Source organism: Argentina silus (assembly GCF_951799395.1).
Source record: "Argentina silus genome assembly, chromosome: 6".
NCBI classification, from domain to species: Eukaryota; Metazoa; Chordata; class Actinopteri; order Argentiniformes; family Argentinidae; genus Argentina; species Argentina silus.
The window spans coordinates 22,021,357-22,163,461 of record NC_139660.1 but is presented as its reverse complement, the minus strand read 5'-3'; the positions used below and the strand labels follow the sequence as shown (position 1 = coordinate 22,163,461).

The window sequence follows — 142,105 nt, the reverse complement described above, 5'->3', positions numbered from 1 at the left end:
TCTACCGGTTCAGTGTTTGTTCATATTGTTTGTATTCTATTTAGTATCTAGTAGTATCTAGTCCAGTTTATAACTCATTATAGGCAGACTGCTCATAACAAGACTAATAATGCATTATGAGCGCATTATAACGGTACACGAAGGAAAGTGTTACCGATAACCGATTACCTATTAATTCCTTGTCATTCTCTCCATCAGGCACAGAGGAGGAACGCATCGCTGTGGAAACGGCCTGCAGCTATGGCTCCAAGCCAGAGGCTTATTCCTCTCCTGTAGCGGAGGACGTCTCCATCGAGGTGACGCTGGATGGGGAAGGGCCACGCATGGGGAGTGACGCGGAGCTCACCTTAATCTTGCGCAACACCAGCTCTCAGCCACGTACTACCACTATCCACAGCCAGGTGGCAGTCATGTACTACACCGGCGTGCTCAAGGCCACCGTCAAGAACGACAGGACTCTGGTGGAGCTATTGCCCAATGAGGGTAAGGCAAAACAGCGAGGGCTACTTTGTATTACGTCTTAGTGACGTCAAGTCAGGTCGTTTTCTTTTATTGCATGCACACGTCTCCCTCCCCTCTCATCTCCTCCCCTCCTCTCTTCTCCTCTCAGTGAAGACCCTGGACTGGGTTCTTGAGTACCAACACTACCAGGACAAGCTGGTGGACCAGGCTGCTCTGATGCTGACTCTGTCTGGCCGGGTCTCTGAGACCCAGCAGGTTCTGGCCACTCAGTTCAGCTTCCGACTCAGGACCCCTGACCTCATCATAAAGGTGAGCCACAACCAATCAGGAAGGAAGAATGAACTAATGTGTTTATCTATCCGCACATCCGTCAGATCTGTTAGATCTGTTACTGTCTACTGATGTAGTACTGTAAATGTTGTGTTTTAATGTTTATTTTTTTTTGTCATCTTCTCCTGCAGCCTGTTGGGGAGGCTGTGGTGGGGAAAAAGATGGCAGCTGAGATTTCCTTCACCAATCCACTCCCACGCACGCTGAAGGGGGTGGTGTTCCACGTGGAGGGGTTGGGCCTGCAGAGCGGTCGACAGATCGCTGTGGGGTGAGAAATAAATATGATAGCTATTTATTTTTCCCACATCCACTACCATCTGTCACACTGACAATGGTTTTGTTTTAAGCCCATAGAAACACTGCGTCAGTCTCGATGACACTAAATGTCATCCTATAATGGGTGATGTTATTCGTATTTTGTCTTCATTATTTGATGTCATTATACTTCTTTCATGTTATGAATATATAGAGTTATACTGAGTCTCTCTCTCTCCTCTCCTCTCCTCTCCTCTCCTCTCCTCTCCTCTCCTCTCCCTCAGTGATGTTGGCAGTCGCTCCTCCGTGACTCTGACAGAGTACTTTGTCCCGGTCCTGCCCGGCCCCAGGAAACTTCTGGCTTCACTGGACTGCCGGCAGCTCACACAAGTCCATGGTGTGGCTAGCATCAATGTGCGGGAACAATGAGCCTGCCTCACACCCCATAGGCCCAGTCGGTACGAAGCACTATTGATGTTGAATGGCGTCTCGTGCTCTCTCTTTGCCTCTCTACCATAACACTGATATTGACTTGGTATTCTACCACCACTTCTAATGTTGTTTTGGTCAAGAGTCCAGACTTGAGACCACAGGAAACTCTTCATGTTAAACTTTAGAGCATTTAGCTAAGCTGGACTGAATGTACAGTCTTTTTATGTATCCTTAATGTTGACATATGTCCATCGTCCCTATTTTACATCATACTCTCATTTCATAAATGACAGATGTTATGACTGGATCACCACATCAGAAGTGCCTACAATATCAAATTCTTTATATATCTTTATATGAGTAGCATTTTAGCACTTGTTCCACTGCGTGTCATTTCAAAATCAGTTTAACTGTTGCACAGAGCATCAACTGTATGACACATGGGAACAATAATATCACGTTACCATGTATGTCCTCCAGAGTTGATTGTTTGTTACTGTATACTGTATGTTTTACTGTAAATCTATCTCAAATATTGGTGGGGGTTTTTGATAAGCTGAAAAAACTGAAACTGATGATATGTTTGTCCATATGCAGTGTGTGCATGTGAAAGAATATTTCATGTGAATAAGTCAGTATTATGAAGTCAAGCTTGGGGAAACTCTGCTCCAATGCTTTCAGAATCTACGTTTTTTTAGCACTATTATATGTGCTGTTAATGTGCACTACTCATTCCACAATCAGCTCAGAATTATGAAGAAAGAACCCAAAGTTGCAGAGTTTAACAGATTTATAATCTGTGGCAGCTACAATACATGTTGTTGAACAGAAGGCTTCTTTGACTGCTTTGATATCAAATTGTTTAATAATTGTAAAAAGGAAACATTGTATGTATCACTATTTACGTTTTTTATATGATGCTATATATGTCAATAGGGTGAATTAAATTAAAATCTGTTAGTGTTATTTATTTCCTCAACTTCTTATGACTGACTGTATGTACTTTAACTTGTTTATTGTTTGTATGGATTTGTGTGAGGAAGGCTGACGGCAACGGGTCATTCAGCACGCAGGCGCACACGCACACACACACACACACACACACACACACACACACACACACACACACGGTCAGTCCAAAAATAAATTGCATGTTTGAAATCAACAGACAAAAAGACAGGCAATCTGACAATAAAGTTTACTAAATGATGCTTGTCAAGGCAAAATCTTGATTCATTTCCAAACAAATTTTATCTTACTTTTGCTGTCTTGCATCGCTGTGAACGGAGTAGATCAGCGCACGTAACAGTATGTAACGTAACATTAATGCAACAATTTAAAGACCCCCTCCAGTCAAAACCTAACATTGTGTGCAAGTAGAATCCGAGGGTCACGATAACACTCAGGGACTGTTGCGGATGGGCACATGGACATTATGTAACATTGACTCATTTATAATACATATAGAATTATTTAAATGTTATGAAAGTAATGTGACAACGGGACCGTATTGTCACGATGGTTTGTGCTAAATGGAACAATAAAAGTGGAAACAAAGTGTTGCAGAGAGGAATATTATTGTTGTTACACCACTGGAAACAGACGTCATTTTTATGCGGCTTTTGACAGAAGCAGACAAACCCGCTCAGAAATCGTTGATTTCACTTCGTAACACACAACAGAAACATGTCCAATTCAGTCATTTCCGTGATAGGTCGCTTCATAGAGGAATACACGACCAGAACACCGACTAAGTTGAAAGTGGTGGATGCATACCTTTTTTACATCCTGTTGACCGGTGTACTGCAGTTTCTATACTGCCTCCTGGTTGGCACTTTCCCATTCAACAGCTTTTTGTCCGGCTTTATATCTTGTGTTGGAGCGTTCATCCTGGGAGGTAAAGTATTTACAGTAAAGTGTTCAGTGTTAACACCTTTTTGAAATAATCAGTAAGTCTCCACTATATACGTATATATGTAGAGGAGACCTAACCCTAAATGCATAGCCTATATCCACATTCACTTGACGACAGCTCAGTGTAATCATCCTTAAAGGGATGTTCCACCTAATTAATTTCATTTTCCTGGTTTGGCCCTGAGTTGATTATTAGCCCTGCCCCAGACAGTTTTTTAGCTGCATCAAAAAAGAGTAAATGGGTTTAGTTTTCATCCTCTTTGGCTACATATTTTTTGCTTCCTTACATACAGAGTAGCCATATTTTGGGCCCCAACTTACGAGAAATGTTTCTTATGTAACAGACCATTGGTAATTCACTGGAAAGTTACCGATAACATTAGAAGAAGTAATCGTAGCCCTCTTTCCCCCCCCCATCTGTACAGTGTGCCTGCGTATCCAGGTCAATCCAGAAAACAAAGGAGAGTTCCTGTCCATATCTCCAGAGAGGGCCTTTGCAGACTTCTTATTGGCGCACACTGTCCTGCACCTAGTGGTCATTAATTTCATTGGTTGAGAAAATGTAATGATTTGGATCCCTATATCAGGTGAGAACGGTACACTGCACACCACCAAGAAAGCTGCATCCTAATTTAGATGATGTTAATTGCAGAACTTTTGCATTTGATCATGCATTTTATATCAATGGGAGAATGTGTGGAAATGTTTTGTCTTGTTTGTTTTGTTCTTCTTTTGGGTCACTTAATGCAAGGGGTAAAATCACTCTAATTGTCATGTAACATTTGTCTAAACATTACTGACATTGTCCTTATTTATCTTATTTCACAGCAAGAGATGTGACCAAAATCCCAGATGCATCTGTCACCTCAAGACAACGTTCATACAGTAAAGATTGTGCCACTCTTATTGGGCCTGGCTGACAACAGAGGGGCAACTCCATAATGTGTCTACATGACAGACAGACAGACATAGCTTAATCCTGTTTGTCAAATTATGTCATTTGTTACTGAAAAGACTTTGTACTGTTTGTATGATTGTTGTGTTTGAATTGAGATTATTGAAATAAAATAAATAATAAAATGACTTGTTGAGGCCACGGGGCTTAACTAACACTAATTAACAATTCATTAATTAATTGATCAATTAATTAATGAACACTAGAATTCAGGCAAGAACAGGAGGCAGTATATCTGAGGCAGTATATCTGTGCAGCCTCAAGTTGGACAATGAAGTACAATTCTGACTTCACGGCTTGAAAACATGGCGGTGACAACACGACTATGAAATCCTCAATAAAACGTCCTATGAATTACCTTTGAATAATCACCACATAACAACGATCAACTGAACATACACTGCTCAAAAAAATTAAGGGAACACTTAAGGGACACATCAGATCTTGATGAACGAATTATTCAAGTTGAAAATCTTTACTGATGTACATGGTATAATTTGTTGAGAACAAAATGACGTAACAACGGTCAATGGAAACCAAAATCATGAACCCATTGAGGGCTGGATTCAAAATCACACCGAAAATCAAAGTAAAAAATTCAAATCACAGGCTGATCCAACTTGTGTGAATTTTATCACGGCAACTCATGATGTGATTCAATTGTGTGTATGGCCCCCGCGTGCCTGTACGCACTCCCGACAACGTCTGGGCATGCTCCTGATGAGTCGGCGGATGGTGTCCTGGGGGATCTCCTCCCAGACCTGGATCAGGGCATCACTGAGCTCCTGGACAGTCTGTGGTGGTACTTGGTGGTGTCGGATGCACCGATACATAACATCCCATAGGTGCTCAATTGGATTTAGGTCAGGGGAAGGAGAGGGCCATTCAATGGTGTCAATGCCTTCTTCATCCAGGAACTGCTTACACACTCTGGCCACATGAGGCCGTGCATTGTCCTGCACTCGGAGGAACCCAGGGCCCACTGCACCAGCGTAAGATCTGACAATGGGTCTGAGGATCTCATCCCGGTACCTAACAGCAGTCAGGGTACCGTTGGCTATGACATGGAGGTCTGTGCGACCCTCCAAGGATATACCTCCCCAGACCATCACTGACCCACCGCCAAACCTGTCATGCTGGATGATGTAACAGGCAGCATTACGTTCACCACGGCGTCTCCAGTCTCTTTCACGCCTGTCACATGTGCTCAGTGTGAACCTGCTCTCACCTGTGAAGAGAACAGGACGCCAATGGCGGACCTGCCAATTCTGGTGTTCTCTCGCGAATGCCAATCGAGCTGCACAGTGCTGGGCAGTGAGCACAGGTCCCACTAGAGGACGTCGGGCCCTCATGGAGTCTGTTTCTGACAGTTTGGTCAGACACATGCACACCAGTAGCTTGCTGGAGGTCATTTTGTAGGGCTCTGGCAGTGCTCCTCCCGTTCCTTCTCGCACAAAGGAGCAGATACCGGTCCTGCTGTTGTGTTGATGCCCTTCTACGACCCTGTCCAGCTCTCCTCGTGTAACGGCCGGTCTCCTGGTATCTCCTCCATGCTCTTGAGACTGTGCTGGGAGACACAGCAAACCTTCTTGCGACCGTGCGTATGGATGTGCCGTCCTGGAGGAGCTGGACTACCTGTGCAACCTGAGTGGGCTGCAGGTACCGCCTCATGCTACCAGTAGTGACAAGGACACTAGCAGAACACAAAACTAGAGAAGAATCATTCAGGAAGGATAAGGAGAGGGCAATTGTCTGTGGCCACCACATGCAAAACCATTACTTTTTTGGGGGTTGTCTTGCTTTTGCCTCTCCAGTGCACCTGTAATCACTTGTGCTTCCTAAATGGGCAGATTGATATCCCTGAAGTTTAACTGACTTGGTGTTACACTGTGACAATTAAGTGTTCCCTTAATTTTTTTGAGCAGTGTATATATATGAAATCATTAGTCTCGACAGATTTCAAATCTGTCTGACTTGCTGAACATTTTCGGCTGCTTGAGAAAGAGTCGCAACATCGAGGCTCACAGTTTTTAGAGCGAGGTGCTGGTCGGCACTTGCTAAACATTGATCCTTTGAAACGGGGTCACAGACTTCTGGATGAGGCTGATCGGTTAATCCTCTAAAACAACGAGGAGAATATTAGTGGCGAAAAAGGAAGGATCGGAATCCAAAACGATCACGGCGCTGGAAGGGGAAATAGATACGTCCCCATGGCGTGACGTTTTACTGGGGTACGGAAGTGCGGTGGTTTCCCATGCGTTTTCCAATCGTCTTTTAAATCTGATGCAAGGTGATAGATGGTGATAACTGCTAACTATTTTGATCATGACACCCACAACTCATGAAAAGGTTTATTGAAACATAACAATAACAACAACAGCGAATGTCGTAGTAGTAGTAATGTTATAGTGAGGGTGAATGGGGACCTATTTGTTAGTAGCTTCAGATTTCCGGGATTTTAACGCTTCCGGCATCAATCCCCCGGGCAGCATCTGATGTCTAGCACGTCTTGGTGAAGTGAGATGATAATTTAGTTTGTATGTCTACATTGGTAACCCTCTTGTTTTCTATGCTAAATCTAGAAAAATAGAGAATTAACATCTTTAAATATTAATCTCAAAATCTATTTGGATTTCAATGCAATATCCTTAGAAAATCTCTTTGATGACGTAAACTAACGGGATTATCCAACATAACGGCACTTGCTACGGAGTTGGACGGCCTTCTCGACTCACCCATCACAATTTAACTTTGATCATGATACGTAAATAAATCCCAATATTTATGTTTCCAGTTTACACTAACCATGTATGGCGTTGATCGTTTGAGAACAAACATTTTTGCAACGTTTTCCAGCAGTACAGAGTAACGCTGCACAAACTAATCGAGGTGAGGAAACACCTGCGCTGATTGTGTTTACCTTGATGAGTGTGCCCTTCTTTACTCCGACCTGCTGGGGGCAGTCCAGCCTCCTCCCCTCCCCTCCCCTCACAACATTTCAGGCAGCACCCCCTCGCGAAATATACTTTCTACGTCCCTGATGTGGAGGAAAACCTGATCAGAATTCAACGGTGGTGGGTGAGTCGAAAAGGACGTCCAACTCCGTGGCAAATGCCATGATGTTGGATAATCCCACTAGTTTACGTCATCAAAGAGATTTTCTAGCAAAGGACATTGCATTGTAGAAACGTTGATGTAATCAAACAATTAAGGAAAATATATGATAGATATGGAAAACCCATATTGGCTTCACTTTCAGGTTATTAATATTAATTGTGATGTATCAGAGCTACCATAATATGCAACAACAATAATTTTTCCCAACACATCTCTTGACCTTAGTTGAATTGGCTTTTCTGAAAGTATTCATTAGGCAAGTACAGGAACTCTAAATAGACTATATATTACATGCAAATACTTGTTTGTAATGTGTATTCATACAGGTGATGAAGTTGAGTTCTTATCATTTGCAAGTTGGGTACTATCTTGAATACAAGCCAGTTATTATTGGAATCCCTTTGATGTACAAGTAGGTAGCTAGCTATAGCTTAGCCGCTAGACCCTCTTTGCTGCTTTCCTCTGAGGAGGGACTACTATACCATAGCTGTTGATAGTTATCTGAGGTTAACAGTTGGTAGTTATCTGAGGTTAAATGTATGCCTGTTATATTTTTGACAGGTCATGTGTTTCCGACGTCCCATCATCAGATGGATAATGTTGGGTGGTGTGAAGGCAGTGGTCGCTCAGCAGACATTTTGCAGGTAATTCTCCTTTATTCTAGCTATTGATATGTCAGTGGTAAATCTGGATGCTGCAAAGATGGTAATAAAGATCACTTTGTATTAATCTTCTATACCATCAGCTAATATGTTAGCCGTTAGTGAGCGGCGTGATAATGCTTCCACAAATCCTGGTCTGTTCTAGGATCAATCATTACCCCGGAGAAAGCCTGTCAAGCAGGAGGCTGAAGAGTTTCAGATTCAGCAAAGTCCGGGATGGGCTGTTGGAGTGGAAGTATTCCAGGTTAAAAAAGAAGAACCTGATGAAAAAGATTCCCTCTTTGATTCCGTGTCACTCTCGGACCGCCATGGAGTCACTGAGCAGGTAGGTTGACCTGGGTACAGGGCATGTCTCAGTCTGTTGACCTGGGTACAGGGTCTCAGTCTGTTGGGGACATTAAGGTTTTAACACAGCAACGGGTCATTCAGCACACAGGCGATTAACACTTTACCAGACCAGTTACTATACTGATCTTCATTAAAGGTGGTTATGGTAGTGTTTTATTTGATAGCAATAATACAAGCAGTAATAGAACTAATATGATTACTGCATGTAATAACAATTGGCACTTCCTCAGTAATTACTTGAAATAATTGATTTCAAATGAAGTGACACATAATTATTTGGTAATGATTATGTTATTATACTGTTGACCATACTGTGTCAACATGCTTTTAGTCTAGATTTGCCTTAATCTGTACCCCATCATTTTATAAAGTTCCACTTTGTCAACTTTTCACGATGTTAGGTGTTACCCTCTCCAGGCCAGATGAAAGACAGGTTTGAGGAACAAGACGAAGAATCGGATGGCTCCTCTGGAGTGAATGAGGGAGCCAAAGATCATTGCTTGGAGAACAAAGATGTGGAAATCACGGAAGTGCTTTGGGGGCCAGTGGAAGCGTCATCATCCTCAGAAACAGAAGACAGTGACAGTGGGACGGAACATGAGAATTCGCAGGTGAGTTTCAAATGTCTAATAAAGGCCTGTGTTTGTCAGGCTAGATAGTTTTTCATCAAAATAAACTCTTTAGTTGAGCCTATTTCATGGTAGATTTGATGGTTGCAGAGGGAAATGTTGTTTTTCTTTCCTATCAGCACCCATCAGGATGCCTCAGTGTGCTTGAAAGGGGCTATCAGTGACTTTCGCAGCCTTATCTCCATGGTAACTGACTTTTGAACCGAATTGACTTTCCCCTCCATCTCTCTGTAGGCCTGTAGAAACCATGGCGTCTCTGGATGTGACTCTGAAGACTGCAGCACGCTGTTGAGCTCAGATGCTGTTCATTTCGGTGTGTACTAGTGGTGGGGTGGGAACTCTTTTGTTGCCTAGAGCATAATGTGTTATACTGTACGACAGACATGTAGAATGTGTGGTTATTTACTCAACTATGCCTGTAATCATACATTGCCTTTCCAAATTTCAATATTCGCCCACCTGAACAATTTTCATATTTTGTTGCCTCAGGGCCTGAAAATCAATACATTAAATGTGGATTCCTTATAATGATACCAAGGTGTGTAAGCAGTTACTGTACATTTTTTTGTCTGTGACGCAGAAGTATATTCCTGTTTGTTTTTCTCTCTCTGCTAGGTGGTTTTGCAGGGGTTTCCTCATCAGTCTTCCCATGTACCCAGTGTAAGCTCTCCTACACCATAAAGCACTTCTTACATAGACACATGAAGAGGTCTCACCCCGAAGAGTACATCGCCCTGCAGCACTCAGGAACAATCATAGCAGAGTGTTCCCAAACGACCAAAACAAAAGCACAGTTGCACAAGTCTACAGAAACAACACATTCAACGCCTACTTCTCCTAAGTCTCCAGCAGCGTCCGCCGCAACAACGTCAGCTCTGCCTCGAAAATGCCACTCCACCCGTCACGCATGCCCGCAGTGCGGCAAGACCTTCAGCAGAAAATTTGATGTGAAGGTACATCAGAGGAGTCACACAGGGGAAAAACCGTATCAGTGCACAGATTGTGAGAAGAGCTTCGTCAACTCTGATGGACTGAAAAAACACATGCGAACTCACACCGGAGAGAGACCATATACATGTTCCGATTGCGGGAAAGGATTTCGGGCAGCGCACCATCTGACTAGACATAAAATGACACACACTGGAGAGAAGCCCTATGATTGCAATGTATGCAAGAAGTCCTTCGTTACAGCTGTTGATCTTAGAAATCACCAACACCCTGACTTATCCAGAAGGTTCCGGTGTGAGCAGTGTGAAAAGAGTTTCAGCCACAGAGAAAGTCTTAAAGCACACAGGAAAACCCACACAGAAGAAAAGCCTTTTCCATGCTCTGAATGTGACAAATGTTTTAGGTTTTCTCAAGACCTCAAGAAGCATCAAGTTACACATTCAGGAGAAAAGCTGTACAAGTGCCCCCAATGTGAAAAAAGTTTCAGTCGAAAATGGTGTTTGACTTTGCACCAGCGTACACACAGTGGAGAGAGACCTTATCACTGCTCAGAGTGTGGTCAGAGCTTCAGCCTGATTGGGCATTACAAACGCCACCAGCAGACCCACACTGGGAAGAGGACATTTCACTGCACGCAGTGTGGCAAGAGTTTCTTCAGAGCCGAACACCTGAAGTACCATCTTCGCATACACAGTGAGACCAAAATGTATACCTGTTCAAATTGTGGCAAAGGTTTCAATCAGGATTCAAACTTAAAACGGCACCAACGGAGCTGTGTAAAACCACCCAAGCAAAGTCATAATGTATCATAATCACAGGCATGATTGATGATATTGAACATGGATATAAAGAGCGATGTAAACATGGGTGGGGATTATTATGTATGCTGAACAACATAGAAGGAAAAAAAAATTTTGGTCATATTTGGATGCCCCCCATAGCTGTATAATAACTGTTATTACAATAGTCAAAACATTCTGTTAACATGCTAATTATTGATTTATTTTACCTTTGTAAGAGATACCTTTTACACAGTACATCAGTGTTTGCATAGTCCTGGAGTTGAGATGTTTGTGTTACAAGTCAAAGTCATCCTATGAACAGGATGTAAATTGTACAATAAAATGCTTCCAAGCATCCTCTCAACAGTGCACATATCAGAACATAACAATAAAAATACAATAATAACACAGTAGTCAATAAGTGTAATAGGCATAAGTGTAAATAAGGCAATACGTTTGTGGGTGAGCAGCAAGTAGTGCAGGTAGGCAGTGAGGGTTAGCTATTCAAAACTCTTATGGCCTGAAAGTGGAAACTGTAGAAACTGTCTTGTTACTGGTCTGATTTAAGTGGAATAAGGTCTGTTCTCCCCTGTTTTATGGGCTGAAGGTAGAAACTGTCTTGGTATCTGTCTGATTTAAGTGGAATAAGGATTGTTCTCTGTCAGATAACAGACATGTGAATAGAGAAATGAGCTTTGTATTTGTATTCTTCAGCCAGAGTTAAGTTTCTACTCTGTTATGATGACAATGATTCAATAAACATCATCAAAACACTGGCCCACAGTATTGGTACCTTGGTAACAGCTTTCATGTTATTTCGTTGATAGGATATTAAGTAGAACATGGGGAAATGATAGAGATTCATTCTTGTTTGCTGTCACTGGCCTCTCTGTGGTTGACATGCAGTGTGTGTCTGCTAAAGGGATCCCTCCTCTTCATTACTGTGAGAAAGGACTTCTAGAGTCATTCCATAACCACACAAATCTCACCTGTGGCCATTTCCAATGGATACCTCTGTTTTGGCTACCACAAATACTTTGGCCTCACACAATATTTGTGAAAGTTTACTTTAATATATCAGCCAAAGTAAGTAATTTACAGTATTTAAATGGTTTAAGAAAGTTTACAAATCAATACTGAATTACAAATACAGGACAATGTCATGTGACCGTATAGTATACATACTGTATAGTAGATGCATTCATCTTAAGATAAGGATGGTGCCATTAGGACAGAGCTGATGTGGACTGAGATTATTTTGATCCATGTGATCCGTCTCATGGCAGTCAATGCACCCTTATGTGTGAGAGAGAAGGAATCAGAAGGAAACAGTTTAGTTTTTCATTGATTTGGACATATACAATGTAAAACAAATAACGTCAGATATACCAGGCCATAAGCAACTTTTCGGCAGATTTCTCGTGGAATTAGGGGCAGATCCAGTTTTTTTTAAAAGTTTTTTAAAAGAGGTGGTGGGGGGGGGTGTCCATAATGACATACCAGTACACTCTGAATCTCGTTTTCAGCCAATTATTTTTGTTATCGTAGAACACACAAAAATGATCAAAGCAAAGGCGATGTGAAATATTATCTTTAATGTTCTCTGAATAACAAGTTGCATGGTGCAATATGTATTGAACAAAATCATGCCAGTATTTCCAAATTATGTATTGCTTGTACAATATGTGGATGGAGAACCTATACAGATATATTCCACAAGTAGTTTAACTGTGGTATTCTATCTAATTTATAACAATGCAGAAACATAAGCAAAAAGGTCGCCACTGACATAGGCTACATGTAGTTTTAATGTTACGACCACGCTTAAAACAAGTGTAACACTGCTGTTACTGGCAAGTGTGCTCCATTTACTTATGAAAAAGAGATTGGATTAATCTACTGGTACAGTAAGCCACTGTTAAACATTTTATGTTTGTTCCTTTCTATAAACATGAACAACTGTTTCAACATCTATTTCCATGCTGTGATGCATGTTCATCAGGGTCCTGAAAGCCGACCTTCTCCCATTCTATTGCGCAGGTAGTTTTTGACTCGTCGTTGGCAAGAAAATGAGCGTTCTGCCTCACAGCTTCCGACTGGAAGAGTACAGCCAATCCTCAACAGAGTGCAGATATATGGAAAGATGTCTTTGTCAGCATGCTTGAGGCATTCCGTCATGTTTAGTGAAGACAAGGACTTTTCTGGCTCTCTGGACCTCCAGTTGTCCTGCCACTCTTTTACCTCAGCTCACAGTGAAATGATGCATCAGATACTTGGCCTTTTCACCTTCACTGAGATCTTCCCAGAGCACAGTACCCTGTAGAATGTCACCTACATCATAGTGAGTAATTGGGACTGCAGACTCAGTTATGTCTGGAGTCTGGACGGTGGCCATGGTATGACCATGAGACTGGACTCGGGCCTTTGCGATATCTGGACTTGACACATTGTGGCACTTTGTGACATCTGGACTTGACACAGTGTGCTTTGTGCTGACTGAAGGATCAGTGATATCAGAAGGTGTGTGTTTTGTGATGGCTGAGAGATCAGAAGGCTGGGCTGGGGAGGCATCAACTTCTGGAGCCTGGACTGTAGTACTTGTGGTGGCCGCAGCCTGGACTTATGACCGGTGGTTGACTTCTGGAGCCATGAATGATGGGGGATCAGTAACCACTGCAGAGCCTGGGTTGGAGCTGAGAAAAATTATTAATAATAATAATAATAATAATAATAATAATAATAATTAATTAATCCATTAGGAATGTGTACCATAACCCTGCAGTTTCATCAGGTAAACTGTATTGATGTATTGGCAGGAAAGACAACATCAAATAAATATTGTCAAGACTTATGTAATGCTCCTCTCCAACATGTCCAGGAAAAAGATGAGTAGCTGAGTTACAACTGGATGGAAGGTTGCTGGCAGGGACTTTGTTGATCAGATAGCCTAGTTTTGTGCAGCATTCTGACCATTCCATGCACAGCAACCGCATCAGCCCAAGTGCCTCACCGACTCAGTGCTGCCAGGTATTCCGGTGTGGCAAACTCATCAGCATCCTAAAAGTACGTAATAGAAAAACTGTGCACGCTATGGAAATGTATTTAGGGTTATGGTTAGATCTAGCCAAACATTGTGCGGTCGCTACGTTTTCTTACTTTTCTTCCTATTGTATAATGTATCTTAAAACGTCAGTAAACATCAACCACTACTTTAGCCTAGGCTAGGTGCCCCCCCTCATGAAAAAAAAAAAAAAAAAAAGAAGAAAACTATACGGAAATATTATGAGTGCCAGGAATGGAATTTTTACGTTACCCTATTATGTTAGTGCGTAAGAGAAACTTAGATCTAGATCTATTTCACCGTTTTTTTTCCGCCAAAAAAGGGGGGGTCTGGACCCCTCCTATAGATCCGCCACTGGGATTTGTGTGTTACTGTTGGTATGCTACAATGTATAGCAATGAAAAACGTGTTTCACGCCTACCTTGGATCATATGTTCCTCTCAGTCAAGACCAAAGGGAACGGAAACAGATTTGTAGTTGGTGCAGGTATTGCTGTGTAAGGATAAGAACAAGTTTAATAGTTTATATTAGTTGCGTATAGCGAGCGCCACATGCAGATCTCTGATGGTGGGTTAATTTAAAGTTGATCTCATAACATTCACTGGGAATAACCGCCCCAACTGACACAATTCCTCAGCAATTCACCCACAGAGGGCGTTAAAGCCCACTGTATATGTTTCCAGCCTTTGGAAGAAAGTGAATCTGTGAATCTCTATCAACTGGCAAGCGTTCGAAGGAAGGACTGTGATGAAAACTGGGATCTTCTGTTCTTCTGCTGTGAACCAGTACCAGTCTGTGTCGTTAATCTCCAGATGTGTCATTGACACAGTGAAAATGCGATCCTGTCTGTTGACGAGCAGATCGACGGTCCTGAGATGTCCCCCCTGCAGACAGACAGGAGTTCCCACTCCTTAACCACATCTTCTCACTGTCACTGAAGGAGCACTGGACCCGGACATCGCCCTCCTCCTTAACAAACACCACGTTATCCCTCATCCACAGATATGGAAAGCCTGAAATATGGAATAAAACAAAAATAGACTATACAATACAAGTCTTAAAGGTGAAGTATGTATAAAAAAAATAAAAATAAAAAAAAGGCCAGTGCTCAACCTTGACACTATAGTTTAAAAAGCTCTTTGTTTGGACCAAAACAGCGCTATTCAATGAACATTCTTTATAATGTGATCCAAGTTCTTGGTCGTTAGCAATTTATCATGGCCATTACATTTAAAACTTAAATTTACATACTGGACCATTTACAACTTAGCTCCTATTATGCACAATGTTCAAGAGGCTCTCCGAAATGAAAGCATGATCCAGACTAACTCTCACCTGCAGTGATAGTCAGAGAAAAACATGCCATGACAGTAGTGTTCCTCCAATATCCACAGAGCACACACACACCCCCGTATCCCAAGTCTGTAGGTTCTGCATGGCCACAATGAAGACATGCTGGCTGGGGTCATCTGTGTCATTGTCACCCCTCCGTGCCACAGAGCAGAGTCATTGCACACGATGATGTCTAACTTGCCTATAATCCTGCACCAATATTTCATATTCTACTCTCGTCTTTATCATAGGAACACAGAACCGAGAGAGACTGGCCCCTGTGGAGAGTGACCTGGCTGTCTATTGTGCTGTTCTTGGGTCCTGTTGGGGGGCAAAAACCACATATATTGACAGAGATGAATCACTCAGAACAAGCAAGATAACTGGTTTCAAATCAAACCTGGTATTACACTACATTGTATGGGAAATAAGGCATTCAGATGAGTGGAGTGAGACAGACATGCAGTTTTTCAGCATGCAGGGCTGAGCAGGTTACCTCATGGTAGCACATGGATGACCTGGTGCCCGTGGTCTTCTGCTGAGTTATAGATCTCCTGGCCGATGCTCTCAGAGACCCACTGCATGTCAGAGAAGTTCTGGACCAAGAACACACTGAGCGGCCAGTGATCTTGTTCAGGCCTATCTCTAAAGCACTGGTGCCTCCGATGGCATACAGAGAGGCACCACGTTTACATGTAAATACACCAATGTACAGTGTCTGTGTAAGTAATGGGACAGTAAACCATGTTTTTTTTCTTTTGGCTCGATACTCCAACAGTTTGGACTTTAAATCAAACAATTACTATGAAGTAAAAGTATTCTCAGCTTTTATTTGAAGGTATTTGTGTACATACTGGTTTCACCACCAACAGTTTTTATACATAGTCCCTCTATTTCAGTGCACCAAAAGTAATGGGACAGATTCATATAATGTCCAAATTAAGGACTCATGTTTAGTATTTGGTCTACAATCATGCATGCAATAACTGCATTGACTCTTATACTCTTATGCCTGCACAAACGATATGACGGAACACATCTGACTTAACAGATACACCTGTTAAGCCAATTGTCCCATTACTGTTGGTGCCCTTAATTAGGGGGACTCTATATAAACACTTTTGTAATTTCTAAATGGTGAAACCAATATGTACACAAATGCCCTAAGATAAAAGCTGAGATCTCTACTTTAACGTCATAGTAATTGTTTGATTTCAAATCCAAGCTCTTGGAGTGTAAAGCCGAAAGAAGACAAAATGATTCACTATCCCATTATACATGCTGGACACTTATCTAAATCATCATCAGAATCTTGAAGTAAAAAGAAACTGGAGAAAATAGAGATATTATAATCTTTCTCCTCAACCAAGAAAATGACAAAACATTTAGTATGTGGCTTGAAAAGACCTAAATGATTTGGGGTTTTTTTGTACTAAAGTTGGAACTGACATTATGGGAAAGAAACATTACAAGCTTAGTTTACCACTTTTTGGCTTTTACTGTGTTGAATGAAATCCTATTCTCTCTGCACCCGGCTGCCGTGTGTACCTGCCAAGTTTTTGGACATAACCTCCTAATAGAGCACATCATTCATAGTGGCTGAGATCAGGTTTAGCTTTTCCTATGAAGCTCCCTTGCCAGTACCGATGGTTCTAAGAGAAATGGGGTGCATTCTTAGAAGCTCTACTGGTTCCATCAAGTCATCCAGGGACATTCCATCTGTGAGGACAATCACAATCTGGGGCACACCGTCATTTGCCCGGCTGCTGTCAGCCCTCCGAAACATACCCATCATGGACCTCAAGGTCCAGTCATGCTGACACCGCCCCTTTGTTTAATATAGTGAATGGACCTCAGGAATCCAGATTGAGTCAATTGGTGATTGCCGAACCTGAGCAATAGTCTTGGAGCAAAACTAAAACTCATCAGGCCGATTCTTATATGGGGACTCACAAATAAATCTTGTATCAGGATTATGAAGCTCAGTTGGTTAATTTGCGTTTTGTGCCTTCAGTGTCGAGGTTACGAGTTCTCTTTGGGCCACATGGCACTTCAATATCTTTTTTTCAATATTATTATTGATCTTATTGCAATACTACAGCATTATTGAGAGTTGTCCTAATCTCCTGTTCAGTCACTCTCTACATTAAGTTGCCCCTATGCCTGTGTAGTAACACTACAATTACACTATTAACCCAATTGTATCAACATAGCATGATGTTAAACAGTACGTTCATAATTGTTATATTGTTTAATGGAGTTGAGGAGGTTTGTGTTATTACATAGGTAGAACAAGGACTGTTCCTTATCGCACTTGTGTAATAACATAAACTGCTCAACCCCATACACCATGTAGTTACCTAATTATTGTGTAACAACATATTAATAAAATTTTTTATATTATTTACTGTATTACTACACAGGTATTTGCCTGTCATGACAACAACAGCAATATATGTTGGCTAATAGAGCAAACAGTCTGGGGCGACCAGGTGAATACATGTGTAGTATCACTGTAATTACTATAGTAGCAACATTGTATTAACACACAAATACACAGATACATAGTCTGGTGGTATAGGGGTAAAGTGTTACCCACTGTTCTTTACCCGTTGTCCTTATAATGACATACTTACTGTAGATAGAAATTCATATATAGTCTGATATTGATTAAGGGTGCCCAAATGATGCTTACCTGAGTCATCATGGAAAACTAAACTAAAAGACAGTTCTTGACCGTCTGTAGTCGTTAATCTGATTTAACAAAGTTATCTTCTATCTTTAGCCAGAGCATATTGTCTGTAAAATGTCCATGGAAATTGCGATGGTATCACAGCGCAAAACACACATAGCCTAGGCCTACAGTGCATAAACACACGTGCACAGATGAAAATGCACACGCAGTGTGTGGCCTCACACGTCACAATTATCATCATCATCATCATCATCACTTACTGGATGAACATTTCCTCTGATATTCTTAAAAAACGGATGATCATATTTTGAATCTCAACAACAACAGGCCTCCAATCATAAGTATTTGTTAGAGTACAAATGTACAAATGTACAGTACTATGCATTTGCTTAGATAAGCCAACATTTACAGAAGACACTTTTTTGGGGGGCTTTTACACACTAAAGGCTTGACCTGATTCATACTGTGCTGGCTCAGATGTTTTTCTTGCACATTTTGTTTCAGCAACTATTGTGTATGCATAACCAGGCGAGCACGGTACAGCTCAGCTCGGTTTGGCTCTGTAGTGTACAGCAAATGAGTGTGTAGAGGGTCTTGGCACATGCTTAATGAGTACCACCCTATGACGTCCTTTAATCTGATCCCTATCCCCTGCTACTATTGATCCAATGCCTGTGCTAAGATGTTCCTTCTATCTCCAAGTAATGTATATCCTCTGTGTTTACAATTATAATGTCTCCTGCTTAAATAGGGTCTCTTTAATTCAATAACCCTGAATGATGCCATCAAGTTGCCATTGACCCGCTATATTTGTTTGAAGTAAGTTGGTTTTAAAAAGGGTCTTTTGAGAGAGTCTGGACATTATGGATTTCCAGGTCGCCAACTGTGCACAGAAACGAAATGTCAATGATGCCACTGTGTAATTTGTTTTTCCATTTTCAAGTTCACCTGTGTCCTTGTCCAGTTCACTAAAAGCCCTATTTGTTAACCTTAAAAAAAAATAAAAAAAAGCCCTCCAAAAATCGGATTATTGACTTTGTCATCCCCTCTGAAAACCAATTATTGTACACCATCACACAAGGATTATTTCCAATTTTACAGAATATGTTTTGACAGGTTGTTTATATTTAGGGAAAGCTGCTTGTTTTTTGTATTCATATTTTCATAGATAAATAGTCATACCCACGTTCCCTATCAACTGTCTTTGTGTATCCACACCTGGCCACCAATATTGGACCTGACGAAAGCCAACTACTTAGGAAACAAAGCTTACTGGTAGGTCAACTGTATACTGTTGTTAAAATAGAGCCAGTGCCTTTAATACATCACAGCCTCTTTCCTGGAAGATTCATATTAAAGCAATAATTTCAAGAGATGATAGATGATCCCACTTATTGTGATGGAGGGCTTGTCAAATCATATGTGTCAAACTCTATCATGTCAGAATTCTTATGTTGTTGTTTTTTTCCTGGCTTGTGGTTTCGTTAGTGTACATATTTGTGTTCATAGTTTTATAGGTTGCTCCAAGGATATTGGTTTAAAAATTCCAAGAAATGTTTACTGCCATTTCCCGGATTCCTTTAATCCCATGCGCTGTTAGACAGACATTTTAATGTCATCGAGGTCGAGCCACTTGAGAACAAGCCGCTCTTTCAGAATGTGTCTCTGAGTAAACTATAGCATGCCTTGTTCTTGTCTCTTGAACATAACATCTTTTATGATCTCAGCTCTTTGGGACAATACATCAATTATCTATCATCATTTATTTCAACAAATATAGCAACACTCTTTAAACTGTCTGTTTCAACACATTTATTTTAAACTGTCATGTTGACTGTGGTCACAGTTTGCTGGATGGTTAGTAAAAGGGTCAGTAAAAACCTTTTCATAGATTACTTTAAGTGTCCTATAATCATAATAAGAAATCTACCAACTCGGTGATGCACAGCACCACGGCATTGGCTAGAGCTATCCAAACCAGTAACATGATTGTACAGTATAGGCTGATAGCCACCCTCTGATTCTATCTGTGAAGCCTACTAGGGTCACATAGAGTACAGTACAGTAAACTGTCACATTCACACTCACGGTCTGGAAACATCCAGAAAAGTGGTCCCGTAGTTATTTGGGTCGTATAAACAAATGAAGATAATACTAAGGAATCCTTGATTTTGACCATGTTGGCTTTTGAACCAGTAATTTGTGCAAAACATCCAGTACTTCTCATTAAAAACACCCCCTGGCCACACTCACACACAAACACGCACAAACACACACTTTTCACTGAATATGAAACAAATGTTTTTCTACATTGTATATTTACATACGGTAAGGAAGCCACCCAAATCTAGCAAGGAAGTACTGATACAATTTCTCCCAGAAACATTTGCACCTCTGCTGTGCATCCAAAAACGTCCCTCTGGGTAACAACATCACAAAAATACATCTAAATTAGGTAGAAATATCTTTTCCAATACATGGTACACTAGGCCTATATTTAGAAACATATATTCACTTGCAATAAACAAAAAAACTTGTCCTTATGCTCAATAAGTGCAGTTTCCAATTTGGCACGAAGATACAACAATTTGATATGTTCACACAACTAAACATATGCATAATCCCAGTTTTCGAATAAATGAAAAACAAACACCAAAGAAAGTATAGAAAAAAGGTGTTTCTCATACTCAGTAGTCAGAAAGCAAAGCCAGCAACCAAAGTACTATGGTGGGTTTATTCCCATATTTCTTAGCTGAGCTTTTCTGTGCACAACATTCCTAAGCCTCTGAGAAACATCCACATCCATTCGTAGCTGTCCTCTCACTCGAGTGTGATTCCATCCAGTGAAACTCAGGCTGGAATTCAATCTAATTGCCAGATGTTTATTTAACATCTTTGTTTACAATCGACTGCCTGCGCACACACAACTTATTCTGAAGGCTTCCACCTCTGTGCGGAGTCTATACGGTAGATGTTGGATTTTTTGAAACCATTTTATGACATGAACATGATTGGTGTGAATGATTTGACCATGGGAAAAGAACGCTACTGCCTTCGGTACATACTGTAATGCGGGTCAATTGAATTGAGTGCCACTAACAGGACTGGTTCTCAGTGTGTGGTTGGACAGACTGCCGCTTGGGGCACAGTATCTTAGCAAAAGCCCTTCGGAAGCTACTGTGACAGAGAGGGTACAGGAAAGGGTTGATACCAGAGTTTAGCCACAGGAGCCAGAAGGTAATCTCGTACCAGTGGCGCTCCACACACTGACCGCTACAGGCCGCTCGGATAATCATCAGCAGGGTGTAGGGAGCCCAGCAGATCCCAAAAATGCACACGATGATGGCCAGGGACTTGGCAATCTTTTTGTCACGGGACAGGCGCGATCCCGGTTTGCTCCTACAGGGTGTGCCGGAGGGGGCCTGGTTTTGGAGAAGAAGGCTGGAGATCTTCCTGCACGGCGGGGGCTTCATCCTCTGCATGAAGTAGTGGTTGCTGCTGGGCTCCCCGCTGGAGGAGGGCGACAGCTCCACGTCCTCCTCTATCACCGCAGAGACGGAGGCGGGCTCGCTTGACGACACCTTGCGAGTCTTGACGAAGAACACTGACAGAGCCGCCCCGTCCCTGGGGGTAGCTCTCCCCCTCCGTGATGCACTGGCATCCTCCTTGCGGATGGCCCTGATCTTCGTCCTGCGGTGGATGTTCAGGTAGATGCTCAGGTTGAAGAAGGCCACAGAAAGGAAGGGGGAGAAGAACTCAAAGGTGGAAGCACTCAGCAGGAAGTACCAGGTGCAGTAGAACTCCGCGAAACACTCGTCGGCGGGGACGATACTTTTCCCGACCATCAGCTCCCAGAAGATGATGGCAGGGCCGTAGAGGAGGAAGGCCAACACCCAAACAGCCACCATCTTGCCAACAGCCCGATGGGTCATGCTTTGCTGTGCTCTGTACTTCACCTGTGACATGAAAATCATACACTGTGTGTCATAATACAATTATACTGTAGTGTAATATTACATCAAATGTGATAATTAGAATGTAAATCATGTGGTCAAATTCAAAAGAATATGGTTCTTTGTGCACTTTTTGATTGAAAGCCATTTGTATCCATGTGTTGATCTGGTACTGTATTGTATTTTGGAGCTACAGTATATGGGGTATGTTTTTTTGCTATCAGTGATGGATAGAGCCCATGTGTGATCCGGTAAATAAATGCAATTCCATTGAGTCAGAAAGCCAGAGGAGAACGAGAGTGATTCTCGACCCTACTACAGAAGAGTGTTAAAGGAGGCACATCTGTCTTCTCCCTCAAATAGAGCCTCTCTCTCTCTCTCTCTCTCCTTCCTTCTCATCACTATTCTCTTTATCCAGGATTCCCCTTTTTGTTTCTCTCTCCACTTCCATTTCACTTTCTCTCCCTCAGCTTTCTATTTATCTTTGCCTCATTCTGTCCATTCTGTCCCCTATCCCCTATATTCAAATTTCTTGCAATTGCTCTTTTTCTCGACGTCTTTTGCTATACTGCACTGTGTTGCCATAGCTGTGTCTAGGTTGACTGACATTGTGCCTTATAAACAACTTCAAACAAGTGTGCTTTGTTGTCAATCATGGAGATTAGCTCTCACAAGATCAGACAGCAGCTGTTCAGACTACAGAGGCATGTCATTTCACATGAACGCCACTGATTGCATCATACTACAAACAGTATGGACGAAATGCTTAATGTGTCTATAATACTTAGTTATTGGCAGAGAGGAGATTTGTTCATTGTACATAGGAACATCAGGAGACTAGCAAGGAGCAAAATTCCTTTTCACCTTTGCAGAATGCTCTAATGTAAAAAACTAAATTAGCGTACATAATGACATGCCCCCTGCAGCTCCACCTAATTGAACGCTGCAAACATCATCAACCTGCACAAAAAAGGTCTCCCTGATAGCTTTTAAGCACTGAGATGTGCTGTGTCTCTCATACGCATAGACGTGAATACACATTATCCTACACAACAATATTGCGTAACCAGACCTTTTAGGCTATCTGCATTTCATCCCTTGCTCAGGATGTCACTGCACAGACACAGGGCCAATGATAAATAGGTAAATGGATAGAGTCACATTTCAACCATGTTTGATAACCCTAACCCTAACCCTTGACAGTATATTTTTGCATTACCCACTGAAACCAAACCAAGTCTGAATGAAGTTCAGAATAAAGTTGAAATAAATCCACAATGTGCTTTGTTTGACTTTCCAAAGAACACAGTAGGAATTCTATATTCGGACATAATTGGTTGCTTTGCCTCCTTGAGCACGCTTTATAAACACTCCCGTCGGAACATGGCAGAAAACATGTTTCTACTCCGACTGCGTTAAATGTCCTGCTAACTGTCGCTAATGGCCTCCTGTTGAATGAACCACGGAGTCATCATCCATCATGATGTTGCTTTGGTAGATGACTACTGAAGTGATCATAATTCATATTCAATTCCACCAGGAAATGAATCACAGCAGCTTCAAAGTGCTAAAACCCCGTTTAGAACACAGCATTTTGTTGTTGCATTGTCTGTCCAAGATTTTATCTTTTCATGATTCTTGCTGTTCCTGGGGTAAGGAAAATCAATATTTGTGTTCTATAACTCAGTCATGAACAAAATGAATATGCCAAAACTAACAGTTGAGACCAATGACTGTGAAAGAGTGTGTTGTTCTGTTATTGGTCTGCTTAAGCAGCATAGCTGTAGGACAATTCTAGAACAACTGTTTCCTCAACCACAATTTCTTCACCCAGAATCCTACTCTTGTCTGTCATATTGTAGTCTAATGGTATGAAACCAGGGACCAGGGGAGCATGCTGGACCGTCCCACATAGTGTGGACCTCCAACAGAGCTCATTCAGTCACTGCCTGTGACTTAACCACGTTTTTTTACCAACAATTTAGAGCCATAGTGACTCACTCATTATTGACCTTTTGAGCTAAGGGATGGAACATTGTTGTTTGTGTGTGTGTGTTTGTGTGTGTGTGTGTGTGTGTGTGTGTGTGGTCGTGTGTGTGGTCATGTGTGTGTGGGTGGGAGGAAGTGTGTGTGTGTGTGTGTGTGTGTGTGTGTGTGTGTGTGTGTGTGTGGTCATGTGTGTGTGGGTGGGTGGGTGGGAGGAAGTGTGTGTGTGTGGTGTGTGTGTGTGTGTGTGTGTGTGTGTGTGTGGTCATGTGTGTGTGTGTGTGTGTGTGTGTGTGTGTGTGTGGTCATGTGTGTGTGTGTGTGTGTGTGTGTGTGTGTGTGTGTGTGTGCATGTCACACAGTTACTCCACTATACTCACTGCTCTAGTGACTGACAGGAAGCGGTCATAACTGATGAGGACGATGTTGAAAACTGAGGCAGTGCAGAGCAAGTAGTCCATGACAAGCCAGAGCTTACACAGGCCCCTGCCCAGCATCCAGCGCCCTGTCAGGTTGTAGGGGATGTACAGAGGGATGCAGAAGGCGCCTGCGAAACACACATTGTATAAAGGGACTGTACACCCAACACATTGTATAAAGGGACTGTACACCCAAACAATGCTTTCATAAACTCATTTTCAGTCAATGAGCCTCTCTGTAACAGTAACAATGTATCTATTAAAGAATTATGAGTGATGTGTTATTTTTTGATCAATTTGTATTCATTTAACATCATTATCCTGTATACATGTGTTAATTTGTTTTCATATATGCCCTAATGGAAAACTTTCATAAACAATGAGAAAACATTAATTTTTGCTATGATGAGGAACTTCTAAGTGCTAAAAAGACTGTTTACATAAAACATGCTCAAGTCCCCACATTTTCCATTATGACACTTAATCCCTGTATAACCTGAGGTGAATGAACACACCCAACTGAAACCTTATAATGGTTGGTTTCACAGTGGTAAAATAGGCAAGGTATGTATAATAAATGTTAATGTTTAAACAAGTAGCCAACGGATTACAACTATAGCCTAGGCAATGTAGGCTATAGGGACCAGCAACTGAAAAACATAAGCTATTTAAAAAACAGTTTATATATAGATAGATAGATAGATAGATAGATAGATAGATAGATAGATAGAGTAGGGACAGATAGATAGATAGATAGATAGATAGATAGATAGATAGATAGATAGATAGATAGATAGATAGATAGATAGATAGATAGATAGATAGATAGATAGATAGAGTAGGGACAGATAGATAGATAGATAGATAGATAGATAGATAGATAGATAGATAGATAGATAGATAGATAGATAGAGTAGGGACAGATAGATAGATAGATAGATAGATAGATAGATAGATAGATAGATAGATAGATAGATAGATAGATAGATAGATAGATAGATACTCACCAACAAGAAAATCTGATATAGCAAGGTTTAGAAAGAAATAGTTGCTTTGATTCCTCAGACTCTTGTCCACAATGAAAGCCAGGATAACAAGCGCGTTACCAGCCACAACCACGACCACCAGAGTAACCATCAGAACAGCCAGAATCACCATCACGTACCCCGGGAGAGCAGCTCCGGCTTCGTGGACGGATGCAGAGTCCATGGTAGTGAAGTTGGAGCTCGTATTGGATTGCGGGATATTCGCTCCCATGATTAATCTAAAGACAAAACCATCACAGCTGACTCTTGAGTTGTTGAAATAAGAGTGGAGCTAAACAAAACGATGTCTTTCCATATACCCCCCATCCTTAAAATGTGTCAGTCGAGGTATTGCAATTAGACTACAAGTATGAAAAACGAACGCTTCTCTTTGAGCGTTTGAGGCACGTTCACTGGCTGTATACTTAAATTGTCCATGCCTTCTGTCCTGTAAAAGCAAGGAGCACCGATGGATTGTCGGGAGGAGGTGGCGGTCTGCTCAAGGAGTGAACTATTAGGCTATTTTGGGAAAATATCCACCAGTTCAGCGTCTAAGGTATTTTCTTCTGTTTCTGAGCGCTATGGGAGCAAATGTAACGCTTCTGAGAGCTGCCAAGTCAGTCGAGACTATCAGCGCAAATTGCCGTAGAAAGCTGTCCATTTTAAGCTATTGACTGAAAGTGACAACTTTTATGATAAAAAAAAAATGATTTTGTGAAATAGGTCTACAGCATAGTGTAATTAATACCTATCATACATATTACATAGGTATGTATGACATAAAACCCATATTTATAGTGGACAACCCCCCCCACCTCTCTCTCTCTCTCTCACCCACGTAATTGCCCAGTTGGTGGCAGGCAGAGTTTTCAGTGAGTCCCTACACCAGATAGGCTCAAAATCATGACCTTTGTAATTGACGGCAAACATCAAAGCATAATTGTGCAAGAGGGGATATGTATTTTAAACCACACTGCACTGTGTATGAGACTCATGTGTCAAATAAAATACACTATGTCCTTGGGGCTGAAAGCTGCTAAGCTTCTGAAGTATCTTCAAAGAATAAGATAGACAGTTTCATGCATTGTTTTTTTTTTGTGTTTTATTATTAGATTTTTAAAGACAAAAAATGGTGCTTAGTAAATCTGGCCCCACGTGTAGAAGCTCTGCCTGCCCTTGAATCAACCTCACTGTTTAATGTTTCATTGTCCCCTTATAATAATACATTTCATCCATGGTAGACTCCTTCTCAAAGACACTGCCACCCCCCTTGACGTTTGATCCTCCAGAAATGAGAGGACTGAACCCTCAATTCTGTGAACAACACATCGGCCCACTTCACGGAGAAGAAAAATAACTGATGTATTATTAACATCCCATTATTCTTTTCTTTTTACTCAAGGTCTCTTCAGGACAAAATAATATAGGCCTACTGATGTGATTGTCCCCCAATAGATTCATTCATCATTACGTGTATCAATCAACATACGAAAGGCCAGTGTTCGTTACATGAAATTCAAATGAAGCATTTTCATGCAAAGTGAATTCCACCCTGTTGATTTAAATATATGCAATATATGTCAGTGCCAAGAGAAACATTTTCTTTTAAAAATGGGGGAATTTTACGCCAACCTCCTATGTGTTAGTTCAGTAATTGTCTGTCTGTGGGTGCTTGTAAAGTTCAGCCCATTGAAGATGTCCACTGAGGATAATCATTTTCTCTCTTTACTAAAAGCAATGGGCATTGGCTTCCCACAGATAAACACCATTACCAGTAGAAAAACATTCAAGTCCATAGAGTCACTTCAATCAAATATTAAATAAAATGTAAACAATTTATTGACACATACACAATCAAAAGACGGGAGAACTGGGTTCTGAAAGTGTCAATTTAAAAATAAATTATGTTATTCAGTGTGAAGTGTTCATTTAGCTGTGTGAATCTGCCAAAAGATATTTGTAGATATCTGATTGAAGTGTTGTGGTAATTCAGTGTAATGACAGCTCTTCAGTGACAAAGCACACAGCGACATGGAATAAACATGCCATTAAGGTACAATTACCTACTGTAGATGAGCAGGCAGGGGGGTCATGGATGCTGACATTACTGCACTGTTCTGTCATTTTCCTTTTCAGAACATTGTACACCGCATGAAATGAAATTCATTACATGTACTTAAACTTGAACACATCTGAGCCTCAAGCCTACTCGTCAAGTGTATAGAGGTGACAGGTATCACAGGGAGTATTTTTAGGCAGTACTCCTTGGCAGTCTAGCATGTCAGTGTGTTTAATATGCAGACTGCACAGTGCCCTTCAGTGATGGAGCTTGAGTGACACAAAAATTCAGAGGCAAGGCCAACCCCCAGAGGAGAGATAAAAAAAGTAAATCTTCAAACAATAGAAGCAGTGAAAAGATGAATTAATATTTAACACGAGTGAGGTGGACATCAAAAAGCAGCGGATGAGGGGGGCAGGCGTGTGTGTGTGTGTGTGTGTGTTTGTGTCTGTGACAGTTTAGACCAATCTATATTCAAAAAGCTTTTTTGGCAAATAAAAAAACAATTGGTCACAGCCACTTCATCACACCTTGATAGAGCAACATTGCATGAATTGCTTGTATAATCTGAAAGCAAATGACGCCTAAGTGGAGGTGTGGAATTACGACGTACATTTCAGAGCCATGTATTGGTAAAAATACACTCCATGGGAAAAGGGACTGTTGGCAACCCAGATAGCCACCTGAGGATGTTGTGAAACGTAATCTCAATACCACCTGTGGATGTTGTGAAATGTAAGGTTGACGTTGGTGTTAATTGCTATTACGGCCAGAGCTCTCTAGGATACATCATTAATGAGACATATTTCAAAACATATTTGAAATGTTTCTCTTCCTGTTGGCCCCAAACTGCCTCCAGTTTCAAGGTTTCATAATACTAGACTAATTGTTGAGGAAATCTGTACATCAAGGTGTGCAACCTAATTACCCCCAGGTGGACCCTGTGGCCTGTTAAATTGCAGCTCGCGGTCTGTGTGTAAAAAAATCTCTACAGATGTCAAACTCTGACCCGGTATTCTCTTCAAGGTTATTATATCAGCAAGATCAAAAGATGGAAAACAATATTATAATTTGCATGATAATAACCTTCGGTTTTGTCAGTGCCTTACTTCAATAAATACCTTCATTTTAAACACAAGGACGCTCTTCGGTTTATTGTGTTTTCATCACAATAACAACATCATCACGGCTAGTCAAGCAGCCATCCCTGTCTCAGGGTCACATCATTCAAATGAGTAAAAAAACACAGTTCTACTCTTAAGTTTAAGGCACAAATGAAGCTTACGTTAGTTCAGGCGGGACACTTTACATGATTCACACGTATGCAAACATCATCATATGTTCAGGGACAAGGCTTAAAAGCAGCCATTACGTACACTCCACTACGGTAAACAGTGTAACGCCACTGGCCATGAGAGTTATACTTGTTGGTTGTTCCACCCACCGCCCCAGCTCTGTCGCTCTGTATTTAACCTACCTACAGGGGGGGGGGGGTGGGGGGGTTTGATAAGTCATCGGCTCCCTGCCTTCTGTTATTTTGTATTTTATGTTGTTAAACTTCAGGCAGGGAGCTATACAGGGCGGAGCCATCCAATTACGCCAAACTTAAATGTATTATCATTTTTTCATGTGAGTGTCCTAACTGAACCGTACAAATTTAATTTGAATACTGGTAGTTTTGGTCCTGCGAGACGGTCATAATGTATTTCCCTCTCTGTAAACCTTGTAACCATTGTGACCACACACCATTGACTAGCATTCGGTTATTTTTCGGATTAATTTCATGTTTACTTTGTCTTCTTGCTTCTTGCCTTTTTGTTCTTCCCCCCTGCTTTGGAAGCCTCATCCTATGAAACAATAACAACAAATAGAAGAGAAGAACATCAAATCAATTATTATGGTGTGCCACTGCGGTCGACAGCTGGGGAAAAATATTCTTCAGTATCCTATTTCAGTGACTCATTTATTTTGAATTGTATTTGTGTATGCATGTGTGTCCTTTTGCATGTCAAAGGCTTGTTTGAAGTGTTGAAAAGCAAAAGCAAACCCAGGTTCCAAACTACTCAAGTATTTCCCAATATATAATAATACAATTGCACTATTGATTGGATTTATTACACATTGCCATAATAATTCAGTAAACAGAAGCACCACATTTTATCAGTTCCTTCATACTCAGCACTGAACATTTTATTGGTACATCCTTATATCCTGATACACCTTACTCATGTTGTTGACAAATGTTTCATACCCGGTTCCCTGCTGAGCTCACTCTGTACTGCTAAACTGTTAATCAGCCATCTGTTGTAGTCTGCCAAAATATATACAGCTACATAAAAACCCGAAAATTGCAATATGCTGTACTGTAATCCTACATTTATATTTGTCCTAGAGATTTTGGAAATATCCCCACTTAGTTCTGCATGAGAGAGAGCATCAGCCTAGTCGTCTTTGCATATCATCTTTGCAAAATGTCTGATAATGAGTCTTGTATGACGAGCAGAGTTCAAACCCAGGTCTCCCACATGGAAGACCCAAGCGTCTACCATTAGGCCTAGAAGACATCCTCAGGGTCCCAGGGCAACACTTGAGTTTACATGTGTCAGGCAGGGCTACCTCATCACAAGACCGTGATTCCAAATCACCTCCACTACACTTGCATTCCAGAGCTCTCCACTGAAACATGTATAGATTGTATTATGTATGTATTAACTGTATATGAAGCCGTTTTGCCTGGACACTAAAATGCCCTAATACACGAGATGGTGGTCGTGTAAGGAAATAGGAGTCCTCTTCACACGTTTATCTCCAGGCAGGATGTTCTTTTCAGGGAACACATTGTTTCTAGACCTGACTAGAGGTGTGAAACGGTAATCCTGAAGATTTCAGTGGGCTCTGTCAGCAGGAGCTTGAAACCTCTTTGATACCTCCTGCTGCCACTGCATCTCAATGGGAGCTGTTGACAAGTACACATCTCTGGTGAAGATCGTATGCCGTTTCATGTCAGCATTGTTTGGGGAAGGGATTTGGGCGTATGGTTCTATGAATGACAAATGAAGAGGGACACAGACAGATGAAAGGCTGCTCCCACTCCTCTGCTCATGCTTACTATTATAAATGATGCTTCTTATAATTATAATTTAAAATTATTCTAATTACAATTTGAAAGAAAAACATGATTTTGATTGGACTGCACCTTTGAATATTCCCTGGCAGTCTGCCACAACTGTAGTGCATGACCTCTCTTGTTTACAACGGAATGGTTCCCATCATCATGCAACACTCTTAACCATTAAGAGAGGAGGGACCAGTCCAGGGGAGGCTGGTGGAGGTAGAACGTGTGTTTGATACCATTCCTCATTCCCTTCCATGCGTTCCAATGAGTCTATGCTTCGCTATCTACCTCCACCAGCCTCGACTGGACCAGTCATACTGTATGTAGTAACTGATCTCCAAGATCTGAAGGATCGTCATGCATCATTTCAGACATTTTTCCAATACTCAAACGCCCTGGTCGTCATGGCTGAAGGTGTTTCATATTACCAGTAATCGTGACAAACGGTAATTATCAAATAGCCATTTGATAAAAAGGTATTGGCTAATGAAATATACTTTGTATAAATGTGTTATGCCCCAAGATTGGTACAGCAAACAATGTATACTTTGAATGTTTGCTGAATGCTATGAAACATGTTTGTACAGTATAACCTGTTTCTGTTGGCACGGTTTTTTTTCTCATTAGGGCTAATATAATTATAATGTAATGTAATATGTCCTAAGCCCATAGGACATAGAACCCTATTGTTATTGTTAGGGTTTGTATTATTTTGTATTAGTTTGTAATTAATTAGTTTGTATTAGTATAATGTTGAGATGTCGTGGCTCAATTTCCAGTGAGAAACTTAAAACTTGGCAGTATGTCCCCCGCTGGGACCATAGATACTGAAAAATGTATGCACTCACTGCAATGTAAGTCGCTTTGGATAAAAGCGTCAGCTAAATGGCACATATTATTATTATATATTATATTATATTGATAGGAAGTGGTGACCACTTCCCCAAATGTAATATTACCCCCATTGGACTAACAGGGGAGCTATAACAACTGTTTGAAATTGCCAAACTTGAAAGGCCATATCTCCCACATCCTATTAAATAATCATTTGAATATTGTAAAAACAACACCTAAAACACTAAGGCTTTTACAATTATTTGCCTATCTGCATCAATGGACTGAGGATCAATTTTGTTTACCATTTGAACAAGCAACATGGCCGCTATTAACCAATTAATTGTTCAGGGGGCCTGGCCTCTCACATACTGTATGGTTATAAGCAAAAGACAATGAATCCTATCATGATGCATCTTGTTACACAGATCCATTAGAACTCTCAGGGTAATATCCCTAAACCCATATGAAAATCAACCAAAAGGGGGCGCCATAAATGCCATATTTCATATATGATATCTCTTGATGTGGTTCACCAAATGACATGACATTTGATACACATGCCCTGGGATAGAGTCTTAGCCAGTATCTTAAACATGGTCATGATTGGCCATACTGTTGGGCTTGTGGGCGTGGTCTATCATATTACATGCCTACAAATCAAAGATTTTGGCACTATCATTATGAAAGTTGTAACACTAGTTAGTTTTTTTTATTAGAAACAACTTTCAGAATATTAGACAATGATTTCATCATCAAGGTCACATCTCCAAGGCTTTTGCCGCTTAATCCCATGATCTTGCCATGAGCCTTAGACCCTGTTAATTGCTGCTAGCAGCTTTAATCTTATCATTGGTATTGTTTTATGCAAATACAAAAAGTATATTTGTGGCTCAGTTGGTAGAGTGTGGCGCTAACAACGCTTAGGTTGTGGGTTTGATTCCTGCTGGGACCATACATACTGAAATGTATGCACTCACTGCAATGTAAGTCGCTTTGGATAAAAGCGTCAGCTAAATGGCATATATAAATTTTTATTTTTTATTTTTTTTATGTCTTTATTGAGGATATAAACACTTAACCACCCAATATGAGCATATGGAGCTCCTTCTGGTATGCCTTTGAGGTAGGGCAACAAAGGTACAACATACCAGAACCAGTGCATGCGTAACCATGACAATCCTGACACCTGTTTCCAAGTCCTCATTTGCACAGAAATGAGGGAGGAAACTGCACAACAAACAATCTGAAACCAGAGTAGAAGTCCAATACACTCTGACCTTCTCATTCCAATTCCCCATAAATAATGTCTTTGTCACAGATAAGGAGAAGAGAAAGTTTTCATTTGAATTACAGACTGGGGTCTAAAAGCATCTCTGAAAGCCTTTTTTTTTCTTCAAAAGCCGTGCACAATGAGGAGCAGAGAACAATTCCAATTCCCCATTGTGCTTGTTATCACAAACAAGTGTGAGTGTTTTCTGAACCAATGGAAGAAGTTTCCAACAATATCACATGCAACACTAACCCACTTAAATCAAATCAAAGTACATTTATCAGGATGAACAAAAACATAAGCAGCTTAGTGTTGCATGTGATTTTGTTATTAAACTATTAATATATATATATATATATATATATATATATATATATATATCTTGCATTGGTTCAGATACTGTAAGACTCAAGTGTTTGTTCCACTCTTGTTTGTGTTAGTTAAACAGTAAAGGTTTTAGTATTGTTAAAAAAGGGTGCATATAGTTGTTTTTGTAGCCATGATTGCATGGCCATGGATGCATTCAAATATTGGTGTCGTCTAAATATTTTGTTATTGTTTCTCGCCTTTTATTGTAGAGAAACCTATGCAAAGTGAAATGGTTACATAAACAGTATTTTTCAATAGGAGGCAGAGGAGGGTGCAAAATCCTGTTCAGTTGAATGTGATACTACAGTTTGATATAAATTATACTGTCACAAATGGGTCCACTCATTAAAGTGGGTCTCCTACATACAGACAATTTCGCCTTTAATCTGACCTGGGCAGTAATGCAATGAAGTATAAGAACACTTATAAGAACATTACCTATTCTGAATGAGAGCTCTTGTCTGACTGAGGGAAATGTCTAGGTAATCATTTGCAATCCATAGATGAATGTCCTCTGTGGCTCAGTTGGTAGAGCATGGTGTTAACAGTGCTAAGGTTGTGGGTTTGATTCCCGCTGGGACCATATATACTGAAAAATGTATGCACTCACTGCAATGTAAGTCGCTTTGGATAAAAGTGTCAGCTAAAAGGCATATATTATTAGATTATGAATGTTAATATGGACATTAACAATAATGGGTGAATGAGTGGGTGGGAATGTATGCTGTATGCTACTTTGCCATGTCATTAATTTTAGGATGTGTGAATTTAAGCCAAATGTAGCCAAATACTGTGTTTGATCACTGTAATTCATTTCATTTTGTAAGATGTGTATGTTCATAATCAACATTGATGTGTTTTTAATCATTGTATGATGAGGTGAGGTCAGAGATCACTGTGATTCATTTCTTTTTGTAAGATGTGTATGTTCATAATCAACGTTGATGTGTTTTTAACCATTGTATGATGAGGTGAGGTCAGAGATCATTTTCCAGCTTCGGTTGAACAATAATGTCTATTCTATTCTAAATCTATTCTATTTTATTCAGCATGCATGGGTAGAGAGAGAAGGGTCTCACCGAGGAGGAAGTATAGCCCTCCTGGACCAGGATGTTTCTGGCACAGTTGTTGATGTGTTTGAAGCGGTCTGGACCCAGCAGAATCCCCCCGTACCAGCGACTCACAACCACCAGCACGTTCCGGACATCAAGAATCTGAGGGGGGGGAGCAGAACTGATGTGGGTCCAATGGGACACGGTGGCACCAGGCGTGTTTGTGTGTGGGGCGTAACAGATTATTTCAGTAAACTAAACCAAACAGTCAACAGTCAGTTGGAACAGTAAACTAAAGTACGGTGTGCCAAGGATTTTGACCAGTTTTGCAGGTCACCACCGGTCCATTTCCCCAAATATCTCTCCTAGAGATGTTTTGTGAGATGATTGATAAGATTGATGTGGCAGGTAATGACTCAGGAATCCTTGCTTGGCAGCCATGTTTCAACAGCGCAACAGTAGTTCACACAAGCAGGATGCGTGAGAGAGAATGAGTCGTTATCAGGGAGTGATCTGCCCCTGCCCATTAGCTGTCAATCAAGAACCTCAACACATCTCAGCAGGGGAGAATTGTGGCTCTGCTAGACACACAAAAGTCCAATCTGCTGGGAAGGGGGGGGGGGCCTCCATGCCATCTGGCTGTTTACTCTGTTAATAAGAGCCTTCTTCTATATTCATCGCCTCTCACTTCACATTCAATCCCTCCGAAATGAATAAAGCTCCATTCTAAATTAGGAAACGAGAAGAAGGAGGCTGAGAGGAAAATGATTAGAGGCGAACAGATAAAGCCGAGCCCCCTCCATGTAAATTGCCTGTCAGTCGAGGGAGGCACAAGTAGAGATTTAATCACAATGCCGCTCGAAGGGCTCTGGGCGGTGAGCGGAAGAAGCATACGAGATAAAGCACTGACTCGACTAGTTAGGTCTGACTCAGTGTGAGTGGAGGGATGGCAAATGGTCAGACCTGGGTTCAAATAGTATACCTATTTGAATATAATCATTTGTGCCTGTGCTTGATTGTGTTTGACTTGTGCAATAAAACCAATGGAATAGTCGCAAAAGTGCTAACCCCACCGGCACTGCAGGCAGGCTCAGGCAAACGGATTTCAAATACTATTTGACCCAGGTTGGTCGTTGGTAGAAATCATATCATTAGTCAATGTAGGATTTGGCTAATTTTGCACACTGTATTTCCTTAGCAACACACCTTGCCCTGCCAGCCTCCTTTGTACTGGCTCAATGCAATGCATACAATCCCAAATCAGTTTGGCAAAAGCATAGCTCTGCAAATCCTGTTATTCTTGATACACTCCTCGCCTGCTGCAGGAATCCAAGGAACCATTTCACAGCCCAGCATCCCTCTGTAACAGTCTGACGCTTGGCATTCATGTCAACGTTGTGTGTGAATAAGAATAATATGGGAGACAGGGTATGAAAATAAGGTTTGGAAATGGTTGGATAGTCAGAGCCTCAGCACCCACTGGCATTGAGTAGGGCAAGATTGGTTGGCATGCAAAATGTAATTTTGATTACAATGTGTTTTATGAACCCTGGACAAATCAGCACAGTGCAGCCTTCAGACAATGCCAGGGGAAATATTTTCTGTGAACATGTGTGCGTCTTGATGCCACCTCGCAAACCACTGAAGGTAGCACTTCAGTGTGAGGTGAAAAAAACAGAAGCGACTTGAACACCATTAAGAATGATAGGGGTGAGTCCATTTCATGGCACAATATTCCTCCTCAGCAGAGGGGAGGGAGGGAGAGGAGAGAGGGAGATAATATGAAAGTCCGCCTTCATCCTTCACTGGTTCACTAAGGTGACAATGACAGATCCAGTCGATAATAACCATTAACTCCTGGGATAAAACCTTTAAAGTGGATAAAAACTTCTTCAGTCTTCAGGCTAGTCTTCTCTCTCGTACCCGAAGACCAATGTGCTTAAGGTGCGTTTATGTGCGTTGGACCAGTCAGACAGGGCCAGGTTTTTCAGCCTCCTGAGGTTTAACGGGTCATAGTTTGTAAAGAAAACGCTAGCCGAAGTGATTTTGAATCACGCTCTCGTGACGAGTAGCCCTGCCTGAAACTTGTAAGGCCAGGTGTAGCCCTCATAGGCTTAGGAACCAGCAGGACCCCTCGACCGTCCTCTCTTCTGTACCCACCACAGTTTAAAAGGCACATCAGGTGTCTGTGAATTATGCAGAGCCAGGGATTGGGTGTTGTGGGACACAACAAACACAAATTAAGGATGCACAGGTGCAGTACTCAAGTGAAAAACAGGTACTGTATAACCATGGTATTGGGAAATTCACATTCACATCAACATAACTCAATTATATGAACATAACTCAATCAGCTCAATTCAGCTGAAACAAAGTAAGATTTTTTTTAGAGACTGTAGGGGGAACTTTATCTTTGAATTGAAAAGAAAAGAAAGAAAAGAAATTAAAGAAAGAAAAAAATGATTCACTGTCCCATTACTTGCACAGGGCACTGTAAATGTACAGTACAGCTCTATTCACTATCTGTACTTTTCTCTTCAATACTATACAGGCAACACACTTCATAAGCAAATTAAAATGTTTCTCAATTTAGAGTACAGCCATGGCAATAAAACCTGCAACGTGCTCACTTGAAAAACACCTGTGTGATGCGTAAAGATGACAATAATCATCTTCAAAACAATGCCGATTTAATTACACTTCAAACTGATGCCATATCCAGCAGAAAGACAGGGAGGTTTATATAAAACCACTGACAGGTGTGGTTGACTCATACTCATGACAATATGTTAGATCACTTCATTGCGAATGTTTATTTTATCCATGTTTGGTAAATACTTGTGAAATGTTTCTATTATTATGATAATTGATATTATCATAATAATATCAATCTTGGTACTGACTGACATCATCATCTATTGAGACAACATGTAAACATGGACTTATGGTAGATTCTGTGTGGAAAAAAGATCTATTGATCTATAGATAATGTTTTCCATAATGTTTTTTTTTTTTTTTTTTTAAAGACTATAGGGGGAACTTTATCTTTGAACTGATAGGAGTGCTGGAAAACTACTGGAACTGACTAGAAGCACTGTACACAATATACAATAGAAATGGTTTATTACCAAAACCTATTTAACCTATTTATTTGTGATTACTCTTGAAACTAGGCCTGGCACGGTAATGGTATATAACCGTCGGTTACACGGTTATGGACAACGACCATCATTTTTGTTTTAATAAACAACCGTCATGACCGTTTTATGAGAAGGTTTTCAACTTCATTTTCATGTAGATACAGTATACTTTACCCATTACCAGTAGTGTAACAATTGTTTCGCTACCTAAGGGGCCATATCCACAGCTTTGGTGCCTGAAAACAGTACCTGTAGTAAGTGAAGCAGTCGTCCTCCTGCTGCTGTCTCTCCATCATCCTCGCAGTCCTGAAGGAAGCTCTGCTTGTCCTCACAGTATATCCTACAACAGAGAGAGAGAGAGAGAGAGAAAGAGAGAGAAAGAGAGAGAGACAGAGGTTGTTGAGTGAATGAGAATGATGTCAGTGAACTCAATTGGCCTCCTCAGAGTAAACTTTTTCAATGCTTCTAAATGTCAGCATCTACTTCTTCCAGTTAATGGCCACCCATTTTTTTCTGAAACAGTTGTTTTCTCCCCTGCCTTACGTGACCTCTGAGAGCGGTAAAGCGGACTGTTGATAGAAATTACAGTCCTCTGTTCCGTCAGTAAGCATTATTCTTCTCTCAACACTGTAATTAGAGGCAGTTTACAGCAACTATAAATATTACAACAGGCTCTGTGTTTAAAATAGGATATCCCACCTGTATGCATAGATATTGTGAGTGGCACTTGCAATCTTCTTGTTTTCATACAGCTTGTCCAGAACCATTTTAACCTGAAACATAAAAACCAAGATACCAAGAAAAAATCTCAAATACAGCATACAACTATACAACTACGGAGCCACCGCATCTGTTCATACCTGCCTTCCACCACCAGGCCTCAGTCCATGACTAAAGCTGGAGACGGAGACAGGAGACATGCAGTCCAGTTTGAGCTGGTTTAGTGCTTGTGTGTAACTGAACATTTAACCACTATTTTACATGTGTGAATGGTCATAAATGCCCCCCTTTCACAGCCCGGGGCACTTAATTACAATGGAGTGGGCACGTTCCGTGGATCTCCCGCCTCATCTGTTGATAACCCTTGTTATAAATTGTACAGTTCACCAAAAGGTTTCTCCCATTTAATATGGTGTTTAATGGATATTGCTTGCCGGGAATAGTTATATATAAGGAGGGAACAGAAACGTAACACATTTCCTGCCCCACGTGAGGGGACAACACACGACACCATCTTTACTCCACTTTCAAAGATGGCTACAAATCCCTCCGACTGGATTGAAATCAATCGCCCTATTTCAGAGCACCAAAAGTAATGGGACAATTGGCTTGACAGGTGTTTCTGGTAAGTCAGGTGTGTTAGGTCACATTTGTGCAGGCATAAGAGAACTGTCAATGTCTAGTTTTGATTCTAGACTTTGTTTGCCTTTGGAGTTTGCGATTGGTGTCTTTCAACATGAGGACCAAAGAGGTGTCAAGGAAGCCATTATTAGACTAAAAAATCAGAAACATAGCCAAAACTGTAGGCTTTCCAAAATCAACAGTTTGGAACATCATTAAAAAGCAGTGGTGAGCTCAGTAATTGCAAACGGGCTGGTAGGCCAAGGAAGACTTCTACAGTGGATGACCGAAGAATGCTCACCATAATTAAGAAAAAAAACCAAAACAACTGTCCCACAGATCAGGAACACTCTCCAGGAGTTAGGAGTGAATGTGTCAGAGACGACCATCCACAGAATATGTCACCAGCCAAAACTACAGAGGCAAAAAACAAAAAGTTCTTGACTTGCCAAGTCAATCTTCAAATTTAAGTCCAGTTGAACCTTAATTTCTTGATGATAAGCTTAAAATACCAAAATGATAAGCAAAAATACCTAAAAACAAACAACTGAAGATGGCTGCAGTAGAGGCCTGGCAGAGCATTACCAGAGAAGACACCCAGCGTCTGATGGGGTCAATGGGTCGCAGACTTCAGGTAGTTATTGCATGCAAAGGATTATCGACCAAATACTAAACATGTGCTTAATTTGGACATTATATGAATCTGTCCCATTACTTTTGGTGCCCTGAAATGTTCACATTTACTCAGATCATGTAGTGACTATAATTACCTTCGACCAAATTGCAAAATCACGGCAGGCGGTGGGAGATCTTAATGTTTTACAGAGTGAAAGGTAACACCTGGAATCCAGCCAGAGAATTTAGTTTTCCATGTAGGAGGGCAAATTAGCATAGGCAATCAGCACTCTGAAAGGTAGTTTTCTCCCCACTCAGGATAGTATTGTCGTTGTTGCCTAAGATATAAATTTATACACAGAACTCACATCACTGAATAATACTAGACTATTTTCAGAGCCAGCTTTAACTATCATGTTAATACCCCAACTTGCGACTCATTACTATTTTGGCTATTTAGTTTGATTAATTCAAGATGATGTAATATACTATAGAAATAGATGGTAAATACAGTTTATTCAGAAAGAGAAGCCAGGTGTGTCCAGCACAGTGAGAGGGATACTGTACCTGCCGAGGTGTGACCACTGGGGCCAAGTGTGGTTGGAAGGTGCTGCGTCTGTCTGTGATGGTCTCGCCATGTTTCACAGGAGGGACCTCCTCGTCTACAGGGATACATACACGCATGGACATATTAAAGCAGTTTTCAATGTGAAATATATTCCTTGATTGTGATTAATATAACTCCTAAATACCTTTATGAGAGTAGAACACATGTTGTATCTCATCATAACCAAAGCAGTAAGGACTTATTACTGTATTGCTTATGTGTTGTTGACATCACTCATAGCTGCTTTAACTGATTAACATTGAGTGAATATGTTTATCCACTGAATTTATATTGTGAGTTCACTTCAGATATGATTCAGCTAGTTAATGTATTGATGTGCAAGCACTGCCTCTGTCTAAGCCTTTAATACAAAGGACCTGCCAAGCGAGAGCTGAGAGTCTTCAATAAGTACTTATAGTCTTATTCCATTAAATATCTTTTTCTCTTCTACTCCAAGACCTGCGCCTTGCAGTTAGAATCTTACCGCTTGGGTGATCCATGAAGAGATGTGCATTCTCTGTGTTCAGTTTCAGAGCCCTAAAATCTGGGAGGTCTTCATCCTCCACCTCCTCTTCCTCAGTCATCATATTTCTCATCTCTGGTCTTTCCACTGCGAGTAGAAACATACAGACAGTATGAATGAGTTCAATACAAAATATGTATTAGTGCTTGTGAGGCTTTGAGAAACCAGCTTTGTACACTGGTTTTAAAAGAAAAAAAGAGTTCACTTTATTACAGACATTATTATTGTCTGTAATAAAATAACACATTTTTGGGAGCAGCAACCAGTGTGCGGATCTCTCACATTTCGTAACTCCCTTCGGTCCAACACCTGAGCAAAGTATTTTTGGATGTGCGCATACCATCTTTTTAAACATGTTTGTGAGCCTTTGCCAGCCAGCATTGTGTGTTTAGATAGATAGATAGATAGATAGATAGATAGATAGGTACTTTATTGATCCCTGAGGGGAAATTAAGGCGTTACAGCAGCTAACATCACAAACTACAACAACAAAATAGGCAGGAGAAAATATCTCTTATAGTGCTCCTTAGTGCAACGTGGTTGTAATAATCTGTTGCTAAAGGAGCTTCTCTGCTCTACCACGGTGTCTTGTAGGGGATGGGAGGGATTGTCCATGATGGCCAGGAGTTTGGTCCTCATCCTCCTATTGGCCAGAGTCCTGCACATGCCAAAGGACCTGAGCCTCCTCAGGAAATAAAGCAGACTCTGGCCTCTCTTGTACAGGACATCTGTGTTACCAGTCCAGTCCAGTTTATTGTCCAGGTGCACCCCCAGGTACCCCCAGAATCAGAATCAGAATTATTTTTATTTGGCCAAGTATATTTTCACATACAGGAAATTGACTTGGTGTGGTTGGTGCATAGGACATAAAAAACAATTCTGTGAGTAAGCCCCAACTTAGTAAGCCCCAATTACCTCTTTGAACCTTGATTTGAACATACACCATGCATTATCAACAACATGCTTATTAACAACCCTCGAAAGTGCTTTCTAAAATAGAGTGTCCTACCCGATACTTGGTTTGTATACACTCACAGAACACTTTGGTGTAATGGTGTGGGGAATGTTTTCTTGGCACCCTTTGGGCCTGTTAATACCAATCAATCATCGCTTGAATGCCACAGCCTATTTGAGTATTGTTCCTGACCGTGTGCATCCCTTCATGGCCACAATTTACCCATCTTCTAATGCAGACCTGGGCAAACTACGGCCCGCGGGCCACATCTGGCCCTTTGTACGTCCCTGTCCGGCCCGCGTGAGGCCAATCATAAATTATAGGGATGCACCGAAAATTTGGCCACCGAAAATGGCCCAAAAGAGCATTTTCGGTTTTCGGCCGAAATACCTAAATCACCGAAACAACACGGCCGAAACACAATTGTAATGACGCAATTAAAAAGCGCAGCCAGCACACGGTTATCTGGATAAGAGCCAACATGTCTGCGGTGTGGACTTATTTCAATATCTCGGAGAAAGACCCACGGATAGCGATTTGCAAAACATGCAATGCTGAAATTTCAAGAGGGGGTGTATCTGCAAAGAGTTTCTCCACGTCGGGTTTAATTTATCACCTGAAATCCAAACATCCCGATTGCCATTCTAAATATGAGAAGAATGCGGCGCAGAAAAGAAAAGTCAATCCGAGCACGCCCACTCCGTCTGTAGCGGACGTTTTTGAAAAGGCAAGAAAGTTTTCCAGTGATGGTGCCAAGGCAAAAGGCATAACACAAAAAATTATGGAATTCATTGCCTTAGATCAGTGGTCGCCAACCCGTCGATCGCGATCGACGGGTTGATCTTTGAAACATTCCCTGTAGATCCCGAAAATAATAATAATTATAATATAATATTATTTATTACACGGCTCTTCTTAATGCTGTAGATTAGAACGTTCCATTCACTTGAATGGGCCTTCCAAACGTTCGGCGGTCAATTATTTTCGTATAACAGACCGTTGCTAATAATAATTGACCGCTGTCTGTCTGTCAATACTATGAATGGTAACAAATAAATAATAATAATTTAAAAAACTTTTGTAATTGATTTATTCTTTGAATTGCAATGCATTGATTTTAGTGAGGTTAGTACACAGTCATAGCCATAAATGCAATGGTTCTAATAATTGACATAATCTTAGCTAACGCTAAGAAAAGAAAAGTTGATAACGAATGCCGTGTTTTCAACAAGACATGGACTGCCAAGTATTTCTTTACAGAAATTAAAGGTAAAGCCGTGTGCTTAATCTGTGGTACACAGGTCGCTGTGTTAAAGGATTATAATTTGAATCGCCACTACACGACCAAGCATGAGGATAAATACAGAAATCTGTCTGATGAAGAGCGTGCGCGGGAGTCTGATGCGTTGCTAGCAAAACTGCAAACCCAACAAGGACTTTTTACGAAACTTCACACCCCCAGAGATGCAGCCGTCAGGACAAGTTATGTCATTTCTCACAAAATCGCCAGAAAAAGTAAGGCGTTTTCTGACGGAGAGTTTATTAAGGAGTGCTTATTGGACTCTGTTGCGCTGATGTGCCCGGAGAAAAAGGGCGCATTTGAGAACGTGTCACTCTCCCGACGCACTGTAACGAGGCGGGTTGAGGACATCGCTGGAAACTTGGAGCTTCAGCTGAAGAACAGAGCGGCCGACTTTGACTGTTTTTCTCTGGCTTTGGATGAGAGCTGCGATGTACGTGACACCGCCCAGCTACTCATCTTCTTACGTGGGATAACTGCAGACTTTCAAATCACGGAGGAGTTGGCAGCCATGCAGTCAATGAAAGGGACAACCACTGGTAATGACTTGTTCACAGAGGTAAATGCATGTTTGGACATGTAACTTAGGACTGAATGGGACAAGCTGGCAGGTGTGACAACAGACGGTTGTCCAAATCTGACGGGGAAAAATGTTGGACTTTTAAAGAGAATGCAGGATAAAGTGACAGAAATGAACCCTGTGCAGAAATTGACATTTTTGCATTGTATTATACATCAGGAAGTGTTATGTAAGACAGTGTTAAAAATGAACCATGTTGTTGATGCTGTAACTAAAACAGTTAACTACATCCGAGCGAGAGCATTAAATCACAGACAATTTGTTTCATTTTTGGAGGAAAATGAGATTGAACATGGTGACATAAGCTATCACTGCACTGTCAGGTGGCTCAGCCTTGGCAAAGTACTGAAAAGTGTCTGGGACCTGAGAGACCAGATTCAGGATTTCTGTGTTAAGAAAGGACATGACATCCCAGAGCTTTCAGATAAAGACTGGGTGGCAGACCTCGGATTCGCTGTGGATGTGACTGCACTAATGAACGAACTAAATGTCAAACTGCAGTGCAAGGGCCTTTTTGTGCATGAGATGTACAGTGCAGTGAAGGCTTTCATGAGAAAGTTGCAGCTTATCTCAAGCCAAGTGAAGGACAACATTCTGACCCACTTGCCAACACTAAAGGAAGCCAAAAGATCAGCCGATCACCTCCACAAGTAGTCAACCATGTTAGAAGCACTGCATGCAGAGTTTTCGAGGCGATTTCAAGATTTCAAAACTCTTGAGAGTGAAATGCACATGGTTTCTTCTCCCTTCAACTGCAGTGTGGATAATGCACCAAGTGATGTTCAGATGGAACTCATTGACCTGCAGTCTGACACACTTCTGGCAGAGCACTTCAGGTCAGTCTCACTGCTGGACTTTTACTCCTCCCTCAAAGAGGAGAACTTTCCACACCTGAGGAGGCATGCTCAGAGGATTCTAGTCCTCTTTGGATCTACCTATGTATGTGAACAGACATTCTCAGTGATGAAGTTCAACAAATCCAAACACAGATCCTCTATCACTGATGACCACCTCTCAGCTGTCCTTCGCATAGCCACCTCAGACATTCAGCCAGATTTCAATGCCCTTGTTCAAGCCCAGAACAGACTGGATTATTCTCACTGAAGAGGTAAAATGAGGTGGAAAACATTACAAGTTATTGTTTGTTGTATTGCTGTATTTCTATAAACTTGTTAAGTTGTTTGTTGTTTTTCATTGTTTGTGGAGATTAACAAGTTAAAAATAAATTGCACTGATTCAATAATTGTTTTTGTTTTCTTATTTGACCTATACACCACAATTTCACATTGCCTAATATAAATATTTACAGAATAGTTTTATTCTTCCGATTATCAGTACCAGCTATTCAAAATATATAATTTAGTGCATTTTACAATGGAAGAAAGTTGAGCAGAATTAAGTTCAAGTTATCGTTGGTGTGGCCCTCTGACACAATTCAGGTTTCTCATGTGGCCCCTTGTAAAAATTAATTGCCCACCCCTGTTCTAATGGCTACTTCCAGCATGATAATGCACCATGTCACAAAGCAAAAGTCGTCTCAAACTGGTTTCATGAACATTAGATTAGATTAGATTAGATTCAACTTTATTGTCATTGTGCAGAGTACAAGTACAGAGACAACGAAATGCAGTTAGCGTCTAACCAGAAGTGCAAAATAGCAGAAAGTGCAATGAACAGTATTTACAGGTAGTGCAATATATGATCAGTAGTAGTGCAGTGTAATATAGAATAATATAAGCAGTATAATATAGCAGTGCAGTATAGCAGTATGTGAGTAACAGTAGCATTATAGCAGAATAAATAGTTACAGTATGAGCAGTGTAGCAGCATATGAGCTGTATGGGTAATGCAGTCTAGCAGTATATATGTATTAACAGTAACATGAGGTAAATGCCGAATAAATATAAATATGGAATGCCGTATAAACAGTATAAACAAGTATGTACAGTATGTGCAGTAGTATTAAAGAAAATATAGGATATGTGCATTATGAACAGTATGAACAGGTATGTACAGAAGAGCAGTGGTATTGAGTAAGAGAAGGGGAGGGGAGTATAGTGCAATAGTGCAATTGTCCGGGTGGGGGGGGGGGGGGGGGGTGGGGGTTGCGGGGGTAGTAGGTTGTCAGGTAGGTGTAGTGTTCGAGTTCAGCAGGGTGACAGCCGCAGGGAAGAAGCTGCCTCTGAACCTACTGGTTCGGGTGCGGAGAGACCTGTAGCGCCTCCCGGAGGGGAGTGGGGTGAAAAGTCTATGGTTGGGGTGAGAGATGTCCTTGACGATGCTGCGTGCCTTACGCAGGCATCGTTTGCCCTGGACAGCCTCGATGGAGGGGAGTGAGGAACCGGTGATGCGTTGGGCAGTTTTCACCACCCTCTGCAGTGCCTTCCGGTCCGATGCCGAGCAGTTGCCATACCATACTGTGACACAGTAGGTAAGGATACTCTCGATGGTGCAGCGGTAGAAGTTCACCAGGATCTGAGGAGGTAGATGGACCTTCTTTAGTCTCCTCAGGAAGAAGAGACGCTGGTGAGCCTTCTTTATCAGGGTGGAGGTGTTGAGGGTCCAGGAGAGGTCCTCAGAGATGTGGACACCCAGAAACTTGAAGCTGGTGACTCGCTCCACCTCAGTCCCGTTGATGAGGATGGGGGTGTGTGCGCCAGCTTTAGACTTCCTGAAGTCCACAATGAGTTCTTTGGTCTTCTTGGTGTTGAGAGCCAGGTTATTGTCGTTGCACCACACTGTTAGGTGCTGGACCTCCTCCCTGTAGGCTGACTCATCGTTGTTGCTGATGAGACCGATCACCGTTGTGTCGTCTGCAAACTTAACAATGGTGTTTGAGCCATGTACAGGTGTGCAGTCGTAGGTGAAGAGGGAGTAAAGGAGGGGGCTCAGCACACAGCCTTGTGGAACGCCGGTGTTCAGGGTGAGGGTTGAGGAGGTGTGGTTGTGAAGCCTAACAGACTGCGGCCTGTTGGTCAAGAAGTCTAGAATCCAGTTGCAGAGGGAGGGGTTGATGCCCAGTTGCCTGAGTTTGGAGATCAGTTTGGAGGGGATGATGGTGTTGAATGCTGAGCTGAAGTCAATAAACAGCATTCTCACATAAGAGTTAGTCTTGTCGAGGTGGGACAGGGCGGAGTGAAGTGCCGTTGAAATGGCATCCTCTGTACTCCTGTTCTGCCGGTAGGCGAATTGAAAGGGGTCCAGTGTGGGTGGTAGGCAGGTCTTGAGTTGAGCTAAGACCAGCCTCTCGAAGCACTTCATGATGATGGGCGTGAGTGCCACTGGTCGGAAGTCATTTAGGCTCGTTGCAGTGGAGTGTTTTGGCACCGGCACGATGGAGGTGGTTTTGAAGCACGCGGGGACAGCTGCTTGGGCTAGGGACAGGTTGAATATGTCAGTCCAAACCTTAGTCAGCTGCACAGCGCAGGCCCTGAGGACGCGTCCGGGGATCCCATCAGGACCAGCAGCCTTGCGTGCGTTAGTCCTGCTCAGTGCCGCACACACGTCGGTGGGGGATAGAGTGAGGGGCTGGTGATCCGCAGGGAGCACAGCCTTGGTGGCCACCTCCTTGTTGTCCCTGTCAAAGCGGCCGTAGAAGTGGTTCAACTCGTCAGGGAGGGAGGCGTCAACGGAGAGGGGTGAGGTGTTAGATGGTTTGTAGTCAGTGATGGCCTGGATGCCCTGCCACATGCGTCGGGGGTCAGAGTTGTTTCTGAAGTGATCCTCTATCCTCAGCTTGTGGTTGTGCTTGGCCTTTTTGATGCCCCTCTGCAGATTAGCCCTGGATGAGCTGTAGGCCCGAGCATCCCCTGATCTGAAGGCAATGTCGCGTGCCTTCAGCAGGAGTCGGACCTCACTGTTCATCCATGGCTTCTGATTAGGGAAAGTGGTGATCCGCTTGAGTGTGGTGACACTGCTGATGTTGGAATTGATGTAGTCCAAAACAGATGAGGCATATGAATTAATGTCCGTGTGGGAGTCATGGGTGGCCTGAGTGGCAAACACACCCCAGTCAGTGTTTCCAAAACGCTGCTGGAGCGCTGAGTCAGCTCCCTCTGGCCAGACCTTGACTGTCCTCACTGTAGGTTTCACTCGTTTGATGAGTGCTGAGTACTTGGGCAGTAGGAACAATGAGAGGTGGTCTGATTGACCTAGGTGGGGGAGGGGAACGGCTTTGTACGCATCAGCCATGCTGGTGTATACTTGGTCCAATGTCCTGTCTCCTCTGGTGGGGCAAGAGACATTTCGGTGGAATTTGGGCAGTACAGTCTTTAAGTTGGAGTGATTGAAGTCACCCGCGACAATGAAGGCTGCCTCGGGATGCAGAGTCTGTTGTTTGCTAATGGCAGCATACAGTTCTTTGAGTACAGTTCTTTGAGTTCATGACAATGAGTTCAGTGTTCTTCTGTGTCCTTCCCAGTCAACTGGGAACACACTGAATCCAATGGAACACCTTTGGGATGTGGTAGAATGGGAGATTCACAGCTTGAAAGTGCACCTGAAAAATCAGCAGGAATTGCATGATGCAATCATGTCATCATGGACCAGAATCTCAAAGGAATGTTTCCAACATCTTGTGGAATCAATGCCACGAAGAATTGAGGCTGTTTTGAGAGCGGGGAGGCCCTACCCAGTATTAATATAGTGTTCCTAATAAAGTGTTCAGTGAGTGTGGAAACATGTTGTTACTGGCCAGGGGTGTTCTAGGGAGTGGACTCATCGATTTTCACCTTTCTGTCTCTGGTGGCTGCCTCTTCTAATCATACATGCATGCAGAAACACAACAGCTAATTTCAACACTGCAAGTCCATTTCGGGGGTTTATATTATTTTTAGGGAAGATGGTGTTGTTTGGAACTTTTGGAATTTCTGTGTCTTCTACCACCCAGACTAGGTCTAATTTAAATGGATACCTATCTCACAGGTCTCATGAGAAAATTACCATTGCCTGACCTTAAGATTACCATCATTAATATGGTTTAAAAATCACCCCCACGCCCAAAGAAAAAGAACACAGAGACAGACCATTAATATTCAGCTACAACGGCATTTAAGGGGGCATTAATATAACAAGGGTCTGAATGTTAAAATGTTTTCGCAAAGTTATTGATCAATAATTCAGGAAAGGAAATCTACAAAGTCGAAAGTTTCTGGACAGTAAAGGCTAACTTTATCGTTGGGCTCTTTTTTGTAACTACAGTAGTTTGAGATTAAGTGATTCCACAATGTCACCTTTCCACATTTCAAGTTCCACATGTTAGTTACATTTTTTTTTTTTAAATGAAGGCACTGTCAGTAATTTTTTGAGTAATTTCAAATAATGAAATACACCTTGATTATATGATTCCTCACTATTAAAATGTTGTACCCCATCATAACCAAAGCAATCAGGACCCATTTCTCCATTGTTTATGTTTTTGTTGTCAAAGGAGACTTCGTAAACAAATTACATGTGGCTTCAAATCATGATAAAAAAATAAATAATAATAATAATTCTACAATCATGGAATGTCATTCTTTGAGCACAATGTCAGAGAAATCAAGTGCTATTTGCATGTTAAAATGCATACTCCATTGTTTCCGTTTTGTTCAAGGCCTGCCTAAATCATTGACAGTGCCTTTAATGTATGCTCGACTGAATTTTAATGAGTAGATTGATTGACATGACATTTAAAACTTTCCATTTTTTTCCCTGATGAACCCCTGAGTTGAACTTGCTGTGTGTAATGGGCCACCCATTGAGTCTGGGAACATGCGTAAGGCCACCAAATACTTCTGAAGACTATAAATATATGTGTTGTTTATGTGCGTAATGTAGACTGCTTTTTCTTTTGTATACAGCATTACAAAGTGTCTGAGACTATTTTCCTCTCAAGGACATTCAAGTTTATCCTATCCTAAATTGATTCTGCGTCTAACATTTTTAATGACGAGCGGATTAGTTAAGCCTTACAACATAAGAGCAACTTAAATAAAAGTGTCATTGTGAAACATATAGAAACATGTAGAGTAGATTGTGTAGATTAGTTAAAGTCTTAAATGTGTCAAAATGACAGGCTCTACGACAACACAATGTGAAATACATTTACAAAGGAACTTTTTTCAAGGCACTGCATATACAGTAGCCCTCTTAATCATCCAGATTACTTCCCATAATTTAGATAATGATCCCCAGAGCTAACATGATTAGTACATTTCATTCGTTTAAATATACCTCTTGAGAATAGTATGAGTTCATTGTCATTTCCACTAGCCAGAAATGTAAAATGATCTTAGTGAGCTGTAATTTCCACAAATCGTTGCCCATAATAGTTATGCAATTTAGAAACCTTTCCATTTTCTACGACTTTACGCCTTTTTGAAATGAATGCGAGTTTGTTCCAAATGTTCTCCTCTAAAGCTTCTCTAAAGCTCCAGCTGGTAACCATCCCACTGCCTTTCCCCCATTCCAATTGTCCATAAAAGGGTTTCCATTACAGAGAAAAAGAATCTCAATGCTAATGTCTTTCACCCCCCCCCTCCCCCCCGTCTCTGTCTCTCTCTCTCTGTCTCTCTCTCATAAATGTGTCACATATTTATCAGTACCACCGGGCCCGTATGTATAAATGCATAATGCATTACTACTTCTCTCTATATTATACTCTTTTATTTAATTTTCCTCTACATTCTCCCATCCACTCAGTTATTTTCTTATTAATATAAGTCCTCTTGTGCCTCTTTAATCCCTTGTGTCCTATTTACTGTTTACCTATTTTTATTTTCATTTCCTCACTCTTTCTATAACTTGCATCTTTTGGATTGATTATCATTTCCTCTCCCTCTACTCTGTACTTAACTGCAGGAGCCTTAGACCTCCATGTTAAAGCACTGTGGCCCATCATAGTAATTACAGGCTTAATCAACTTTTAATTAACAAATTTAGCAGCAATGATGAATAGGAGTTTGATTAATTTCACGCTTCTTATTCTCGGTGCTCAAAAGAGGCGGCGCATGTCATTCTTAGATAACCTAGAAAACCCCTTACCTCGAAGTGGAAGTAATACAATATTCAATTCTTCCCTCATACTGTCTTTATGCTGTGTGACAAAGGTTTGGTCACTGCATTAAAAGTCATTACTCAGATACTGATCTTCATTCATTCAGTCCAGGCAGTCAGGCTGTTAAGTGACAGATAGCTTTTTATACCTTTGGCCTCAGCTTTTCACGCTGATGCTTGGGACTATATCAAAATGTATAAAAAAAAAAAATGAATTAAATGACTGTCATCCTCATGAAAGGAAATAGGTGGCCTTGCCTGTTTTTCTCCAGACCTAATGGATATGAATGGATTCTATCTGGTTTAAGGTCTGTCTCTTTGAGAGGTCGGGGTGGGGGGGGGGGGGGGGGGGAATCCAAGCATAATTCGAGAGTTTTAGATTACGATGTATCTACTGACAAATACTGCCACCTGGTGTGCAGTGGAGGATCATATCAGTAAGGAGCATCTTGCAAATCATTTGAAATGACTCAGGATTAAATGCATAATTATGAAAGGAGATGTTACTAAAATACTGAAGATCATTTATGCAAATCTAACAACTTTGACCGAATACACCATCCATCCATATTGAGATCAAAACCATGAGATATTTCTCATCTCACCTGTGTCTGTGGTTTGGGATTTCTCAGAGAGGAACTCCCTGATTTTCTCGACCCAGAGGTAGAGGATGCTCTCCCCAGTGTTCTCCCTGTTAGAACATCACATTGTTTATTTTAGTGGTTTAATTCAACTTCATTTCCAGGGGACATTGTTCAAGCCCACCACTAGCCCACCTGACACACTAAAGCCTCCTTCACACTGACAGTTGGAAGTGACTATTTTTTCCCTCCCTGTCCGATTCAAAACTGATTTTTTTTTTCCTGCAGTCTGAACAGGCAAAAACTTGGAATGGAATCAGATATTTCAAACCACACTCATAGGTGGTTTGAAATCAGATACACATCTGATTCCTGGCCATGCGACTTGTGTCTGAGCAGTCAAATCAGATTTATTTGCCCTGAAGTGATTTTTTCATCACTCTCTATGCGACACACTGTTGTCTGACATCATCACTTTGCAACACAAACAACAAACAAGCATGGAGGACAACAATTTGTGGAGTACTGAAGAGGTGTGTTGCTTTCTGTCGCTAGCCATGATTCTCATAAAGAGAAACAGAGCAAGCAGCTGGAAAACTTCCCTGAAGTGATTTTTTCGTCTATGCGACACACTGTTGTGTGGAAACATACTGTCCAATGTTTGAGACATGACCGTTATAATGGAGCGTATAGAGAGAACAGTGACTATTCCTCATCCGTATTACCAGCATCCCCTGCATTGTTAGGATTGACACATCTGTGTGTCTGTACTGCACGTAGCCAGTGATATTGAAGCACACTTACACATACAGGTCCTCAAGACTGTTGGACAGCGTTGTCCTTTCAGGACCTCGCAACCATGCAGCACTACAGGAGGAGAGACAACTGAATATTAATGAATATTCAATATTCAATATTAAAAAAAAAAAATACATAAACAAATGACATAAAACCTTGAAATGTAAATACACTTACTTTATCTGGTAGATGGGTGGTGCTGCACTCGGGTAATTATGTGGGAGAATTATCTGATGAAGGAAATAGACACAGTATGTTTGAGCTGGTGAAATAGCTTATGATGTACGTAAACATACTAAGAGTTTTCCTTTTACCTGCAAACATGCTGTCAGTTTGGGGCGGTCCATATCATCTGATATTTTGATGCAAAATATTCTTGATGCTTCATCAATGACACACCATTCATCACCATAGATGGAGGAAAGAGCCTCGACCTCTTCAACCTGATGAGAGATGAGTGTAATATTAATAATAATAATAATAATAATAATAATAACAACAGGCACTACACATTAAGGCATACATTATATAGGGTTTGTAAAGCATTTGAAATTAATTGAGAGAAACTTAATTGCTTTGGAATCAGTTACACTCAATTGTGTGATGAGGGCACCAAAAAGACAGTAGCGTGGATTAGAGCAAGACTCTTACTGGTATCCCTGCCACCAAAATGATAATCAAAATGATAATTCATAACACAGAGTTATACGTATGTTTAATAACACACTCAAAAGCAATATAAAGACTTTTAGTTAACTGTCTGTAAACCGATCATATGATATACAGTACCAGTCAAAAGTCTGGACACACCTTGCCAAGAGTGTGCAAAGCTGTCATCAAAGCAAAAGGTGGCTACTTTGAAGAATCTAAAATATAAAACATATTCTGGTTTGTTTAACACTTTTTTGTTTACTACATAATTCCATAAGTGTTCCTTCATAGTTTTGATGTCTTCAATATTAATCTACAATGTAGAAAAAAATAAAGAAAAATAAAGAAAAACCATTGAATGAGAAGGTGTGTCCAAACTTTTGGATGGTACTGTAGTTATTATTATTTCATAACCAATACATTTTTGTATCATACAGCACAGTTTATGCCATTATTATCTGTCTCCATGAGTCCAGCCTCATCAGTGACTAGTATTAAACACAACATCTAAATGAAAATACAGAAATAAGTCAGATGGGGCTATGGTAGCCATGAGCCATGAGTCATGACTAGGGTTATAACAAAGTTAACACCAAGCTGACTCACACAGGTTGCATTCTAATCTGTGTGAACTTCAGACATCCTCAGTCCAACTCAAAGCTACTGTAAACCTACAGAACTTACTTGAGATGGAAGATCTCCTGCATTCTCGAAAGCTGTGTCAGCCATTCATTCATTGAAAAAAAGACAACCAGACGTAAATTGTCATACAGGCAGCCGTATTTTGTTTCTGGTCTTAAGTTTGACAGATCACCAACTCAGCTTCTCATGCTGACTTGTTCTCAGCTGGAAGCCTGCGCATGAACTATAACCTTTACGTTTTACTTCCGGAGCAAATCCTAGAGCAAAGTAAACATATTTAATAATGATTAATTCAACAGTCAGTCAGTGGACTCAGATGAGACGTGTAGGTCACTTGATTTAAAAACACAAAGCACAATCACTTCCTAATCTGACGTCATTCACTTTGATACACGACTCGCACCCGCGACCAGTGCGCGTGCACGAGGACTGGAGCGATCCTTCGACCGTGACATCAGCTGATCGTCGTGTGTACAGAACACATATTGACATCGCTGGCCCTGAGGAGTGTGTGTTTTTTTAATAAAAGGTTCGCAGTTTTTGCCTGAGAAGTACGTCTCCTGACTTCTGAAGTAGGCGAGTTGTGCAATGTGCAAGGCTTTGGATTAATGTGCAAAACTTTGCACTAGCACATAAACAGGAAGAGTTCTTGAAGCCTTATCTAGGCTTAGAAAATCACATGCCGACCTCTTGAAGAAGTTCAGCAGAGGACCATGCGAAAGCAATTTCCCGACTGGTACGGCTGACGGGTTCGGACGGGTCTGCTTTACGATTGTAATATTTATCTGTAAGTACGATATCAGTCACTTTACATATAGGCTTTGATGTTTAATATCCGACTTGATATTAGTCCGCTATGCTGGACAGCGCAGGTCTGCATGTTTTGATCAGTCTCGACAGTATGTCCCGACATTTCTTGCCTTGGCTTTTTCATCATATTCCGAGTGGTATCTGTATGCAAAATAGATGCATCTCACAATTCAGCAACAAGCCTGCCAGGCTAGTGAATGAGAATGTAAAACTGATGGCAAACTGCGCATGTACAGTATTTATGTTATGAAAAAATGTGTTATATGTGGTGTTATGGTGTGATGGTATATTACTATAGTGATAGTAAATATCCGTCTTTACTGCATGCCTAGAAGCTGACTTCAATGACTCTGCTACAAGTGTGTGGTGCCTATCACAGTCCTATGATAATTTCAGGTTACACAATTTTGTCACAAGGATGTTGTTGTTTCTATTTGCTCACGGAATCTTAGAACTTTGCTATCAGTATGGCAAGGAAGTCACAAGACAGAGCAATCTTTTCATCTTATGCATAGTTATTGCAGAAGAGCGGATGACAAACGCTCGGTGCATCTTGTCGGAAATGATTAGGCCTACTATATTAGGCCGCTTTTTACACATTTGTTTTTGTATATGCCCAGAGATATACCTCTACAGGTAGAACATTGCTTTCATGTTTTTGGTGCTCTTTCCCAACCGTTGGGAGAATTAGAGAGGGAGCTAGCGATAGATCTATAGAAGTGTAATGAGAGAAGAGATGGAAAGATGACAGTATGTTCCTAATCTTATGAGGATGCTGATTTGAATGACATTCAGATGTTTAGTTGTCATTAGAGTTCCCTCTGTCCTAACAGTATGTCATATTGCAACTTTCTTGTTCCATGGGGTAAATAGGGAAACAGATGACTCTCATTCTCATCAACATGGCTCATTGTCCCTTCATATTTTCCTTGCGACTTTCCAGCATTCAGCATTCCAGTGTATGAAGCAAGCTTATTATAGCCTGGTCATCTCTGTATCAAAACACAACAAAGAAGTCATGTGGGTTTGTGCGGTGTAGGTCCCTTGAGGAACAAGAATGTCCTTATGATTTCTCCTGCCAGGCTGATCTGGTGACGGACACCTTTTCTATGTTCATTATTTTCTTCTCCTCTTTCAATTATTACAACTAAAACGTCAACTCTATCAGCCAGTTACTTCAAAGGTTCCAAAAGGGTCCTTTAATTCCTACATTGTTTTATTGAGGGGAATATCCATACTCATGTGTTCCATAACGGTGTTGAGAATCCGGTTGATCCAGTTACTCCTCTTCTTAAATTCCCATGCTTCGGAATCAAGTCCTCTGTTATTCCACCATCGTCTTCTTGAAATGTCCTCACTGAGTGGCTCACGATTCATAAGGAAATAAAGGACAGTAACAACTTTTGTGTTTAAGGAATATTTTACTTCTGTATCAGGCAGCAGAGCAAGTCCATCCTCTGGGTCCAGCTGTGTGGTCTGACTTTTCCATCAGTTCCTGTAGTGTGTTACCCTCTGATCTATCACACAGTCTGAAGCAATAACATCTTTGTTTCATACCAACCTTTATGTTCATTGGTTTGATAGTTATTGTCACACTTCACTTCATCACTTACCATCACTGGGTGTGGTGAAAACCAGTTCCAAGTGGTTGGACTAATTAGCCTCTTTCCCAACAGTCTAAATCTTACATTTGCCTATATTTGCATTGGAAATATTAATCTTGAAACATTTTTAACATCAGACTACTGTAGGTAGACCTACGCTTGATACTGTATAACCTTTCTAAGCTGTCCACATGCTATAGTTGATCATTAGATAGGATAGCGTCCAACCCCCTCAACCCCTGTAATGAATTCAATTCAATGGATTATGTAGGCTATTAATACTACTGAGTATACTACGTTTTGGAGCAGAAAAACATTATTGAATTATTGGTCAAATCTATTATCTGGAAGAGCCTACTCCACACGCCTTGCCTTGTGATCCTCATTTCAACCACCACCCGAAAGGCAGTAGACTTATTGACTTTTCTAATAACACAAGAAAACAGGACATTTGGAAGGGAATGAGGTTTTTCATGTGAGCATATTTAGAAGCAAGAGGATTATTTTCTCTTTTAATAACCCACAGGACTGTGCCCAGGGAAAGGTGTCTAGCCTGGACTGTAGGTTTAGGTGTTAGCACAGAGTACGTCCTAGATACTAGGTCACAGTAAGGTCGGCCCTAGTCAGTGTGTTGGTAAGACTGTGCCCATGGAGCAAGGGGCGTGCCTTCACGGACATGGATGGAAGCCAGCTGCTGTAAGCTCCTGTAAGCTACTGTATGCTTAATTAGTTCTCACTCTTTAGATAGCTTAAGTTCTGATGTATCTGCTCCTCACTCGCTTTCTGAAGATGTGTTTAAGTCTCTTCCATTTCAGACATTTAGGTTCAAAACCAAACGATCCTGATAGCTCACTCCCCTTCGGCCAGTTTTAAGTTCTTGTTTTACCAGACACAGAAATAGGAAATTTGTCACACTTCAAAATCATTTGATTTACTCTCTCAATCGGTCCTTTATTAGATCACAATCTCTTTTCTAGAAGGCAATCAAGGCCAGTGCTGTGATCTTCTATCTATTGTGTACAGAGATCTATGGAGGAGGTGGACCCAGAGGAACAGTTCCTGCGCCGGGCCAGGAATGGGGACCTCCTGGGAATCCAGAAGCTTCTTATGTCCAAGATCAAAGAAGAAGCCCAGATTAACATCAACTGCAAAGGTCAGATTAGGTGGTTACTAGGCAGTTATTAGAAGGATATTAGTTTACTTAAGGTAGTATACTATTGATGTTTTGAGTTGGGAAACTGAGTGTGTGTATGTGTGTGTGTATGTATGTATGTGTGTGTATGTATGTGTGTGTGTGTGTGTGTGTGACTTGTCCTCAGGTAAAAGCAAGTCTAATTTGGGATGGACACCTCTTCACCTGGCCTGTTACTTTGGACACAGAGATGTGGTGGAGGAATTACTAAAGGTACGTAAGTCATTTGTAGATGACAGTTGGATGGGGATTGATTTCACCTTCTCAAGAAGTAATGTGTGTGTGTGTGTGTGTGTGTGTGTGTGTGTGTGTGTGTGTTGAAATTCCTTTGCAGGCAGGAGCAGAGGTCAATCTACCTAATAATGTGGGTGACACACCACTGCACAAAGCTGCGTTCACTGGCAGAAAGGTATCTAACCACACATGCAATTTCATGTGCCTTGATTTCTGTTCGTCAACCTTGTTGATGACACATTTAGCGCATGTATATGTTACATTTTTCTTGAATTGATTTTGTGCGCGTATTCATTCATACGCTCATTCAACCAATCACATGATCATGTGTCGATGTCAGGAGGTTGTCATGTTGCTGCTACGCTATGATGCATGCGCCACTGTCATCAACGGGACGGCGCAGATCCCTAAAGATATCACCCAGAATGGGGAGATCAAAAGCATGTTGGAAGGTCAGTGAAATGAGCAGATTTTAACGGCAACGTTTACATTAGTCATTTTCTGCAGTTTCCATCGTTGACCCACCTTTAACACTACGTCCCTGTCCATAACATATCGATAACAGTTCAACAACACCTCCGCTTTCATATACGATTTCATACACCTTCTTCTTCTTCTTCTTCTTCTTCTTCTTATAATAATAATAATAATAATAATAATAATAATAATAATAATAATAATAATAATTATTAGTAGTAGTAGTAGTATTCATCTCAATGGAATATGTGTAGTAGCGTTCCTTCTTTTCTCCCTGCATCTCAGCGGCTGAGAGGACAGAGGAGAGGAAACTGGAGGAACAGCTTCTGGATGCAGCGAGAGAAGGAGACCTGTCTACCATGACGCAGCTGGTGAGCTCTCTCTAGACTTAGGCTATGGTTCAAATAGCCATTAGCCGCACTAACATACCACATAGAACAGTCTAAGCGACGTGATGTGCTAGTGTGAAGATTGGAACAGAGCTTCAGGTTATCTTCTTGGTTGGAGTTTTGTTTTATGGTGGTTGGTTCAGGTTTGGACCGGTTCAGACTTTTTATATATTACTCGCCTCACTTTTCTCTCTCAGCATTGGGTTCATCGTCATTTTACAATGTTATAAATATTTATCCTTCAGGGTTTTCCCGTGTTTTGTCTTTTTTACTCAACAGGCGATTTGTGTCACTCTCATTTTTAGCTCAACAGGAAAAAGCCTCCTGACATGAACTGCATCGACCTCCTGGGGAACACCCCACTACACTGCGCTGCCTACCGCGGACAGAAGCAATGTGCCCTGAAGCTGCTGAAGAGTGGTGCCAGACACAACGTCAAGAACAACAACGGTAAACAAAGGCCCCAGGGGTCTCGGGTCACTAGACCCACATTCACACGACACAGCCCAACTGAGCTGAGCTTAGCTGAGCTGAGCTATACTGGGTTGCCCTGGGTATGCGTCCACCATAGTTGCTGAAACAGTGCTTCAAAGGGCAATATGAAAGGAACATATCTGAGTATACGGTACGCCAAGATGAGGGTCACTACTTATTATCTACAGTAGACTGGTGTAAGACATTTAGCTCATTGTTTGGGTCAAGCTTGCGTTATGTTTTATGCTTGTTTATTTGTTTGTTTCTTTGTCTATTGAGTTTAGTTACAGTGAATGATTGACTCCTGACTGTTTTTGTTTTTGTCTGATTTTGCACAGATCAGACTGTGTTTGACCTGGCCAATGACACAGTGATGAAGCAGGTCCTGGAGAGCCATGTTCATAAAGTACGTGTTTAACTGCTTACATTTCTCCTTGTGTACAGTATACGTGGTCCTCTGTGGCTCAGTTGGTTGAGCATGGCGTTAACAACGCTAAGGTTGTGGGTTTGATTCCCGCTGGGACCATATATACTGAAAAATGTATGCACTCTCTGCAATGTAAGTCGCTTAGGATAACAGCGTCAGCTAAATGGCATATATTATACGTTTAATGTAAGATGTACTGTACAGAATGGTTTGAAGTATTGCACTATGTCTCACTGTGTCTTGGAGCGTTATATGGTTTGAAAATACTTCTGTAACGGTTCCTCATCTGTGTCTCTCACAGGGTATGACCCGCCATGTTCAGCTGTTTGAAGGACCCCTCTGGAAGGTACACTCAGACAGACCATTACACTGTATTACCATATGGTCAGGAGCATGATAACAACCATTTTCAGGATTACTGTTCATTGGTCATGACTGCTGACTCAAGAAACACAAACTCCTTTCCTGACCCTTCCTTCAGAGCTCGCGGTTTTTCGGATGGCGTTCCTACTGGGTGGTTCTCCAGGACGGCTCTCTCTCCTGGTACTCTAAACAGTAGGTTCTGCTTTCTCCAGCTCTCTTTGCCACATTAGCGTCATCCTGCGTTCTACTTTTTCCACAGTTGTTGTCTTTTTGTTTAAAGTGGAACGATTTCTCTGGAAATCCGTCCAACTCACCCAATGTTTTACTCCCTCTCTCCCTCTTCAGGGCGGACGCAGCCGCCAACGTCCGAAGGCAAGGCTGTAAGCCCCTGACCCAGGCCAACTGTCTGGTATGTCAACAGATCGGTTGAGTTAAAAACTAGCATACTAATAGGCTTAGTTCCAAATCCATACAGCATACCACAGTTCAAAGGACGGAATGTATCGTCCAAGCATTCTTAGTGGCACATTGACTGGTATGCTAGTGTGGACATTGGAGAACAGCTACTGTCAGTGTGATAAGCGGTGTAGGTTCAGTCCTGTGTCATTAGTCAGTCATTAGCCTGCTATCAGATCTTTGCCTTGTAGAACTTCAAACAGAGCCAGGCGTTTGCTGGAAAATTTCGTTTTGTTTTTCAGATCAAAGCCAAAGACAACTGCTTTTTCACCCTCAAGTGCTTTGATGACAGTATGCATCATTTCAAAGTCTCCCCTAATGGTGACCCTGAAGTGACAAGAAAAGTAAGATGTGTTTAGTTTTTTCTTCAGTAGTTACCTCACATGGCTTGCTTTTGTAGGTTCTGTGCAGCAATGCAAATCATTAGCCTTATGAGACTTTAAATATGAAACATAGTTTGTAGCCCACAAGCAGCACTGTATATATCAATGTGCTCTATCTTTTGCAACAGTTTGTTTATCAGTTAGAAGTGCTGGACGCGTTTAACTCAACGCAAATGGTGCTGTTTTTGACGACCTGTTGAGGAACGTTGGTAACAATGTGAGCTGACCGGTCATGTGCTGAACCATGTCACAGGCAGGCGTGACTCAACACTCAAACACACCTGGAAAAGCGTGTTGAAGAACGTTGCAGAATGTTCAGTGTGTGCTGTTGCGAATCGCTGCGAAACTGAACCTATGCCCGTGTGTTTTGTTTTCCGTACTACAGAGGTGGGTGGATGCCATGGAGGAACATTCTGCCTACAGCACACACTACTGTACCCAGGAACAGGGCAGTGAGGAGGAGGAGGAGGAAGAGGATGTGATGACGCTGGCAGAGCTGACCGACTCACTGCAGGTAAAAAGATAGCTATTTACAGTGTCAACAGTCACCTCATTCCCCTCGTCACCCCTTCATGGCTAAAACAACACTCATCGTTGTGTCACATTTTTTACAACATGAATCTCCTTCTAATTCTTTCATCCGCTATCCTTATTCCTGTCATTCACCCGGTATCCCTCCCTCTCTCTCTCTCTCTCTCCCTCTCTCTCTCCCTCCCTCCCTCCCTCCCTCTGTGGCAGTCAGCTGAGGCCTGTCATCAAAAGCTGGAGACGGAGGTAGCGGCGTTCCTCTCCATGGTCAAAGAAGACGGACTCGTACAGAGTAAAAGCCTTTTCTTTCTTTGCAAATTAATTGTCACAGTCAGTCATAGTGGACTACTGTCATTCATAGCTTTCTTGCTTTAACGTAACATTCTAGATGTGAGTTGGTTAAATTATCAATCTTTCTCAGCCTCTTGGATTTAGTCACAGTCATTACTAAAAGCTCAGGCCTGTACCTTTACAACTATATATAGTAGTAAATACTACTACTACTAATAATAATAAATATCTAAGACTAGCACGGTCCTCAATGCTTTAGTGGTACATTACATACAGTAGGACTGTTCCCTATCAGAGCAATGATGTGACCACCAGTCTCAACACGTCCCACCGCCTTGTTTGTCCACTCAGAGCTTCCGTCGGTGATGCTTCAGAAGATGAGGGAGGTGTGTGAGCTGTCCAGCGAGACCTGCTCTACTCTGGACCACTGCCTTGGCTACTTTTCCAAACAGGATGGGGTGCGTACGTCACTTGTTGCCGGTAGCGAGCGAGCGCTTCTGTGACCATGATCCAATCCTCCCTAACCCTTACCCTAACCCTAAAAAAAACATGTGAACACATTCAAAGATGTGTCTAGCTAGGTGAAATGACCATTGGCTGTATTTGGAAATGAGTGACCTGGCAGATGGAATGGAATGTCTGCTATGACAGATTAAATGGATTATTCATCTAGATTATCACCCCATATAGTACTGGATGATACAGATCAGAGTAGCCTTGCCTTAGATTATTTCAGTGTGGACTTGATGTCCATTTTGGATGCTTAGTCCAGAAGCACGTGTTTTCTTCTGGGTAGGTGGTTTTGGTGGGTTACATGTTGATGCGTAGAGACTAAATGTTTGACCTTGGGCTCAAACATGTTAGCCCCCAACAAAGGGCTATTTAAAGGGATAGTTCACCAAATGAACACAATAATGAGATATTTAACAGATTAACAGAGATGTCTTGGAGGACTTGTTGAAATACTGTAGCATTGGTTAGCAATGGGGTAGACGCTTCATCACACAGCAGTGGCTGCTTCCTGTAGATGGGCTCCTCAGCCTAGTGATGCGTCCCTCCTGGGTGTCACACATTGTAGTAGTGAGGAGGAGTGCTGGAAAGATGTTTTGACCTTCATAGGTATTGCACTCACACACCACACCACACCACACCACACCACACACACAGTGATTTCTGGATACTGTATAATCAGAGGGGATGATTACTGTTTACCTTCTTGATTACTGCTTACTGCTTACTGCTTACTGCTTACTGATTGCCTTCATAGGTGTCTGATGTCATGACTTGGGCTGAAACTGTTTGTGCATGCCAGAGGTGGACATGCCTACATGCGTGTGTTTTATATGTGCGTGTTAATCCAGAGATGTGGAGATTAGAGAGGTATGGAGTGAGAGTGTGAGGGTGGAGCGCGAAGGGTCGTGTCACTCATTCGGGCATGCAGAAGAGTGAAAGCGGAGATAGAGAGAGCGTGTCTGTGGTTTATGACTCGTGGTGCTGTGTGGAGAACTGAGGAACTCACCCTGAGGAACAGCGGCTGTCTTGAGTGAAACTTTCCTCCAGCTAGAACTGCTGACACTGCAACCCTTACAACCGGTTCCGTGACTCATATATTCTGCTGATGCTAATACTGTTTTTCCTGAGCGGTGATATTCTGGCTCCTCCACAGCGTGTGGTTCTGTGACCACACACACAGACAGACGAAGGCCAGAGTGCCACTGTACTGGCCGATGTCCCATGGGAGACGTTTCTTTCCTCAGCATCACCACCAAAACAAAATGGAGGCTACTGTATGGTTATCGTGAGTGTCCAGCTGTGTTGTTGTTGTTGTTGTTGTGTCCATAGTCGTATGTTAGGCAACTTGTTGGTTCCTGTTTCCGAATGGGACTCTTGTGACCATTGTTGTCACATGCAACTGCATGTCACAGCTGTTGACTGTTTAGTAATAGTTTCAGGGTGAGATTACATTTAGTTTCAGTGTCATTTTCAAGGTATGTATACAGAAATGACTTTGATGAGCTCCATATTCATGAATATAAACAGTAGTAAAATGGGCTGTTGGGATGAGGCCAGGGCATAATCTGTCTTTATACTGGAGCTATTCTTTTGATGGCACTCGAAGCTGTTGAGCACGGCTGTAGAGAGAGAGCAGTGTAGTGGCTGTATCGTTACTGTTGTTAAATCCATTGATTCTGACTGATACAATGGCTTATCATTAAGTATTCAGACCCCTTCACTTTTTCCCACATTTTAATAAAATAACAATAACAAAAAAATATTTTTGCCATCAATCCACACACCATACTCCATAATGAGAAAGTGAAGTCACGTCAAGTCATGTTTTTTGAAATGTCTGCAAATGCACTGTACTGTACATCTGACTGATATATAAATGATTTACATTAATATTACATTATATAAAAGTATTTACAGAAAATACTGTAGGAACGTCAATCCAACGGGTGCGTCAGCTGAGGTCTAGACATCCAGGCTTGTTTTTCATGAACCCCTCAGAGGCACCTTGTTGATATTCTATACAGTATATACTGTACTGTTCTTCACCTGTAAGTGTGGAGGCCCAATCAGAATCCAGGTCTGCTTCCTCCCCCGCCTCCCTCCCCATCCTCCACCCTCCACCCCCTGTTCCCCACCTTGGTTACAGAGGTGAGCTGTTGTTCATTGTGGCGTGTAACCTCCTTGTCTCATTAGATTTGAGCTCCCCTCACTACCGTCGCCCAAGTGATTGCACTTTTTTGGGTTGAATATTTCGGCCTTTTTGCTGGCTTTACGGTACGACAGTGTGTCATGAATCCAGGAACAGTAACATCTGGGAAAGGAGAAGGTTTGTTGTTTTTTAGTTTTTTTCTGTACTTTTTCCTGGTTTTAGTGGAAGTTTGTTGCTTTAAGGTATCTTGTTTTAGATTCCGCAGCAGATCGAGTGGCTAATTGGAAGGTAGGGCTAATTGTCTATTTCCTCGTCCATTGGCTTTGTGGTCATTTGATCTCCTCGATGTTATGCCATGAGGGATCGTTTTCTCTCGAAGGCCATTGGAGACTCCGCTACACCCAGACACGCCACGCTCCTCTCAGTGCTGTCGGAGTCTGTTGGCCCCCCTGCGGTCTCAGAGCTGATCTGAGTACAGTAGCCAGAAGAGATGAGTTGTTATGCTGGCATAGTCCAGAGAGACCCACTGTACAGTCCAGAGGTCTTCCCAGTCACACTGTCCTTTAGAAGGAGAGGAGGTTTCTGCTAAGATCGAGACTGTGTACACTGCCACTCAAACTGTTTTATGCGGGTGTTGGTAATTGCCATATCCTCTCAAACTATTGGTCATCTAACTTGTAAGATATTCTGATTAATGATTGAAGTGTGTGTGTGTGTGTGTGTGTGTGTGTGTGTGTGTGTGTGTGTGCGTGCGTGCGTGTGTGTACCTGCTTGTCACCCTGTGGGGCTCAGGTGCGCAGTTTGAAATTGGAGCAGGAGGTGGAGAAGAATAAGATCCTGTCTGAAGCGCTGCAGACCCTAGCTACAGAGCACCACGAACTTGAGCAATCCGTCGTCAAGGGATCCTCTCCAAGGAGCGCGCTCAGTGAGGATGAGTTCTACGACGCTGTGTCTGGTGAGTGGGACTGTTGATATCGAAAAAAAGATTGGTTTGGTGGGGGATTCAAGCGAGAGAGCTTGAGAAAGGCCCCATGTTGCTTTGTCATTCACCCGAGGGGCACTATATTTGCTGTTTCATTGTTTTGGTGTGCTTCATGCATTTCGAGCCAAGGTGTTTGCTTGTTGTGTTGACATGACATGACATGACATGCTTGTTTGATGGTTTATGTGTCTGTGTCTGTGTCTGTGTCTGTGTCTGTGTCTGTGTCTGTGTCTGTGTCTGTGTCTGTGTGTCTGTGTACTTTAGTTGACCAAGATGGGAAACTGTACTGTATACAATTACAGAGAACAAAACCATCATGGAGGTTATCAATGATGTAAAGTGCAAAGTTTACATGTGCAAATTAAGCAAGTTTATTGCACGGGAATTAAAGAGTTTTATTGCTCCTATTAGAGTGAGTGTGTTTGTGTGCGTGTCTGTGTGTGTGCATGTGTGTGTGTGTGGGCACCAATTGGGTGGTAAATAAGCAATAAATATCCTAAACTTTGAAAATGCTTCTATATATACAACAATATTTTGACATACTATGGATGTCTTTTTTTGGTTCATGATCGTGACATTGATAATAAGGATGTTACTAACAGTGTGATGATTAGGATGTTACTAACAGTATGATGACAATGACGATGACGATGACGACGACAATAACCATAAGCCCTAAGCTTCTCCAAAAGTCAATTTAAATACATTTACTGTACCAAAATTATTATAACTACTCCTGTGATTACAATCAACGTGAGTAATTAATCTCACTAAGCAGAGGCAGGTAATCTTGCAGCAATTGCATTCGTCTCCTTTACCAACGAAATTGCAAGAGTAGGCTACAGAACCGATAGATTTTCTGAAACTCTGTGCTCACCAAACTCCATGCAGTTAGGATGACTGGTAACTGGCCGATTAGTTTAACCACAAGACCAACACTGATGGAACCAATTCGTCATGGAGTAAATTGTTTTAATTTCTCCTCCTCTTTTAAATAGTCACAGCTGGTGAACTCCGCAAGATGTGGTTTACTGCTGTGTCGAGTGCATGCAACTGCAATTTGGCTGCCTGCCATTTCTAAATGAAGATTACGTTATTATGTATTTGCAGAGGGGAGCGAGAGAATTTGAACCTTTCTGTTTTTCAGGGGGTTGGTCTTTGAGCCATGGTGCAATACCCAAATGACACACCTATCCTATCTCAGCCAGGCGGCTGCACTTTCGTTTCGGTCCATATTAATTCTTAGAAATTTGAGCAAGACCCAACCCCTGGAGTCCCGTCGGGTTGGAGCTGAATCAAAACTGTACAGCAGGAGCCCAGCCTCCCTCCCTCCACACATGGCAAATAACAAATCCCAGGCCAAAAAATGCACACGGAACAAATACGAATGTAAAAAGTTTTGTATAAAAATGTATTTATAATAGATTAAATTTGTCCTGTTTTATATCATGGATTATAATTCTAAACAGGCCTTGCATGTATTGTTGACGTCATAGAATTGCAGGAAATGCATTTAGATCGATTTTTTTTTCTGGGGAGAGGACCCCCCAAACCCCCCATACAAACATAGCTTCCCCAAACTTGAAACTCACACTACACCGATGATGATGAGGAGGAGGAGGAGGAGGATGATGATGATGATGTTGTTGTTTACTGTAATGATCAATGGACTAATGCCTTCATCTTACCTAACGGCAACGAGTGAAGCTGGTGTTGGGGTGCTTTAAATGCAACCCTATCCACACATATCAGGTTTCTCCTGTCAGGGCTTTGGGTAGCCTCGGGGAAGGTGTCAGTTGCTGACAGGGTGATAGTGTCAGTGATGACCCTGACACTATCATTCATGGACTCATTCACTCCCCCCCTCTAGTCCACAAAAAAAGAAAAAAGAAAGAAAAGAAGAACAAAAAAACATGTCTCCTTCTTCCGCCCCTTTCTCTCAGAATCAGATTCAGAGCACTCTCTGAGCGGCTTTGAGACGGTGGCCAGCCACTCCTTTGAGGAAGACGAGGAGGAGGAAGGCTCTGTCCTGTTCAGCAGCGACCGCAGCAGTCTCGCCAACATGTCGCAAGAGGATCACCTTGGCAATGAGGAGGAGTCCCTGCCCAATGGAGTCGTGAGGCATAGGTGAGCTTGACCCAGGTGCCCCCCTCCACCCCCCCCCACCCCCCCCCCCCCCCTTCTGACCTACCCTCCCATCCACCCACCTACCCTCCCATCCACCCACCCACCCACCCACCCACTCTCCCATCCACCCACCCACCTACCCTCCCATCCACCAACCCACCTACCCTCCCATCCACCCACCCACCCACTCTCCCATCCACCCACCCACCTACCCTCCCATCCACCCCCCTCCCTCCCATCCATCCACCCACCTACCCTCCCACCCTACATGAACAAATCCAAAGAGTGGATTGAACTTGAATTAGACTGCTGACAAGGTAAAGAAACAAATATGTGACTGTCATTTGAGTGAACTATCCCTTTAAGTCTCTTTGTCTTGTTATGGTATCGCCACCTGTTTTCATTTTGTAGTTTGCAGAATAGTCTCATCATCTTCGGTGTGTTTTTAATGTGTTTTCACTGGTCCTGCCAAATCAGGGTGTGAATAATTTAGCGAGAGGGCCGCAGCCTAGTTCAGATAGGAGAAAGGCTCTGGTGGAGAGGGCCTCAGATCTGTGGAGGACCGGTTAAACATTGATGAGTTCACAGTGTAATGCAATAAACGGAACTCAGTAGGGTCCTATGGTGACTGATCCCTTGTGTCTGTGGCGGAGAGATGAGAGCTTAGGAATGGAGAGGAGAGGAGAGGAGAGAAGAGTGGAAAATGCATTAAAATTGATGGCCGTCTGATCAGCCTGGCCTCCATGTTCTTATCTGTCTTTGTTGTTGTTCAGTGTTAAACTTTGGCCTTGGTAAAGAACGATACACATTCCAGATACGGAAACATTCAGTGGCCCAAAAAACCACCCTTAGTCGGCTGACGGTGAAGAATGAAACTGTAATAACCACCATCATTGCTAAATGGGATGTGTGACTTGATCATACAGGTTAGAAGGGAAAATTATTGACTGCCTTTTCTGTGTGTGTACGTGTGTGTGTGTGTGTACGTGTGTGTACGTGTGTGTGTGTGTACGTGCGTGTGTGTATGTGCGTGTGTGCACGTGTGTATGTACGTGCGCATGCGGGTGTGTGGCGGGGGTGATTTCGAATCATGCTCTCATGATGAGGTCGTGTAGCCCTGCTGGTGACTTCTAAGCCCAGACACAGCCTGAGGATGTCCTCTTGGTATAACGGTTTACGTCTGTGGCATCCAAGTGAGAGGTCCCCGGTTCAAACCCCGCTAGATACAGTACTTGTATATACATATCGAACATTTGTTCATTTCAATGAAGTCAAAGGTAAGAGGAGCAAATATGACCTCAGCTACTAGAAACCTCCTATATTGGTGTTGATTGTTGTGGATCTGGCCTCTCTCCAATATGCCGTTCCTACACGTGCCTGGAACTAAACAAGAGGGCTTTTGTTGCAGACTGCAGACTGTATTCGCCTGAATAAGAGATGACTCTTGCATTAGATATAGTGCATCCATTACATGTCTGGCATGTGGAGTCTAATTGAATACCAGTTAATATGGTAACCGCTACAGGCAATGTCAACAGGACACACAGTAATTCATAGTAATACCATAGTAATACTTGTCTCATTGGCTTGTTGCATGTACTTGTGTATCCCTCCCTCCAGAACAAGTCTACCGGCACCCATGTTCTCAAGGAACGACTTCAGCATCTGGAGTATCCTAAGGAAATGCATTGGAATGGTGAGCTAAATGTTTAATTTTGTATTTTGTATTATTATTATTTTTTTAAATGTATTCCTCCTCAGTCCCCGTCAATACCTTTTGATATGACATATTATTGATATAGCATATTATTGATAGAGCATATTATTGATAGGACATATTATTGACATAAACCTCTGCTTAAAGCCTGACATAAGTAACACCTGACTTACCTGACACTTGATTACATTATGTTGTCTTTACATATCAGCCCTATACTGATGTATCAGTACAGTAACATACGTGTTATACTGTATACATATGACACATCACATACATGTTGTACTGTACATATGTCACATCACATCTGTGTAGCATGAGGAGGTAGTTCACCTCCGGCTTTTTAAAAATGTTATATTTGTATTAATCAAAGACAATGTACAATACAATAACATGACAATACAGGACATAAGCTTACAAGAAAGTTCGGAAATACAATACATACTGGAAAAGGTGCTACAAATATTTTAATTGCTTTAAAATTTCATTTCATATATACATGGATGTCTCTGCTGGGAACATTTGCTGGTGTGAATAAAAAAATTGGCATGTAATAAAAATAAATTAATTACGAACATTTCACTGAGGTCAGATACATCATTGTCATACTGAACAAAACTTTTCTTTTAAAACATCTAAAGCTAAGGAAGCATATATCACTGTGGATAGGCTAAATAGGATACTTTGGCTAAAAGAGATCTTCCTGTAATCGATCTTCCTGTAGTCCTGTAATAGATCTTCCTGTAGTCTCTTTGGATCAAAGGTCAAATCTTCATTGCATTGAAGTAATGAGAGGACTGAAGTTCTCTGTTGATCTCGATATGACACCAAGGTATTTAACCTGATACACCGTGGTATTTAAGCTGATCTTTAACTGGAATGCCTGCAATTTCATTCTCCAAACAGTTCTTTCCTGGAAGGAGTTCACATTTTGTGATATTCAAACAAAGACCAGAAGCATCAGAGAAATAATAATTAATAATTCAGTCTGTGATTTGTCCTTTAGAAATAGTGTAGTGCTGTCTGCGAGTTTTACCAGCTACACTACAAACAGCCCATTGATTCTACGAGTTTTTATCTGAACAGAAAGAATCTGCATGGCCAGAAGAAACAAATAGGCTGAGATCGGGCAACTTTGGCGAATTCACCTCCGGCTTAGAGCATGTATGTAACGTTGAAACGTGATAATCCTGATGTGGAATGCAGGTCAGGGCGGGGTATACAGTATGTTATACAACGGGTTGATGAAAACAAGCCTTGTAATTGCCAGAAAGGCATTCAAAGCTGTGATTTACTAACAATAATGTCACAATTAAATCACTTGCTTTGATATTGCTTTGTGTATCAAGTTCCCTTGACAATGTTTGTAGTTTTGGGAACTGTATTTCTCAAGGCAAGGCAGAAACCACCACAATCTATCATGAAATAAATACTTAAAGCATTGTTTTATTGTCACAAATTTCTGATTTGTTGTGAAGGCCGTGATTTACCATCAATATTGTTACTTGGTAGGGGTTTGCCAGCATTCCACTGCATGCTGTGCCTAACAACTCCCCCTACCCGTGACAATATTGATCATATTCACACACACACTCTACCGTACATTCACCATAGCATTCTTCCAACTCTTAGCTGCTGTGTACACTTGTATGCTATTTCATAGTGGTATGAGCCTTTGGGATGTTTGAGTCACAGAATGTCACATTTCCATGACATTTCTGGTCAATTCTAAAACCAAGGGACTTGATGACGTTGTGGTTGAACCAGTAGAACAATGGGAATCACATTGTGCTGTACAACCACTCACTTTCACTCTCACTCTCTCTCTCTCTCTCTCTCTCTCTCTCTCTCTCTCTCTCTCTCTCTCTCTTTCTTTCTTCCTTTCTCTCTCTCTCTCTCTACTCTCTTCTCTCTTTCAGGAGCTCTCTAAGATCACAATGCCAGTGATTTTTAATGAGCCCCTGAGCTTCTTGCAGCGTCTGACAGAGTACATGGAGCACACCTACCTCATCCACCAGGCCATCGCCTCCTCCGACTCCACAGAGAGGATGAAGGTACACCACACATGGATGGAAATCATCTGGAAAATTGGCTTTACAAATATAGGAATGCATTATACATAATACATAAACATACAGAGACATAAAAAAAAAAGAGCAAATCAATCTCCAGGGTCGATCTACGATGATCTGATCATGGGTTGGATGTGTTGGTTTTGCATGGCCAGTGTGTTGCTGCGTTTGCCGTGTCTGCAGTGGCGTCCCAGTGGGAGAGAACTGGGAAACCCTTCAACCCTCTACTGGGAGAGACCTATGAACTGGTCAGGTAAGAGAGAGACAAGTGTATCTCTGCCACGGGTTATTTATTGTGATAGGAAACAGAACGAACAAATACACATTCACAAAGCATACGTTTTTAAAGTGGTTTATACCGAATCCACTTTTTCGATTATCTGAAATTGGATTAGCCTTTTGGATATGACCTGGTAAGATGAGAGAGTATGTCTCTGTGTCGCTGTTTATTTGTAATGATAGCAAGCAAATAAAGAAGCAATTTACAAAGCATACAATTTAAGTGGTTTAAAACCAAATCCGCTTTTTCCGTGATCTAAACAGCCTTTTTGATATGTCCTTGCACCTCAGGCGGAAAAAAGAATGTGAGAGAGCCAATTACGTTTTAGTACACTTAACCCATTCCTCCCTCTGTATGTCTCTCTCTCTCTCTCTCTCTCTCTCTCTGTTTCTCTCTCTCTCTGTGTCTCTCTGTCTCTCTCTCTCTCTCTCTCTCTGTCTCTCTCTCTCTCTGTCTCTCTCTCTCTCTCTCTGTCATTCTCTCAGAGAGGACCTGGGGTTCAGATTGATCTCGGAGCAGGTGAGTCACCACCCGCCCGTCAGTGCCTTCCATGCCGAGGGCCTGAAGAAAGACTTTGTGTTCCACGGCTCCATCTACCCCAAACTCAAGTTCTGGGGCAAGAGTGTGGAGGCCGAACCCAAGGGCATCATCACACTGGAACTGCCCAAGTAAGTAAGACCACTCACTAACTCATGGAAAACGTTCACTAAACCTCCAACAGTTGTGTGATGAATTCACTCAGGGAACCATGGTGGGTCCAGGGGCAAAATAAATGTTGACATTGAAGTGTCTTAACACCAACAACAACTTAATTCACCCCTGGGGTTCACCCCTGCCTGCCATTTCCGCCACTGCTTACTACTGGTCCTTTGTAGACATGCAGCACGTGTTGTGTGAAACCACAATACAGTATTATGATTCCATTTCACTTCCAGGCACAACGAGGCCTACACATGGACGAACCCTACCTGTTGCGTCCACAACATAATCGTGGGGCAACTGTGGATCGAGCAGTATGGTAACATGGAGGTGATCAACCACAAGTATGAACAACCTCTTCCCACACGCTCTGCTACTTCTTTGACTGCCTAAAGGGGCATTTCACTCAAAATCTTTTTCGAGTACATTTCTTATCAGGCCACCATTCATGTGGTCACAAAGTATCAATACTTTGCACATACAGTATACGCCTCATGGAAACCCCAATATCAAGGTTAGATTTAATTAAGATTAAGGTCACTTTATTGTCCATTAATGTTACTTAACGGAAATGTTAGATGCACACACATACTTTCTACATACACATTAGGAGAGGCTGGTGGGGTTAGAAATCGACGAGCTCATTGTCATGCTGGAATGGAATGCACCCCTGGAATTCCTCATGACTTCCTGGAATTGTCTCATGACATTGTGTTCAAAACACATTCTCATCATGAGATGATTCCAGGAAGTGAAAACATATGTCGGGAATGTAGAAAGTACTTTCTGAGTAAGAAGAAAGCAGTGTGTGAATAAGGAAGTATGACGGAAAAGAAATGAAAAGGAAAATGTTGAGCTGGTCATGTATTTCTGCTTTTTCCTAGAACTGGAGAAAGGTGCTGCCTGAATTTCAAACCCTGTGGCCTGTTTGGCAAAGAGCTGCACAAAGTTGAAGGCTATATTCTAGACAAAAGGTAGGATTTTGAGTGTTGTGGTAAATTTGACTATTTGAATTTCGAAAGCTCTAGTCGTATAACCTTAGATGCAAAGCCCATTGAAATGTAATATACTGTATATTGTATACTACACTGTACCTCAATGCTTTTGTTGGTGCACATACAGTGCCCTGTGTAAGTAATGGGACACTTATTTTTCTCTATACTCCAAAAGTTTGGATTTGAAATCTAACATTACTATGAGGTAGAGACTCTACTTTTATTTGAATGAAAGTCAGAAAAGCCATTATGAGGTTGAAATATCAGAAGAAGTCAATCAGAAACATAGCCAAAACCTTAAACCTACCATAATTTGGTACATCAAGGAAGAAAAAAAAGCACTGGTGAGCTCAGCAATCGCAAACATGCTGGTAGGCCCAGGAAGACTTCTGCAGTGGATGACCCAAGAATGCTCACCATGATTAAGAAAACCCCCAAAACAACTGTCCCACAGATCAGGAACACTCTACAGGAGGTAGGCATGAATGTGTCAGAGACTACCATCCGCAGAAGACTTCACCAGCAGAACTACAGAGGCTACACTGCCAGGTGCAAACCACTAGTTGATCGCAAAAACAGGATAGCCAAGTTATGGTTTGTCAAAAAGTAACTAAAAGAACATGCATAGTTCTGTAAAAAGGTATTGTGGACAGATGAGACGGATAAGATTAACATGTACCAGAGTGATGGCAAGAGTAAAGTGTGGCAAAAAAGGAAATGCTGAATATCCAAATCATACCACCTCACCTGTGAAATATGGTGGAGGGGGTGTTATGGCTTGGGCATACATTGATGATGTAACTGCAGATGGCATCAGCAGGACGAATGCTGAACTGTACAGAAACAACTTGTCAGCCCAAATACACACACATTTCCAAACACATTGAACTGTGCTTCATCATACAGCAGGACAAAACATACTGCCATAGCAACTAGGGAGTTTTTCAGGGCCAAAAAGGAAAGTTGTTAACTGGCCAAATCAGTCTCCAGATTTAAATACTATTGAACACGCTGAAGAGGAGACTTCAGGCAAAAAGTCCTCTAAACAAACAACTGAAGATGGCTGCAGTACAGGCCTGGCAGAGAATCACCAGAGAAGATACCCAGCATCTGGTGGTGTCAATGGGTCGCAGACTTCAGGCAAATACTAAACATGAGTGTTTAACTTGGACATTTGATAAATCGGTCCCATCACTTTTGGTAGGTCTAAAATAGGGAAACTGTCTAAAAAGTGATGTAATTTCTGAATAGTGAAACCAATATGTACGCAAATACAATCTATACGTTAACCACGTATTAAATGTTTGATTGAAAATCCAAACTTTTGGAGTGTAGAGCCAAAAGAAGAAAAAAATGCCTCACTGTTACCATTACTTACGCAGGGCACTGTACATTTCTCAAGCACGTTGCCACATTGACCGTGTTGACTCCGGTGTTTTGACCGCCATCGTTTGTGTTCTTTGGCACAGCAAAAAGAAGCTCTGCGCTCTCTATGGAAAGTGGACAGAGTGCATGTACATAGTGGACCCTGCCGCCTTTGAAGCACACAAGAGAAGTGACAAGAAAGGGCCAGAGGACAAGAAAGGCAAACCGGTATGTACCCCCTGGCGCTCACCTAGTTCATGGCACGGCCCCGACATTGTGCTACGTTGTCTATTTATGTTAAATGTTTGCTTACAGTTGTGCCCTCATTGTCCTACTTTTTACTACTTTTATGCTGTGGTTCAGAGAAGTGTTACGCAACAAGCGGTTTGACACTAATGTAGCGTCACTTCTGTAGTGAGAAGTGCAGAGAGTGAGTGCTCTACTCTGTTGTTGTTGTTATTGTTGTTGTTGTTGTCGTCGTCCAGGGCTCTGGTGAGGAGCAGGAGGAGATCCCCCAATCAGACAGTGACACTGTGGAGGTGATCCCAGGCAGCCAGCTCCTGTGGAGGATAGCACCCAGACCAGCCAACTCTGCAGAGGTTAGTCACATGCTACAACACCCCTATTTAGGCCGTGTTCAGACAGGATTTTCTTGTCTGCCCAAAATGTATTAAGCACATTGTTTTCCTACGGGGCTCACGCATTGACTGAAGACGGACGACCATCCGTGCTTTGTCCCTCCCTTTTTATGTGTGTCAATAGTAGAAATGACTTGAACTTTAGATGGGTACATTTATGCGTAACCTGTTTTTCGTGAATGGTTCCCATCTGTCTGAACAGGCCCTTAGATAGAAACCAAGACGAAGTAAAAGACAACTTGTACAGACCTTGAAGACCTTGATAATAACTTGTGAAGATTGCATTTTTGTAGATTTATGTGAAAATGTTAATAAACATGAACAACTTCTCAAGTTAAATTAAGAACAACTTCTTCAGTCCCAGAAGAAATGTTCTCAAGTGTGACTTTTTTTTGTTGTTGCTGATTTGTAGATGTACAGTTTTACGTCCTTCGCCATGCAACTGAATGAGGTGGACCAGGACATGGAAGGAGTCATTCCCAAGACCGACTGTAGGCTGAGGCCTGATATACGAGCCATGGAGAACGGCGATATTGGTAACGGTCATGACTCCCCTGAAAACCCTGAAGTCTATTCCATGAATTCCTCTTATCCTAGACAACTAGCTGGTACAGTAAAACCTTTGGTGTTTTCTCTCTTGTTCTAGACTTTGCAAGTGAGGAGAAGAAGAGGCTGGAAGAGAAACAGAGAGCTGCACGCAAAAACCGCTCTAAATCTGACGAGGAGTGGAAAACGAAGTGAGACGACAATGTTTTTACATTTGACAATTTGGCAAAGTTTGACAATTTGACAGGACTGTATATTATTACACTGACTCTATATGTGTTAGGCATTTGTTCAGTATTCAACTTAGCCTTTTCAATTTACCTATTTATTTTTTGCCATAAAAGCAACTGCATCCTTGGACATTTTCTTGAGGGTATCTTTCCATCTTAGTCACTTCTCTATTGTTTTCTCAATGTACTGCTTTGTAACGTATGTGCTAATGTCAATTCCCACTGTTTTCTTCCATTGTCTTGTTCGTTGTGTTGCGCCTTTGCTTTGGTGTGAAGAAACCCTGCCCTCGGCCCCAGGTTTGAGCTGCTTGCTGTTTTATAATGTGTCTTTTAGCTTATAGACGATATGCTCTCAGTAATGCTATCTCATTTCAGTTTCTCAATTGTAATCTTTCACATTGATCGTGTAATTGCTTTTCTGCCAAGTCACACTTCAGCTATCTATTGATGGTGTAGTGTTTGGGATAAATAAACTTTGAGATAGCATTCACTGGGAGTGACAACGTCCACCTTGCATGTGGTGTTCAATGTATCACATCGTTGTGTGGTAGCGCCACCTACTGGTGTGACTACACTGTATGTCTTGGTTCTGATTTCTGAGATTCAGGAAGCCTAAATTCAGTATAGCCTGGCATCTATGCTATGCAGCTCAACAACTGTTTAAGCTTTTCAAAGATATATTTATTTTAGTATGTGTGTACATGTATTACACATACTTATACAGTATGTAGCATGTGATTGATAACATTCCTCATTCCGTTCCATGTCTTACAATGAGCCCGTCCTCCGATTTCTACCTCCACCAGCCTCCCCTGATGTCTAACCACTCCCCCACACCCACCCTTCCTCCCCCCCCCCCACCCCCACCCCTCTCTCATCTGTCTGTTTTTTTGCTGACTGAGTGAGCCTTGACTCCATTGCCCTGTGATGACCTTCTCCCCTCCTGTCCTCCCAGGTGGTTCCATCAGGGTCAGAACCCCCACAATGGCTCCCAGGACTGGCTGTTCTCCACTGGGTACTGGGACCGCAACTACCCCCTGCTACCTGATATTTACTAATGGACATTCCTTGAAAACCGGGATCAATATTTTAGTCTTAACTATGTCCACTTCACTTCTCGAAATTGCATTCCACAAGTTAGTTTTTAACAGGGCCAGCTACTTACATAATTGCAGTAAGCAAATGGGAGACTAGAACAGCGTGGCCTTAATTTATTACGATGAATACACTTTGTACAAATGGCAATAATTCATATACTTATAATACACATTGTTAAGCAGTTAGACATGCTTTCAAATGTAGCATTTATATTTACACTAGATCATATATTTTCCCATGCAGCCATCATTTTTGAGGGAAGTACTTTTAGCTTAATGTATTTATGAACTCCATTGTAGCTTTGGCTGATACAAATTGGATCATGGTTTGAGTCGCTGTTTTGTTGTAATTTCTTCATGATGCAGTGTTTTGATTGGATGTGAGCTGTCATATACTGTATGTTATTTGCACAAACTTACATCCTTCCTACATCAGTGTGTCCCACACTGTAGACTTTTCTCAACTGTTAGGAACACGACTGCTCGCGTCCTCTCCCCCGTCCTTCACTCGATTCGTCCTCAAAAAGGGGTGCAGGAAAATATGTAAGAGGAGGAGTCTAGATCTTCTCCTGTAATGCGTGTTCAAGAGGACATGGGAGGAGGACGGAGGAGAGGACTTGATGAGTCGCGTTCCTAACAATTGAGAAAAAGGCTTTTGTGATCAATGCTCCTCATGTCATGTACAGATGTTTTGTGTTCACTACTTCACTTCACATTCTCTGTTACACAAGTACAGTGCACACATATATGTACATATCGAATGTGGTTGGGATTATTGTTATTTTTTTTGAGTCATTCAAAACACTGGAGTCAATGGTATTGTTATCCAAACTCCCAAAGTTCTCCACACATCCACACTTTGTTCAAAGTGATGGACAGCGATGCTGAGAACCCACTGCTCTTTGTTGTTTGTGTTTTGGCACACAATCTCACTGGTTTGTGTTGCTTGTCACAGCTTACATTTATTTTCTTCATGATTCTGTGCTTTATGTATGGTTATTGTTATATGAACAGTAAGATTTATTGTTCCATCAATTGTAGGGAAAGAAAAAAAAAAAAAAGTCTTCTCTGAATTATTTTAGCAATATCTACAGGCCATTATTGACATGTGACTGTGTGTCTGTAACCTTCTTATGAATCAGAGGTATAATTCAAAACCGCTTACATTTTGTTGACTCTGCCCAGCGGCTGCTTATGACAATCAGCCATGAAATCAAGGACAATAATGAATCTTATGTTTCTCCTGTCATCAAAACACTTTGAGTACATGGAGAAAACAAGCTCGAGGTCAAACCTCTCTCGTGCTTATGATAAAGTTAAAAGTATGATGTGTTGAACTGTCGTGTAGCTTTCATTCGTTTTTATCCACAGCTATGTGAGAAACTAATCGTGGTGTTCATTTTTGGAAAATGTATTGTAGTCGTATGTGTAGCGACTGTGTTTTTCTGTTCTTACTTCTGCCCACCATGTGTGCTCAAAAGCACACACAATAGATGATGTCAAAAACGCAATCTCGGATTCAAACAACAACAAAGTGTTCACACTGCCACTTTTTTGGTAAACAGCTGAGGGATGGGGCGAATGAGATCAAAATGATAGGTTCAATCCATGTTTTTAAGCTATTATTGTTTACACAAGATGGAGTAAAAAAAAGTATATGGTGGGGTCTGATGGAGAAGGACAGTTGAACTAAGGTCATGAGACAATTATAAGTTATATTCTTTAATAATCAATGGCTATATATAATTGATTATAAAGTAAGTCCAAAAATGGACGTACCAAAATCCTAGATTGCCCCTTTAAATACATTTTGCATTCTGCAGCAAATGATGCTCTCAGCTATGCAACCTCTGAAGGGACACTGTGTGGATATGTAAACAGTAGTTGAACCATAAATGTCCTTGTGACATAGCTCTCTCCTATTCCTGTTAACTGTGAAGACATTCTGTAGACCTATACCAAGTTATCAAAGGGCCTTTGATATGTTATTTTTTTATGAGGGTAAAATGGGTATTAGATACCTCGTATCATGGTTACAGAAAAAAAAAAACAGTAACAGGTTAGGCTACTTTGTGGTCGAAATGTAAGTGTCTTAATACTGTATCTAGAATCCCAGAAAATGTGTGGATGTAAGAGAATGGGGCTACAGACTGTTTAATCATTTGGTCCTTTAATATTTTATATAATGAGTAGCCTATCATGAAATATACTCTGTAAATCTCTGTAACTTCTAAATAAAATTGTCTACAACTTTGGTAATTTGGATGATTGTATTTGTTTCAAGTTACTTTTAGGTGATTGTGGCATGCAAAGGGGATATTTAATAATGACACCTGGTAAATGGAAGGCGATGATCATGGACCTTGATTATGCAGTATTTCATATTGCAACACTTTATTACACCCTAATGCTCTTTGAGAATCTCTGGCTCTAATCAAAGCAAATAATACTTAGGTAATTCTTTAAGATTTTCTCTTGTTGCTCAAATTTTATTGATGATCAAAATGAATGTAGTCATCCCAATCTTCTGATCTTTTTTCATGAATATCCTGTGGATGATTGAAGAGAATGTTAGAGAGCAAATTATGTAAAAAAATAAATAAAAAAAAAGTGCTTCTCAGATTAGGCCTACTGTCCTGGAAAGTATTAAATGGATTGGTATAGTAACCTACACTGTATAGATGGTTTGTATAGTAGCCTACACTGTTTAGATAGAAACATATTTCACCATACCTGATCCAGGCAGGTGCGAGCCTCCACCACAAGGTTTTCTAATAGCAGTCCTGTTGTGGGGAGCACTACAGGGACGCTTGTGCGTGATCCTTTCCTCTTCAGCATCCATTACGCAGCCCAAGGGCACGTATGCGGCGGATTGGACAGGCCTCATGGCGCGCGGCAGGGAGTGGTCATCCATTGGCGTGTAGACAGGGACGTATCTTATCGCGGAACTCTGAAAAGGCAGGCCATCTGTATCTGTCCTGGGTGAGATATAGTTGTTTGTCATGATGGTTGAGGGACCGCGTCGTCGGTTAGTTAGGACCACGTGGTTATTACACATATTTGCTGAGGCGGTGCTGCAAGACTTTTGCGTCTGCGATTTTAAGCGCCCAGTGGTGCGGGGTCTTGCCATGACACATGGTGGCACGGCGCAGTGGCACGAGGTCACATGCGGTTGACAAACAAAACATCCGTACTGTTGGTATTGTAGGCCTGGACGGTGGGTCGGTGTCATTTGAATTACAGGATGGAAGCTACAATCTTGTGACACAGAGTAATGATGGCAGGCGCAATCTGGTTGTGCGCGACAGCAGTGACCTCTCCAAGACGCGTCGTGGTTGCAGTCATTGATGGTTTCTATTGACGCTTCAAAAACTTCTCTCTGGCTCTCATCATCAAGACAACCTTTCCAATGAGCAGACGTTGCAGCGTAGAGGGAGCTCCTCTTTTCTTTGTGCGCAGAACGTATCATGGCTGTGCTCATAAGGGATGATTCTTCTGTCACTTGTGTCCAAGCATCAATCCTAACTCTTCGTGGTTTCGCTGTCGGAGGGTCCTGTGTTTTGACGCTATGACTTATCTTCTCAGTTCCCGTAGCTGTTACCGCAGCTCTCAACCTAACAGAAGACCGTGGACTTGAATTTATGAAGGACACTCCTTTTGGAGGTCGGGGTCCCTCATTCACTGTTGTTCTACGTCGTTCTGCTGGGATGGACTCTTTCGTTTCTTTGGTAGATTTGGATGAGGGAGCGGTAGTCATTTTGTTAGCTGGCGTGTTTGGACTTGGTTTGTTGTCGGTACGTGGAATAACGGCCACGTGTGCAGGTGAGTCTCCGACCGTCAAGTTGTCTGACGGCACACTTGTTTGAGTATCAATGGTGAACTTTTTTGCGGCTCCAACTTGCTTTATTTCTACTCCTTTCCTTTGCGCGCTCGGACATGTGGAGTGCTGTTTTGAACTGTTTGATCTTTTGGGTCTTTGCTCAAATGGGTGCCTTACGAAAATGCCAAGGGGGGTTCGAGGTGTGTCACTGTCTTGGCGAACAATGGCCTGCGCACCGCTCTCCGTTACATGCGTGGAGAGCACTGTGTCCCCCTGATTGGCTGTGGATAGTTTGTCTGAGGTCAATTCATCGAGTGTACCTGAAATTAACTGCGATGGTAATGCCGGTTTCTCTTTGGGCACAGTGCGCAGTCTCGAGAGGCCTAAGGCAATAACGTCAAAACCAGCTCTCCTCGATTCGTCCCAGTCAAAACCACCTGCGGGTAAACTCTCGGCTGAAAAAAAGCACCCTAATGTTAGGCAGAAGCGCTTCTGGTCTACTGATTCGGTTTATCTTGGAAAAGTATGATTAATGTATACATTAAAGGTTACGGTTCAATGCCTTACCCTTTGTTTTGTGGAACTCAATCACAAGCTTCTTCAACTCAAAGGACGGGTTCTCTAAATGAAAAACGATGAGATGAGAAATGCATTTCTCATCAACGCAAATTCTATGCAATGTTCATAATGCACCGGACAGATCTAGGAGTAAACACACAGGTACGCGCACACACAGATCGGCTTCTACAACTGTTTCCTACCATCTTTGAATTTCCTCAACTCAGTCAGATAGTAAAGGCAGAATAGATTGACGTTGTCCGGTTTCTTTTTGAGTACAGCACGGGACAAACCCTCCAGCATGGTCGTCAGTCCATCAGGAATGATCATATCAAATTCCTTTGTCATGCTTATGGTTCATAAAAGCTTCAAAGATTCGGAAAAAAATATTGTTAGGTGGCTACTGACACTCACTTGGACGTACTTGTCATGATTGTGGTGTTGTATAAATCTATCACGATAGTAGGCTATATTTTACATATATATATTACAATGTAACTCACCTAGGCCTATTATCCTATTCTGAACTAGTCCTGGCCTAGATTTGTCTGCGAAAACCAGGGGGGTGACGCACTTAACATTTCTTAACATTAACTTAACGTTCTAATGTTGACATCAAACACAAGTATTTTTTGTTTGAGGAATATGGTTAAATACATTGGCAGACCGCGACAAGTATCGGCCTGCAGTTAGGCTGATGTCACAATCACAGGCCTATTGCGCATATCGGTAACATGTGGAGACGCGTCATAATTTAATGTAATCAATGCAACCCCACAAATAACAACAAAAACTTTGTAGACCAAATGGCATAACTCATTTGAAATCAACTATGGTTTTCACCTGATACAAGTGCTAATAAAACGGACACAAATAGGCTATTTCACTTTTCAGCAACATAGAAGGCGCGCAGACAATAGTCTCTGCGTTCTCAACAGAAAACATATCTTCCTGCAGTGAGCCAAGTTGCACAGCCTTACACATGTGAGCGCTTGGAATAGAACAAGTTTGCATTTAAATATCACCCATTGTATACAGCACAAATGACAAATGAATTTAGGACGAAATCTTGTTTCGCTTGTATGCTCACTCAAATCGCACAAACGGATTATTCCTTTGCAAAGTAAGTGTTTATTGACTTCTACTGTAGAGGAAGGAGTATTGGGGAAGTGCAGGCTAAATAACGCATTCTCTCTTCACCAGATGGGCAGGCCTGTATTGGAAAATAAAATTAATAAATACATTTAAAAAAAAAAAATAGCTTACTGTATAACAGCTTTTCTTACTTACTTTTTTTTTTGATTATCATAATTCCATTGGTGGGGAGGTCACACCACATTTGAACAATAGGTCAAGTAAAAACAACAATTAATTTAATGTGAGTGCTTCTCAGTTTAAGCTGGTAGTTCTGCCTGTGTATGTTCAACATAGAGAATCAAATTTCAAAAGGCTATAGCCAATTTCTCCATAGTTTCAATTGTGTACATTTCCCAAGGACTGATTTGAAATGAATCTTACCTGGACTGAGATACATGCCCGTGTTTGGGTAACCTGCCCTATGCAGGTCCATAGCCTGGCCTGGTGACATCATCGCCTGTGAGGACATGGCATGGGGGTACAACATGGCTCTCTGCTCTGAGACATCAGGGGTAATATTCTGCCCTGTGGCCACATCTGGAGCCAGCAGATGGGGGTGCACCATCTGTGGAGCTGGGCTTTGGATGGTGTGCTGTGGCTGGTATAGCATCGCCGGGCCTGGGTATGTGGTCTGGGGCCTGGAGAATCTAGCGTGACTTTGAGGCTGATGCATCTGTGAAGTGTTGTTGAGCACCATGTCCTGGTAGGGTGGGTACTTCTGTGTGTTCATGAAGGAAGGAGGGTGTGGGTCAGCTGGATTGTAACCTCTCCACAGGCCAGAGGGGCTTTGACCATGCAGGGGTGGACCAACAAAGGGCTTCTGGTCAGTTGGAGTGCCTGAGAGAACCGTATCTGTATAGTATGTGACTGCAGCAACAAAGGAACAAAGAAAAAACATTGTTTCATTTGTAATATGCTCTGTAAGCCATGCATGTTATAGCATTATAGAGTCTAATTTGAACATTCTAGGCGATGTCATGGATAATATACATGATCGACTATTAGGCTACTGTAGAAGAAAGCATACCATGATGTTGAGCAATGCTGCGAACATATTTCGATTCAATAACGTGAGCCATGGCATCTCTGGACGTTTTGAACAGCAACACATCGTATATGAATCGATCTTAGCTTAAATGGCATACATACAATGCATGAGTGTGAATCTTACCTGTTTTAGGTTTTACTGACCCCATTTCACCATGCTGGATGCTGGTTGCCATGACTTCCGATACCAGGGAGGTGTTTGAGGGGACCCTCTGCGTCAACGCACCCACCTTCTGAAGGACCACTAACCCATTGCCCGGCTGGTTCAACCTCACCTGGATGGTGCATCGGCTGGGGATTTTCACTGGGTTCAGCTGAAGCTTGGAAGTGATTGTGACTGGAGGCGGACTGGCTGATTGGGCTGCAGAGTGAGCTGCTGCAACTTTAATCGGAGCCGGTAGAGGCGTTTGCGTTCCAGGCACGGGAAGTTTGCGTACCGGCACTGAAGACGGGATGACACCCGGTTGAAGCTGACCAGCGAGTCGTTTAATTATGCTATCCATGTTAATAGGGAGTTGTGCCGACTCTTGATTCTCTGCAGGGTTGCATTTCAAAAGCAATTTGGCTTTTTCAATGCCTTTGCAAACAAGTTTACTCCCTGTCTTTTTCTCATTCCTTTGCTTGTCCGTTTCAGATTTGGCTCCAGTTGAGATGGCATTTTTACCCTCAGACAGATTAGTCTTTGCAGATTCCTTTGGTGTATCTTTCTGTGTAGCGATTGGTTGTGTGGCTTTGCTTTTACCAACTTTCTTATTTGACACAGATGTCAATGAACTGAGTTGATGAAAGACAGGGGGTAGGCCTGGCTGATAATTAGATGACTTCACTGCCCCGTCATTGGATTGGTCCACATCTTTGAAAAAGCAATCAAACTATGAACAAACGGCCTGCCTACTGACTTAGCAAATACGAATAGGGCCCTACAAAAGGTCTTACAGTTGGTTTCTTTTCCTCACGTCGAATGACAATTCTATAGTTAGTTGTTTGTTGGCAACCTGACGAGTCACGTTAGCTAGGCCTACTGTAGGCTACTGTATGTAGGCATACGAGGGAAGTCAGCTAATGTATTCAGCACCATGGACAGCGCAACCCTCGCTCTCATGTTCTGTTGTTTGTTTAAAGTTCAGCACCAAGCCGCTTCAAACAGCAGGACGTAAGATGTGGCGTTGCGCTATCCGGGGTGCTGAACAACCAGTAGGGTAAGGCGCCTTTTGGCATAACATAGCGAGCAAACTAACGATGTAACCAGGCCCTAACATTAGCTGTAGCCTATAGCTTCTAAATGAATGTATCTAGTTATGTTATTCTCACCCCACGCTGCGTACCAGCAGTCCTTCATCTTGGGATTCAGCTGCAAGGTTTAAACACCCCATGCTGCGTCACCGGAATGGTTCATTTTGGGATTCAGCTGTAAGTGAAAACACCTGATCCAATCCAACCGTAACTCAAATTTTCCGCGGGGGAAATTTCACCCTGTGAAATGTTATTTGCCTTACCTTACTGTTTGTATCTCATCGTTGATTTTGTTCAATGAGTTATAGGCTTGATTAGATTAGCATTGTTTTTATCTTGGGGTTACCAAGGAAATAATTTCAGATGGCTACAAAGCATTGTTACGGTAATCATGAAGTTAAAATTCTAAGGCGGCAATCCTGGTCGTTTCAAAAAGCAATAGGCTACTCAATATGTTTGCTTACGGTTTTCTCGATTACTTGATCACATTTCTTGAAACAGTATTTAACTTTTCAAAACAATTAACACGTTCCCCTATGCAGTTATGTATAACACATTTGCCAAAACACCGCCTGTAGTACAGTGCCTAATGTGATGACTTACTATAGGCCTAAATAGAAATAAAAAGAAAGACTGTAATTTAGCCTAGTTTTGAACCCTTTCATCAAACTGTTTGATTGATTCGATGACATCAAAACCAACACATGCAAAATATTTATTGCTGAAAGTTGACAGTGTTCAGAATGCCAATTTTATTGAGGAACAAATGAAGAGGTCTTCATTCCTTTAGGCCGGTATGATGACATTATCCTGGAATTTAAAATTCAATAGTAAAGCTTAAGTTGAATAAGTCAGAGAAACTGACAAGCTGAACAAAATGTAAGACATAGCACAACCCATTGTAGAGAAATAACACATTCACAGGCCTTACCATAGAAAGGCTGCTCATTAGGATTGTCTGTAGTGTTGCGCTGCCCCCTGCTGGAAGCCTGCATGGTCTCTGACATGGTGGCAGGTGGAGGACACAGAATGTCCTGTTCCACTATGGGAAGTACACATGTGGACAGGAGCACATCCACAGCCCTGGGGGTGCACTGGTGATGGAGCAGGGCAGGAGAAAGAGGCAGCACCCTGCCTCTCATGATAGTCACCGTTCTGGATCCGCACATAGTGAGGTGGGATCACCTTAGGGGCGTGGCAGCAACAGTGATGGTCTGAGGGTGTGGCAGGTATGTAGGCAGCGCCACTCAAGGGGCAGAGGATTTGGAATGAGCCATCGGCGCCACCCAGAGGCAGGTAGTGGGAACTGTACATGGGTGTGTTGGCCTGCTCAGGGTTGCAGACATGCCCTGCCCCACAGCAGAGCTCAGTCCTGGACCCTCCTTGGCAAGCCACAGCTGTTGGCATCCGAGCCATGGACTCAGGGCGTGCCAGGTGGCATTGTCTCCAGCTGCTACCACACACTGCTGGCCTGACAGTCTGGCATTCTGGCATGGCAACAGTGGGCGCTGCATCACATGGCCTTTGTGAAACTGCAGGAGGAGAGATAATATCACACAAGACAGTGTCAATAGATACTAACAATGAATTTAAAAAGAGAAGAAAAAGACAATACAAAAGAGGAGGGACAAAGAAATGCACACTGAAGAGGGTGAGGGACTGCTTAAGAGAAATCAAATGGATTCATTTGGGAAGAGGAGCATACATTTCTGCTCTTTTACAAGCATTGTATTGATCAACTTACTTGCTTCCGTGGAGCAGCTGTGAATGAACTGGGGGTGCTGTGGTCTGACGTACGTCTGTGGCACTCCCATATGGTGTGGGCAGGTCTGTGGAGCCATAGAGGGTTCTCTTCCCTCTTCATTCACAAGGGGGTATGATGCTTCATTCTGACTGGCTACTGGGCCAGCACCCTGAGGCAAGTGAGCAGCAGGGACCTGGGTGAATGGAGTTAAAAGAGGTCTCATTTTCTTCTGGGCCAAAATTGGTGGGAAAAGCAGGGCCATCGTTTCCTGTGGAGACGGTATAGACGGGTACGGTAAACTGTCTTCCCTTGTTTCCTCTGACAGGGGAGAGTTCACGAAGCTGCACACTGAACTGGGACTTTCTTCCCCAGTCAAAACGTTGGAGGATTCCAAAACCGGTGGGTTCGTTGAGTTGGGAGAGAATATTTTCTTCGCCATCGAGAGAAAAGGGTCCATGAACTTAAAGGTAATTTTTTCCTCTGGTGTTGAAATTTCTTCTGAAATCAGAGGGCATACTAAACCAGGAGCACTGACATCTTCTGCTTTTGAAACAGGTCTTTCCTGTAGGGATGAAATTGGAGGGTACACCAAACCGGTGGCAGTTGTTTCCTGTGGGGATGAAACTGGGGGGTACACCAAACCGGTGGCAGTTGTTTCCTGTGGGGATGTAACTGGGGGGTACACCGAACCGGGGGTTTGTATGTCATGTGACGTGAACACTTGAGGCTTCACCATACTCTCATAATCTGTTTCCAGTGGTGCTAAATTGTTGGGGCCCATAAAATCTGTGGCTTTCAGCTCCTCTGGCATGCTTAAGTTCATCTCATTCATTAGATCCTGCATCATTTCATTGATATAAGGGTTGCAACCATTCGTATCCAAGGCATTTCTGTCCAAGTCCAGATGTGGATCGACTGTACTGTCTGCAGGTGGAGGCGACGCCGACCCAGGCTCCACCTCATCCACTGCTCTTCCTGATCTACCAATCAGCTCTGGGTCCTCAGCGAGCACCAGGGGCATGACCAATTTAGGAGGTGACTGATCTTTGAACACCTGTGATGGGGGTGCAGGCAGAGTCAAACGGGATGTGAGGTCAAGCTGTGTGTTGCTCTGGGGACCAGTAAGACCAGCAGCAGCAGCGCCGCCACCACCACCACCACCGACTGTTGCTTCCCTCTCAGTGCTCTCTTTTTCACCTACCGACGCGTCAGTCTGAAACACGATGGTCTCCGGCACATTCTCAGACTGCACCACGATCATGTACTCACAGGGCACAGAGGGAGTCCTGATCAGCACAGTATTGGATAGGAGATCGATCTCGTTGAGTGGCACCCTCTCGAAGAGAGTTGAACCTGTGTGCTGGCACAGGTCAGGGGCATCGGAGTCCACGCCACAGGCAGCCGCCATACAGCCTGTGCTGGTTTTCCTACGGAAAACAACGACCTCAGATTGCTCTGCTGAGATGGGGTGAAGGGAGGCGTCAAAGGTGGCAGTCTCCAGGAGGCTCTGAAGGTCGAAGTCACTGAGGTATTCACTGGCAACAAAGGACACATCTGCAGCTCTGTTTGGACCTGGTGACTGGCCAGGCAACATTGTGACTGTGTATAGGATGTCCTGGCTGTGGACGCAGGGCTCCCCAGCATCCTGGTCTTCTACTCCAGGAATATTGGGAAAGGTTTGGTAATTCCAAGCTGAGGGGTAAACTCCTGGCTGGCCCTCAGGACTACCTGAAGAGATTGTAGACACTCCATTATTCTGAAAGGCCAGCTCAGCAAGGGGAGCAATCACAGCTCCGATGCCATGAGTTGGAAACTTATCCACTAAGAGAGAAAGAGAAATAGGTCAGGGATTTAGATATAGATTTTGTGTAGGTATATGGTGTGTTTTTTTTTTTACATAATTTTCCTCCTACCATATGTCTTCCCCACAAGCTGTGAGAGGAGTAGGTTGTGTTCAACTATGACCTGCGCATTAACTTATACGTAAAATTGCTTCCTTCGCCTTATTCTTGTTCTCATTCTTATATAACTGACTTACCTTTAGTTGCATTGAATTCCCTGATCAGGTCATTGATCCCAAGACTTGGGTTTTCTGTACACAACAATGCAATGAAGGCATGATATTAGCCACACACTTGTATCCACATATCTCATGACGTATCAAGGTTTTTTCTACAAAGATGCGCACCTTTCCTGAAGCATAATAGCTCAGCGAAGTAAAATGTAGCAAATTTTGCGATCGCCTCGGGCTGTCTCTTCACCACAGCCCGACTGAAGCCCTCCAAAAGCGTCCTCAAACCCGGGGGCACAGTCACTTTAGCGGGATACCTGTAGGACATTTCGGCTGATGGGGAATACCGCTTGCAGAGGACGCTCCTGGGTGGAAAGATATAGGCTGGTCAGCAATAGCCTAACCAACCTGCATGAAACTACGCAGAAATGATGTTCTTCTTCTTCTTATTAACAAGAGCAAGCATGTCAAATCACTTAGTCTGCGAGGAAACAGTTCTCACCTTTCTCACCCAGTCGCCAACTTACAATTCCAGGCAATCGATCTGTCACAATGTGGTATTTGCAAGCGGTAACACTATAATACCTTTGTATCACAATGCACCGTAATAGTTGGCTATGTTTCAAATAGGCTTTGCTGACAGTTCGTCACAATAACGGGCGTGCTCATCACGCGTGAAAGGCGTCGTGCGTCAGCTGTACATGATAAAAACACTTAAAAGTTGCACCAACCCCTACAATACCCCAATATGATACGAAGAAACTGATATCTTTCTTACATTCATATTATATCAAGCAACAAGACCAATACTATAAGCATATAAAACAAACAGTTCAAAGTTGCATGATTAATTGACAATACTTTATTGAACAGATAGAGCTCTGATAACACCACACGAAAACCACCTCCTGTTACAATGTAACCATGTCAACATCATCCACAATCACACAACAAAGTGGACCTAGCACATTTCTGTAAAACCTTATATTACGGCTACCTTTGTAAAGGGTTTATAAGTGGTTTATTTGTTAATAATTATTGGTTCTTAATGGTTATGACTGATTGACAAACAGTTATCTGTTATTTGGCTGCACCGGTATTAATACTTTAGAAATGCATTAAGAAACGCATATAACACTTAAAAACAACTTCAAAAAAGAAACTTTACAAACCATTTATAAAGGCAACCTTAATATAAAACAGTTACGCACATTTCTATGACAAATGAATATCGCAATTTTTGGTAGACATATAATGACATTTAACCCATGTTATTACATGCCATTATAAGACACTTTTCTCTTTCCTTATAGATGTGTTGTCCTTAGTCAACACTTATATATCACACCACTTACATCCTTTTCCACAATCACAGGAGAGACAGGAGGTCATTGACTTAAGTGTAGACAAAACAATGTGTTCATACACAACCTTGTACATGAAAAAAGAAAACACTTAACATTTGTGACAGAGATATAACTTTCAGTGAGAATTTGACAGACTCCTCTTGCTTGATTTTTATTGCTTGGTGACCATACCTCAGAGTGATTATAAAAATAGTGATACAGTACCCTGCATGTTGTATTTTGATTGGTATTTGGTTCTGGCACTCGTCACCGGTATGGCCAGATAGGAAAGCCTGCTCATACTAAAATTAATATCATATCATATACAGTATACACTGAATATCAAAATAAGTTCCAGTTTGTATTGCAAATAATAGATTAGGTTATTTGTAACCAACCGTAGTAAATATGAATTTAAAAGGTGCTTTGTTTCCTGATGAGGATGTTGTCATCAAAAGTATTTCAGAAAAAAAGTTCTCTGATTTACAGTACACAGTTGTAGAAAATACGTTTTCAGGTCCTTGCGCCACTATTACCCTGCCATTGCATGCATAGTGCACATCTCAATGTCCACCGTTTTTCACATTAAAAGAATTTGAGTATTTTTGCTATAACATAATTTAGACATGGTGTAAATAAGTCACAAGATATTCGCTGTGCAAGTTACTTGACTTTGTAAACTAATGTGGATGGGAGTAATTTCATAGTATTCTGGATACAAGCTACCTGCCAAGTTTCTACTGCGTTGTACATTTGGTGTTGCACACTGCATGGCACAAAATGGTAATGACGTTGGCCACTGAATTTGTTGTCCACTACCTATTTGGGGTTTTCCCCATGTGATGTAACTAATACTGTCACCTCGCTGGGAAATGATTCACTGCATTGGTCCAAATGTTTGCTGGCAGCATGACAAACAAAGTTGGGCAATTTAAATGAAGACACATTTCAGAGTAATCAGAGGAGAAACTGCTAATGAATATTATGAAAAACAAATTGCACAATCCAATAAAGTCACTAAAAATGTAAGAATCTTTTGCAGTGCATTGTCACATGAAGCAAACCTAAAAAGAAATATTTGGCAACAAACCTTGATCACTTGAATATGGGGTTATAATTAAATGTCTTTTGCACGTCTTCCAAGAATATGACAAGAACACAAAGACAGGTTACTTATTGTACTATTATACTAACTATGGTTAAGAAAACAGGAATGATGTGCATCTATTAAAGAAGCTACTTGTTGTGTACTTATGGTTCACAGAATGAGAGGAGAAATTACAGGCTAAAACCCTCCATTTACACTTGATAATGAAGAGAAAGTCGCTATCGACTATGAAATTGTTAGTTTACTGTATTTGGATGTGTAAAACATCTATAAGGAGAAAAAAAATAGGAGTTTGTCTACGAGAGTATGTCATACTGTGGTTCTGAATGGCTCTCAGTTTATAGTGAAAGCCATGCGTCCCGTATCAATCAAGTGCACTGGTAGCGGAGGCATCGTCCCTTCAGTTGTGGACAGGGTCATTGCGGGACCACGTCCTTCAGCGAGGCCAGGGCTGCATGGATACGCACGTGAAGTCTGTTCTCAAAGTCATAGCCTGCATAATCCTCCTAATTGGCAGAGAAACAGGATACATTATGAATTATGGCATAATATGAGATGCCACCATCAGAGTGAATTGTGCTACTTACAGTGCATTCGGAAAATATTTAGACCCCTTCACTTTTTCCACATTTTGTTATGTTACAGCCTTATTCTAAAATGGATTAAATTCATTTTTTCCCTCATCAATCTACACAGAATACCCCATAATGACAAAGCCAAAACAGGTTTTTAGAAATGTTTGCTAATTTATTAAAAATAAAAAATTTAAATATCACATTTACATACTGTAAGTATTCAGACCCTTTACTCAGTGCTTTGTTGAAGCACCTTTGGCAGCGATTACAGCCTCAAGTCTTTTTGGGTATGACGCTACAAGCTTGGCACACCTGTATTTGGGCAGTTTCTCCCATTCGCTGCAGATCCTCTCAAGCTCTGTCAGGTTGGATGGGGAGCGTCGGTGCACAGCTATTTTCAGGTCTCTCCAGAGATGTTTGATCGGGTTCAAGTCTGGGCTCTGGCTGGGCCACTCAAGGACATTCAGAGTCCCGAAGCCACTCCTGCGTAGTCTTGGCTGTGTGCTTAGGGTCGTTGTCCTATTGGAAAGTAAACCTTCGCACCAGGTCCTGAGTGCTCCGGAGCAGGTTTTCATCAAGGACCTCTCTGTTCATCTTTCCCTCAATTCTGACTAGTCTCCCAGTCCCTGACAGTGAAAAACATCCCCACAGCATGATGCTGCCACCACCATGCTTCACCGTAGGAATGGTATTGGCCAGGTGATAGGTGGTGCCTGGTTTCCTCCAGACGTGATGCTTGGCATTCAGGCCAAAGAGTTCAATCCTGGTTTCATCAGACCAGAGAATCTTGTTTCTCATGGTCCGAGAGTCCTTTAGGTGCCTTTTGACAAACTCCAAGTAGGCTGTCATGTGCTTTTTACTGAGGAGTGGCTTCCATCTGGCCACTCTACCATAAAGGCCTGATTGGTGGAGTGCTCAGAGATGGTTGTCCTTCTGGAAGGTTCTCCCATCTCCACAGAGGAACTCTGGAGCTCTGTCAGAGTGACCATTGGGTTCTTGGTCACCTCCCTGACGATGGCCCTTCTCCCCCTATTGCTTAGTTTGGCCGGGCGGCCAGCTCTAGGAAGAGTCTTGGTGGTTCCAAACATCTTCCATTTAAGAATGATGGAGGCTACTGTGTTCTTGGGGACCTTCAATACTGCAGGAATTTTTTTGTACCCTTCCCCAGATCTGTGGTGACACAATCCTGTCTCGAAGGTCTACGGATAATTCCTTCAACCTCATGGCCTGGTTTTTGCTCTGACATGCTCTGTAAACTGTGGGACCTTATATAGACGGGTGTGTGCCGTTCCAAATCATGTCCAATCAATTGAATTTACCACAGGTGGACTCCAATTAAGTCGTAGAAACATCTCAAGGATGATCAATGGAAACAGGATGCACCTGAGTTCAATTTCGAGTGTCATAGCAAAGGGTCTGAAAACTAAATGTGATATCAGTTTTTTATTTTTAATAAATTAGCAAACATTTCTAAAAACCTGTTTCCGCTTCGTCATTATGTGGTATTGTGTGTAGATTGATGAGGGAAAAAAAAATTGAATTCATTTTAGAATAAGGTTGTAACAGAACAAAATGTGGAAAAAGTGAAGGTGTCCGAATGCACTGTACATATTGAGAGGTTGATACTACCATATGCACAGCCAGGCCATTCCGTACACCCAAAATAATACCAACTCTTCATCATGACAATGTACTCTAAGCACTGTACCTTTGCCTGAAGTAGTAGAGCTCTCCCCTTTCCCACCGTCTGAAGCCAAACAGAACAGAGAATTAGCACACTCAGAAGGAATATGATCAACATTATTCCAAAGCACAATAGCCAATATCCTCTTTGCTTCATAAATGGTGTACATCAGAAAATACCAACACAAATAACACAACAGCACACAAACATGTCTCACCTCAGGCTTGGCAAGCAGCACACATCCAAGCTCATAACAGGAGTATGGCTGCACGTACGAGTTAATCTGACGACCGTATTCGTCTCTAGCTGCCAGTTGAAACGACTAGATCAGCGAGGGAAGGAGAACCAAACAAATACTATAACTCAACACAACCATAGGTTACATAAAATAACTGCTTATACTCAGGCAATTAAGAGCAACAGCTATCTCAAGTGAATCGTTTGCTACTGTGTGTTCTTTTACGAATTGCACTGCATATACTTGAGTGTACAGTAACAACAAAAAGTGTCCGTAAGGCTCTGGTCATCATTTTAGACCAAATAAAACAAGTTTGACTACCTGAACAGCATCTTTAGTGTTTCCGTGACATTTGTGAATGGATCCCAGGAGGAGGTTCTTCAGACCTCTGCACGATGTGTCTTCCAGACTCTGTAACACTAGAAGAAGAGGGTCCAATGTTTCACACACAACCAGGGAGAACCCGTTAGAACCTGTTAAGAGTGCTCTACGTCCCTATTGAGACAAAGGATACCCTGTTACTGTACCTGTCAAAGTCACAGGTTGCTCCTGATCTCCAATCCCATATCAACCCCTGGTCCCTCCCCTCTATGCACTTCTTTAGATAGGAAATTATTGTATAGGTGATGTACTAATGTCATACAGGTAGATCCACATTGCCCTCTAATAGGAAAGGTATGTTTATCATACTGTAGATTACACCGGTACAATCCTCTTTATACAAGGATCTCATGGTACTGTAGGTAGGGGCAAGGAGCTGATTTGGGATTGGTTGATGGTGAACAACAGCCAGCTGACCCTCTGATAACAGTAGTGGCTCTCAGAAAGAAGAAGAAGAAGAACAACAACAACAACAGTCACTCTCACCCTGATTCATGAGCTGCAGTTTGGAGGAGGAGCAGTTTGGCAGAGCTTTCCACAGGTACAGCACTTCAATGACTCCCAGGATGCACAGCTCTCTGGTGGGAGACATCTTCCTCAGTCTTTCCGCCTGCAGAGCGTGATAGAGGCAGAGTGAGGGAGAGGGCCTGTGCAGCGCGAGTTGAGACACCCAAAATGGTGATGATCATTTATCAAATATCACTGTGTTCAGCTTAATATGACCCACCCTCTTGAGGGCAAACTGTTCAATCTGATTGTTCTTTCGTTTGAACAGTTTCTGTACATCTTTGAAGACGCCATTCGCTCCATCCAGGTCACCCGCAGCTCCCTGACATACTGTTCAGAATGACATAATGTTGAGTAGATTCATATAAATCATATATTTACTTTTTGCGGCAAACTTCAAGTATAGCAGCTTTCTTCCAAAATTCTTACCAGCGTAAAGGCGCATGTGACTCCAAAAACATTTTCTAGTAAAGACCCCGTCAGTCCACCCTTCATATCGTCCCAAAATATCATTACTTTGCACACAAGAGCCTCATAGATATTCCAAAAGAAAGCCTAAAGTATATTTACTTCCTGGAAAATGCATTTTGAGTCCGAATAACATGAGTAGCATTTCCTTCAATGTCCATCACACCTCATAAAAACATCCAGTCTCACCTCCAGTCAGGTAGGCATAGTAACACTGAGACCAGCGCGACTCGTTCTTCAGCCTCTCGAATGACTGATATGCATCCTCAAAGTTCATCTCTATCATACTGCACCACCCTACAAGTACAGACAAGAACATATAGATCCATAAACAGCAGAAGAATTCTCCTATATCATCTCACAATGGACATGTATGTCTGTAAGGACCATATGCAGACCGTATTTATATACGTGAGACACCTACCAATTTCGTAGAGACACACGTGCTGGATCTCCCTTTGGTCTGATGCGAGCTCTAGCGCATCATGAAAGGACACCAGAGCACTGTTGATGTGGCACTGGAGATAGAGGAGAGAGACAGCACACGTATAAGCATTTGATAAAACAACAGAACGCACGGTCACTCACAATTTGTACAGTCCTGATGTGCAGCTGCTATCTGGCTCAATATGGCAGCCATATACATTGTCGTACATTCTTTGCGCCCTAATTCTGCATCTTCAACCCCTACACAGATTTAAAAGCATAGGATTAGTGGAAGCATGGGCTCTTACACCAATCCTATGCTTTCAAATCTGTGTAGGAGAGTGGTATCAGTGGTAGTCAGAGAAGGCTGGAGAATTGGGATGCAGCAATTGACACCCCCAATATGACCCCTGTCACCTGACCATACGCACCTCTAACCTCTGGACCCTTCCTTTAAAGAACATGAAGAGAGAGGAGTTGGGGTAGACCACCGACTTCCTCTGCAGAATGGCTTTGGCTTCCAGCAGGCCGGCCTGTGTGTCTGAACCATCCAGAGCGAAGAAGGGCTGTACTACCGTGTGAAACCACAGGAGGGCCAACCTGGGCAGAGGAGAGGAGGGACACGTGTTTAATCTTCAGGGCCTAGTCTCAGTGATGATACAAAATGTGTGCTGAATATCAATTTTGTGAATTCAACATTAGACTATTAACAATCACTCTTACTTACGATACGATACAATGTTATTTAGCCCCTTAGGGCTACAGTGATAACTGACACCCAGACATAAAGTTACACGAGATATATGCAATCAAATCCCTGAGCTAAAAAAGGGCTGTTTTGTAAGGGCATGATACAGAGAAGGTTTGAGCTCAATTTCATGAATATGAACTTGTGGTTTCTTTCTCAGAGGCTTTTTTCTCCACCAAAATACATTCTAATAAGCATGCAATGGACGTGATTGGCGCTATTCTTAGAACTACCAGTCATGAGTCAACATTCAATTGCCACTGGCAGCATGCAATTGTAGCCTACTCGGCATCAATCGTAACATTAAAAAACCCGACATGGCTTTTGTTATATTCCTGTTGTCTGTAACTCTCTGTGACTTCACACAGACATATTGTATTTTAAATATGAGACACTACAAACAAATCCCACGTTTGTTTATTAGAATGTCATGAAAGGATGTGATATGACAGACGGTCATGCATGAGACAACAGGAACCAGCACTGAGCTAGAACTCATCAGCAAAATCTGATCATGCAAAACCACAACAACACATCACCCTGAATCAAATCAATGATGATGTCATACCGGCATTGCCTCATTCAAACACTAAAAGGTCTCTCTCTCTCTCTCTCTCTCTCTCTCTCTCTCTCTCTCTCTCTCTCTCTCTCTCTCTCTCTCTCTCTCTCTCTCTCTCTCTCTCTCTCTCTCTCTCTCTCTCTCTCTCTCTCTCTCTCTCTCTCTCTCTCTCTCTCTCTCTCTCTCTCTCTCTCTCTCTCTCTCTCTCTCTCTCTCTCTCTCTCTCTCTCTCTCTCTCTCTCTCTCTCTCTCTCTCTCTCTAAATATGTCTACTCACGTAGCTAAGGGGGCCTTCATGTCCTTACTCTCGCTGGCATACATGAGGGAGGACAGCCCCTGGTGACGGTCACCGGGGAAACCCAGCAGGTTGATGATCTTGAGCAGGTGCGGTGGTACCATGGAGATGCACAGGTGGAAGAGGCCATAGCCGAAGCTGACTGAGCCCTTGAGGCGGTCCAGGGCCTCAGCGGTCACAGCACCTTCCACTGGAGCGTTGTGGTTGGCGTTGTCAGTGGAGGAGAGCGCCTCCTGGTGTCCGGAGGGCCGCCTCTGGCAGGTCTCCTGCAGCTGGCTTATGTCACTGTGGCACTTGTTGTACATCTTCCAGGCCTTGCGAAGGATCCAGCCTCCTTTGATGTATGCTGTTGAGGAGAAGAAGAGAAGGAGCAGGCCGTCGTGATTGTCAATACATGAACAATTAAATGGAGGAGATGCAACATGGACAAAACAATGCTGCTGCTTACTCTTATATGCTTCTTACCTGTAGTCATTCTCCAAAATCAGTATAGAAGACATTTAGTCAAAAGGTTGAGTCAAGCTACAAGTCCTGCGTCACGTTCTCCACCCTTTTCTTGACAATTTTGAATGGGATTGGACTGGCATAAAAGGCCATGCTTAGACCAGCCCTATGCTGTTAAATGCATGTTGGGAAGAGTTCCTACTATAGGAAGAATACTTAATACTGTAGGGAGAAGACTTCCGACTGTAGGGAGAAGGGTCTGGTACTGTAGGGAGAAGGGTCTGGTACAGTAGGGAGAAGGGTCTGATACCGTAGGGAGAAGGGTCTGGTACTGTAGGGAGAAGGGTCTGGTACTGTAGGGAGAAGGGTCTGGTACTGTAGGGAGAAGGGTAGCACTGATACTGCTCTATCCCATCAAATAAACCACAGCAAGCAAGTGAATGAAGTGTGTGGACTCAGCAAATACCTGAGAGCTCCTGCTTGACGAAGGAGAGCACAGCGAGGTAGACCTGGCAGTCCGCCACGATGATCTGTCTTTGCAGGCGGTCCACGACCACCACCCCTGACCTTTGGGAGTCCATCTGAGAGAGAAACAGGACACACACCGCTGAGTACCAGCAAGCATTCATTCTCATTCTCCGATTCATTTTCAGATACGCTTATCTCAAGCAATTTACATAGACAGGCAAACTCAATTTGCTAGTGAAATTCAGCTGTGTAGCTTTTATCTGATGCAACGCCTCAGATCTCAGCTTCTAAGAACCTGAATGCTTCTGTTGTACTTTGTCCTCGTCATATAGACCTAATAAATTGGTTGATTGAATAACATGATTTAAAAATATATACAGATTAAGGTATATAGATATAGGATCTATAGATCTGCAAACCACAAGCCAGAAAAATGATATGGGGTCTCCCTTCGGTGATTCTGAATGACGTCGTCATTGTAAACAGCTCTCCATTCTATTCCTTAATTATATTTCAGGCAATAATCAGAACTAATCAAATTTGGTGCGGTTTTACCATGACCTCATCATTGTTGCCAACATCATTAAGTCGAATACAGTGGCTCTGATTTGTAAGGGAGATAATAAAGTCAAACAGCCTTTAACGATAAGATAATATCTAACCAAAAGCAATCAAGACAGAGCAGGGGAGAAGTAGTAACAATGATGATTGCCTGCAGTGAACTACAGGAACAAGGTTGGGATATTTGGTGTGGTTATGCCTACCACTGAAAATGTCAAATCAGCTTAGCTAATTTCTCAGCCATTTGACCACCGATTTGTATGCCATTTCTTGTATCAGAACTTGACTACGATATTTGCTGAGATCAAGTCAATAAACGAAAAGGTTTAATAAACACGATGTGGTTTGGGTGTGATCACAGCTATTTTCGTTTTACCTAAGAACTACTTCATCAATGATAATATCAAAACACAGCTAGCCCCACCATGGGCTCTATCATCACGGCTAAAGTTTAGCTTTAGCCTAGGCTAGAGGACTATACGGTATGTATGTGAAAGCTTGGCAGATCATCTAATGACATTGCTGAAAGGGGTGCCTTTGCTGGGATAACGATGTGTGCCCTAACGTTAATTTATGCCTGATAAACCAGAAATCTAGCTTGCTATTCATGCTAGTGTGTCACTGATCCATTTGCCATATCAGCCGGGCTCCTTTGAATCCTAAGAAACCTGCCCAGTGCTGAGTACATGTTGTTTGAAGTACAGTAGACCAAGTTTACAGTAGCACTGCAGCAGGTATCAAAGCTGTGTGCTTCTTAGTGCATAGATGAAGTTATGGGTGGTGGTGGTGATCAGTTTGAATTTCATGCCTTTTGCGGCGTTTAGCAAGCCATAACTTGTCACTTAAAACATAGTTTTTGGTCATTAATCCTCCTAAAAATGTGTTCCATCTAACTGAATCACCTTCTTCAATAAAATGAATTCAATATGAGAGGCTGTAATGATTTTATCCATTCAACTTAAAGTGTATGACTAGAATTCTACTTCATTACAAAATGTGCAGTTCTGTAGTGGGTGAATTAGTTTATGTCCCGTGTCTTAAGGAACATAACACCTGCTAGATTTCTCCAGAACATAACAGATGTATAGTATGCCCAATCTGGTAACCAACCCTGTGGGCACCAGTCCAGGCCTTAATCCCATTAAATCCATTCAGTTCATTTCTGTTTACTCCCTCCACTAAATCAGTCTTCCACTCACGCTCTTCTTAATCTTGTTTCTGATTGTCTCGATGACACCTGCGTTGTCACTCTCACACAGCTTCTCTGTGGTCCTCAGGTCGTCACAGGCCGTCTGCATCTTCTCCTCCTCAAAGGTCATCATGGCATTCTGGAACACCACACATACGTACGCACACACGCACACAAACAAACAAAAACATAGGTTGTCTTTTCATCTGACGGGGGGGGGGGGGGGGGCTGTCACTTCTCGAGGATGAGTTCCACAAACACATTTAGTGCAAAAATAGCAGGTGAGGTGAGGATATCTTTTTTTTTTAAATAAGCCATTGCCAGAGAAAAGCTCACTTTGTACATGCTGTACTTCCAAAGTACAGCATGTACAGAGTGAATGTATTGTTGCATAGGCTGTGGGTAGAATTGACCTATTGTACAGGGCGTATTCTACAGAACCAGAATAAGTTTTACTTCAGAAGAATGCTGAGCTGGAAAGACTCAAAAGCATCTCTGAAAAAAGGAACCTTTTTGTAATAGGATTGGAGGAGAGTTCCACAATGGTCAAGGTCAGGACAAAGGGCCCTTTCTGTGCCAGCGCAAATGGAGGGACACGGTGACATCTGTATTGTGTGTATCTGTGTATTCTGTGTAACACATCTAAGCTACACTGCATCCCCCCCCCCCCCCAGAGTCTCTCACAAGATTGGCTTTTGTTCCATTTGTTTGTTCCAGCTGAGGTAAAATACCCAGTTGACTCCACAGCAAACAAAAGGCTTTCAATTGCGAATGTGCATAAACATGGCGTCCGCCATTGCCTTCCATAAAACTGTCAGAGCTGAGGATTTGCCTGGGGCTCATCCACACTCATGAAGAGGAAGTAATGGATCATCTACTGAGAAGAAATACAAAAATAGGTTGCATCTCCGATTTTTGGAGCATAGCCTCCTTGTACACACCAAAAGGTCCCTTGTGTACAGTATGTCAGCAGTCTTTTACTGTTACTAATGGTCCTGTTGTCATTGCCCTGCCCCCCCCCCCACACCCTTCTAGGCCATGTTACATCTGAGGGCAGGATGACATCATCTCTGGCTTTCGCGGTGCACCATGACTGTGACATGAGGGGCAGTGACAAGGGCCTGTTCTGTGACCATGTTGTGGAAAATCTCTCTTGCTCTCAACTGACCAATAGGGTGACGAACACACCACTGCACTTCTTCAGCGAAAGGGTTTTGAAGATGCATCCGTTATGCGAACAGATGAACGTGGATGGAGGAAATGGACAAACGTGCTGACGATGATACCAATCGATGAAACCAATGTGGTCACGTGTCAAGTTATGACACCTCATTCAGCCCAGCCCAGGGCACTGTGTGGTTTGTGATGATGTAATGTCTTACACTAATATAATTAGGATGAGGAAGGTGCCCTTTCTCTCTCTCTCACACACACACACACACACACACTCTCTCTCTCTCTCTATCTATCTCTTCTTCCATTTCTCCCTTGGCTTCAATATTTGTGATGTCATTGGAGTAATGTCACTAGAGACAGAAATAAAGGGATCCACCAGTAAGACAACCATGGGGTTATGGCAATGGCTTTTAATAACCTCATGGTTTATATCTATATCTCTAGTGTCATTACTCCTATGACACTGCTAAGGGAGAAATGGAAGAGAGAGAGAGAGAGAGAGAAAGAGAGAGAGAGAGAGAGAAAGGGCAAATGACATGCTGATTTCCTGATATACATATATATATGCTCAGAACCTTTATGTGGTATCTTTATATATTTATATACATAATGATATCTACTGTATGTCTGAGAGGGAGCTTACCAGGAAGCTGACAAAACTGGCCCCAAAGCTCATCAGAGGACTGTGATTCCTGGAGAGAGGAGAGACACACACACACGTTACAAACTGAGTAAGAGAAACAGAATTCTGCATCATAACAAACATTTCTAAAAATGTATCATTCATTGTTTAGGGTCAATTCCTCTCAGAGAGGATGAAGAATGATCAACAACCATTAACAATCTAGTTAAAATTGTACAAAACAAAATAATGGTTGCAGGCCTAATTGAAGTGCGATATCCATTCCCACACATCGTTACCACAGGTAATAACATCTTTCTTCCCAGTTTGATGGCTAGGGGCATTCAGTCTGTTGCTTTGTGTCACAGCCTCCATAGGGGGGAGAAAAGCTTGATTAACCAGTGAGCTAAAATTAGCTCTGCAAGAGGCAGTTTCTCCGGTTAGCACACACAGTGCTGGATTACTGTGAGTGCTCAACCCTTTCATTTTCCAGTCACTATTGCCCATGCACTGTCAGGGCAAGAGGCTGGAGTAAATACATTACAATTACATTTCCTGTTTTCAGGGCAATCGTTTGAATAGATGGCACAACGCTGAATCTAAAGCAAATGATAAACATTTAATGTAACCACAGGCATACACGCAGATAATGAAGGAAAACTAAGCGCTCCATAGGTGCACAATAGTGAACATATCTAACCATGATCAGAACATGACTGGCACCATTGTATTCTACCACAATGAAGAAATTGCCACTGTGTTGGACAATATTTAGGGACAATATTTAGAAAGGGGACAATCACTTTAGCCTACTGACTTACTGACTGAGTCTCTAAAACCATATGAGTAATACCATCACTTTAAAGCTAATACACTGGTATACCATGATGTTTTATCAAATATGTCTTCTTATTAAAATGATCATTTTCCTTTCATTAGGATATCCTGGGAGGTACATTTGCATTGGGCCTTGGAGACAGGTCGGCGCAGTTATTGAAATAATAACTAAGTTGGTACACAATCGCAAGGCCCTTTGAAATAATCACCTGAGCAATTGAAAGGCTAATATGTGCTTATAGAATATACATTCTAAGAAATTATTCCACAACGAACGCCAGAAAAAAAACATAAAAACATCTCACCTGTATTTTCTGAAAAGCTCGTCGCTCTCCTTGAATCCGTTGTTGAGGAGCATGTTGATACCTTGGAGAGCGAGATCGGAATCATCTATGCGCTCTGCTTTTTCCTCTACCTGCTGTTGGGATTGCTCGGGGCCCGCCATTGTTTATGATGGCTACCGACTGCAATTGTTCAAATTAATCAGCTGAATACAGGCGAAAATATGCTTCCAAAAATCACTCTTGTTCCTCTGAGATAATACCGCATTGGTCGTGTATCATGGACTATGCCGACATCCTTTTAAATGAGAGACGCGCTTGTTCGCCAAAAACTGCAGCGGCAATAAACGCAGAACAGCTTTCTAAAAAGCCGACGCAGAGCAGCCACCGATAGACAGCCTATAGCCCAGGCGCATATTCAAGCTTCATGTAATTGCACACTTGACATATTCTTTGCTGAATATAGGCTACGCTTCAAATCATTCAGAGGCCTGCTGCCGTCTCCTCTGCGGGTAATTTGCAATCCGCTAGCTTGTCTTCATATTTGCAATCGGTAAAATGAGTACATCTGCCTCAGTGCGTTGCTGTGTCTTCTGCTATTACATAACTAGAAGACTTGCTGTTTTGCTTTTTTGTCAGTCCCACGCAATCATCGTCAGTCAAACTGGTTGTTGTCATAACGCAATAAAGCCCATCTCTATAGGAGGTTCTAAAGAGGATGATGCCCGGTGAGGTAAATCAGGATCTTGCCGTTGAACCGTCTGCTGGCTCAGCTTTCTCGGTCTACCCGTTTCCTCTCATCGGTAGCCTGTCCTTCCCTATGCTCTTTCCCTCGGAGCGGCTGCGACGACAGAAACAACCTTTCACCTCAAGTCAGCCAATAAGCGCACGCTTCACGATCGAGCAGCATCGCGGTGACACGTTCTGTGGCTCAGAGTCAAGAGATAGGCATCAAATATTCAGCAATTGTGCTATACAGCTGGACTAAAGTGTCAGAAACCGAGAAAAGTACCCCAAACATTTATAATTATTTCAAAGATATTTCAAGCCTATTTAATGTACCTTAATCAGAACAAAATAGTTTACATTTGACACCACAGCCATTTGTAAACAATATTAATTGGTAAATGTCTTATTTCTGCCCATTTCAACCGGAGCAACTCCTCTTAGCTAGAATAAAAAACGGAATAGTATGAATACATTATGTTGAATGGAATGAAGCGCATGTCCTTGCCATTCCCATTGCCACTCGTCATAATGTATCTCCCGCTCTCTGATGACTCTCTCTCTCCCTCAGGATTTCAAGATGAGACCTGCTGGTGTTCTGCTCAGTGAGGCGTGTGACAAGGGTGTGTCCCCCAAGTAGGTTAGGAGGAGAACATAGTAAACAAACTAAGGAGGATCCGTGTTTACATAAGCATTTCACCATATTTGCGTTGTATGTGCATTATGTACAATTGTATGAGATGTGTGTGTGTGTGTGTGTGTGTGTGTGTGTGTGTGTGTGTGTGTGTGTGTGTGTGTGTGTGAGAGAGAGAGAGAGAGAGAGAGAGAGAGAGAGAGAGAGAGAGAGGTGGCCAAGGGACGTTGTCTGCCTCTGGACTCTGCAGCCCGTGGTCTGTAGTATATGAAGCAGTGCATTAGACACACATTAGTGCACACTCCATGAATAAATGATGGTTGCCAAGCCAGGGGGTCCTGGCTTTGTGCAGAACAAACCTCAGTACAGCAGTGAGCTAGTGTACTCAGCCTCAACACCCTGGGAAGAGCTACCCCTTAAGTTTGTCTCTCCTCCATCAATCATCTGCTCATCTGTCACTAAGCACTTTATTGTAGATTATAGTTTGTGCAACCATGATTTTTTGTTACATACGAACATGTAGTGATCAACGAAAAATGTGATTTTGAAACAAAATCACATTTTTCGTTGATACTATTTTAGCACCATTTGGTAAGACATTTTGGCCAGCTCTACTTTGAATTAAAAACATTACAGGTAACTTATAAAAGTCAGCTTCATTGAAAATATGTTTGTGTACAATTCCCATAACAATTTGCAAATATTGCCTCAAACCACAACTGAGTGTGAATGACCTTGCAAAGCTTGCACATTCAATAGAGCGTTGCAGCACCCCCTAGTGTTATAAATGTTTTATGCACAAAGAGGTGAGTACATCAACAGTATTTAATCTCTTATCCGAGGACAGGCAGGCTCTGATAAGAGCTAAGTCATTGACAAATCAACTCAACGTTTCAGAGAACGAGGTCATACTGGTTGTCAATCATTGATTTAATTCTCTCAGTCTGCTGGGCATTCATTGACATTCACAGGGCCGACAACACTGGAGGCTGCCTTAAATGCCACTGGCTTCCCATTGGCCTTCACATTCCTCAAGCAGCCGATGAATGATGACGAGACCGGGACTTTTTTGTGCTTTGATTTCCCTGTGTGGGGGAAAACAGCATAGGTTCAAATATGGGTAGACCAATAGTTTGCCCTCAATTCCTCACCTCCTCCCTCCATGTTTTCTTCTCAAAATGCATTGAAGAAGAAGATCAAAGGTTATTCCCCTGAGATCTTCTCCTCCAAAGATTTTTGAGACGGAAGCGAGGTGAAAGTATGCAAGGAATAGAAGGAAGACTATTGGAACACAACGTTGAAGTCAGTAAAGAACTGACAGAGACGTCCAGCACGATTTGGAATACACTCACCGAACACTTTATTAGGAACACCTGTACACCTTCTCATGGTGGAGGTGGTGTAATGGTGTGGGGAATGTTTTCTTGGCACACTTTGGGCCCACACTTTGTTGCTGACCATGTGCATCCCTTCATGGCCACAATTTACCCATCTTCTAATGGCTACTTCCAGCACGATAATGCACTATGTCACAAAGCAAAAGTCGTCTCAAACTGGTTTCATGAACATGACAATGAGTTCAGTGTTCTTCAGTGGCCTTCCCAGTCACCGGATCTGAATCTAATAGAACACCTTTGGGATGTGGTAGAACGGGAGATTCACAGCTTGAAAGTGCACCTGAAAAATCTGCAGGAATTGCGTGATGCAATCATGTCATCATGGACCAGAATCTCAAAGGAATGTTTCCAACATCTTAGGCTGTTTTTGGGCTGAATTTAGGCTGTTTTGAGAGCAAAGGGAGGCCCTACACAGTATCAGTATAGTGTTCCTAATAAAGTGTTCGGTGAGTGTATATGCTCTACCAATATTTGTAAGATGATATACAGTATATGTTTCGGATGTGATGAGTGGGTATCGATGGAGTTTACCATCAATGCCGCCAATGTGAAGGGAATCCTTTGTCATTGTGTAGGAAGACCGGGGAGGCCCCACTGCACGCTGGGACTGGGAGTCCACCTTCAGATGGATAACGTTATTCTGTTTGGACACTGAGGAAACAGTAGATTGACTATTAGAGGAACATTTTTCATTCATTTTTAGTGTCTGTGTCTGTGTCTGTGTCTGTGTCTGTGTCTGTGAGAGCGTACAGTACCTGCAATTTCATGGAACGCTCCATCACACAGGGTTTGAGGAGGTATCACAGATGCACTGTAGTCACCTGAACCGTCATTCACCTGGACTTCCACCTGAGATTCAGAGTAGAGATATTTCACAACTTTCCATAATTTAACACTTATATTCATAACATAGAACGGACTCAACCACATCGGTCTGACGACACCCGAAAAGGAACGTTTAAACACTTTGGCTACTCACCTTGTTGTCTCTCATGAACACACTCAGAATATTCCTATGAAGACCTCTGACGTGGAAGAGAAGGCCTGTCGTGACATGTGGGCGCGCCTCAAAGCTCAGCTCGAAGCGGGGGCCCACACTGAGGAACTTCTCTGAAACACAGGATTCTTAGATTATGCTGTATGCACTTTGACAGCAACATTTCGCCTTTTCAACAAAAGCACCAGACTGGTGAGCTCTCTGCATACATCCTCTGAGAGAGCATGACAGTTGACAGTATTGTCATCTTTACATTCGCTAGCTAAATAATGCAATGCATATGACTGTTATTAATTCAATGTGTAAATGTTTTTAATCAATCATCATTTTTCAGCTGTGTTTGATGTGCAACACAACCGCAAATGATATCCATGACATCAGTGTATGCTATTTTTCCCCCTGTTCTCTCTCTCGCATCACTATTAAATGATATTATATACAGAGTTAAGCTCATGGTAAATCTCAAATATGATTAAATAAATACATGGCAATGTCTCCAGTCCATAATAACATCATACTATAAAGTCAACTCATTAAAAATTCAAACCTAAAACCACATGCCCTCCGCCGCCTGCAAAGTATGCCCCTGGCTCGGAGGCCCCATCGAAGCAGGGCGGGGCTCCGTGATTGGTGGCTGGGGGGCCAACCAGGACATTGTTCACCTTGAAATTGCTAATGCAGCCAATCACGCTCTTTCTGGGAATCAATCGGCTCTATGAGAGAGGCAGATAAGCAAACATTTCAAACAAAGGACTACTGTATGGCCAGGATGACAGCTGATGGATGCTGTTTCTCTCACAATATACTGTCAATATGCACCAGACACAAGCAAACCTTAATACACTCAACCATGACTTTATGAGATCTTGAGGGTGTTAAAAATTGAAACATCTAGCCATAACATTGAGTTGGGAATGGTTATTACAATTAGCCAACATTGTACCACCTGTTACAATATAATTAAATTCTATTCTATTCTACCCTGTTTTGTATTCTTTTTTTCTTTATTAGGATCCACATTAGCCGTGGATCCTAATCCACTTGTCATTGCTGAAGACATTACAGACAATGGACACAATGTATGTATGCACACCTGAGTTCCAGAGGTACTGAGAGACATGTCACTGCCCAGGTAGACGGGATTCTGCAGGTCCAACTCCTTGACGTGGGAACGTTGACCATCTGTCACACGGAAACCATCTATGAGCAGGTGGAAGGTGTTCTTCTCCACACTGAACTCTACCTGTACACACACGCACGCGCGCACACACACACACACACACACACACACACACACACACACACACACATACACATACACACACACACACACACACACACACACACACACACACACACACACACACACACACACACACACACACACACACACACACACAGACAGGAAGTTAGTCCGCCTTGTTCATAACATGTTGTTATGTTCATGTATCCATGAAAAAAATTTGTATCAATGTATCATAATATCAATTCATACAGTATCTCCAGATTATTGTGGACCCCAGGAACAGTAGCTGTTGCTAATGGGGATAGAAATAAACAAGGGCAGCATTCCCTCTTGTGTGTATCTAGGTTGAGTGAGTGACCTCCGTCCAGTTTGCCGGAAATTTGGTGTTGATAATAGGGTCAGACTGCTGGAGTATCAGGGTCAGACTGCTGCCTACAGGGTGTGATGCAGCCTTAATGAGAGCTTACTGTGTGCCATGTCCCGTCGTTGCTCCTCTTCTTGTGGTGGAGGACCCTGTCCTGCCCCAGCGAGAGCTTCATCTTGCCGTTGGCCATATACAGAGCCACGCGGGAGACGTCTCCTCTCCCTGCCACATGGAGCAGCAGCCCGTCAGAGGACCTGGTTCTGATCTGGATGGAAAAGTGAAGCCTAGAAGGGCAGAGAAACAACCACCGATGGATAGAGAAACAGGACAATACGATTGGTCTGTTTTTTATTGATTTTTATGAAGGATAGATTACACAGAGAGAGAGAGAGTACACAGTCGTGTCTGAGTGCAAAACGAGAGAACCAAGACGTTATTGGAAGAGAATATGTCCTGATTGACTAAATAACAGTTCAATATACAGCACAATACAAATGTTATTCTAATAGAGCGGTTGACAGTAAGAACTACTCGTTCCTTGGTTCCAAACTCTAGGAGAATCATTTTAAATGTGATGTTCTATAGTGTGAAGAACTAGTATCTATTTGGTTCTCTGTATTACCTGTGACGGAGTTCCTCAGGGGCGATGTTGTAACTGAGTAGACTGGTTGCCCCTGTAAGCTGGTAGGCCTCATCCTGCGCTGTTGGCAGTCTGCACCCAGAAGGCACAGCGGCATTCTGAGCTCCCTATAAAAGAATAATAATATATGCCATTTAGCTGACGCTTTTATCCAAAGCGACTTACATTGCAGTGAGCGCATACATTTTTCATACATTTTGTGCATACATTCTTCACCAAGAGGAGAGAGAGAGAGAGAGAGAGAGAGAGAGAGAGAGAGAGAGAGAGAGAGAGAGAGAGAGAGAGAGAGAGAGAGAGAGAGAGAGAGAGTGGAGTAGTACTTTATTAATCCCCAAGGGGCCATTTTTGTCATTTTAAAAACACAGTAAACAAACAATCAACACTAGACAATGCAGTGCATCAGCTATTAAGTGCAAAACCACAAAAAGTGCAGAATAAATCTTGAATAAGATTTCCTGTATATACAGTACATTTAGAAAATATATTCTCATGAGAGATTGATGTTGAATAAACAGGTTTACAGTTAGACATAAATAGTAGTCATGGGAAAATCATTTTTCAGCTGTGTTTGATGTGCAACACAACCGCAAATGATATCCATGACATCAGTGTATGCTATTTTTCCCCCTGTTCTCTCTCTCTCTCATCACTATCACAGAGTTAAGCTCATGGTAAATCAAATTCACATAACCCTGTTTAGGACCTTATGGGTACTATTTATATATTCATATATTGAGCGAGAGAGAGAGAGAGAGAGAGAGCGAGAGAGAGACAGAGAGAGAGAGAGAGAGAGAGAGAGAGAGAGAGAGAGAGAGAGAGAGAGAGAATGAACAGTCACTATTACATTGCATTATATTGTGAGATGTTTTTTTTATTTTTTTTTCTCACCCTAGGACATTAACACTCACAGTTTGGGGTTTTCTCTGTCTTTGTTGAAGGGCTGCTGGCGTCGTCTTGGCCAGAGGAGGGCGCTCTAGACTGCACATACCCAGCATCACGTCTCCCTTCTGTGTGAATGAGCTTAGGTCTGCAGGTATGAAGCTCTCCTCAGGCCTGCGTCAGATACAATGACAGAAACCACAACGACAGTTGATCAAATATAGCTGAAAACATAATGAATAAGACAACACACTGACTGTAGAAAAAGCTCACTTTATAGGAATAACTATATAGGAAACGTGTGGGTTTTTTTGTGTTTTATAATAGGAGCATTTGAGTCAGACCTCCTGATGTGAAGGTTTGCCAGGCAGCCCCTGAAGGTCTCTCCTCCTAAGACAAACTCCTGTCCACTGGGCTTGGTGTATGTGTAGGGCTGAAACTGGCCGATGTCATCATTATCAACCCTCAACTCCAATCTGGGGAAATAACAGAGGTTTGTGACGTGTGAGCGTGTGTGTGTGTGTGTGTGTGTGTGTGTGTGTGTGTGTGTGTGTGTGTGTGTGTGTGTGTGTGTGTATGTGTGTGTGTGTGTGTGTGTGTGTGTGTGTGTGTGTGTGTGTGTGTGTGTGTGTGAGTGAGACGTGCGTCACGTAAATGTACACTTTATCAGAAATATAAACGGTATAACTTGGTAAACAACATCTTACTTTGTGCCATTCTTTAATGCAGTTAAGTAGTGCCATCTTCCATCATCGTACATGTCGTTAGACTTCAAGGCGTTGTTATTCAAATTAAACACCACATAGCCACCAACCAGCGAGAGCTGAAATCCATGGTTCTGAAAGATGAACAAAAAGAAGGTTTTTGAATGAATGAATTCAAAAATGAATGAGAATGATTCAATGACAATGACAATGAACAACACATGAAATGACGCTGATATTACACTGTTTTATTAAATTTGATAACTTATCTGACTCTTGCGAATTCAAAGTTTAATGTCACGTGTGCTGGGAGTGCATAGTGTGTCATCACTTCCTTTAAGGTTAATATCTGACTAATAGAGAGAGAGAGAGAGAGAGAGAGAGAGAGAGAGAGAGAGAGAGAGCAGCCTCTGCATCAGGCCCTGGTTCTTCAACCAACTGCCTAGAGGTGTGCAAATATCACAGATGTGTGTAACTAGGACACATGTAACTGTCATTAGGACAGCTGTTTTTAGTTCTGATGTTTGGGTTTCTATATGTAACTGTTGTACTGTATGTGTGTCCATCGTTTGTTCAATGTTCTGTCTGTGCATGTAAGTTGTTTTGTCTGAAACTTTGTTCCCCCTGCTGCTGTTGAAATAGGTGTCTCTTAAAAAATAGATTTTTATCTCAATGAGACTAACCTGTATAAATAAAGATTAAATAAATAAATTAAATAAAAAGGACTGACCTCTTGGCTGGTTCTGAGAAGAACTCCCCGACTCTCGGTGGTCCTAAAGCCAAGGGACACCATGGCCACTGGGCTGGACCAGAAATCCTGTGGGTCCACTGAAAGAGAGCCACCAGGGTGGAAAGCAGCTTCACGAACACCCTGAAAGTAAACATATTACAAGAACATTAAAGCAAGTGAGATTTAAAATTGAAAATGGATCCATGACTATGCTTTTGCTTTTTTCCCTTCAACAACATGGTAGTGATGTATATAATGAACACACACAGTACAGTAGGCCTACACTAATTGTGTGACTTTCATAATTCCTCCTCCACGTTAAGCTTTCCGAAATGGATTTGTCATTTGTGAGAGGCTGTTTACCAATAGAGTGGTTAGACATCCAACCCTGACACCAACTGTCTTGTTAAACTTAACGGACGAAGCGTCTGCGGTCACGTGATCCACGCATCCTCTCAAAGGCGGCGCTGTGATGTTATATCTGAATGGATAAAAGGGGTGTTATGGATGATCGATAAAACAGCAACATTCCAATCAGACCTGGGTTCAAAAAGTATATGAAATCATGCTCTATTGAGTTTGTCGAGCATAATGAAAGCAATGGAATATTCCCAAAAGTGCAAACCCTGTCCATCTGGCTCTCCAGACAGGCTCAAGTAAACAATCTAAGTATTCAAATACTTTTTAACCCAGTCTATCACTGTATGTCATATTGTCTGTGTTGTTACCTTTCCCTCAAATTAGTTGGTAGGCCCCCAATGTAGTAATTCTTGAAGTTTGCGTTCCCGGAATTTATTGAGATTTGCTCTCCTCCAATGTACACTTCAAATGTGTCATCCATGACAATAGCAAACTGAGTATCCTGGGAAAGAAGGGTTAGGGGTATTCCTTAAGGTTCATTGATACCCAAATGGAATGCCAAACGGCGGCTTACAAATTAGAATGGGTTTAGATATCAAGACAAATGTTATACTGAGATGGAAATTCTCCCATACTTTGCATATGCTGGATGAAACTAAGCATTCCTGGGTGACCTGTGTACTTAAGTCACTAATATCATCTTACAGAGAGTGACACTTTTCCAGGGCTCTGAGATTTGAGGACTTGATTGCCTTGTCTTCCATGCAGCACAAGATAGCCTCTCTCCATAGTAACGCTGTAGTACGAATCCTGTGAGGTAAACAACAACAGCAACAAGCAAGTCAATGGAGCAACATATTGAAGAAGTAGAAGAAGAAGAACAGCTTTATATAAATCAAGCATTCAATCTCAAAAACTGTACTCCATCTGTAAGTGTTCAACATTCAATACATGCATACTTGGTGCTTGGTTGATTGTACTCCTAAAAATCTAAACCAAATCTAGACCAAATTCATCTACATTCATGTGCTACACTAGTTATTCAACGGTTGCTACTTGTGAGTGAGAACATAATCCTATTCTACTTGATATCAGTAATATCAATACCTCATTTCCAATGTAGAACAAGAATGCATTCTCCTCTCGGCTGTTGGTGTGGAATTTGAACAATCTTCTCTTTTCCTTGTCAGGGTTTATTATGACTGCCATGCGGTAACCAGTTCCTTGAAAATAATCTGGTAGTTTTGACTGGGTATCCCTAAAAAGAGGACAGAATTTCAATGAGACGTTTTCACGCTTTGAAGAAAATCCTTATAAGTATCTAATGTTCAGGTCTGTCCATGGTACAGGGCATAATTCAGTTTATAAAGTTGGCAAAATGTTCAAAGCCTCAATTCACTATCACCAGCATTTCTCCAAGAACAACCCACTGTGTATATTTTCATCTACAGATGCTAAACAAACAAAGAAATAAAGGTGTTGGCCACCATTTTGGTCTTTGTTCCTTTAGATATGTCTGGTTATTAGCTATGTTGACAGCATGCTTGTAGTTGTACAGACAGATGTATTTGTCATTGATAGAGGAGAGTATCATGGATCCATGGAACTTAGGGTAGCGCAGCTTCACTGGAGGCTAAGGAGGGAAAGCAGAAGGGCGTTATGAATAAACACACATCATGATTAGAGTATACCCCACCTGTTCATATTTGCTTATTTTTCAGTTTATTGTTAAAGCAGAGGTCTCTCAGAACAGAAGCCTTCTCAGGATTTTTTTTGCCTCTCTTGCTACTTATTAATTTCTCTATATGTACAGTCATGGCCAAAAATCAGATAATGCAACACTTCTCCGAGAAAATTGTTGCAATTCCAAATGCTTGGGTATTCACATGTTTATTTATTTTGTTTGCATTTGTGGTGCCAATATTTTTGGCCATGACTGTATATTTCCCTTTTAGTTTTCTTCAGCACTGTTTTTTATGTGTGTAAATAAAATATATAAATAATAAAGACAAATGATAATAAATAGGCATGCGATTACAGTGAAGCCATCAGGATAGCCGCCCACGTAGAAGACCACATTGTCCGGATCCAGGTTGAGAAGGCTGACTGCTGTGTTCGGTAAGTACGTCTTTGTAGGGAAACTGACAGGTGTCGTTGATGTAAAGTTCTGAATGAGAATGACTTCAGCATCTTGATAAACTCTGGAGAAATAAAAGAGAGAGATTTTAAACATCAAAACTGCAAAGAACATTAAAAACATGTTCCATTGTTTCCATCTGATCTGGGGCATCTTCATATTAGCAACGTATTGAAGGAACAAATACCTAAATCCATTATTTTTATGTTGTCTTGTGTTTGATGAGCATGAACTTATAGCTAGAATATAATGCATCTAAAAGCAGAATATAATGCATCTCAAAGCAGTTAATCCAGTGGAGACAGGGCAACTAAAGACCAAGGTTAACCGAGAGGATCAAATTTAAAATGTTACTGTCTTCAAGTGTTAATGTACCAAGTTTCATGCTTGTATCATAAAGTGCACAATTATTTCATGCCTCTTGCTGTACCTTTGAAAAAGGACTTTATCGAAATCAGTGGTTTCGGTTTCGGTTATGTGGCTCGACTCCACCTCATGGACGATGCCACCCAGCTTGTACACACAGAGGAGTACGTTCTTCCTAACAGCCATTCCTATATAATCACCAGATGCCTGGGTGAGAAAGGGACAAACCACAAATGGCATTGAACACAGATACTGTGTGTGCACTATATCAAAGCAATGGTCAACTGTTTTTCTGAAGTTCCAATAGCAATACAAAGACAGTTGTTAATTGGAGGAATCCATTGAGAATTGAAGATACCACAACTCTCTACAATAAGTTCTATTACAAATCCATTCAGAGAGAACTTGTATTATATACCCTAATGGTCCACTCACATCCTTGTTGCCAAGATAGAGTATGAAGAGGTTGGCGTCATCGTTTGTGTGTTGTCGTCGCTGGCGGCCCTTGCTGGGGGAGCTGCTGGTTGGGTGGCGGTTGAGGAGCAAGTCAATGGCTGTAAAGGCCTTCACCTCCAGGTTGGTGGGGGGGCGGAGCTCAACGTGGCCCTTCCCATTGAATATCAAGCCCATAGAGAGCTGGGGAGACATGCCAAGAGACACGAAATGGACACTTAATATGACACAGACAAAGATACACACAGGCAGAGAAACAGACAGGTTAAGAGTCAGAAGAGTCCGAAAAACACTGTTGTACTTGGAGTAATAAGGTTTGTCATGTCATGTTTCACCCTGTTGACAAAGTCTCTGGTCTCCTCTATGATGTCCTTGATTCTCTTGACGCTCTCTGACATGTTGGCACTAGGTGGCGTCTGGGAGCTCAGGTCCTGAAGACTATCTTCCAAAGTAGGCCATGTCGTGTTCAAGCTTCTTACTGTACCAGTCAAAGAAGATAAAGAGCTTTTGAATTGAAAAAGTCAAGAGGCAAAATTAGAGGTACATTTCACTCTGTACTGAGATATGAATACTCACATGCCTTGTCTGCCTCATTTAAGATATTGCTGATATTTGGACCGATATTAGACAGGCTAATGTTGTCCACCTCTTGGCTGATATTATTTAGTCTGTCTGTTACGGTATTGACTGTGTCATTGGCAGCAGTGGCAGCATTCTTGGCAGAGTCAAGCACGGTTACTATGTCATCTGAAACCAAAATAAATCATGTCTGTGAACTGTGAAAGTATGGCCATGACGTGACAAAGAATGCAGAATCTGTCCTGGACACGTCTCTGGGTTTGCCTCAAAAGTTCATATGATTTCAGGACATTATCAAATACATAACCATAATCTCGAAGTTATTAATGTATCCAGTCTACCAACCTCTTTGAATGTTTTTAAGATCCTCCTTAACAGCAAGAGCATCATTTCTCAGCTTTTCACCCTTCTTCTTTGTCTGATCGACACGTCTCTTGTGGGAGGCAACTATTTCTGAGGCCTCTGTGTGAAACAGAGAAGTTTACATGAGGCTACTTGAAAAGTTATCATATACTGTTATCATATACTATATAATTAAGCAGATGCTTTTATCCAAAGCGACTTAGAGTAGAGTGAATGCATACAACTTATCTTGTTACATATAATTGTTGTAATTATAACATATATTGTTGCAAGAGGATTTGAACCCACTACCTAAGCAATACTATCCCCTATACTCAACCAACTGCGCCCCATAGGACCCCCCACCTAATTCTGTGCAGGAGATGAGAGGAATATCATAAGACACTGGGGACAATCAAAAGGAGAGACTGGAATGCCAGGTATGTTCTTTGAGTGCCTAATGTAAAGTATGCTTTGGCCACAGGTGCAAAGTGCAAAGCTTTTTTCAACAACATAAAGATAAACATAGTAGCAATTTGTGTGGGCGATAACTAGTGAAAATACCACAGCGTTGAAGCCTGTGCTCAGGTGGGTGGAGTAGTAATAATAGAGGCACTTCGTGACAAAGAGCAGGTCAAGGGCCATCAAGATTCTGGCCTTGAAAATAGCACAAATATTTCAGACACACCCCACAGCGCCACCACCAGTGCCCTCTGCCAGTGCCAACACGTTTTTTTACGCCGTTAAAATATAGCCCATCATGTTACTTTTTAGTGTCATTTAAAAAGCAATGACAATTCTTTTACTATGAAGATGGACTAAGGTGTACACACCTTTAAGGTCATCATTTGCTTTCACGGCTTCTGTCAGTAAGCTGCTTGCATTGTCCTTTAGTTCTTCGGCCCTCTTCGTCAGACCTTCCTGCTCCACATCCTGAAATATATCGAGGGAATGGGAGGAATGGGAAACAATCATAAAAAAAGTATCTTCAATAGCTCTATTATTAATCTCAACTAATAATAATCAAAAGTGCATAGTGGTTGTAGTAGCAAGAGTATACACATTTAACGCTTGGTCAGCAGCTTGTTTGGATTGGTTTGCTGCCATCTCTGCCTCTAGAATGGCGTTGATGATGTTGCGGTGGGCTCCCATGCCCCCCACTGGACTCAGCAGGTCAGAGCTGTTGGTGACATTTTGCACTGCCCTACAATAACAAAACATACGGGTGCTCACAGTAGCCCCATATACAACATTGCTTGTGCTCTCACATAAGAGTACAATAGACACAGAAAACACTCATAATACTCATAAATACATGTATGTGTGTATATAGCATTTACATATATAGCACACATGCACGCAATCATGCACGCACACGCACACGCATTCACACACGCACACACACACACACACGCACACACACACACACACACACACACACGCGCACACATACGCACGCACACACACACACACACACACACACACACACACACACACACACACACACACACACAAACTGTCTACCCACACTTGAAATTCCATTGCCAGCCTGTTCAGCTCCAGTGCATGCTCCTCAGCTCTGACAACAATGTCCTCTGTTTTAGAGATATCATTCAGCTTCTCGGTGAGATTCTGCTTAGCCTGGTTGATCTGGGCTGCAAGGTGTTCATATTCCTGTGAGATTAGCATAAAAGTTACAGAGTAGCTCATTCATTACAACAGAAATACAAATCAAGGTTTTTGATTCACCTGCTTTACAATTTCCTGTCATAGGGATATGATAGAAACCAAAGTCAAACACACAAGTTAGTGTGAAAGAAGCTGTATAACAAACACAGCCTGATAACAGTACACTCTTAGAAAAAAGGTGCTACCTAAAACTATAAAGGGTTAATAAAGGGTTCTTCAGCTGTCCCTGTGGGAGAACCCTTTGAAGAACCCTTTTGGGTTCAAACGGTTCTAAATGGAACCCAAAAGGTTTCTTTGTGGAACCCATAGGGGTTCTTCATGAGGTTCTACCACTGGGACAGCTGAGTAACCCTTTTAGAACCCTTTTTTCAAAGAGTGTATTCTCTCATTATACCTCTTTGCTCTCCTTCAGCATCCCCAAAAGTTCTGTCATATTTGTCAGCTGATCTTTGGTCATTTCAACCACAGGAAGGATTGCATCTCTCTGGATTTCCAGTTCATCTATAAATTGCTGGTGGAGGAGAGAACAGTGATTATCATGAGAAGTAAGACACTGAATATTCATATAAGCCATGATTTGGTATTTGTATCGCACTCGTCCCAAAAACATTGTTGAGTGGTATGCACTGTATCTGAGTGTTAGTCTGACATTACCAGCAGGTCTCTCAGGGAAGCATCACTATGCAGATTGAGGCCGCGTGTCCTGTCCACTATGACCTCTGCCTCTGACACGACCTCCGCCAGGTCTCTCAGCGCAGAGCCTGACGTCATCAGAGATCCTGCCGTCTCATTGGCTATAGCCTGGTTGGCATCCAGCGGAACGGCCATGTCGTTCCTGATGAAGTCCAAGACTGAGAGGGGCAAGCAGATCAGACACTGTGACTTGTGACATAACACACATAATAATGAAGTCAGGGCTGCGTTATATTCTGAGTTAAAGGGATAGTTCACCCAAATGAAAGAGTGTTCAATGCGGTGTAACATGGTAAGAGTTGAAGCTCTTACGTTTGTGTGCCTCCTCTTGCTCCATGGTAGCCTCCTGCTTCTGAGGGGTGCAGCCACGCTTTCTCATCTCCTGCATCATGCGTGCCAGCCTCCGGAGCAGCTTCTGGGCAGTGACACTGCCCTCCACTGTAGGCTTCATCCCACTCTGCTGCTTCAGGAGCTCTGGGGGACCAAGTGGTCGAGATAGATTATCACTATAACACAGATTTTTGTTGATGTCATAATTTATTTGAGTAGGGACAGATGCAATCAAATAATTCGACACATTGAATTAACAACAGTCCGATGCATCAGAATACTCATTTCCAGTGTTTGTCCCTTGATAGGCGTTACAATAGATCATCATAATACTGTAGCACTGCAAAAGAGTTGCTAACTTTTCAAAGGTACAACTGTTGTTCTGTTTTACCTTGTATTTTCATAAAGAGATCTTGAGCTTCAGAAACAAGATCTCCAGCCCTCTGATGGGTTTGAGTCACTCTCTCCAAGACGTTTTCGGAATTGGAGAAGGTTTTATTTGCCTGTAGATAGAATAAAACCCTAGGTACAGTATGTACGAATTCTGTACAGTATTTCCGGTAAAATGTCTACAGTGGAACAGTCTGGAAACACTGTCTATGCTGAGTTTGAGCAGAAGAACAGTTATTGACATCCGATCATGAATGCAGCAGCATCAGGCTTCAGGCACCTTGTCTTTCAGCAGTCTCATATCCTCTTTGACACTCTGTACATCTGCCTTAAGCTGCTCCACCTTGGGACCCTGAGCATTCACAGCACTGCTGTACCTTCCAACCAGACCCTGCCAGAGAAAAACAGAGGTGACATTACTCTTCTTGTGACACTAAATAAAGTTACTACACAGGCAGGCTATAGGGACAACTTAAAGGGTTATTTTCCTCAAAAACCATTTCCTATATAACCAGTCAGTCTTTTTAACATGCTAAATTAGCTACCATTGACCTCCATTGTTTTTTGGTTAAAAAAATGCTAACCGTTAGTGGTTAGTGACAGTGCAGAACCAGAACCAAAGTGTGGATTGAATTCTGTCCTTGTCCATAGACTCCTTTCAGGGTAAGGAACCAAATATGTGATTATGTAATTTCGGTGAACTATCTCTTTCATGACAACATACACAGACATCTATTGAGGATCACTGAAACGTTGATACCTTGGTTTTAGCAATGGCGTCCTCCAACATCTTGAGTCTGGTGAGTGAGATGGTCCTGTGACTGGTGTTCTGGAGTTCCTGCCTCAGTGATTCCAGCTCATCATCCATCCTCTCCAAATCGCTCAGTAAGACCTCAGTACAGCTATCACACTCTGGCCACACAGAGAAGAGGAGCAGATCATCTAGTAAGGTCTACTCTACATAGACATTGATGCTGATGACAGACCAGTAGAAAGCTTGCAAGCAGATACCACAAGCTCAGGCTACTGTTAAAGTGTACCCTACTGTAAGGGTAAAGTCGGTGAATGTGTACAAGGTGCTTAACCAACCATGGCAGGGGTCATCTATGCCGGAATCGCCAGGCCTCTTACACTCTAAAGCAGGCATAGGAAACATACAATGAGCAACAGAGAGAGAACATCTACAGAATAAGACAAATAGTTATCAACATGACATTTCATGTGAATATTTAAGAATGATCATTGCAGCAATCTCGTCTCCAGATCTCTATGTTGTGTATCTTGATTCCTCAGCTTACCTCCTGTGTAAGAGTCACAGATGTTGGCGTTGCCATCACCACAGTTGCAAGGTTGGCAGCTGCCTCCATATATCATTGGGTTGCCATAGTACCCAGTAGCACACCTAGTGGATAAAAGGGGGAAGTATAAAGGAAAAAGGAAGACATTTGAGCGATGCACACATTGGTTTGTTGATTGTTCAATTTAATGTACATTTAAATCACAATTAAAACTGATTTGGACTGAATGTCAAGTGAGTGTTTGTTATAACAGTGTCAATGTTGTGACACCAGAATTAGGTATGTAAATGTCATTTAAATATGAGCTGGACCAGGATACCTTACCTCTCACATCTGGTCCCAGCGTAGCCGAGAATACACAAACATTCAACGTTGGCTACATCGATGTCCAAACAGGCCAAAGCAAAACTGGACAAAGAGGAAAAAAAACGTTTGAGCGCAGAATACTATTCAATAGTTTTCATCCACTATCCAATTCAAATACATGTGAATCTATACATGGGCCATGGTAGGCTACCTGGCACACTCAGAGCAGAGTGACTGCTGTAGTGGCCTCAAAGACGTTTGCTAGAAACCTGTCAATTCGTGCAACCAAGAGATTATAGAATCAACAGTAGGTTACAGATTGAAACTGACTTGTTGTCTATGAAGGGACATGGACACCCACGGCAGGTCCTCTGGGCAGCGTCGCCGTAATAACCTGCTTTGCATCGCTCACATTGATCCCCATCAGTGTTAAACTGACAGTTCTGGAACACAATGATTAGATGTCATGTAATCACACACACACATGTGTCACAAGTCAAGCTTGAGAGAGTAATATGTCTCTACTGTAATGTAATGTAATGTCTCTACTGAAATGTCTCTACTGAAATGTCTCTACTGAAATGTCTCTACTGAAATGCTGTCACAGCAAAATGCATCCGTCCAATCAGGGGTGGAGTCAGTACCATTTTAACTTATATCCTTTCAAACTGTTGGTCATCTAACTTGTAAGATAATAATAAGTGTGTGTGTATGCGTGTGTGCGTGTGTGCGTGTGAAAGGCTGAGACAGCGATGGAGAGAAAGAGAGACCCACCAGACATTTCCCTGTGTGTTCCTCACATTCATTGGACAGGCCATTACAACTACAGGGTCTACACTGGCCTCTCAGAGGCCCGGTCCGCTCTCTGTAGTATCCAGAACCACACTTCTGTATGGAGAGGGAAAGACTGAGCTAGAACTATCCCAATTTCAAATCATAGAAGAACAATAATGTCATATGATCCAACAAGATTCACCTGCTTATGAATCATGCATCTTCTATAATCTTACAACAGTTTAATCAATGAAAATTAAAATAACTTTTTGTATGGTTCAGACACATTCGGCTTGTAAAAATGTCATATTTAAGTGATTTTCTAAAATACAGGTTTCCAGGCACAATCATTGCTTATTTGAGTTGTAAATCCGGGTCTGTGTAGAACACTAAATCAACACACGAACAAAGAACAAAGGGCAACACTTGAGTCACCACCAGACAAACAAAGTGTCAAACTGAATAAAGTATGTGTGTGTGCACTTTGCTGTTGTCTGGACGTTTTGCTCTCTGATATTCTTGCTATGGCATAAGGAATTTCTCATACTAATACATCTAGTGACTGTACTCTTTTTAATATCCACTGGTAAAACTAGGAGAAGAATGCACACCATCAAAAGTAAAACAAATAAATAAAATGTAGTTAGAAAGTTTGGGAAATGACTTTTAGATCAGGGAGGCTGGTGGAGTAGAAATCGGAGGACGGGCTCATTGTAATGCATGGAATGGAATAAAGAATGGTATCACACATAACACAGGTAGATAGCACCATTCCTCATTACATTCCATGCAGTACAATGAGCCCGTCATCCGATGTCTTCCTCCACCAGCCTCCACGGTTGTAGATACCGTAGTCTACTGTAAGTAACCCAACAAAGCCTCACTCCAGAGATACTCTATAGAACTGTGTCACAGTACCTGGGTGATAGCTCCTGAAGCCTGGTCGTTGGAAGGATCACAGTACCTATTGTGGGTCTGAGGCCTCAGGTTCCCAGGGTGGAGCCGACGGCTCAACATGAGGTTGTCATAGCGACACCTGGGGTGCCTCGGTATTGGTCTCTGACCTTCCGTACAGGGACCAAACAAAGCACACCAGAGCAACAATGCCCAAACACTGTGAAACCAGCAAATATTCCTCTGCATCATTGTCTATATAAGACTGCTCCCTCACTGTCATCTGAGCTAGCCTAGCTGTGAGAGAAAGTCAAATATCTGCCTCTCCTCCTCCTCCTCCTGTAAAATAGGGTGCAGACGGCTCGACTACGCTGGTTAAAGACACACAGGTGAACCTACAGTATAAAGGAAAGGAAAGGAATGGGCAGTACAGTTTGGAGTGGGAGTGAGTATGGAGAGTGTTGCACATGTCGAGGTTCAAAGATCGACAAGGTGTGGTCGCGCACCTGAATGTTTTCAAAGCAGCAGCAAGGGGCATGGCATAACCTAGATAGCGTGTGTAATGTTTACCACATGTCATCAAAACATTACCCATTTCTGCCCTGGAAACAGGAAGTGTGGAAATGCAACGTTTTCAAACTTTGATGGCAGGCAGCCCATATAAATCTGAGTAATGAAGACAGCCATTGTTACTCATCGACGCAGCCATCGTGTTTGCAATGGTATCTCACAGTTGATGCATCCATGAATAAGCACATGTTTATGCTGACTCATGATATTTCAAATGAAATATCTTCACTGTGATAAAAGTAGATGTTACAATGACATTCCTAAGAGTCATTTGTCAACATTTTGTGAGAAAATCAAAGCCAATCTATGGCCTGGTGTTGCTTTCAGACTGATTTCCAGCAGAGCACCTGTTCCACTATTATGTCACCTCCTGTTGGCTGTTTAATGTCATTGCAGAAACCCCATTCCCTAATACACAGTAGTTTAAATGTACAACACAAACAACACACAAACAAACAATCTCTGTTAAGTGCCAATTACATTTTTATTCTTTATTCTGAATCACAATAGCACATTACACCTACATGTACAGTATCATCAACCCACACAGATACCCCAAAAAATGATATTCATTTAACATCTGGTAGCCTATCATACCAAGACGAAAAGGTGATCTAGTATTCTGTGTCTATAAGTCTATATTTGGTCTGGTTCATAGAATAGGGTACAGAGCATAGCTTGCGACACCACAAGTGTTGCTGCCATTGCGGACCATTCGCATGTAGCCACCCTCTCCCCATGCAGTGCCCCAACTGGGAAGGAAAAGAAAACAGGAACATAATCACATACTGTACTAGAATCTGGTAAACACAAGAAAGAGCTACATAGACCAACACAAAACAATGGTAAACAAGTATAAACAAAGAAAGCATCTAGGGGTCTTTATGAAGACCGACACAAAGGGGGCTATAGAAAGGACATTTACTAGTATTATTCTGGCCAAAAAGGTAAAACTAGGTCCCTTTTATACCACATGTGTTTGACCTACAGTACCTGTTTTTGATGAGCCAATAGTCTTGTCCTCCTTCAGAGCCATAGCCAACCAGTAGCACTGCATGACTGAGGTTGTTAGGGTTACACATCGGCTCCTGGTATATTCCTAGATTGGACAAATAATCAGCAACAACGCAAAATTGTCAAAAAGGACAAAAGCGTCATTGGAATTGGAATTTACAAACATGTCTACCACAACTACCAAAGTCGTAAATCAAGTAAGACAACTTCGAGAAGACATTTTTACAGTGAAGAGAAAACAACCGCCACAGAAAACAGACCTGAGCTGTAGAACATGAAGCTTGGGTTGTCTGCATCCACAGCTATTGTGATTGGGCCAATGATTGCCACGGCATCAGCTAGGGCCTGCTCGTCTCCCTTGGGTATGAACCTGTAATCAGTGATCTTGGCAACCGACTGACTGCTGTCATAGAAACAGGGTTGGGTGTCCTGGATAATAAGAGAAACATGGAAGTCAACTTCCTGATCATTATATGCCGTTTAGCAGATGTTTTTATCCAACGCGATTTTAAATAGAGGGAGTGCATACATTTTTTGTAGATATGATCCCCGTGGGAATTGCACTCACAACCTTAATGGTCATTTTTGAGAGGTCATCTTGTACCACTGTTTTCACTGATGGACATAGATGAGGCTGTATCCAGGCTGGTTATTCTTACCACTGATGTGTAGGGGTAGGTGTCTGAGGACTGCAACCCATTGTTGACCACATAATCGTAGGCATTAGCCATCCAGGCCCCACTGCAGCCATAGGTACCGTAAGGTTTGGAGCAGTCCAACAGGTTCTGCTCACTCAAAGATATCAACTGGCCTGTCTTCTTGAACATTTGTCCCTCGATGGCCCCCGTAGTGCTAAACGCCCAGCAGGATCCACAATATCCCTTTGAGGAGAAATGAACGGGCAGTTTGTCTGTAAAATAACTCTTTTTTGGTATTCAACCTTTATTTATCCAGGTTCGTCTCATTGAGATAAAAATCTATTTTACAAGAGAAATCTGGTCTTCATAACTTGCAATGAAATTCACCATCCAGACATTTCTAAGGAAACCCTCACCTGGTCCTTGACTTCAGTGACGTAACCCATGGCTCTGTAGTCGACGGTAACAGCCCCTAAATTCCGAGCACTGGCACGAAGCTTGCGGACAGACACATTCTTCCCTCTCCTCTTGGCGTTGCCATTGATCATAGCACCTTGCAAACGCTTGTATTCTTGCCTTGTCTACACATAGAGGAGAGAACATGCAACTCACTGTTTTTAAATGAAATTCTATTAATACTATCAGTTTCAGTGGACCAAAGTTATTCACACAATGCTTGGGCCCATTTCTGCTTCAGAAATGAGAACAGAACATAATAGGATTTCACAATGCTGTGAATTGAAATCGCTCAAAATTGAACAAAGTAGGTCGCTTGAAATAGTACCACAATGGTCTATATAACATCTGATGCTGCTGAACCCACCAGGTCTCCATATCTGTTCATAGACATGGTGAACATCTTTGTCCCTCTGAGAAAACCTTGGTTGTTCTCCTCAATCACCTTCACGTTGTTCTCCCAAATGGTCTTCCTCTCAAAGTCTTCCCGCTACGTGAAAGCACACGACAAACAAACAAATCCATGGTTGGTGGCTACATGTGAAGGCAGGTGTCTAGGTGGGATAATATGATATTTACTGTACAAATGCATATTCATTTGGATGAAAATGAGTGTTCGTACTGAATGTGTTTGCATTTGATAAACGAGTCTGTAAGCATGTATATAAGATGACGTTTCCATTCTAACCCCTTCGTCGTAGGACACACCGTTGCTCCTCTTCCATGTTAGCCACTCTGACGGCACCTGCACCACCTCATCTGACTCTGTAGCCACACGTGGAGGGTCACAGAGGAGGAAAGAGAGGAGCACGGCTCTCACCATACAGCCTGCCCATTGGCCTGGGGGGGGGGGTGAAGGATCACAATATACTGTATATTTACAGTATATACTCTATCTACATACAATTAGATTGTCTCCAGAACGTCATCTTTGGACAACGTATTGAGTTTGTCCTTGCGATAAGTTGCTATGCTGTTATTCTCCAGAGATTCCGTTGTTTTATCGTAATTTTGTTAGAATGACTTGAATTCTAAACTTTTGAGAAATGAGAAGTCATGAGAGCTACTCACCTGCTGGGATGTTGGGCTGTCTTGTCTTCATGGTCTGTGACTGACTCCACACTCTGGCAGTGACATGCCACCAGGCCTTCTTTTATTGCCTGTGATTGAGGGAGTGCTCCCACTGGGCATGTCTGAATCCCCATCATCTACAGCCCAGAGGGAGGGAACGACCTCTTTGGATACCGACACACAGACACACAGACACACAGACACACAGACACACAGACACACAAACAATGATTTCCAAAACTAATTCTAACCCTCTGAAATGACATTCATTTTCCCGGAGGCACTGATATTTACAGTTGTGCCTTTAAAAACTGCCCATCTAAAGTCCTGTCAATTACCAGCTTACAATTGAGCACATGGCCCTACCCTATCCATGCAATTATGTAGCCTACCCTGACATTTTGGTGTGATAGGCCTATAGCCCAAGTGGCTACATCACTACATTTCCACACAATCATCTTCTAGCAGCTATCCTATTAGGTGACTACTTCCTCGCTAGTGTATACTGTCAACATCGGCACATAAGAAATAATCCCCCCTTCCCCCCACATCCCATCTCCCTTTCGTCCAGCCAACTCCTTATGAAAGAAGATACGCAACTCAGCAACAACAAACATGCGCACGTCCCCCCTCCTCCCCTCCCTCCCCCCCCCCCTCCTCCCAGAAATCGAGTCAATCGACTCAGTGGACAGTGAGCGCCGAATAGCGGTCGTGACTGTTGTGTGCAGTAGCACTGCAGAGAATCGACTGACCGCCGTGTTTTTGTTATTGTCGGGAGACCCTCGCCGGCGCCGACACCCAGTAAAAACAGTGCGGCAAAAACATATGCAAGTGACGGTCCTACATTATCTTGGTGCAACCTTTTTTATGCTCACGCCAGAAAGATGAGTCACGACGAATGAGGTCTGCAGGATGTCATTCAAGGTAACCGTTCTATTTTTCGTCTCTTTCTGTACACTTGCGATCAAGCTTGAAATGAATAATGCCTAATACACACACTCTCTCTGTATAGCCAACTTTCCTTCTCTGGTTATCTTAATTTGTGTAAAGCTTTTGCAATATTTGTAATGCGTATCCTTGTGGTGGATTACGTGCAATAAAATCGGGCTTTATGGAAATCAGATCTGCCGGTTGACCTTCAATAAGTTAATGGCCCCTACGGACAGAGTTGTGCCATTGATGCCCTGTCTAAGATTAGGTTGACAAGTATAAAACAGGTGGGGTGAATAGTGCATCAGTACCCCCATTGAGAAATGGCCATGGGCTACCCTACATTTAGAAAATGTTTGATTCACAAATCATCACTTTTAATGAATTGTGATTCTGCAATTTAATCGCATTAACTCTGTGTGTGTGTGTGTGTGTGTGTGTGTGTGTGTGTGTGTGTGTGTGTGTGTGTGTGTGTGTGGTGTCTGGTGTGTGTGTGTCTGCGTGTCTGTGTGTGTGTCTGTCTGTCTCTGTCTGTCTGTCTGTGTGTGTGTGTGTGTGTGGTGTCTGGTGTGTGTGTGTGTCTGCGTGTCTGTGTGTGTGTCTGTCTGTCTCTGTCTGTCTGTCTATCTGTCTGTGTGTGTGTGGTGTGTGTGTGTGTGTGTTTATGTTCGTGTCTATGCATGCATGTCTGTCGATATCATTGATTATGAGCAACAAGAGGCAACTGTATCTCCTTACAGATTTTACATGATCCTCCATTATGTGATCAATACCACCAAACCAAAGACATTTCATACTTAGAGTCTAATTTTTTGCCTTAGTCACATTTCTTGCCTTAGTCTGGTTAAATATCTGTCATCTGACACTGGTGTGTGTGTGTGTGTGTGTGTGTGTGTGTGTGTGTGTGTGTGTGTGTGTGTGTGTGTGTTTATCCTACAGAAGGAGACACCCCTGGCTAATGCTGTGTTTTGGGCAGCTCGGAAGGGGAACTTGGCCCTGCTTCAGCTCCTGCTCAACAGTGGGCGTGTGGATGCCGACTGCAGAGACAGTGTACGGATGATGCTGCATGCCCTGACGGCTCAGCTGCACGCTTTACCCATAAACCACCTGTGGTAGGAGAGAAAGAGAGAGCTACAGTTCAACCCCTTCTGTTTGTTTGTGTGTGCATCTGTGCCAATGTGTGTGTGTGTGTCGTGTGTGTGTGCCAGTGTGTGTGTGTCGTGTGTGTGTGTGTGTGTGTGTGTGTGTGTGCGTGCGTGTGCGTGTGTGTCTATCAGTGTGCTTTAAAGCCCACTCATATTTAGGTGTTTTTGTTACAAATCTTTGTTCCACATGATTATATTTCTTTGTGTGATTGTGTTTCTGTATAAAATCACATGTGAAGAGAGAAGGACGAGAGATAAGAATAAAGAACATTCCATTTATTCCCCGGTCAATCTCAGGCGGTTATGGACCGTGAATGACGACAGTTATGATGAAGCAGACTCTATACACTACAAATTAACCAATTTAATAGTTTCAAAGAAACATACAAAATGAAACAAATGGAAGTTGAAGCATAAGTCTAAAACTATGTGTGTCAAAGACAAACAGGAGTTCGGTGCGCATAGGCCTAACCCAAACAACTCAAAGAAAGTATTTCTGTTTTTCGTCTTAAATACCCTCCCAACAATACAACGTCAGAGACATCGATGAGAGAGGCTTATTTGCCTATAGTATATACTGTTCATTATAATAGCATAGCAATTTACAATTAATTGTTATCAACAGGAGAGCCTCAGGACATCCACTAGGCACACTCATTCAACTTTAAAACAGTGTTCCTGGCTGAGAGAGGGGGGCATTGATCACCATTCACAAATAGAAGATCAAACAACACTGTCATTGTATCAGCCACAGGTTAACACATGTAAATATTAAGATAGCATCTCCAACAAATCCATCTACGCATGTACTCGTATTTGAAATAAGGCTATGTCAAGTCTCCTCCAATCAGTCTCAACAACTGTTACTATCGAAATGAGGGTCCAGGAAGGAGTTGGGGGCCTGAATGAATAACTGAATGACATTCAGTCAGGCCTTATTTCAGCTAAGAAGGATCTGGTGTGATTCCACAGAGGTGCTGATTGATTATGTTTATGTTTATGATCATTGACTCTTTCCAGTTTGGCACCACAGCCCTGATGGTGGCATCCTACAGCGGCCACTTTGACTGTGCCAGGGAGCTGATTATGCAGGGAGCTGACATCAACCAACAGAGAGAGGTATTGTAAAAAAAGAGGTGTCTGTGTGTGGGTGCGTGTGCGTGTGCGTGTCTGCCTGTCTGAGTGTGTGTGTGTGTATGTCTGCCTGTCTGAGTGTGTGTGTGTGTGTGTGTGTGTGTGTGTGTTTGTGCAGGTGTGTGTGTGCATGCGTGCGTGTGTGTGTGTGTCTCAGATTTTCCATAGACTACATTACAGAGTCACTGTCAAATATTGACATAACCATTGAATTATTAATTTGGAAGTATTACTTCTCAGACTAATGGAGTCAGTCAACATAGAAATGAGCACTGATAAGCCATTAAGATGTTTGAATAATTGAAAGGGAAAATTACAGGTAAGACATAATGATTCTCCCTTTTTACTGGTTGCGAGTGTATCTACCCTGTTTCTACCCTGTGCTTGTGTCTTTACAGACTGGCTCCACTGCCCTCTTCTTCGCCTCCCAGCAGGGACACAATGACCTTGTGAAGCTCCTCTTTGAGTTCGGTGCCTCCACGGAATTCCAGACACGGGTATGCTGTGTCACCTGCCTGGATACAGTACCCTGTAGCGATTTAGAGAGAGAGAGAGTGTGTGTGTGTGTGTGTGTGTGTGTGTGTGTGTGTGTGTGTGTGTGTGTGTGTGCAGGTGTGTGTGTGTGAGCTCGTCCTCCATCTCAGATTATGACTCAGAGGACATGGGGAGACCAGCAGAATATGCTGACAGCAGTGATTCAGGGTTTTTGGTGACTACTGCGTAAAATCTGTTTCATATGTGCCCAGGTCTGAAACAGACGATTCTAAAGTTCTGTTTCGTCATATGTAATTAATAAAAAAGGACTCTTCCTCTTCAGCCCACACCCTTTTATTGACAATATTTCGATCCGATTATTATTATTATTTTTTTTAAATTGTCTTTTTTTTCACCTGACAAAGATCCACAACATTGTCAATAAAAGGTGGCACAAGGAGCGTGTTTCGAATTGTCTGTTTCAGACCTTGTTATTATGCACTATACAGTCCATAAGTATTGGAAAGAGGAAGCATTTTGACTTCTTTTAGCTCTATATTCCAACAGTTTGGACAATTATTATGAGGTGAAAGTAGATTCTCACCTTTAATTCAATGCTTTATTTTGCTTTAATTCAGTACGTTTTTCAGATTGGTTTCACCATTTAGAAATTGCAACCCTTTTTATACATAGTCTCCCAATTTCAGTCTACCAAAAGTATTGGAAAATTGGCTTGACGGGTGTTTCTGATTAGTCAGGTGTGTTTCGTCACATAATGTGTGCAGGCATAAGAGAGCTGTCAACGTCTAGTATTGATTCTAGGCTTTGCATTTGCCTTTGGAGTCTGCTATTGGTGTCTGTCAACATGAGGACCAAAGGGACGTCAATGAAAGTCAAGGAAGCCATTATGAGGCTGAAATATCAGAAAAATCTATCTGAAACATAGCCAAAACCTTAGACTTACGAACATTAACAGTTTGTAACATCATTAAAAAAGAAAGAAACCACTGGTGAGCTCAGCAATCACAAACGGGCTGGTAGGCCAAGGAAGACTTCTACAGTGGATGACCGAAGAATGCTCACCATAATTGAGAAAAAAACTAAAACAACTGTCCCACAGATCAGGAACACTCTCCAGGAGGTAGGCGTGAATGTGTCAGAGACTACCATCTGCAGAATACGTCACCAGCCAAATTACAGAGGCTTTACTGCAAGGTGCAAACCACTAGTTATCCTCAAAAAGGATGAGTTACTAAACAGTACCTAAAAAGCCTGCAGAGGTCTGGAAAACTTGTGGACGTATAAGATGAATATTATTATGTACCAGAGTGATTGCAAGAGGAAAGTTGGGAGAAAAAAAGATCTGACCGACACTTACAGCATACCACATAATCTGTGAAACATGATGGGGAGGGGGTGCTATAGCTGGCACAAGAACTGGCTAACTTGCCTTAATTGATGATGTTACTGCAGCAGAATGTATTCTGAACTGAAGTGTACAGAAACATCTTGTCTGCTCGAGTACAAGCAAATGCCTCCAAATGAATTGGATGGCACTTCATCATACAGTAAGACAATGAACATGCATTTAATGTCCTTTTTGACACATTTTTAGGCAAAAACCTCAAAACAAACAACTGAAAATAGCTGCAGTACAGGCCTGGCCGAACATCACCAGTGAAAATACCCGGTGTCTGGTTGGGTCGATGGGACAGTTATTGCATGCAAAAGATTGACGACCAAATACTAAACATGAGTACTTTTTTTGGACATTATATGATTTCTTCCAATACTTTTGGAGCCCTGAAATAGGGGGAGTATGTTTAAAAAATGTTGGACTTTTGGTGAACCGAATCTTAAAAAAAAAACATTGAATTCAAGCTGAGAATCTCTACTTAGACTCAATAGTAATTGTTTGATTTCAAATCCAAACTGTTGGATTATAGAGCTAAAAGAAGACAAAATGATTCTTCTTTTCAATACTTATGGAGAGCATTGTATCTATCCCAACACCTCTATATGTGATGTGCTTATGACCACAGTTTCTTCATCATACTGTATGTTATTAAACCATTGTAAGATTTGTCCCTAATGTTGAGTATCTTCCCTACAGCTGCTGTTTGAAGTTTCATGCTACAGTTTGTAGTACTGTAGTATTTCACATGAGAACGTCTAGGTCACAGAATTATAAAAAACACTTTTTGATATTTGTGGTCTAGATACTGAAATTGCAATCATATTCTTGGATGCACTCCTTTGGAAAATAACTTATTGGGTGTTTTGGTCAGAAAACCTTGGAATGTATGTACACTAGCAACAGTATTACCTGTTGGTTTGAACTGTGTATTTTGTACATTCATTCCCCACACGGCTGCTAAAGTGTTTTCCCTCTCTCTCCTCTGTGTTGGCTACCATGCTTTGGGCAGGACGGAGGCACAGCCCTGTCTGCTGCCTCTCAGTATGGCCACTCCAACGTGGTGGACACCCTGCTGAAGAATGGAGCCAATGTTCATGACCAGCTGCACGTGAGCATCCTCTTCCTCCTCCTCCTCCACTTCCATCCACTCTCACTGTGTCCGTCCTACTCTACCATTCCTGACCCTAGTTTACACTACAGAACCAATCTGAGCTAATCCGAGCTGAGCTTCACTGGGCTGCCCTTGCTAAGTATCCACCGCAGTTGCTGGAAATGTGCTGGACAGGACAACGTGAAAGGGAAATCATATCTAAGCCGGCACAGTGTGGTTTGGCTTGGCCCTGTAGTGTGTAAAGCCCCCTGCAGGGCTCCACCGGTGTACCCTCCTGCATTGTGAGCATGGTGGTCAGTAGTGGTCATAGCTCCATGGGTATTTACCCTCTCAGGTTACCGCTGAGTCTGATATTTGCAGGGCTTGGCACTGGTTCTCTCACCCTGGACATGACCGAGTTTGCTTTATGCTTTAGTCACCACATCGGGGGATTGGACGTGTGAAATTGTTGTCTTATTAGCTTTCAGAATAACAAGGTTAGTAGTGATTCTGTTTACTCTGTTCACTGCGAGCTCTGATGTTGCGTTGTCAAAATCATGCCGTCTATTCATTCCTGTAGGGCATGCGAGCCATCTCCTGGCCCCTGACTGCCATATGCACACGATTATTTGTGCCCGCAACAGTCACATACTATATGTTACTGTTCATACACCAAAAACATTGCATTGTATGAGTGTCATGGAAGTTGCTTTGCTGAAGATAAACATTCAAACAGTACCTATCGCGTTTCAGGATGGTGCCACGCCCCTTTTCCTGGCCTCCCAGGAGGGTCATGTGACTGTGATTCGTCAACTGCTGTCATCCGGGGCTAAAGTGAATCATCCCAGGGAGGTGAGGACCGCCCCCTCAGCCATACCATCATAGAGGACATCAATGGCCGACACTTTTTAATAGATTTTGAGCTCTCCTAATCTGTTCTGTATTCTTCCTTCCATGTATTACACCCTTTGTCTTTTTTTTCTCCGCTCCTTTTTCTGCATCCCTCTTGGTACTTCTTTCACTGTCGTTTCATCCTTACCTTTCTTTCCTTCTCCTTTTTTCTCTCCTTACTTCCGGCTTCACTGTTGTCCCAATCTATCATCTGTCCCTTTCCCTTAATTTGTATTCTCTCTCTCTCTCTCTCTCTCTCTCTCTCTCTCTCTTTCTCTCTCCTCTTTTTTCCATCTCCTCCAATTCCTCCTGTCCTCCTTCCCTAACCTCACTCTCCAGGATGGTACAGCCCCCTTGTGGATGGCAGCCCAGATGGGACACAATGAAGTAGTGAAGGTTTTGCTCTTGCGTGGTGCAGATCGGGATGCTGACAGAAAGGTATGTCATCCTTTAGCTCCCCATTTAATTACATTTCTTTGTGTCTTTTGATCCAGGCTTTTTATATATTGAATGCGTGTTTGAAATGGCAATTTCTCATGTTTCCTTTAAGGACGGGTCAACTGCATTATTCAAGGCAGCTTTCAAAGGACACAGTCATGTCATTGAGGAACTCCTCAAGTTTTCCCCTTCACTGGGCCTTCTCAAGGTAAGATAGGAAGAGATGTGTGATGCTTGGTCTTCTCTTGAAGCACAGTTTTCTCAAATCAAGCTTTGTTTTCGTATGTCGTATTTCATAGTGTAAGGTACTGAAATCAAAAGGACATTCTACATAATGTTTCTTTGAATATTGCTCTCCAGAATGGTTCCACAGCCCTCCACGCTGCTGTCATGGGAGGGAATCTTAAAAGTGTGGCGCTTCTGCTCTCTGCCAATGCAGACCCCACACTACCCAACAAGGTAGGTCGCTTCGTGTGAATAAAGGGAAAAGGAAGGAAAAGAAAAGGAAAATAATGGAAACAAGAAGGCACATTCAGTACTTTGGATTATGATGTTGTTATGATTGGTTATTATGATGTTATTTCTTTGCAGAACAATGAACTGCCAGCAGATCTTACAAAGAGTGATCGCATCCTGAGAGCTTTGAGACCAGAAATCCTGAATGATAGTAGTTGATGACAACCTTCAGTGACCACCATAGATCATGGCTGTTTGACACAGAAATATGCACTGAGAGCTCAGAGCAACAAGAGAACAAACAGAGGTTTTAGTCACAACCATAAGACTTTATGGTGCTTGCTTTCAATTGCAGCTTCAGAAAATACAATTCTAGATGGAGTAGCCATGTCTAAGCCATAAGCTAAAAGGTTCAGTGTGTGTACTACAAAATGCATCTGTGGGCGAGGGTTATTTTGCCATGTCCTTTCCTTTGAGGTGTTATTCTAACTTTGCTTTATCCTTTCTTTTTCTTAAAACAGTATTATCCCCGGTGCTGTAATATTTCTAGATATTTTGCACATTTTTATTTCTGCATTTTTAATAAATGTAATAAACTGTAAGTTTGTTAAATAAAAGATTAATGTGAAATACCTAAATGTTGCATTTTATGTGTATTGCATAATCATTGATTATAGTATTCAATAGTGGCTTATAAAAAGAGATATTCAACACATATTGACTAGGCAGGTGCAGTAAATATAGTTGTTGATAGTAACTAATATGGTGTTTTCAAGCAGTCTCTCTCTCCATCTTCCGCAGCGCTGTGATTTTGCTGTCGTACGCAATGGCTAAAGGCACGGCCATTTTCTTGAATTCTGCTTTTTTTTTGCGCTCGGGCTGATAAAAATGTCTTTGATGTCAGGCTGGGCTCGGGTCTCATCTGAACCGGCCCGGGTCGGGTCAGGCCCGTTTAAAACTATTAGCGACATCAACCGGATGCTCAGGTAGAAGATACATATCAAGAAGACCAAAATGATGACCCTAAACAACCCAATCTGCTCCAATGCAACTAGAACAGGAGACACTGAACCTGTGCTGTGAAAGGGAAAAGGGTAAATACTTAACCTGGTATCATTGCTTTCCTCCCATATCTGTCAAGACCAACTCCCACAGTTTACAACTGTAGCACTGAGTGAGCATCATACACTTGTAGAAATATGGGTTCCAAAAAGGGGTTTTGGCAGAGGGTTAGGGTTCTACCGTTCATTCACTAACCTGATAATACTTTCAAATATAGGTGTGAGGATCAAGTTCAAAAGCTTTATAGTCAAATGTTTCTTATTCAGCTTCCATGGCTTCCAAAACAACACAACAACACACAAGACATACTACAATAATACATGTACATCGTAAATACAGAGTTACTGAAAACTACGGTGGGCATTGTCCAGATGGGCATGTCCCTTGGCTGTACAAAGAGGGTCAATGTCATAACTCCCAAAACGTTATATTTATTGAAGCTCTCCTGTATCACAAGGGAGATGTGTGTGTTTGTGTGTGTTCCCCATTATTTATTTATTTTTTTTATTTTTTTTTGGGGGGGGGGGTCAAGTTGTATGTAGGGGTAATAGGGTAGGAGGGAGGGTGGGTTCATGATATTTCTTTCTTCTTCTTTTTTTTTGGGGGGGGGTGAAAAAATTTCATGAGTTGGAATGTATAGTGTCTGTTGGGTGTGTGAGTGCTGTTTTTAGTCTGTATCTTCTCTGACATCAGTGGGTCCTCTTCTTGCATGAAAAGCAGAAAAAAGTGAGGAAAGCTGAGGAGATGTGCTCCAGGAGGACTTTCTTGGGCTTCTCCTTGGTCCTGCAGGTGTTATCAGCAGCCACTGTGTCTGAAGAGATTACAGAGTTGTCTCCATGTTATAATGTTACTATTGTGTGTTATATGGAGAAAGTGGTGGGAAAAGAAGGCTGAATAGAGAAGCCATTTTGTACAGATACTGTTAATGGCCTCTTACCATTAGGGCCAGAGGGGACCACCATCTTCTTGTGGGGTTTCTGTGAATAAAACAAAAAAAGAAAAGTAATGTAGGCCTATCCTACAGTGGGCTACTGTACATCCAGTTTCCATACTGTACATAAAGGTGCACCTTTATTCTCCTTTCATTACATTTTCAACATCATTCTCTCCATGTTTGAGGTACAATGACAAACTCAAAAGAACAAATCATAGGGAATGAATGCCCTTTACCTTGTTTTTCCTATTTCCCTCCTTCTTTTTCTTGTCTTCTTCACTGTTCTGTTCTTCTTTCGCAGCCTTGTCCTTCACTTTCTTCTTTGGGTGAGAATCAAGTCAGAGAGAGGCAGATATGAGGCAGTGCATCACAATCTAACACTGTGCCACAATGAGACCATAGATACATAAACTTTCTATTCAATAACTTATCTGTCTCCTTAACAATATTGATGTTATATTTAATATATTACATTCTATAATCTATAATCCTTATCCTCTATAATCCTTATTATCTGTCAATTCTTCTTCTCACCTGTGAGGAGGCACTGGGTTCCGTCTTGCATGGGAGACGTTCACCCTACAGGCTGGAGGTGAGACTCCTCTGAGAGAGTCTGGAGAGGGATGGATCAGCGGGGCTGGTGGAACACTCCTCCATAGTGAAGTCCATCGAGTCAGATCTACAGGGCTGTTCCAAGACAATAGAGTTGTCCCTGTCGTTCCTGCTATTGACAGTGGCTGCAGAGAATGACCGTCTTCTCTTTTCTGGAAATAAATAAGGTATTTTATATGGGCAGGTGCAGTAAATATAGTTGTTGATTGTAACTAATATGTTTTTTTTCAAGCTTATTTCTGGAAATATGGAAGTCCCATCCTAGGAGTATAGGACAGGTGCATAAGACGGTGCTCGACCTTGACGTCAGATTTTAGAAAGTGGTTTGTTTGAGGAGGAACAAGAAACAAGCCATTTATAAGTTCATTTTTCAAGAATCAATGCCTGTATATAATTAATTTTAAATTCCAAAAATGAATGAATGAATTTGAACAGACCTTTGATCTGAATTTCAAATTTAGCCCTTCAAAATTTGATGGTCTTTGTGTAGATATTGGTTTCACCATCCAGAAATTACACCACATTTTATGCATAGTCCTCCTATTTCAGGGTACCCAAAAGTAATGGGACAGATTTATCAAATGTCCAAATTAAGCACTCATATTTAGTATTTGGTGGACAAACTTTTGCATACAGTAACTACTTGAAGTCTGCAACCCATTGACCCCACCAGACGCCGAGAATCTTCTCTGGTGATGCTCTGCCAGGCCTGTACTGCTGCCATCTTCGGTTGTTGTTTGTTTTGAGGTCTCTTTGCCTAAAATCTTATCATCAGGAAATGAAATGCATGTTCAATTGGATTTCAATCTGAACCCTAACCCTAACCCTAACCCAGTCAAGACCTTTCCAGTTTTTGGCCCTGAAAAATTCCCTAGTTGCTATGGCAGCCCCTATACCTCAGTGGTTAAAAGGTGTATGTCATTAGGGTTTAAGAACTTAATTGAGGGAGATGAAATGTATATTATTTTAATTTGAAAGTCATCATTTTTTGTGATTTATGTCTACCCACTGACTCACTCACTGACTCACTCACTCACTCAAATAAATATAAGCCAATAAACAGGCTGGTTGGTTAAATGTACCTGTCTTAAAGGGATAGTTCACCCAAATTACACAATTTGTTTGATGGTTCGGTAAAACAGTGGCAAGGAAAAATTGCATTGCTCTCAACTCCCCTCATAATGTTTTTCTGTTATGTATGCTATGTTATCTGTTGAGTGTGGTTAGTGAACTGAGGTATCCATTGAAGGTAACCTGTAGTGAAAAACCAGCCAACCAATCAGAGGGATGGGCAACAGCATAACCACAATGGCGTTTAAAGAGTGAGCTGACCACTAGGGCCCCTAGGGCTTAAAGCGTGATCTGACCACTAGGGCCCCTGGGCCACTCGGCACCTACAGTGTGAGGGTCCCTGGGCCCCTCCACGCTTAAAGCATGAGCTGAACACTAGGGCCCCTGTGACCCGCAGCACTTACAATGTGAGGCCCCTCGGTGCTTAAAGCGTGAGCTGACCACTAGGGCCCCCAGGCCCCTGGGTGCTTACAGTGTGAGTTGACCACTATGAACCCCAGGCCCCAGGGTGCTTACAGTGTGAGTTGACCACTATGAACCCCAGGCCCCAGGGTGCTTACAGTGTATACATCGAGCGTAACACCTGGGCCCCTTGGTACATACAGTGCATGCTTAAAACCAGAGCCTCTCGGAGAGTACAGTGCTATAGAAATACAACTGAGCCACTGGTTGGTACCCTACAATATTCTGTGACATGATACAATATTCAGGACAAGTCAGTTCATTCTGAATAACAGGACAGTTTGAAGGGCGTCACATTATAGCAAGCCGTTTGTTATTTGACTTACCGTAACTAGCTATCCTTTTATTTTAGCCAGCTGCCCATATGATTCAGCTTGTTAACAGAAATTAGTTAGCTAGCTGCCATTTTTGCCAGCTAGCTGTCCTTACAACCAAATTAGCTGCATTAAAAAGCCAACTAGTTAACTAGCTTTCGGACTAAAACTCAGCTGTCTAACTAGTTAGGTGGCACACAACTTAACTAGTTAGTTAGGTGGCATTTGTTCGCGGGTCGTCTGTGTGAAAGGGGTATAAGATAAAAGGGTAGCTAGCTACAGTGGGTTGAATAAATGTTAAAACAACATTACATTTACGGCATTTAGCAGACCAAAGCGACATACAACAATGTCATAGTCATGATGCTTAAATGAAAGCTACTAGCTAGCTAACTAACTATTAGTTCAAAACATGGAGTGCTGTGGCCGTTGGAATAAATACCTCATTGAGAGCTTATTAGCTAGCGGTTTTGAGAAACATTGAAAACGTTTTTTTTTTTTTTTTTTTTAAAGCCAAAAGCTTTGTTCATACACTAACGCATACATAAGAGACCCAATTCATGCTTAAAGATGAAGGAAAACCCCATTCATTTTTTCCACAGACCGTCTGTTTTTAGATCCACGGAATTAGATAACGTTGACATGCACATTGTCGACAACTCATCGATGGGGTGTGGACTATGTGCATAGTCTCTACCAAGTCATGTCACTGACTTATCAGAAACCTTTGTTGGTTGTTCAGCCAATGAAAAAAAAGTTATCTTTTGAATTTCAAGTGTGATAAACCCCGGGGACGGTGGAGCTGCCATGAACTAAGCCAAATAATGAACGAGAATCACAACCAAAGGAATAAGATCTCAATCGGAGTTGTATTGAACTTGAGGGGGAAAGAGTCAATTGTAGCCTTTAGGTATTCCGTAATCCGGGAGAATCGTCGTGGGTCGGGAGCTGGGATCGGTACACGGGCAGATTCTCGTATAGTCCTGCTCGGGTCTTTCAACAGAGTAATCAGATGGTTCGGTACACAGGCGGGTTCTCCTATTCTGTGCAGCTCGACGAGCAGGAAGTCCTAATATGGGCATGGGTTAGCCAGCGTGCTGTCACATATCTGCCCTCTATAATCATACCCCTCCTTACACCCAGCGGGCTGCCACACAAGCAACATAATTCTCTCACAGATCATGCACAAGTTGGAATACTGGTGCTTCCAAAAGGAAAGCCAAAAAAGAAAAGGAGGCAAGAGAGGCAGTTTTGCTTCAAACTGTTCATTGCCAACTTCTTTCAAAAACCCTCTGATAGTAATTATGATGACAGCAGCACTATTTTCAGCTGTGAGGAAGGAACTAGCACTAGTTCAGTTTCCAGTAATGTTGTTACTCCCCCAGAGCCATCCTTTGAAAGCGATCCCTCAACAGCTAATGGTATACAAGAACCATCATTTCCACCTCAGGATCAGTTGGCCAGTTCACAAGAATCAAATCAGCAACCAAGCCATTCCTGGTGCTATGAGGTCACTGAGCCTGCATTATAGCAAAGCACTTCCAGTGACATTGTTAAGTCAGTGCTTATTGAAAGAGGAGCAGTCCCCTTCCAAAACTGCAGTGAAAAACATCCAGCTTCAGTCTGAGAGAGCCCTTGGTGGAAAGACTAGAAGTTTCAACAACTTGAACTGTATATTGCCAAATGGGCAGAAGGTTTCTAGACAGTGGCTACTGTACTCTCCCTCAACAAGTCACGTGTACTGTTTTGCATGCAAACTGTTCTCCAGCAAGCTTGGTGGCTTTAGTCAGGGGTTTAGTGACTGGAAGCACTCTGAATGAATATGGGAACACGAAAAGAGTGCAGAACACAGATCATGCATGCTTGCTTTACAACAGCGAACAAAGGGCAGTGCTATAGATGCAGATCTCATGCAGCAACTTGACGGGGAACGTAAATACTGGAGAGACATTTTGAAAAGAGTTGTAGCAGTGATCAAGTTATTGGGTGAAAGAGGACTTGCGTTTAGGGGAGATGATGATAAGGGAACGATTTGGGTAAATCCATTTCCTTGGCATCCTAGAATTGCTATCACAATTCTTAGCTGAACATATTAAAAAGTTTGGTAGAAAAGGAAGAGGCACAGTGTCCTATTTGTTATCGACAACATGTGAGGAACTCATTGAGCTAATGGGTCAGAAAACTCGCCAAACAATAGCAGATGCCAAATAATTTTCAATAATTGTTGACTCCACCCCAAACCTGTCACATGTGGACCAATTGGTGTTCATATTCCGGTTTGTTAACAACAGTGGGAATGTGGTGGAGTGATTCCTGGGCTTTGAGCCAATTGAGAGCCACACTGGTAAACGTTTAACAGACGGTGTGACGGTGTTGATGGCGGAGGGCCTTAGATTGGACCTCTCAAACTGTAGAGGTCAGTCATATGACAATGCAAGCAACATGTCAGGAAAATACAATGGGCTACAGAACCACCTGAAACAAAAAAAACCTCTGATAGAGTATGTGCCTTGTGCAGCGCATTCACTTATCTTAATTGGTGTTAACACCTTAGACGGCAGTAACCCAGAGGCTGACGCGTTTTTTAACATGTTGCTGTCACTGTACACATTTTGCTCTTCATCCACACACAGATGGGGGAAAGTCTTTTGGAAGACAGATGTCAGACTAACTTTAAAATCGCTGTTCAGTACTCGGTGGAGCACTGTGGAGAAATTACACCCACATTAGAGAGGCCTTCAGTGTTATGTGCAATGATGATAATGAGAAAAGTGATACTCGAATTGAGGCCGCTGGACTATGTGCTGAATTGGACACCATGGAGATGGTGTTCATGGCACATTTCTGGGATGCCATACTTGACCGGTTCCACGCTACAAGCATGCACCTACAGAAAAGTGACATTGACATCTCTGTAGCAGCACAACTTTGTCTTCGTTGAGGGATTTTGTGGACAGCGAGACTAGTTTGAGGCTTTTGAAATGGCAGCCTTAACTGTGACAGGTGTCTCTCAGTCATATAACGATCTTCAACGCAAGAGGATACGCAAAACATTTGCAGATGAGAGCTCAGAGCCAGGTGTGACAGGTGTGAGTTTGTATGTAGTGTAGTGGAGGTGATATGGAGTCATGCTCTCATGATGAGGTAGCCCTGCCTGCCTGAGAAATGTAAACTTAAGGGCTGCCCTTTCGTCTTGGTCTAACGATAGACGCTTGGGTCACATAAGCCTGAAGGAGGAAGAGAAACTAGAGATGGAATACCATACATTTACACACTGGCTATGTTCCAAACTGCGTTTGTGCGCTCTATCTAAAGGCAGGTGCAGTAAATATAGTTGTTGATAGTAACTAATATGGTGTGTTTTCGAGCAGTCTCTCTCTCCACTCTTCTCAGCGAATGGCTTGAGTGAGTGCAGTGAGGGTGCGGCTGATAGACATTAACAGTCGCCTGGTTAAAGCAAAGGCCTTTTAAACGGTTCGGGTTTGTGGGTTTGATTCCACTGAACCTGTGCTGGGAAAGGGAAAAGGGTAAATACTTACCTGGTATCATTGCTTTCCTCCCATATCTGCCAAGACCAACTCCCACAGTTTATAACTGCAGCACTGAGTGAGCATCATACACTTGTAGAAATAAGGGTTCTCATTCAATAACCTGATAACACTTTCAAATATAGGTGTGAGGATCAAGTTTAGAAGCTTTGTAGTCAAATGTTTCTTATTCAGCTTCCAAGACAACACAACAACACACAAGATATACTAGAATAAATAAATGTACATTGTAAAATGAGTTACTGAAAACTACGGTGGGCATTGTCCAGATGTCCCTTGGCTGTACAAAGAGGGGCAATGTCATACCTCCCAAAACGTTATATTTATTGAGGCGTGAAAAAATGTCATGAGTTGGAATGTATAGTGTCTGTTGGGTGTGTGAGTGCTGTTTTTAGTCTGTGTCTCCTCTGACATCAGTTGGTCCTCTTCTTGCATGAAAAGCAGAAAAAAGTGAGGAAAGCTGAGGAGATGCGCTCCAGGAGGGCTTTCTTGGGCTTCTCCTTGGTCCTGCAGGCGTTATCAGCAGCCACTGTGTCTGAAGAGAATACAGAGAACAGGATGTGACATCATATAACTGTGTCTCCATCCTGTAATGGTACTATTGTATGTAATATGGAGAAAGTGGTGGGAAAAGAAGCCATTTTGTATAGATACTGTTCATGGACTCTTACCATTAGGGCCAGAGGGGACCACCATCTTCTTGTGGGGTTTCTGTGAATAAAACAAAGTTTACATACATACTGTATGCACCTTTATTCTCCTTTCATTACATTTTCAACATTATTCTCTCCATGTTTGAGGTACAATGATGGACTCAAAAGAACAAATCATAGGGAATGAATGCCCTTTACCTTGTTTTTCCTATTTCCCTCCTTTTTCTTCTCTTCTTCACTGTTCTGTTCTTCTTTCGCAGCCTTGTCCTTCACTTTCTTCTTTTGGTGAGAATCAAGTCAGACAGAGGCAGATATGAGGCAGTGCATCACAATCTAACACTGCCACAATGAGGCCATAGATACATAAAGTTTCTATTCAATAACTTATCTGTCTCCTTAACAATATTGATATTATATTTACTAATATATATATATATATATATATATATATATATATATTATATATATAATGTTATATATATTATATATATATATAACATTCTATAATCCTTATTATCTGTCAATTCTTCTTCTTACCTGTGAGGAGGCACTGGGTTCCGTCTTGCATGGGAGACGTTCACCCTCCAGGCTGGAGGTGAGACTCCTCTGAGAGAGTCTGGAGAGGGATGGGTCAGTGGGGCTGGTGGAACACTCCTCCATAGTGAAGTCCATCGAGTCAGATCCACAGGGCCGCTCCAAGCCAGAAGAGTAGTTACGAGTCTTGTTGCTCTTCTTGTCTGACACGGAGGAGCGTGAGCGTCTGCTAGCGGAGTCAACAGTCACGCTGCACCTCTCGTCACTCTTGGTGGTGGCAGAGGACAGTGAGGGCGGAGGACATTGAGCATCAACAGAGTCCACGGTGACACTGTGCGCATGGACGGCCTGGAAGTATGCCTTAGAGATCGTCAGATCGCTGTCCTCCTCCTCTTCACCATCTTGGCACTCGCAGACACCGGTCATGGTAGCAGAGCTGCTCACAGACAGGGTGTCTTCCTGTTGTGTGGCTTCTGCTTCCAGAGTCTTGTCGCCATCTGTTTCCTCATCCGGGCAGGGTTTGACCCCCAGGGGCTCAGCAGAAGACCCCCATGATGCCTGGGCTGAAGAGGAAGATTCTGGAGATGAGGAGGAGGCAGTCTGGGATGAGGAGGAAGGTTCTGGGGATGAGGAGGAGGCAGTCTGGGATGAGGAGGAAGTTACAGGGAATGAGGAGCTGGAGATTCCCTCATGCTGGGTTGGGAGTTGGTCAAGTAGAGAGACGGAACTCCCTGCTCGCTCTGCCTCACCAGTGACCTGAGATGAGAAGCGAACAGCCTCCTTGGCCCCAGAATCCAATCCTAACAAAACAAAGTTGAAATGATCCACGTTTGGTATACAATGGGAATTCTGTTGATGAATTTGGGGCATTTGGACCTGATGTCCTTTGAAATGCACATTAAAAAAAGAATTGCATGACTTAAATATAAATAACACTTAAGAAATAAGGACTCTTCCTTTGTTCATTTGGCCTACAATGGGAATTTA

The 142,105-nt window shown here is 42.2% G+C and overlaps 11 protein-coding genes and 1 long non-coding RNA gene across 15 annotated transcripts in view; 5 read left to right on the top strand and 7 right to left on the bottom strand.

Moving 5' to 3' along the window:
* Positions 1-2,602, top strand: part of LOC310806054 (protein-glutamine gamma-glutamyltransferase K-like) — a gene marked incomplete at its 5' end in the record, with an annotated part of 8,159 nt that extends 5,557 nt beyond the window's left edge. Inside the window, 4 exons of the mRNA XM_083672007.1 lie at positions 199-483; positions 611-771; positions 924-1,060; positions 1,332-2,602. Coding sequence (XP_083528133.1) covers positions 199-483; positions 611-771; positions 924-1,060; positions 1,332-1,476 — 728 coding nt within the window. The 3' untranslated portion in view covers positions 1,477-2,602. The remainder of the gene's footprint in view (positions 1-198; positions 484-610; positions 772-923; positions 1,061-1,331) is intronic.
* A 483-nt stretch (positions 2,603-3,085) lies between these two features.
* Positions 3,086-4,476, top strand: LOC310806087 (dolichyl-diphosphooligosaccharide--protein glycosyltransferase subunit DAD1-like). The gene is made up of 3 exons (XM_083672043.1): positions 3,086-3,376; positions 3,819-3,980; positions 4,222-4,476. The coding sequence occupies exons 1-2, from the start codon at positions 3,166-3,168 to the stop codon at positions 3,947-3,949; spliced, it is 342 nt and encodes a 113-aa protein (XP_083528169.1). The 5' UTR covers positions 3,086-3,165; the 3' UTR covers positions 3,950-3,980; positions 4,222-4,476.
* A 3,518-nt stretch (positions 4,477-7,994) lies between these two features.
* LOC310806056 (uncharacterized protein) lies at positions 7,995-11,600 on the top strand. The gene is made up of 5 exons (XM_083672009.1): positions 7,995-8,109; positions 8,273-8,452; positions 8,877-9,086; positions 9,339-9,417; positions 9,720-11,600. Exons 1-5 carry the CDS (start codon positions 8,005-8,007, stop codon positions 10,862-10,864), a joined length of 1,719 nt encoding a protein of 572 aa, XP_083528135.1. The 5' UTR covers positions 7,995-8,004; the 3' UTR covers positions 10,865-11,600.
* Positions 11,601-21,017: 9,417 nt separating this feature from the next.
* On the bottom strand, positions 21,018-25,537 carry LOC310806062 (histamine H3 receptor; the record flags this gene model as incomplete). The annotated part of the gene is made up of 3 exons (XM_083672018.1): positions 21,018-21,878; positions 24,242-24,408; positions 25,288-25,537. The coding sequence occupies 3 exons, from the start codon at positions 25,535-25,537 to the stop codon at positions 21,018-21,020; spliced, it is 1,278 nt and encodes a 425-aa protein (XP_083528144.1).
* A 2,975-nt stretch (positions 25,538-28,512) lies between these two features.
* On the bottom strand, positions 28,513-53,010 carry impact (impact RWD domain protein). The gene is made up of 11 exons (XM_083672025.1): positions 52,818-53,010; positions 51,797-51,925; positions 51,660-51,712; positions 51,489-51,551; positions 50,709-50,794; positions 40,195-40,320; positions 39,671-39,765; positions 37,847-37,920; positions 37,397-37,487; positions 34,035-34,169; positions 28,513-29,211 (listed from the first exon to the last, which is right to left on the bottom strand). The coding sequence occupies exons 1-11, from the start codon at positions 52,860-52,862 to the stop codon at positions 29,152-29,154; spliced, it is 957 nt and encodes a 318-aa protein (XP_083528151.1). The 5' UTR covers positions 52,863-53,010; the 3' UTR covers positions 28,513-29,151.
* Positions 53,011-53,249: 239 nt separating this feature from the next.
* osbpl1a (oxysterol binding protein-like 1A) lies at positions 53,250-77,150 on the top strand. Of its 4 annotated transcripts, none has more exons than XM_083671997.1 (29): positions 53,250-53,511; positions 56,213-56,342; positions 56,509-56,594; positions 56,716-56,790; positions 56,956-57,067; positions 57,378-57,463; positions 57,787-57,931; positions 58,294-58,361; positions 58,684-58,728; positions 58,864-58,937; positions 59,091-59,154; positions 59,444-59,545; positions 59,970-60,098; positions 60,323-60,404; positions 60,755-60,861; positions 63,858-64,020; positions 65,991-66,174; positions 67,795-67,870; positions 69,811-69,945; positions 70,119-70,216; positions 70,729-70,911; positions 71,179-71,286; positions 71,827-71,916; positions 73,407-73,530; positions 73,788-73,901; positions 74,353-74,476; positions 74,587-74,677; positions 74,993-75,013; positions 75,672-77,150. In XM_083671997.1, the coding sequence occupies exons 2-29, from the start codon at positions 56,219-56,221 to the stop codon at positions 75,772-75,774; spliced, it is 2,913 nt and encodes a 970-aa protein (XP_083528123.1). In that variant the 5' UTR covers positions 53,250-53,511; positions 56,213-56,218; the 3' UTR covers positions 75,775-77,150. The 4 variants fall into 4 exon arrangements, with proteins under 4 accessions (XP_083528123.1, XP_083528122.1, XP_083528124.1 ...); XM_083671996.1 differs by having other exon boundaries at positions 53,250-53,562; XM_083671998.1 differs by lacking the exon at positions 74,993-75,013 and having other exon boundaries at positions 53,250-53,562.
* An 11,121-nt stretch (positions 77,151-88,271) lies between these two features.
* Positions 88,272-102,067, bottom strand: ttc39c (tetratricopeptide repeat domain 39C). Its single transcript, XM_083672008.1, has 14 exons — positions 101,301-102,067; positions 100,180-100,228; positions 98,371-98,499; positions 96,609-96,723; positions 95,681-96,044; positions 94,528-94,696; positions 94,095-94,188; positions 93,860-93,967; positions 93,423-93,532; positions 93,182-93,305; positions 92,636-92,733; positions 92,294-92,398; positions 92,101-92,139; positions 88,272-90,323 (listed from the first exon to the last, which is right to left on the bottom strand). The coding sequence occupies exons 1-14, from the start codon at positions 101,438-101,440 to the stop codon at positions 90,234-90,236; spliced, it is 1,734 nt and encodes a 577-aa protein (XP_083528134.1). The 5' UTR covers positions 101,441-102,067; the 3' UTR covers positions 88,272-90,233.
* A 1,097-nt stretch (positions 102,068-103,164) lies between these two features.
* LOC310806081 (laminin subunit alpha-4-like) lies at positions 103,165-105,064 on the bottom strand. Its single transcript, XM_083672037.1, has 4 exons — positions 105,013-105,064; positions 104,789-104,882; positions 104,565-104,684; positions 103,165-103,721 (listed from the first exon to the last, which is right to left on the bottom strand). Exons 1-4 carry the CDS (start codon positions 105,025-105,027, stop codon positions 103,576-103,578), a joined length of 375 nt encoding a protein of 124 aa, XP_083528163.1. The 5' UTR covers positions 105,028-105,064; the 3' UTR covers positions 103,165-103,575.
* Positions 105,065-105,563: 499 nt separating this feature from the next.
* On the bottom strand, positions 105,564-110,019 carry LOC310806326 (laminin subunit alpha-3-like; the record flags this gene model as incomplete). Its single annotated transcript, XM_083672378.1, has 9 exons — positions 109,957-110,019; positions 109,594-109,734; positions 108,867-108,997; positions 108,504-108,635; positions 108,189-108,333; positions 107,263-107,387; positions 106,744-106,924; positions 106,124-106,273; positions 105,564-105,743 (listed from the first exon to the last, which is right to left on the bottom strand). The coding sequence occupies exons 2-9, from the start codon at positions 109,654-109,656 to the stop codon at positions 105,564-105,566; spliced, it is 1,107 nt and encodes a 368-aa protein (XP_083528504.1). The 5' UTR covers positions 109,657-109,734; positions 109,957-110,019.
* A 5,387-nt stretch (positions 110,020-115,406) lies between these two features.
* LOC310806094 lies at positions 115,407-116,214 on the bottom strand. Its single transcript, XR_014554270.1, has 3 exons — positions 116,174-116,214; positions 115,914-116,030; positions 115,407-115,504 (listed from the first exon to the last, which is right to left on the bottom strand). It is a non-coding gene; the product is annotated as an uncharacterized lncRNA (long non-coding RNA).
* Positions 116,215-121,269: 5,055 nt separating this feature from the next.
* Positions 121,270-123,983, bottom strand: cts12 (cathepsin 12). Its single transcript, XM_083672024.1, has 8 exons — positions 123,954-123,983; positions 123,571-123,722; positions 123,250-123,372; positions 122,843-123,007; positions 122,448-122,669; positions 122,049-122,217; positions 121,768-121,873; positions 121,270-121,526 (listed from the first exon to the last, which is right to left on the bottom strand). The coding sequence occupies exons 2-8, from the start codon at positions 123,703-123,705 to the stop codon at positions 121,427-121,429; spliced, it is 1,020 nt and encodes a 339-aa protein (XP_083528150.1). The 5' UTR covers positions 123,706-123,722; positions 123,954-123,983; the 3' UTR covers positions 121,270-121,426.
* Positions 123,984-124,800: 817 nt separating this feature from the next.
* Positions 124,801-132,175, top strand: ankrd29 (ankyrin repeat domain 29). Its single transcript, XM_083672028.1, has 10 exons — positions 124,801-124,877; positions 125,823-125,933; positions 127,049-127,147; positions 127,561-127,659; positions 130,063-130,161; positions 130,897-130,995; positions 131,374-131,472; positions 131,585-131,680; positions 131,833-131,931; positions 132,064-132,175. Exons 1-10 carry the CDS (start codon positions 124,866-124,868, stop codon positions 132,145-132,147), a joined length of 897 nt encoding a protein of 298 aa, XP_083528154.1. The 5' UTR covers positions 124,801-124,865; the 3' UTR covers positions 132,148-132,175.
* Positions 132,176-142,105: the final 9,930 nt, after the last annotated feature.

What these genes read in the sequence shown, in the direction of transcription:
- LOC310806087 (XM_083672043.1), top strand. Translation starts at nt 3,166, where the DNA reads ATGTCCAATTCAGTCATTTCCGTGATAGGTCGCTTCATAGAGGAATAC. An exon ending in TGGAGCGTTCATCCTGGGAG is followed by an intron (nt 3,377 to 3,818) that starts GTAAAGTATTTA and finishes CCATCTGTACAG; the next exon opens with TGTGCCTGCGTATCCAGGTC.
- LOC310806056 (XM_083672009.1), top strand. Translation starts at nt 8,005, where the DNA reads ATGCCTGTTATATTTTTGACAGGTCATGTGTTTCCGACGTCCCATCAT. An exon ending in GCTCAGCAGACATTTTGCAG is followed by an intron (nt 8,110 to 8,272) that starts GTAATTCTCCTT and finishes GGTCTGTTCTAG; the next exon opens with GATCAATCATTACCCCGGAG. An exon ending in CTCAGATGCTGTTCATTTCG is followed by an intron (nt 9,418 to 9,719) that starts GTGTGTACTAGT and finishes TCTCTCTGCTAG; the next exon opens with GTGGTTTTGCAGGGGTTTCC.
- impact (XM_083672025.1), bottom strand. Translation starts at nt 52,862, where the DNA reads ATGGCTGACACAGCTTTCGAGAATGCAGGAGATCTTCCATCTCAA. An exon ending in AACTGACAGCATGTTTGCAG is followed by an intron (nt 51,713 to 51,796) that starts GTAAAAGGAAAA and finishes TTCCTTCATCAG; the next exon opens with ATAATTCTCCCACATAATTA. An exon ending in AGTCTTGAGGACCTGTATGT is followed by an intron (nt 50,795 to 51,488) that starts GTAAGTGTGCTT and finishes ATGTTCTAACAG; the next exon opens with GGAGAACACTGGGGAGAGCA.
- osbpl1a (XM_083671997.1), top strand. Translation starts at nt 56,219, where the DNA reads ATGGAGGAGGTGGACCCAGAGGAACAGTTCCTGCGCCGGGCCAGGAAT. An exon ending in CAACGTCAAGAACAACAACG is followed by an intron (nt 57,932 to 58,293) that starts GTAAACAAAGGC and finishes GATTTTGCACAG; the next exon opens with ATCAGACTGTGTTTGACCTG. An exon ending in ACTTTTCCAAACAGGATGGG is followed by an intron (nt 60,862 to 63,857) that starts GTGCGTACGTCA and finishes TGTGGGGCTCAG; the next exon opens with GTGCGCAGTTTGAAATTGGA.
- ttc39c (XM_083672008.1), bottom strand. Translation starts at nt 101,440, where the DNA reads ATGGCGGGCCCCGAGCAATCCCAACAGCAGGTAGAGGAAAAAGCAGAG. An exon ending in ATGAAGGCCCCCTTAGCTAC is followed by an intron (nt 94,697 to 95,680) that starts GTGAGTAGACAT and finishes TCCTCTGCCCAG; the next exon opens with GTTGGCCCTCCTGTGGTTTC. An exon ending in ACACTAAAGATGCTGTTCAG is followed by an intron (nt 92,399 to 92,635) that starts GTAGTCAAACTT and finishes TCGCTGATCTAG; the next exon opens with TCGTTTCAACTGGCAGCTAG.
- LOC310806081 (XM_083672037.1), bottom strand. An exon ending in AGCGTTCCATGAAATTGCAG is followed by an intron (nt 104,685 to 104,788) that starts GTACTGTACGCT and finishes CTGTTTCCTCAG; the next exon opens with TGTCCAAACAGAATAACGTT. An exon ending in TCACATTGGCGGCATTGATG is followed by an intron (nt 103,722 to 104,564) that starts GTAAACTCCATC and finishes TCCCCCACACAG; the next exon opens with GGAAATCAAAGCACAAAAAA.
- cts12 (XM_083672024.1), bottom strand. Translation starts at nt 123,705, where the DNA reads ATGGTGAGAGCCGTGCTCCTCTCTTTCCTCCTCTGTGACCCTCCACGT. An exon ending in GTGTGTCCTACGACGAAGGG is followed by an intron (nt 123,373 to 123,570) that starts GTTAGAATGGAA and finishes GCTTTCACGTAG; the next exon opens with CGGGAAGACTTTGAGAGGAA. An exon ending in CCTACCCCTACACATCAGTG is followed by an intron (nt 122,218 to 122,447) that starts GTAAGAATAACC and finishes CTTATTATCCAG; the next exon opens with GACACCCAACCCTGTTTCTA.
- ankrd29 (XM_083672028.1), top strand. An exon ending in ATGTTCATGACCAGCTGCAC is followed by an intron (nt 130,162 to 130,896) that starts GTGAGCATCCTC and finishes ATCGCGTTTCAG; the next exon opens with GATGGTGCCACGCCCCTTTT. An exon ending in CTTCACTGGGCCTTCTCAAG is followed by an intron (nt 131,681 to 131,832) that starts GTAAGATAGGAA and finishes ATTGCTCTCCAG; the next exon opens with AATGGTTCCACAGCCCTCCA.